The sequence below is a fragment of the Peromyscus maniculatus genome, chromosome 7 (genome assembly GCF_049852395.1).
Source record: "Peromyscus maniculatus bairdii isolate BWxNUB_F1_BW_parent chromosome 7, HU_Pman_BW_mat_3.1, whole genome shotgun sequence".
Lineage (NCBI taxonomy): Eukaryota > Metazoa > Chordata > Mammalia > Rodentia > Cricetidae > Peromyscus > Peromyscus maniculatus.
This window is the reverse complement of record NC_134858.1, coordinates 87,586,959-87,712,574: the sequence shown is the minus strand read 5'-3', so window position 1 is coordinate 87,712,574 and position 125,616 is coordinate 87,586,959. Positions and strand designations below refer to the sequence as shown.

At 49.0% G+C, this 125,616-nt stretch overlaps 1 protein-coding gene across 4 annotated transcripts; it reads right to left on the bottom strand.

The window, feature by feature from the left end:
* Nucleotides 1–5,624: 5,624 nt before the first annotated feature.
* On the bottom strand, nucleotides 5,625–116,673 carry Rasgrf1 (Ras protein specific guanine nucleotide releasing factor 1). 4 transcript variants are annotated; one of them, XM_076576814.1, is made up of 28 exons: nucleotides 116,013–116,673; nucleotides 98,039–98,145; nucleotides 87,814–87,961; nucleotides 81,059–81,151; nucleotides 77,354–77,607; nucleotides 63,885–63,964; nucleotides 60,920–61,113; nucleotides 60,380–60,489; nucleotides 56,737–56,855; nucleotides 54,868–55,028; nucleotides 51,163–51,226; nucleotides 50,195–50,331; nucleotides 47,775–47,857; nucleotides 41,721–41,969; nucleotides 39,342–40,180; nucleotides 35,986–36,111; nucleotides 34,396–34,572; nucleotides 33,733–33,879; nucleotides 33,375–33,490; nucleotides 32,763–32,875; nucleotides 30,496–30,556; nucleotides 27,138–27,241; nucleotides 24,905–24,989; nucleotides 20,587–20,784; nucleotides 15,998–16,077; nucleotides 12,443–12,560; nucleotides 11,421–11,489; nucleotides 5,625–6,935 (listed from the first exon to the last, which is right to left on the bottom strand). In XM_076576814.1, exons 1-28 carry the CDS (start codon nucleotides 116,286–116,288, stop codon nucleotides 6,843–6,845), a joined length of 4,401 nt encoding a protein of 1,466 aa, XP_076432929.1. In that variant the 5' UTR covers nucleotides 116,289–116,673; the 3' UTR covers nucleotides 5,625–6,842. The 4 variants fall into 4 exon arrangements, with proteins under 4 accessions (XP_076432929.1, XP_076432928.1, XP_076432931.1 ...); XM_076576813.1 differs by having other exon boundaries at nucleotides 39,330–40,180; nucleotides 116,013–116,632; XM_076576816.1 differs by lacking the exon at nucleotides 12,443–12,560 and having other exon boundaries at nucleotides 6,797–6,935; nucleotides 39,330–40,180; nucleotides 116,013–116,632.
* Nucleotides 116,674–125,616: the final 8,943 nt, after the last annotated feature.

Here is a 125,616-nt window from a genome sequence, read left to right as displayed (position 1 = left end):
CAAGCTGCAATGCAGGACCTGCTGAGGGCCAAGAGTTCCCCGGCTGCCGAGACCTCCCCCATCTTTCCCAGCACTGGGCATTCCTCTTTGTTGTCTAGCACAGAAGACTTCATAAAGTAGCAGGCGGCACACGGAGTGGCACTTGTCTGCTGCACCAGTCACTTCTCACTTTTCCCCCTAGTTCCAGCCTCTTGGTGCAGGCAGCTTCCAGGAAGCACTCCAAGCACATGCTGGTCAGCGTCACACAACAGCTCTTGGCCAGGGACATCAGCTTCCAGGTACTACACAAAGCCTTCCTCTGGAAGGTCTCATCCACGGTGACCACAATCACCGTCTTGATCTCAATGGTCGTGGCCTTACAGAACTGCATGATGTCAAGGAGAAACTGTCATGTGCCAACGACAGCCACATCCAGGGCTTCCTGGACCACATTCTGGGGCAGGCTGGCTGACAGTGCTGCTGTTCTAGGTCGTTTGAAAGCACTAGACTTGTCTCATCAGCTTGGTGCTTTTTTTTCCCCTGAGACCATGGGCCCAACACTCGCCTGGATCTGCTGCCCAGATCTTGCTGGGGGAGCCAGGCAGTGTGGTGGGCAGGTTGGTGTAATAGCTCATGGCTGCTTTAAATTGAAAGTAGCACTAGGGACTCTTGGCTCCCTGATGGCTAATCTTGACTGTCAGCTGGATGGGATTTAGAATTCCCATGGAAACAAGCATGTCTTTGAGCATGTCTGTGAGGGACAATTTAGGTTAAATCAATCTAAGTGGGAAAATATACCCTTCATGTAGGCGGCACCATCCCTTGGGCTGGGGTCCTGGACTAAATAAAAAGAAGAAATTGAGTTGAACACATTCATCCTTCTCTTGTTCCTGAATATGCATGCAATGTGACCAGCCATCACAGGTTCCCCTGCCATGATGAACACTTTATCCCTGGGAATTGGGCACCAAAATAATCTTTAACCTCTCTGTCTTTCCCTCTCCCCTCTCTCCTTCCCTCTGTCCGTCTGTCCGTCCATCCGTCCATCCCTCCCTTCCTCCCTTTTCCTCCCCTCTCCCTTCTCCCCCACCCCTCTCCTCCTCCTCCTCCTTCTTTTCTCTCTCTCTCTCTCTCTCTCTCTCTCTCTCTCTCTCTCTCTCTCTCTCTCTCTCTCTCCTTTCTGAGCCAAGGACTGATCTGGTTTGCTAAGCAAGTATTCTATCACTGAGCTAACTCCTCAACTATTTCCTTTCTTTTTTAAATTTTTTTTTTTTTGGTTTTTCGAGACAGTGTTTCTCTGTGTAGCTTTGCGCCTTTCCTGGAGCTCACTTGGTAGCCCAGGCTGGCCTCGAACTCACAGAGATCCGCCTGGCTCTGCCTCCCGAGTGCTGGGATTAAAGGCGTGCGCCACCAACGCCCAGCTTCTTTTTTAAATTTATTTTTTATTGTTTTTGGTTTTTTTGAGACAGGGCGTCTTTGTGTAACAGCCTTGGCTGTCCTGGAACTTGCTCTTTAGACCAGGTTGGCTTTGAACTCACAGAGATCCACCTGCTTCTTAGGTGTGTGCCACCACCGCCCTCACAGCAGCTCTTATAAAGGAAAATATTTAATTGGTCCTGGCTTACAGTTCAGAGGTTTAGTCCATTATTGTCATGGTGGGAAGTATGGTGGCACGCAGGCAGACCTGGTGCTGGAGAGGTAGGTGAGAATTCTACATCCAGATCTGCAGGCAACAGGAAGAGAGGAAGACACTGGGACTGGCTTGAGCATTTGAAACCTCAAAGCCCACCCTGCAGTAACACACTTCCTCAATAAGGCCATAGCTATTCCTATAAGGCCACATCTCCTAAAAGTGCCACTCCCTAAGAACCTACAGAGGCCAATTTTCTTTCAAACCACCACAATAGGAAACACCAGTGTCCTTGATCTTGCCTTATATATTCAAGTTTGACATCTTGGGCATTGGTAATTTCTGTGTGAAATTTGGCTTTTAAAAAATGTTACATTAAAGGATATTTATGGTCCAGAAAAATGACTCAGCGTTAAAGCTCTTGCTGTTTGGGATCCTCAGCACCACGTAAATGCTGGGTCATCAAGATAACACCTTGTAATGCCAGCATTTGAAAAGTAGGGATGGGAGATTTCTGGAACAAGATGGCTAGATAGGTAAGCTATATAGTTTCTGGGTTCAATGGGGGGAAACCCTGCCTTCCTTCCTAAAGAAGAGTATCAAATACTATTACAGGAGGCTGTAGTTTTGGTCTATGTTCTGCAGTGGGCCCCAACAAGACTGAAAACCAAATTAGACTCACTAACATTCAAGTTTCACATCACCAACCCTAAACTAAGCTCTTTATTTGTCCTTTAAAACCAAAGTCAGAATGCGGTGGCATACATCTTTAATTTCAGCCCTGGGGAGGCTGAGGCAGGCCGATCTCTGTGAACGAGTTCAAGGTCAGCCTGGTCTATGTAGTGAGTTCCAGGCCAGCCAGGGCTACACAATGAGACCCTGTCTCAAAACCAACCAACCAACCAACCAACCAACCAACCAACCAACCAAACAAACAAACAAACAAACAAAACCAAAATAAACATACAAGAAACCCCACAGAAAGTCCAAAACAAAAACATAATCAGAAAAGGAGAGACAATGGCCAATTTTTCAAAGGGATTGGTCACAGTAGAATGTAGTTCCTTCCATCCTGAGAGCTTGCTTGGAGGTTCTGGACAGAGAGAGGAGCTACTCATTTTCTGAGTTCTTTTCTATTTGGGGATGCATGCAGCTTCAGGTGGCATGCACATGGAGTGATGGGGGAGGAAGGGGACACCTGCTTAGCCAGTCAGATTAGCTGCATCAACCCTGGCTATTGGCAGGTGACAGTTTTCACAGCCAGATCATCCTCACGTCTCTGTCTTAATCCACATAACACAAGTTACCCGATGCTAAGCAAGCAGTTATTTTTCTATTGTCTTACTCTCCCCCCTTTATAAGACAAACAACTTTTAGATGAGCAGCCAACTTGTGTGTGTTCATATGTTAGTCGGTGAACGCATGTGTGTGGAAGTCAGAGGTCAACCCCAGGTGTCATTCCTGGGCTCCTGACCACATTGTTTTTTTGAGGCGGGTTCTCTCACTTGCCTGAGGCTCACAGACTTGATTACATGAGCTGGTCACTAAGCCCCAGGGATCTTCCTGTCTCCAGCTCTTTCAGACTGGCATTATAGACATATGTCACCAGGCTTAGCATTTGTACATAGATTCTAGGAGGCCAAGCCAGGGCTGCATGCTTTCATGACAAGTAGTTAGCTGATGGAGCCATCTTGTTAGCCTGGTTTATTTTTATTTATTTATTTATTTTTAAAGATTTGTTTATTCATGTATTTTTATGTAAGTTGCCTGTACGCCTGCTAACAGAAGAGGGATCAGATCACATTATAGATGGTTGTGAGCCACCATGTGGTTGCTGGGAATTGAACTCAGGACCTCTGGAAAAGCAGCCAGTGCTCTTAACCACTGAGCCATCTCTCCAGCCCCCTTATTTTTATTTTTTTAGGATACTGTTTTATGCACACTGGATCTGAGTACTCAACTTTCCTGCTTCAGCTTCCTATTGGGATTAAAAGCAAGAACTGCCATATCTGTTTATTCTGTGTTAAGTATTTTAAGGCTGAGTATTCATCTGAAATACTTGTGACCAGAAGTGTTTTATGGTTAAGATTTTTTTATTTTAAAAGCTTTGCGCATATATATATATATATATATACATATATATATGTATATATATATACACACACACACACATTATATATATATATAATGTGTGTGTGTGTGTGTGTGTGTGTGTGTGTGTGTGTGTGTGTGTGTGTTAGGTATCTGGGGACACAGAACCTAAGTCTAAAAGTGAAATTTGTACATATTTCCTATGCACCTCATACACACAGCCTGAAGGTAATTTGATACACCATTAAAAAAATTATTTTAAGTGTATGGATGTTTTGTCTGCATTTAAGTCTGTGCATCAATTGTCAGTTTTAGAAGGTTGTGAGCTTCCATGGGAGTGCTGGGAACGGAACCCAGGTCCTCTGGAAGAGCAGTAGGTGCTCCTGACTGCCGATCTGCCTCTCCCACCCCGATGCACTATTTTTCTTTTTTTTTCCTGATGGACTGTTCTTGATGTGCTTGTTTTTGACTGTGATCTGCCTCATGAAGTCAACTATGAAAAATTTCCACTTGTGGTACCATGTTGCAAATCAAGGGGTTTTAGTTTTGAGAGCATTTTGGATTTGGGGTTTTCAATGAGTGGTGGTTGGCTTGTGTTGGCTCAGTTAATACTACTTTGTGATGAAATATCATTTTCCTTTTTAAAAAATTCACATGAATGGGTGTTTTGATATATGTCTGTGTTGTATGGATGTCTATGTACCATGTGTATGCCTAGTGTCCATGGAGACCAGAAGAGGGTGTTGCCCTGGAACTGGAGTTGCAGACCATGGTGAGCCACCATGTGGGTGCTAGGATTGGAATCTGGTTTTTCTGAAGGGCAGCCAGTTTTCTTAACTATGGAGCCATCTCTCTAGCCAGAGATATTATTTTCAAGCTCAGTTTTTCGGGTTAAAAAAAAAATTGAGTCTCTGAGAGGTTGAGTGACTTTGCTGGTCTCATCTAGCCAGCAAGTGCTTGCATTGGTGACTTTTCTTGGTACTGTGACTACATCCCTGACAGAAAGCACTTTAAGAGAGGAATGGTTTATTTGGCTCACGGGTCAAGGGACATAGCCCATCATGGGGTGGGGGGCAGACATGGTGGCAGGAGTAGGAGGCAGCTGGTTTCATTGCATCCACAGTCAGGAAGAAGGGAGAGACGCCCCACCCTATCTTCCTGGTAGACCATCTCTCAACACTGGTGTCTTCACTCCTGTGGGGCTCTATTACCCTCCTCACGTTCACCTCAGCCCACTGGTCAGTCTCCTTGGCATCGTACTTTCTGCACCTGTGTCTGGCAGCGTGGCTCTCACAGTCTGTTTCTCTAGTCAGTGAAAGATGGCTGGACATTTCTTCCTTTCCTTTTTTCATTGAGAACAGAAGCCCCCTCTCCTTGTGCTTAGCACGTAGAATGTTGTATGCCATTCTGCCGCTTCGGAGGCAGGTTTGGAGAAGCCCCCGTGAATATCTTCCTGAGACTTGGAGCAGTCACTCTTGGACATAGCAAGACACCCAAGTCACACAAAGATGCTACTGTGAATGATCCTGTTGACGGCCCTAGAGCGGCGCCTGGGAAACGTCAACTGCTAGCTGTGTCAGACCACCGTCTTGGGTATGTGGGCAGGGGCCACCTTCATGTGACGGCAACCCTTGCACCTGTGCGGTTGATTGTAGTCTCATGAGAGTCCCCAAGCAAGAGCTGCTAGTGGGGCCCAGTAAACCCACAGAACTGGGGGAAGCAAGGCAAATGGCTTCAAGTCATTCAGTTTCCGAGGGATGGTTTCTGGGTACCATGGGTGATGGAGCCAGTCAACCTCATCAGATCAAAGCAAGGATGATGTCACTGTCACTGGACAGCTCTGATGCCAGCCCAGGGATTGGTAAGGAACAACTCTCATCCAGTATTTCTTGTGGGGACAAATGAAACCCATCAAAACTCACGGTTCACCCTGAGATAGAATAGATTTATTAGCAAGAGGTAATCAGGAAACATATATTTTTACAAAAATGGAAAATTTTTTTTTCCCAAACAAGCTGTGAGTGGAAATATTTTAGGGCTTGAAATAGAATCCTCATACCGCTAGGTATTGCTTACAGCAAAAGTTGTCTGTCTGCTGTAGTGGAGCATGCCTGCCACGTCTGAGTGTTCTCTCTACTGTACAATGTAAAAAAAATTATGGTAATATTCACAGAATAAGCACTACCTCACTATATTCCTGCTAGAAGGCATTTAGACAGGACTACAGTATATGCAATAAAAACACTCGGTTATTGATTTCCTAATTCTATGTCATGGGACTAATTACCACAAAGTATACAGACTCAGGGCATCTCAACATAAGCTTGTAGTGACTGTCAGGCAGCTGAAAGAGGAGAAGTGATTTTTTTTTGTGTGTTCCTGACTTCCATTGGAGGCTGGGCAGAGGTCGGCCAGAGTCACCACGACTTGGTGTAGTGATTCCATTTTCCTAGAGAAGTTCCAGGGCCCTGTCCACTTCTACTGAGTCTGCTTTTCATGCTATCTGGTGTTAATCCTAGAGCAGAGGGCAGCACGGTGCCGGAAGTGGTGGCGTTTGGTGCAAGGGGCGTGGTTCTCAGCTGAGAGGACTCCCTTCCAGCCAAATTTACTGGGATTCCACAAATGGGGACTGTTGAGACCTGCGGTACTGGCTGAAGAAGCTGCTTTGGAAATTGGCATCACCATCAGCAGGAAGAGGTGTCAAGGACTGGACTTGCAGGTATGACTTCCCCCTCCCTCCTCCCCCTCCCCCCACCCAGTTATAACAACTACATGGAACATGCTGGGGAGGATGCCTGAGTGGCCTGAGCTAACCCAGGGGCCTGGGCTGGGAGGGACGAAGCAGGGTTGGAGTTTGAGACTTGTGTCACGTGGGCTCTGTCTCCCCTTCTGATTGGAGTGAGGGCCTGGGAGAGCTGACAGGGAGTACAGCTGTTTGAAGGAACAGGCTCCGCAGGGGGTGGGGCAGAGTCTGAGACAGTGCAGAAATTCATATTCCGGTTCTACAGGAATCTAAGAACAAGAACAGATTTGTATTCTTGGAGAAGCACATACTGAAGAAGAAATCCGGAGGAACCAAACGATTATGTACAATATCATATAGCGGGTGTCCCGGGAGCGGCTGGGGCAGGGTGGGTGAGCTTCAGGTGGGGAGTTTCGGTTCTATGCGGAGAGAAGACTCATAGAGACTTTCTTCGTCCATTACAAAAGATCGATCCAGTAAGTACTGAGTCACCTGAAATGAGAGAAAGGAGCAATAGAATGGTGGGACGTCCCTGGACACTGGGTCTCTTGCAAAAGTTTTTCTTTTGTCTTGGTTATTTGAGATAGGGTCTTACTCTATAGCCCAAGGCTGGCTTGGAACTCACTATGTAGCCCAGGTTAGTCTTGAACTTGAGACCATCCTTTTGTTTTAAGTCTGAACAGCACCATGCCTGGCAGAACCAAACACTTTTGTAGGTTCAGGACACACATGTATGAGGCAGAGGGTCTCGGCCACCTCCACCACCCAAGGGACTTGCTAGGTGACAATGCTAACTCTAGCCTCAAACTCAGGCTCCCTTGCCTCAGCTTCCCAAGTGCTAGCACCATCATATCTGGCTGTGTTTGTCTTAATATAACTTTTCTATTTAAATTACACTTTAAGATTTAGTGTGTGTGTATGTGTGTGTGTATGTGTGTGTGTGTTTTGTTGGAGTTAGAACTACTGAGTTATATCCGCAGTTCCTATATTCTCTTAATAAACATCTTAATGGTAATAAACCACACCTGGTAAACATTACTCTTGACTGCTTTTTCCTTCCTTCCTTCCTTCCTTCCTTCCTTCCTTCCTTCCTTCCTTCCTTCCTTCCTTCCTTCCTTCCTTCCTTCCTTCCTTCCTTCCTCCCTCCCTCCCTCCCTCCCTCCCTCTCTTCTTCATTCTCTCTCTCTCTCTCTCTCTCTCTCTCTCTCTCTCTCTCTCTCTCTCTCTCTCTCTCTCTTATTTTTAGTTGGTCTTTTAAGGAAATATTTTGGACTTAAACAAAATAAACAACTCCCTGAAAAGGCCGATTGTTCAATCTAAGTGGCAGGTGGGTGTTCACAATTCCTGCAGTGTTTCAGTGTGAAGCGCGAGATCTCCAGCCATGTCAGGTGTGTATGTTTACACACAGCAATGCTCTCTCAGGAAGGGCCGGTGTAGGTTTCCCATGGCAGAGTCTGATGTAAAATGTTAGTATGAAAAACTGAGAATGGTCACCCTGGGAAATTTAGTTGTATTTCCTCCTGACTGTCCACTGTACTCTTGATTCTAAGTCTTTTTCTGAGTTCCTGCGCATTCAATGAGAGATCAGAGCTCTAACCTTACAAGCATCCCCTGGATCCAAGGTTCATGAATTTGTCAATTTGGAACTAAGTGTGCCTTTCTCCCTGGACAGAAACCAAGAAAAAGAAGGAAATGAAACACCCATATTTTGTGCTTGAAAGTCTAGTGATAGCTGCTTAGGGGAGACCAAGGAAATGAAGGAAACGAAACACCCATATTCTGTGCTTGAAAGTCTAGTGATAGCTGCTTAGGGGAGACCAAGCCTGTTGCTTTTGTCTTGGGGAACTGACTCTGTCACCATGAAGGTCAGAAGCAGATGGATGCTGATTGACAGATGAAATTATTGCTATGCTGATTGACAGCTCATACTCTGTATCTCTAGGAAGATGACCTCAGATGTCAGCATCTGGCTTCACCCAGTCCTACAGATAAAGACAGGGTGACCTATGACCGTATGAAATGAACTAGACTTTTAGTCCTAGCCCGTAGCTCCATGGAAAGGGTTCTTTCTAGACTATATAAATGCACTCAGCTCCCAAAGCAGACTGACCAGTGCTTTCCATGTGGGCACCAAGTTCAGTTTCCCTGATTTCCTTGAGCTGGAGATTGGTGACGAATCCATCCCTGCTGAGACACTCAGGAAGTTCGAGGGGCAGTGGTATTTCTATGTACTGAACACCAGAGCTTGAGAGAAGGTTAAAGTGGCAGGAGACAGAAAAGAGCCCTCGGAATTTGTTGGTAGCTTCTGGGACTTTCTAGGGTGTCATGTTATCACCACAGTGCTTTCTAGATACAGTGTGTGACCCACTAACAAAGCTCCTCCAGATGCTGCTAAATTTAAATGGATAGCCTATGCCTTAATAGTTCTCTTTCTCTCTGAAAGGGTTGTTCAAGTCCCCCAAAGGGGTCATGACCTACAGATTGAGAACCACTGCACTAGGCTATCTCCTCAGCCCTTAATATTATTTCTTATTAAGGCAGGTGGTCGTGGCCCACTCCTTTAATCCCAGCACTTGGGAGGCAGAGGCAGGTGGATCTCTGTAAGTTTGAGGCCAGCCTGGTCTATAAAGCAAGTTCCAGGATAGTCAGCCAGGAATGTTACACAGAGAAACCCTGTCTCGGAAAAAAAAATTTTTTTTTTATAGGCTAAATGATGTATGACTAGGGATAAAACTCAGTTGGTAGAGTGCTTGCCTAGCATGTACAAAGGTAATCCTAGCCTTCATGAGGTACTTTTTAAAAAAGTGTTAGATATGGTGGGAGTCGGAGGCAGGCCAGTCTCTGTGAGTTCAAGACCAGGCTGGTCTACATATTGAGCTTCTGGCCAGCCAGGATTTGTACTTTTATATTATTATTATTATGTGTGTATATGTGTTTTTTTTTGTGTGTGTGTGTGCGGGGGGGGGGGGGGGGGGAGGGCGGGCATTCATGTGCCATGGTGTGTATGTGGAAATCAGAGGACAACTTTGGGAACTTAGTTCTCTCTTTGTGGGTTCTGGGGATCAAACTGGATTGTTAGGCTTGCTTAGCTACCTTGCCAGCCCTCATGGTATTTATAAACCCGGGGTCTAAATCAACATTCAGACACTGAATTTATATGCCATGTATTTTAACCTCTCCTTTAATCTAGAGTAATGGCGTGTGTGTGTATGTGTGTGTGTGTGTGTGTGTGTGTGTGTGTGTGTGTGTGTGTTTCATTTAGTTTTTCTTTTTGCTGCGGCAGGTGGAAATTGAACTCCAGAGCCTCAGTTATGCCAAGCAAGCATTCTCCCACTGAGTGCTACTGTCATGCTGTGGTTTTTACTGCTTTGTCTATTTCCCGCCAGAGTGCCAGCTCCTGAGGACCAAGTGCTTACCTATTTTGTATACTGTGCCTTGTGGCCTGAGATAGTGCTGGGAGCACAGTACTCACTCACTCAATATGTGTCCATTGGATGAACAAAGAGCAACATACCAGTGACCCAGTTAGCTATCCACAGATCTTCTCTACACAGCAGAGCAGAACATGGCACAGAATTAACTTTTGCTGTTTTTTGAGACGGAGTCTCTCTTTTATGTAGCTCTGGAACTCACTATAGAGACCAGGTTGGCCTTGAACTCACAGAGATCCACCTGCCTCTGCATCCTGAGTGCTGGGGTTAAAGGTGTGTGCCACCATACCCAGCAACATTTTTTTTTTTGAGACAAGGTTTCAAGTCATCCAGACTGGCCTCAAATTTGCTATGTAGCTAAGAATGCAATGACCTGGAACTTCTGATACTTCTGCTTTCATCTCTCAAGGGCTGGGGTTACAGGCCCAGGCCACCATGCCTGCTTTTATGCTGGGGATCAAACCCAGGGCATCATGCATCCTAGGCAAGTACACTACCAACTGACTCATATCCCCAACTCTAACAAATTATTTCTTTGGGCTTGGTTTGTAGCAGAGAAAGACTAAAATGAGCTAGATGTCCATCACGTAAAGGACTAGTGAGAGGAATGGATTTCTCTGCAGCTTTAAGCAAGAAAAAGGCCACTGAGTGACTTCAGACACATAAGGAAAACAGGATGGTGCTGAGCAATGGGTAGCTGGTGACATTATAGTAGAAGAAGAATGTGCTGTGTTTATGAACTGGCGCAGATACAGACTTGAGAAGGATACTCTGGTCTTTGGGAGGAAAACCTGTGACTTCTGTGTCTTTGCAGCATAGTACTTTTCAAAAACTAGAAGTGTTTGGGGATGGGGGTAGAGCTCAGTGTCCTGACCACCATCTGCAAAGTCTGGCTTTGATCTTCAGCACCACAGAAAAGGAGCCTGGTGGTGCACACCTGGATTCCCAGCCCTTGGGAAATGGAGGCTGGAAGATGCCAAGTTCAAGGTTGTCTTTGGCTACGTATTGAATCTGGGGCCAGCATGGGCTACGTGAGGCTTTGAAAAAACACCAATCAAGGGCCAGCAAGATGGCGAGCACTTGCTGTCAAGCCTGGAGATCTAAAATTCAATCCCTGAAATTTATGTGGTAGAAGGAGAAAACTGACTTCTGTAAGTTGTCCTCTTATTTCCTCAGGCTCTGTGGTACATGTACATGTGAACACACACGCACGCACGCACGCACGCACGCACCCTATAAACCAAAAACCAAGCAAAACTACAACTAACCAACCAAGCAAAGGAGATGTTTGGAGCCGCCTCTCTAGCCCTGTGGGAGAGCAGACACTGTTTTAAGCCACCTGTGGGATGTCAAATCAGGCAAGAATCACAAGTAAGGAGCAGCCAGGGAATAGTAATAGGGGTGGTTTCCTTAAGGACATGGCATTTTATGCTGGACCATGAGGATCCAGGAAGGGGTGCAGAAAGATGCTTCAGGAAAGGGCAGAAGCCTGTGCAGACGGCAGCACTGTGACGGAGAGGAGAGACCCCACGTGTTGTCCTCTTACCTTTGCTTGGTGTTCGATTTTGTAGGCAGTCTGTTGAAACTGGCGAATCTCTCGGATAATATGGGAGATCTGCGGGAAGGCAGGGGAGTTTTAGAATAGTCTGTTCTCTCATGCTGCCTTGTGGATGAAAAGGGTCACCGGTAGCTGTGCCTGAAGTCACGCTGCCTCTTGAAAAACTCCACTGGCTTTCTTTACACCACCCACCTGCCTGTTGGGATAACTGTGCTAATGTGTGTGTGTGTGTGTGTGTGTGTGTGTGTGTGTGTGTGTGTGTGTGTGTATGTTGTGTGACTGAGGAAACTCTCTCAGTCAGGGCCACAGACTTCCCCACACCACTACAACCAAACCCCAGCTGCCAGTCAGAGTGAAAGGCTTGTGGGTGTCTAATGGGTGCATGCCAGGATGTGAAGCATAAGGGCTTCCCTCTATCACCAAGATGGGGCTTCTCATTTGTGTTTGAAAGGCATGATTTTTATTAGTGTGTAAGCCCATTTTGCAAAAAATGGGTGCAAATAGAGGCTCTCTGTTTGGGATGAGTGAGAGACGTGGATGTCCAGAAGTCCTGTGCCTACTCAGAGGGGTCTTCTTGGGTCCTCTCAACTTCATGTTCTGGATTTTTTGGAGCAGATTTGAAACTTTCTTTCTTACGCGGTGGTGTTGCAGAATGATTTTTCTTTAGTTATACAAAACAAGCCTTTCTGTGGACATTAAAGGGTGGGATGTGAGGAAAGGTGTGGAGTGTGAGGTCAGACCCAGCATTCCGAACCGGCTCTTCTTTTCACATGTAGAGGGCCTTGAGCTGGTCTCTTGACCTTCCCCATCCTTCCCTGTGGGGAGGGTGCTGAGCTCACGTGGGAAAGGAAGGGAACACAGGGCTAATGTCATTAGTGTCAGTCACAGTTTTTACTGGTGGCCTTCCACTGGGTGTACTTGGAACAGGGGCAGGCAGAACAGGCTGTGCTGGGGCAGTGTCTGGGTGGCTCAGTCTGGAGTTGTGGCCCCATCTACCCAGGGAAACATACCATCCTCATCTTGGAGAAGTTGACCAGGCCGTCCTCTGTGTAATTGGGTGTCCCCTCCTCGATGAAGGCCAAGTCAGTGAGGTACATCCCCAGGTAAGGGACACAGGGTGGGTCACAACTTGGAAACAAATGGCATCCACAAAAGTTTTTCACTTAAGGAAAGGAACTTCTGCTAAGAACAGAGTACCCTGCATGCAGACTCTGCCTGGCTAGAGGCAAAGGGATTTCTAGTTATGAAGAATCATGGGGCACATTCAAGCTTGCCTAGACTTCAAGCCAGGCTGAAGGGCAGGATAGTGTGGAACAGCCTGGACCCTCACCCACAGGCTGCAGGGAAGGGGGGGTCTTACTTGTATCTCTTCCCTCTGTGACCCAAAATGCCTTTCTTTACTTCTCTGGTGTCTGCCCGGTGGAGCTCACCAGCTCTTCCCAGCCTCCTCCCAGTTCACTGTTTTTTCCACTGTTACTCTATGTTCGGTCACCTCTAGGAAGGATGGGCCACCCACACCCAAGTTCCAGCAGTCACTCAGTGTAGCATCCCCAAGACCTGTCCTCTTGCCACCTAAGTTTAGGGGCCAAAGCAGGAAACCCTGGCTGGTCCTCTGATCACCTTCCTGGAAGTGTCTTCTGGGAAGGGTAGGCAATTCCCAGGGTCTAGGGTTACAAGAGATGAGATCCTGGTGTGATGGACCAGGCCTCTGATGTGTGGCTCTGAGCAGGGACTCCTTGCCTGTACCATGGCAGCTTTTCTGGTACCTTGGGAGGGTGCAGGGGAAGGATTAATGGTATTGGTGATGGGAGTGAGCGGCCATTATCCTCCCTCCTCCCTTCAGCAGCTTCAGGGGACTCCTGAGACAGTGCTCTACAACTTCCTCTCAGCTCAGTGCCGGGATGGCAGAGGAATTGTTCCTCAGGCCATTTGACACCCCTGCCATGCTGGAGGAAAGGGAGGTATAGACCTTGAACTAATCCTCCTGTCTCCATTTCCCCTGTGCTGGGATTAAAGGTGTATACTGTCACATCTGATTTTTGTTGTTGTTTTTGCTTTTTTGAGACTGGGTCTCTCTACATAGCCTTGGCTGTCCTGACCATCACACCTGATTTTATGTGGTGCTGGGGATCGAACTCAGTGCCTCTTGAAAGCTAAAGTGAGCACTCTACCAACTGAGCTACGTTCCCAGCTCAAGGAATGACACTCTAAACTGCCTAAGTGGTCATCAATAGATAAGTATCTAGTAAGACTGCTCTCGAACAAAGATAACTGCATTGTCCCATTCTTAAGACTTAATCCAAATGGGGCTGTCAGTCACTTGGACAGGAAAATGCTTTGCAGGAAGCTGTTCCAGAGAGCTTTAGAAAGAGCGTGAAGCCCACCTAACCATGTAGGTCACCACACTGGTCCCTCTGGCCACTGTTCGCTCTAATCCTCTGAGCACGTGTCTTTATAATGAACTCTATATATCTTTTCTACACTGCACTGTGTATCCTGCCTGAGTTCTTTTGATGGAGATCTCTAGGACCAGGAAGCTGAGGAGAGTCCAGAGTAAGAGCCCAGCAACAACAGGCTGAAAAAGATTCCAGGGACGATTGAATGGGGCTGAGGACGCACACAGGAGAGCCGCTGCAGGACTCTCTGGGTGTGTCATTATTTCTGTCTGAAGACTGTTGTCAATCATCTTCTGCTTTCTGGCCCTTTTCTGATGAAACAGACTCCCCAGCATCACTGGACATGGTATGTTCTCCAGCTCCACAGGGCAGCTCTGCCTTACATAAAGATCCTGGTTCCCAGAAGCCCCCATAAGCCCTCTGCCCTGTGTCCCAGGCAGCGGAGGGTTCTGGGGGAGGCACTTACACAGATAACCTGAAAGGGAAGACAGTCAGGAGAGGGACTCAGACAGAATGGGAGCCACGGAGACAGTTAGGTAGCAGTAGTGGCTGCGGTGGATGAGGAAGCCGTGTGAAGGAGGCAGATGGAGCAGCGCCCGGAGGCAGACGGACAGTTGGTGAATGCACAGTGGGGCAGCTCCGCACAAGCACAGTCCACAGGGGCTCCTGGGAGCCCAGGCGGAGGAGAGACGGCCGGACAGCACAGATGGGTTCAACATCTGTCTGAGGACATAAACAAAGTGGAGATGGTCAAGGCAATGGCACACTGAGCTAGTGAGGGATGGACAAGAAGTAGGGCAGGAAGGAAACATGAAGAGGCAGCAGGAGAGGCTGGCTGGTAAGAGGGGGTGAGCAGGGCATTCCAGCCAATGTCAAGGGCTGGAGGTGTTGGCTGTCCCGCGGCCATGTGCAGTGACCTCCATTGGGGCTCTTATTGGCTGTGGTCAAGAGATCTCGTATGGAAGGGAGGAGAGTATTCCTGGAAGCTATAGGGACCCAGCATCTCCGAGGTCCACTGAGGAGCCAGCCAGCCAGCAGCGAGACGGGGACAAATGGGGTGGGGCCTAGTATGGAAGCCTGAAGAAAGCATTGCTAGGGAGCAATAAAAGCAGAACTTTGTCTTTTCAGAGCCCACGTCTCATGAACGTGCAGCCAAAGTGGCTTCCTTGTCAGAGGTACCCAAACCTCATGAGCGAGTGCCCAAGGCAGACTGCAAAGCACTGGTCTTGGAGGCCAGCTCAGGCCAAATCCAGGTTCTAATGCCATGTTCACGTGACCTTGGCATAGCCACCAGGTCCCCATCTTTTGTCTAGAAAGACAGGACGGAAAGAGCTGCCTTAGGGTGGGGGTTCACAATGTCTGGAAATGTTTCTGGTAGTCTTAAGAGGAGAGATGTCATTAGCATCCCATGGGGTGAGGCCAGGGTGCACCTAGAAATCCCACAATGCAATTGTGGGATTGAACACAGAACTATCCTGGACCAGCTGACAACAGTGCTGAGGTTGAGAAACCCACTTCCCAGGCAGTATCAATGGGGTTCAGTGGCAACGGTCAGGGAGGTACCCTGCACACTGTAAGGTGATGTTTTCAACTATCGGTAAAATGTATTTCTTTGATTCTAAGACACAACTGTTAGTAATGTACTCACTCTTTTTTTTTTTTTTTTTTACTTTTTTGTTTTTTGAGACAGGGTTTCTCTGTGTAGTTTTGGTGCCTGCCCTGGATCTCACTCTGTAGACCAGGCTGGCCTCGAACTCATAGAGATCCACCTGCCTCTGCCTCCCGAGTGCTGGGATTAAAGGCACGTGCCACCACCGCCCGGTGTAATCACTCATTTTGATGACTGTTTCTCATGAACAAGAAACACAACCACACTAAATAAACTGACTTGGCACGCCAGTTATTGGAGTTATTAAAATAGAAAATTGCATTTGAGAATCAAGAAATCTGGCACCAACTCTGCGGTCAATGACAGCTAAGCTGCTCTGGAATTTCTCTGGTAAATAACGGAGGGCAAAGCTGACCCATTGCTGGGATCTGGAGAGTCTATGGGTCTTGGTGGCAGGGAGAGGGACAGGCAGACCTCCTGCATGGACCGGATGTGGCGAGAAGAGGCCTCTGTAATGCGGTCTACAATTTTAAACACAACAATGAAGATGCATCACTTACTTTTTCAGAGCTTCTCTGAGGTTCTTAAATCTGCCCTCTGACGACACAAGCTTTTGGAGCTTGTCAATCAAAGCTTTCGTCTAGAAGGAACCAGAAGCATTTACTAAGATTCAACACACACGCAGGTCCCAAGTCCCAGGCTCCGGCCCATGATCCAACACGCTGACCTGAGGGCTCCAGGCCACATTTGGATGTGGGGACTTTCTGTGCCTGGCAACCTCACCTGTGATCTCCTTAGGACTCAGGCTTGATCCCTGTCATATGTTCCTCTCTTCACATACACCTCCTAGAACACCAAAGCGAGTAATGACCCTGGAAACTGGTAAGCTCCTGAGAACTGATGATTTAGAAGGACTGGGTGGGTGACTTGAGGGGGCCTGCATTTAGAGCAGGAAAGAACTAAGAGTTTCCATGGTCATGATTGTTTCTTTCAGTGCTGGGGACTGAACCTGGGGATGTTGACATGTGAAGCAAGTGCCCTGTCACTGAGCCGTATGCCAGCCTTCATGATCTTTCCATGAGTTAGAATGAACGGTTCTGACCATTTTTTTTTCATACCTTTACTTTTTTTTTTTTGGTTTTTCGAGACAGGGTTTCTCTGTGTAGCTTTGCGCCTTTCCTGGAACTCGCTTTGGAGACCAGGCTGGCCTCGAACTCACAGAGATCTGCCTGCCTCTGCCTCCCGAGTGCTGGGATTAAAGGCATGCGCCACCACCACCCAGCCATACCTTTACTTTGATGGGCCAAGAATGCTATCCAAGGTCGAGAATTGAGGCAATGGATGGCAGAGGAGCTGATCATCCAAGAAAGGCCTGGGTGGAAAGGATGGAATCCTTGGCAAAGGATATGTGAAATGATCAGCCAGGCCTGGGCTACATGAGAGCAGGGCAGAGTGTGGGCAGCTGGGTTGCACTGCCCTGGGTCTCTCTCTGTGTTCCTTTCCCTGTCTGGTCTACGGGATGTCTCTTTGAGGCCCTCCGTTCCTTCACTTATTATTATTTTTTATTTCTTAAGATTTGTTTATTCATGTATTTTTATGTAATTTTCATGTAGGCCTGCATGACAGAAGAGGGTATCAGAGAGAAGAGGGCACCAGATCTCATTACAGATGGCTGTGAGCCACCATGTGGCTGCTGGGAATTAAACCCAGGACCTCTGGAAGAGCAGCCAGTGCTCTTAACCACTGAGCCATCTTTCCAGCCTCCCAATACCCTCATTTATGAAAGGATGGGAGGGATTAGTTTTTCCTTTCTAGACATGGCCTTCAAAATCCAGAATGTAGCTGAGAAACTGTGCTGAGGACAGCCATGCATCATAAGACTGGGAGTATTAATCATCCCTAGAGGGACACAGTCACAGGCCGTGGTGTGTGCAGTCACAGAACATGACAGGGTGAGTTTTCATGCTGATGGATGTTCACTGTGGATCCTTTGAGGGGAAAGAGAAGATAGGGGCATTGGTTGTTTGGCTCCTTAGCTGGAAGGAGAGGGAGAATTGGTGTTTAGATTGACCCTGCTCAAAGCACAAATGCATTCTGACCTGAAGACAGAGCCGTGTGACAGAAGGACTGAATCCACACCGAGATAAGGCATTTTACTCTGAGTTTCCTTTAGAATTGGCTTTCAGCACTCTGGCAAAGCCCACATTCCCAGGCCAATCTTTTTTTTTTTTTCCCTCAGAGATGGGGTTTCTCTGTGTAGCTTTGGAGCCTTTCCTGGAACTCACTCTGTAGCTCGGGCTGGCCTCAAACTCACAGAGATCCGCCTGGCTCTGCCTCCCGAGTGCTGGGATTAAAGGCGTGCACCACCACTGCCCAGCCACCTAGGCCAGTCTTTAACAGGGTCTTGGTGACTACCTGGACCAGTCCTTCTGAGGATGGTACCCTCCTCCTCTCCATGTCCACTCATCTGCAGAGGAATGACCCAAGAGGGATTTGGGTCAGATGTGGGGATTTAGCACCAAATCTGGGGCCTCCTCAGTCTCTGTCACCCATACTCAGCATACACAAGAGCAAATTCCCATTCCTCAGATATTCCCTAAGGGAAACACTAGGTCAGATACGGTAGATTTGGGAAGAGAGAAGCTAGATCACAAGGTTTAGTCAATGTAGTTCTGGCTAAAGAGGTACCCATACTTTGAGGTCATGTACATGTATACAGGCTGTGTGTGTGTGTGTGTGTGTGTGTGTGTGTGTGTGTGTGTGTGTGTGATTTGTAGGTGTATGTAGAGGTCAGAGGACATGCCTCAGGAGTCCTTCTACCGTGGGCTCGGGGGATGAACTCAGGTCACCAGGCTTAAACTTTACCCATTTTACCTACCACACCATCTCACTGGCCCTATGTAGGCTGTTTCAGATGCCTGGGGAAACACTCTAGCTCTGAGCAGGGCTCAGTTTGATTCCTTCCACAGCCTCGTGCCTACTGTATACACAGATCCTCTCTGGGCTGCCACACTCTATCCAGGAGAGAGTTTGGGAGATCATGAAGTTTTCCCATTGTGTTTTACTTTGGAAGCCAGGTCACGTGCCTAGGCTGGGCCAGGAGCTCCCATCTTCTAGTGCTCCCTGGGGTGCTAGGCTCCTGGATCTTGAGGCTTTCTGGCTCAATGTGGACACTAGCAGGAAGGAAGGGGGGATGCTTTTGATATGTCACTGGGATCAAGGACCAAGCAAAGAGCCTGTGTCCGGAAGAAAGATGCTCCTGTGGCCTCCAAAATACAGCCCCTTCCTGCTTATCAAACAGAAAACATCAAGTGATGAATGTTTCCTCCCAAAGAGACCAAGACATATTGTGACCTGAAGACAGGTTTTTGTCCCTACAGGTACAACTTCCCTGGGGTAGAGAACCACAGGCCCATCCCTCATAGCTGCTGTCCTGGAGAGCTACATCAGACACTTCCCCAAGGGACAGAGATTGTTTGAAAGATGACAGGTAAGGGAACTGAAATCAGAAAGGAGAAACAAAAAACTTCAAAGTCCACTTGACTCTCCTGTCGGGCTGGAGCGGACTTCATGTCACGCTTTACTGAATTGGGCTGACACACAGAAGAAAGTGATACAAACAAGATTGTGTTGCAGGGTCTTTAGGAAATGTGGCCATCTTGGTGTGTCACAAGAGTCCACAGGCTGCCTGCAGAGAGACAGATAAGGAACCTGGCTTTCGTTGGCAGGGCCGTGGACATGGCCTTCTAGAAGCTGTTGGAGCCAAGCACAGTGTCGATACGTAACTACAGCACAGGCTGGAGAGGTCTGGAAAGGCTGGAAAAGCCATCCAGTTTAGTCTGCAACTAAAGCTGAGCCCTGTATGTGTTGCTAGAGGCATCTCTGACTTTGATTCGACCAGGCCTGCTGGCTCCTGGTTCTGGATGATGTCCTAGAATGCAGGCCAGGCCACATACATTGACTGCTCTTGGAAGAGAATGGAAGATTTCAGAATGGCCGTGGTGTATCCCCATATCCCCCAACTCCATGAGGAGAGTGATGCTGAAGAATGTGGTCAAGAAATACAGCATGTGCATTCTGGGAAGAGTCTGGTAGGGCAGGAAGTGAAGCCTAGTCTGGAGGATCCGTGGGAAGGGTGCCCTCATCCAACAGTACAAGGAGGGAGGCGTAAGATGCTAACCTGGAATGGGCTCGCAATAACCCTGTCTGAACCTTGACAAGCCATAGTGACTCAGAAGACTTCGTGCTTTTGCAGGTCCACTCCCGCCCCCCGTTTATGACAGTATGTGCCTGTGTGGCCAGTTGTCCCCGAAGCTCCCAGATTCCATTCTTTCCTGGAGTCGCTCCCACAGCCCTAACTCTGGGCACCCAATGCACCAATAAGGAGGAGGTCCAGCCTCCCTGAGGTGTAAGGGGGTGAGTGTTCCTACAGACTCTACAGCTCAGCTGAAAACCGGGGCAGAGAAGGACAGAAGAGTGAGCATCCCAACTCGTTTCTGGCTTGCCTACTAATGGAAGTAGGAAGACTTATGGAGCTGATGCCTGCTAGTGGGTAAGATTACTACTACCTGCTACCGGCTCCAGGAAGATAACGAGAAACAGGCGATAAAGAGAAAAAATGGAGGGGTACAGAACTAGAGTGCCGCAGACAGGCCTCTTGGCAATGCTGGGTCCTGCAAGGCTCTCTCAGCTGAAAGACCACAGACACCACTGTCACATTCATTATAGGTGCCTTTAGAGGCTTCCTTATCTCTGATGGGGCTTGTCTATCCTCCTGCAGACATGTAAACCAGGGTTGGGGTACCTACCAAGTTCACCAAGGAAGTGCTGAAGTGTCTCAGAGCATGCTCTGCTTATGAGCTGTCCTTCAGGACCCTAGTGTAGAGAACTTTATCACCCAAAAAGATTCAGCTTAGGAAGTTACTACTCTTGTCCCAAACCAAGAAGAAGACTAGCACTACCAATAATCGCTGCCTCCCAGCTCCCACTGCGGAGTCTTAATTGCCCAAGAAGGAACTGAAGTTCCACAGGTCCACTGGAAATGTGGACCCCCAGCTCAGTCCTTTGTTCACATCCTTGGATTCCCGTCGCCCTGCCTCCACCCCCAGCCCAGGCCCATCTGGCAGCAGTGCCAGCTTCCTGCCCGCACCTGCTTAGAAACTTTGAGCCATGTCTTTTTGAGCCGGAAGATCGCACTGCGGTTCATGGAGGAGGTGATCTCCAGCACGGCATTGTAGTTGTGTAGGCAGCGGCATATGTCGGCCACAGCTACCCACTTCTCAATGGCGCTCACCCTTGCGTTGATGTCCTCATTTCGGATAATTTCTGAAGCAATCAAGTTACTGATCTTTAAGCCAATGCAATAAGACAGGGAAAAAGTAAGAGGCATAAGTAGTGTAAAGATAATAAATCACCATTATTTACAGACACAATTTCTTGTTAAAAGTCCCCAAAACAATAAACTGGAAAACTGTCAGAACAAAGGCTTAATATAAAAAGGAGACATTTTCCTATAAATCAGTGATTATCAATTAAAAACACAATGAAGCTGAGTATGGAGGCATGTACCTGTAATCCCAGCATTTGGGAGGTAGAGGCAAGAGGATTCCCAAGCTTGAGCAACACAGTAAAGCCTTACCTCAATAAAATAAAATAAAATAAAAACAAACAAGTAAATATAATGACGAAGATTTTACCACCAAAATCACGAGAGATCTGTGAATTATCTTGGAATTTAAGTTAATGAAAACCACGTAGGTTGTTGCATGGGAAAAAAAGGTTATCAAAGGATGTAAAAGGCTTAAGTAACAGTGAAAGAGATTATATTGCTAAATGGTAATATAAGTAGCATGTTTTCATAACTAACCCATGAGTACAATGTAAACCAATTGAACATCCAGTGGAAATTGCTTTGGAATTTAACAGAGTGATTTTAAAGTTCATCTGGAAGAATGAACAGTTATGACAAGCCCAGCTCTGAGGGAACTTCCCATCATACTCTCTTCTGGAATAGGACACACACTTGGTCTCACATATGCAGGAGACCAGACCTCCTTGGAGTCCTGCACCCTGCCAACAATCACAATCACACAAACAAATCACATGTGAGTTAGAACTGGAGTGGCTAACAGGGTGGAAGCTGGGGCCCGAACATCAGGGAGCTGGAATGGCAAGGGGCTGGGGAGGCTGGAAACGTCCACTTTCCCTGCACGTCGCCTTGAAGCTATAATATTTTAAAGTAGAAAGTAAATGAAGTCGTGTGTGTGTGTGTGTGTGTGTGTGTGTGTATACCTAAATATATATGTATGAAAGCATCACAATGAGGCTCATTTCTTTGTATGATAGTCAAAAATTAATTCTAAAAAAAATCTTTCAAAAGGTAAAAGAAACGATGACTTGTTATTGGAAAAATAAAGATGTTAAAGGCAACTATGTATATACAAGTAGAGCTATACCACCAAGAAACCTTCTCTAAAGTAGTTACTATGGCATGGATGCCAAGGAGGACTGTTGAATTTTAATTTTTTTACATTTGTTTATTTATTTTTGTGTGTATGTGTGCATGCAGGAAGGTGGGTGATACACTCCACAGTGCATGTGAGAACAACTTGAGGGGGTTGGTCCTCTCCTTCCCCCATGTGGGTTCTAGACATGGAACTCGGGTTATCAGCCTTGGCAGCAGGTTTTCCCACTGATATTTCTTGTTGCCTGGGATGCTGAACTTTAGTATGGACTTATGAAGAACTATTGAAGTTAGGGGGAATGATAACACATAAAACAGTGTGTGTGCTCTATATGCTAATTAAGTTGAAGTAGTTAAATCTTTCCATATAGAATACACTGGAACAAAAAAAATCTTTTTAAAAAGAACTTAAAAAAAAAAAAAAAAGAACAACATTGAAAAAAGAGCAGGCCGGTGAGATTCTTCATGGGATGGAAAAACAAAATGAATACCTGCTAATTTATTCTACAAAAACCATCACCACTGTGCTGTGCACCAGAGATGGGCAACACAAGAAAGAAAAAAACTGGGTACCCAGCTGTTTATATACCATGGCTGCCTTGGGTTTGTACTGGAGGCACAAGATCTTTGAGGATTAGAAAAACTATGTAATTCTCATTTACCATATCAATAGATTAAAGGAGGGAAGAACCACATGACCATCTCAGTAGCTGTAGAACAAACAGTGAATAAAAAGTCTATGTGTGAGTTGGAGAGATGAGTCAATGGTTAAAAGCATTTGCTGCCCTCTCAAAGGCCTGGATCCAGTTCTCAGCACACATGCCATGTTGCTCACAACCACCTGTAACTACAGTTCTAGGGGATCTGATGCCCACCCTGGCCTCTGTGGGCACCTTCATGCATGTGGCACACATAACTACTCAGGCATACACACAAAGACATTAAAAAGAAATAAGAAAAAATTAAAAAGAAAAAAGTCAATATGCATTCATGGTAAAAATTATTGGCATTCACACATATACATGAAAATAAATAAGAAAAAATTAAAAAGAAAAAGTCAACATTCATTATCGGCATTCAAGAATGAAAAGGAAAGTTTCTAACTTCATCTCCCCTTACATAGGGGAAGATTAAAAGCTTTTCCTGTAAAAGCAAGAACAAGGCCCACTGTCTCCATCTCCATTCCACGTTGTCCTGGAGAGAGCTGGGGCAACCTTGGGCTGCATGCCTGTCTTACCCAAGTCTGGTCCTAGTGCTGGAGACCCTAGCCAGTGCCAGTCAACAGGACAGAGAATTAGCAAAGGGCCAGATAATAGAAAATTGTGCCATGTCAGAGATTGGGATATCCCTGTCGCAGAGGCACACATTCTGTCTCTGAACAGGGTGATGGATGTGAACAGAGATGTCAAGTGCCAACAGCCACGGGGTAGCCTCTAGAGGACTGTGTGGTTCAAAGGGGGACTTTTCTGCTGTGTCACATGGGCAGTGCCACTTAATCTTTCAGTTTTGGGTTTTTCCTCTATAGAGTCAGTGTCATGGGTTAAATGAGATGGGTTAAAGTCATTCCCACAGTGCCCACTACACAGTATCAATGAGTACACATCCTGCTCCTGGCTTGTGCTTACTCCATCCTGGGTTCACAGAGTGCCAGGGCCAGGAGGCTCCTCCTTCCCCGGCACTGCAATACTGTGGCTTCCTCATTTCTTTCTGGCTGACAAAGGCCCTCCTGGATGATGTTTGTCAGGAAACCATAGCCCCCCACCCCCTATGGGGTTGATATGTGATGCTGTCTGTGGCCAGGCAGCAAGGACAAGTGACATCATGTGTTCCCATCTCTGACCATAAAAGGCTCTTTACTTGTGTTGATTAAACTCAGAGAATGAAGATGCCATGTGCAAATGCTCTCAGGGCTGGCACAAGACTAGAAGAAGGCGAGTCCCATGGATGTAGAGAAATTGCTGGGAGAGATTTTTTTTTTTTCAGTGCTGGAGACTCAACTCAGGGCTTTGTATGTGCTAGGTAAGCACTTAAACAATGAGCCACATCTCCCACCCCTTGGTTTTATTTATTTATTTAGAGATAAGCTATTGCTATGTAGACTTGATTGGCCTTGAATTTGTAGCCCTCTTGCCTCAGCCTTCTGAATGTTGGGGTTATAAGTGTCTACATAGGAGCATTTTTTTCTCTCCCACATGGTCATGCTCTATCGTACATCAATGGAAAACACATGTGCTGCTACATGCCAATCAGCATACCCTTTGAGAATCCCATCCTCTCAGGATCTTGAATGTGAGAGAAGCGCCCATCTCCCAGGGGTGGTGTAGGCTTTAAATGAGATTGCTATGCATACAGAGCATGGTCCCAGGCAGCTATGGGAAATATTAGATGCTACCCAGCCTTGTTCTCAGCAACTCCAGGGCCTCTAGTGTCTTCAGGGTTAACTTGTTGAGCCTTCTTACCAATCATGAAAGGTAATGTGGTGGCTAGGACATTACATCATCATGTAGATGAAACTCTTAGAAAACATTTAGGGAAGTCAGAAGGGTTTCAGTAAACGTTCATATCCGAGGGAAGTTGTCTGCCATTTCCAGACTCAGTTTGCCTGTTTCTAAGGCTGAGATGAGGTAAGAAAGTAAGAAACATGGCAAGAATATTTTGGTCTTTTCTGTCCAACCCTTCCTTCTTTCCATCCTTTCTGCTGCCGGTCTGCCATGACCCTACTCTTGGGAGGAGCTCCTTGTGGTGATCACAGGCCTGAGGAAGCTCCTCGGGAGCCATTGCTGGCTGATGGCTCTGGATGGTTGTCCCAGCTGATCTTCAGGTGGCCCTTTCATGTTCATCCATTTAACAGGTAAAGCAACCAAGACGGAGGTGAAGCAAGCTGCCTCTGGTTACACAGGGGTGCGGCAGAGGTGTGGTGCCAGCCTGCCCTCTACTCAGCCCCTTGGTGGACCTGCCAATGAAAAGCCTGGCAGAAAGGCACTGCCCGTACATGCGTACTCACCTCGTTGAAATGCTTGGTGGTTTTCATGATGTACGGCGTCCTTTCGTTTTTCTCTACCTTCATCCAGCCCTGGCCGAAAAACTCCCTGCAGGGAGGAAAGAGAAACCCAGAGCAGGTGAAATGAGCTCTGCCTTGCTCATTCAGTGTGGGGTCACTTCTTTGCTTTTTGAGGTGATCATTTACAGGGGAGCAGCCCTCGGAAGAGGCCCAGAGAGGAAGGAACCTTGAGCTCAAGCCCAGCTCTATGCCACACTTTGTGTCTTGGGTCCTTTACTCATCTGTGAAATGGGAGCGTAACAGCAACACTTTCCTCTTGGGACCGTCATAAGACTGAAAGGAGATGAGGTATGAGATGGCCCAGCAAAGCTGTGAAGCGGGTATGCATACCAGATTTTGCTATGGATCTTGCTTCTACATTTTAGTACTTTGTAGCAGCTGGTCTTCAGAACAGAGGTGGTAAATAACCACAAAGGAAGTTTGGTGGTAGAATGTGTGCCTAGCATGTGCAAGGTCCCGGGTTCAATTCTCAACACTATCTGAAAAAGGTGGGGCCCAAGAGGATAAGTAGATAAAAGAACTGAAAACCAGTTTCAACGAGTGTGTTCTAGTACAGGGAAACTAATGGGGAAGCCATGGACTTCCCATGCTTCTAAGTGATCAGAAGAGATGCTGGGGTGAAGTCCCACAGGTTGGTGCCCCCATGGGGAGGTGACACCTGTGAACATCTCTCCTGCTCTTGCTACTGGAGGGAGGCAGTAGTAACACCGCTTCCACATCCTGGGGCTCGTAAGTCTCCAGGCCAACCCTGTCATTAGGTGAGGCTGTACTCATGCCTGTGGGGCTGTGCATGTGCCCCTGGAAGGCAAACTAAAGGATGCTCCAATGATGTGTGGCCTTAGACATGGTGATGACAATGGTTGGAAATAATTATATAGAATTATTGGAAATTCAGAGAAATGCCTTGGTTGGGAGGATGCTTAGTTCAGGTTTAAACATAAAAAAGAAAACCAGCTTAACTTAGAATGCACTAAGGAGCACCACACACAAAAACAGTGTTCACAGATGCATGCATGTTGGTTATTAGATAAGAGAGAGACATAGGACTGTGATTTCAGAGAATCCAGTGTGATTGAAGGCAAGGCAGGGCAGACAGCAGCAGGCCTGAGGCCTCACCAAAGTCAAGAGCCATCCTGAAATTTGTTCCCAGGGCTTGTACACACACACACACACACACACACACACACACACACACACACACACACACACACACGTATGCAATTCATGCCTGTGTGCAAATAAACATGTATTCTTTCTGCACCCCAGAAAGAGGATTCTCCTGAAAAAGTATGTATAAGGGGAGCAGGTGTGTGCTTACAGGTGATAGGTAAAGAGAGGGCAGGGGAAGACCATTCTTTCCAAGTTTTGGAGAGGTTCACAGGCTAGAGTCAGGGATGTGCTGAGGAGGGGGGAGGAGGGAGGAGGAGGAGGAAGAGGAGGGAGGAGGAGGGAGAGGAGGAGGGAGAAGAGGGAGGAGGAGGGAGAGGAGGGAGGGGGAGGGAAAGGAAGGAGGAGGAGGGAGAGGAGGGAGGAGGAGGGAGAGGAGGGGGGAGGAGGGAAAGGAAGGAGGAGGAGGGAGAAGAGAGAGAGGAGGAGGGAGGAGGAGGGAGAAGAAAGAGGAGGAGGGAGGAGGAGGGAGAAGAGAGAGGAGGAGGGAGGAGGAGGGAGAAGAGGGAGAAGAGGGAGAGGAGGGAGGGGGAGGGAAAGGAAGGAGGAGGAGGGAGAGGAGGGAGGAGGAGGGAGAGGAGGGAAAGGAATGAGGAGGAGGGAGAGGAGGGAGGAGGAGGGAGAGGAGGGAGGAGGAGGGAGAAGAGAGAGAAGGGAGGAGGAGGAAGAAGAGAGAGAAGGGAGGAGGAGGGAGAAGAGAGAGAGGAGGAGGGAGGAGAGGGAGAGGGAGAGAGGAGGGGGGAGGAGGGAGGAGGGGAAGGAGGGAGAAGGAGGGAGAGGAGGGAGGGGGAGGAGAGAGAGGAGGGGGAAGGAGGGAGAGGAGGGAGAGGAGGGAGAAGGAGGAGGAGGGAGAGGAGGGAGAAGGAGGAGGAGGGAGAGGAGGGAGAAGGAGGGAGGAGGAGGGAGGAAAAGGGCAAGGAGGGAGGAAGAGAGAGGAGGGAAAAGGAGAGAGAGGGGGAGGAAGAGGAGGAGGTGGAGGGAGAGGAGGCAGGCAGCCATACCCACTTACTCATAAGGAATCTTCTTGAAGACGAGGTGATCCAGCAGGGTCAGTTGCTCTGCTATCTCCAGGGCCGAGTGGTTTTCGAAGGGCTCAGCCTTCACGCCCTCTGCCTGAGGGAGCAAAGGCAGAGTCAGGCCAATGGTGCCTCCTGGCCTTCGACACTTGTCTGAGGAGACCCTCCTCTCAGTTCTGGTGGGTGCTTGGGATAACAATGAGGAAGCAGGGCCCCACTGCGTATTGTACCCTTGTGTGTGCCCTTGTGTGTGTGTGTGTGTGTGTGTGTGTGTGTGTGTGTGAGTGTGTGTGTGTGTGTGTGTGTTCTGTGCTTCTGGAGGACTCTCCCTGGAGGAGTCAGTCACCTACATGTAGGAAGGAGGCCAAAGCCTGCCCAAGCTGCTCAGATGGAAACAGGCTGGCTGGGATGCAAGCCTGGGTATCTGATCCCAGCTGTGATGGGCCACTTCCTCTGGGTTCTGCCTGGTCCTAGGGGGGTTCAACACATTTTTTTCCCTTGAAACACATTAGTAGACGTGAGTTGTGGGTCCCAGGGTATGATTTGCACCTGAGGCAGTGTTCCTGTCTTGTGGGCAGAAGACAGCTGTCGCCTACCATGTCCCTGACTTACGAGGTTCGCTCCTACATACAACCTTTAAGATTATCTGTTCCTGGGCCTCCTTGACCATGGAACACCCTTAGGAAACATTAGTCAGGGACGGGGGTACCCATAGAAGGAGCTAGCTGGAAGTTAATACAGAGAAGTCTTTAGTCCGCTGGATTTGGGAGTTGGGGCTGGGGAGGAGAGGAAAGGACAGCTGTGTTGGTGCTGGGAGGAGCCTAGGTCCACTGAGGGTCGAGTCAGGTTAAAGGTCTCCTGTGCATTGTGGCCGGCTGGGTCATTCAGGAGTAGAGGGAGGCCTACAAGGTAGAGGTGGGCCTGCACACCTCTGCTTCCTTACACTCACGCCACGGCACCCAGAAGTCCTAGCAGCTGGCCGAGTGCCCAAGTGGCCCGTCTGCACGGATTGAAGAGGAAGTGGGGTCCACCCACGCCCAGAGAACATGCCATTCCTCGAGGCTGAGTGTTCTGCTGCTCCCCCGCCCCCCTCCATTTCTTTCGCCATCAGTGAGGTCTGTGTTGCTAGGCTGGTGGCAGACACTGGACATACGCAGACCTGCCGACATGATTCAGGCTCAGGGGTTTCACAGAGTGAGGACTCAGGGGACAATAGATTCTGTGTGGTAGCAGGTCAGTCATGGGTGTTTCCTGGCAGAGTCACCAGGGCAGAGACCAGAAGCCCAGGTGCAGGAGTGTGGGGGTGGGGAGCGCGGTGCCTTTGGGGAGGATGCGTTCTTAGGCAGGCAAAGCCGGATGTGGGCATGAGGGCAGCAGGGGCTGCTGGGTTGGAGGACAAGACCCCTGTGGCGGCCTTCCTCCTGTGTGTTCTTGGGGATGGACCCTCCGGAAGTGGGGGCAGCTCAGCTACAGTCACTCCTGAGGGTCCTGTGTAGGTTTCTCAGGGCTGGGTCCAGGATGGCAGGGCTGTGAGGGTCACAGAAAAAGTCCAGGAGGCCATGCTGGGGTATGGTCCAGTGGCCCAGTGGCTATAGGTGCTCCATAGGGGCAGGTGACCTTTCCCTCACTTTTTGATGTTGCCCAGGTCTTCAAGAAGTGGCTTTGGAAGTAGAGGTCAGAGTGATAACTTCCATCACCTTCCAGAAGGCTTGTGAGAAATAATGTGCCAAGCCAATTTTCTCCTTCCCACTGAAGTCACTGGCCTCCATTAAGATGGACCTGTCACTCAAAGCTTCTGGGGACCTGTCAGATGTGTACAGATATATGGCTCAATAACCTTTTGTTCTAGAAGAGCCTCAGGCCATTTACAAAGGAAAAGGGCCCTTGTACTCATGAAGTGTAAACATTCCAGTCAGGCCCCGGCTGGCAAACAGGAGCACAGGGCATTCTCTACACTGGGGAAGTGGTGGGGAGGCCATTCCAGTGTTCTGGGCCCAGAGGATCAATCTGCAGTAAGTGATGTCGAGGTGCCACACCATCTTCCCTGACCTGGCAGGTCACTGAGCTGTGTGGGCTCACCAGCCAGGCAGAGTTATTCCTGGGCCAGAATGTGGATAGGGTACTGTTCTCCATGAGTCTTGAGTGATGAAAAGGGACAAGAGCCAGGGCCTGGAGTCCGAAGCCCTTACAATGGATTCTGCTAACACTCGTCAGCCTGGAACTGAGCCGATGACAGAGAACCCACCTCTGGGGAGGTCAGAGTCTGTCTTGAGCATTTCCAACCATCATCATTCAGTGGCCAGGAACTTTGGCAGGGTTCACAAAGGCATTCTGAGTATCCTAGTTGAGGCTGGAAGTACATGAGGCCAGCATTCCCTTACGGCATATGGAGTGCCACCCCGAGCCCATGCTCTTTCATGGTGAACACAACTCTCCCCTGGGGTCCTGTCATTTCAGGGCAGGTTTGGTGAGCACATCGTGACTCCTCAGGATGGGGTGGTGCGGTGTAGGGTTTGAGTTTTTCTCTGGGGTTAGCTGAATCTGAATGTGAACAGCTTGCCTAACTACCACTTCCCACTCACACCTTTGAGTGAGTGATTTAGATCTCTGTGCCTCAGCTGCCTCATCTGTAAAATGGGGTAATGATGCAAACTTTCAGCATCATTGACAAGATGACCTCTTGTCAGATGGATCTGGAGTCTTTCAGAATCTAATGTGGTCCAGCACATAGGCATCCATCAAAGGATCGTCCCTTGAGAAGTATGACAGAGAGAAGCGGGGTGTGTAACGCAGAGGAGGAGGCACAGTGGATGAAGAAAGGGGAAGTAGAATTTACTGGTTGTATTTTGCTCCTCAATAAAGGAGCAATTTCCTAGGTCCTGGTGCTTGTCTGGAATCTTTGCCAATGTTATGAACTTACAGTGAGGCCAGTGGGGTGGGCCAACATGACCGATGTCCTTGTAAGATGGGAAATATGGACACAGTGGACACAGACACACACAGAAGGATGACAACACAGGTAAACGAGAGGAAATGGCCCCAGGACCATGGAGACATGAACTAGAGTGGTGCAGCCAGAGGCTGAGGGTACACAAGGCTACCGGAAGCTGGCAGAAGCAAGCAAGTGTCCTCCTCTGGAGCTCCCGGGGGAGCATAGCCCTGCCTACATCTTCAGATTTCAGGCTCCAGGACAGGGGGAGGATCACACTGCCTACTGTGTGGCCCTTAGCTGCAAAGCCACAGGAAATGGATGCAGGTGATGACTGTGCTTAGTCGGGGGGCGGGGGAGGGTCATGGAGCAATGAGGAGGACATTGCCATGATGATCAGGGGAGACGGTCATCCTGCTCACCATCTGTGCGATCTCTTCCAGTGTGATCTGGTTGTCGCCTGGGTCCTCCTGGGTCAGAGTCCTAGGGAGAAGAAAGCATGTGAGCCCCAGCACACCTCTCTTGTAGATCTTCCCTACCTGGCCGGTCTTCCACAACCTCTGACCCCTGCTTACTGCCGTTACCCAGAGGCCCTGCTTCTCTCTGCTTCCCTTGTCCCCCCCTCTGCTTTACTGACTTGTTCTTGATCCTTCTGTCTGGGACAGGTCCCTTCCTTAACCTCTGAACTTCCTGTGCACTGTTGTGTATGTATGTGCTGGGACCCAGAGAGACATGGGCAGGGACCTCTGACGTCAGCCTGGGCCTGTGGCAGGCACTTCTGTGTGCACATGGAAAGATGGGATACACATGGTGGAGTCATGTCTGACTTGGAAGACCAGAGTGAACAGGAGACGTTTCTAGATGGGATGTCCCTCGGGCCTGGCTTGGTCAGAGGGCCCAAAGTTAATGTGACACAGTAGAATGGAGGCCCAAGAACCCAAGATGGGATTGTGTGGAGTGAGAAGTGAGGGAGGATGTGGTCAAGCTAACTAGGGCGAGTTCTGAGCATTAGTGGAAAGTGAGGGGAGCTGGGGGCCGGCTCCCCAAGTCAGACCAAATCTTCAATTTCTATGATAGAACTTATGGGCATGGCGTGAGAATATGGGGTGGGAAGAGTGGTAGGCTCTCGATGACAGACCAAGGGATAGATCTGGGGTGTGCACAGAGAAGCAGTGAGAAGTCCTTAGGGACCGGCTGAAGGGAGTGCAACTTTGGAGATCAGGCCTATAAGCCAACGCCAGCCCAGGGAATAGACACTTTGAGAACTGGCTCTCTTGCGGGCCCACAGGCAAAGAAGTCCTGCTGGACACAGTGTTCCCAGCCCCCAGGAGAACCTGGAGGGAGACACCAAGGGCCTGGGACTGCTTGTGTGCATGAGTATGCCTGTGGGCACTGCATTTATAGTTTCTCTCTGGGTCTCTTTGTCTGTCTTCTTTCTTCTCTTTCTACACACATGCATGCATGCACACAGAAAGTGTTGCAGATGAGGGAGGGCCATAGTATCCTAGGACTGTGGTGAAGTGATGAGACCTGGACATGGACGGGGCCTTGGGATAGGAAAGAGGCTGGAGACTTGGGTTATAAGTAGAAAGTGCCCAAGCTGCATTTGGGATAAAGTCTGGGGCTGATGCAATGACTGGGGTGTAGAAGTGGTTTGCTGGATGTAAGGAGGAGAAGCCTTCCCCAGCCTGGGCTGGAGAAGCCAGCGTGACTGGGAAGGATGAGAGCAGACTGTGGGTGCTAGTGCGTCTATGCTATTTACCTTCTGAGAGTTGGCAGAAGCCACATGCACCATCTCGCTTACTGCACCCTGGAAGCCAGCAGGGTTCATTCATTTTACAGAGGAGAAAGTGAGGTTTGGCTAAGGGCCTTCCTCTGGTCAACAGTGAGTCACTGGCTGAGGTAGCTCAGATGTGGGGCTGTCTAAACCCTGACCTCTGCTAGAAGAGGCAGGTTAGGGATCATGCACAGCATGGGTCTGAGGACAAACAATTATAACTGAGTTTAAACCAACAGACATTCCTTGAATGCCTGTGAGCACTATCCAATGGAACTCTCTATGGTGAGGAGATGGACTGGCCCATGTTGTTTAAAATAGAAAGCCTCTAGCCAACTGAAGCTCTGGGGACTGAGGGACACAATTTTATTGTATTTAGTTTTAGTTCACTGAGATTTAAATAGTTGTATGTAGCTAATACCTATCACATTGGATAGCACACGCTGGACAGGTGTTAGCAGCCATGGACATACATGGAGAAGTGGTATATGTCCCCACCCCCAACAGGGTCTCATGTAGTCCGGGCTGGCTTACTGTGTAGTCAAGGATGATTCTGAACTTCACATACTTCTGTCTCCCAAGTGCTGAGATTACAGCCTGAGAGATGGGATCACAGACATGCACCACCACAATCCGTTTATATGGTGCCAGAGATTGAAGCCAGGCCTGGGCAAGCACTCTACCAACTGAGCGACATCCCTAGCTACATCAAGGTCTGGTGAGGGGTGGGGAGGAGAGAGGGATAAGTACACAGAGCACCCACTCCATACTTGAGCCTAGAGTAAGGGGCATGGCTCCCAGATGTCTGAGACTGACATCTACCCTGATATGTACCTCCTGCCCACTCTGGCTGCTATGGAGGTATAGGGCAGGGCCAGGTCATCTTAAGCAGGAGGACCATGCTGCTCTTACCTGATGATGTTGGCCGCTGCCTTTCGCTCCTGCGTCAGAAGCTCTGGGTCATGCATGACCTCTTCCAGGAAACTGATGACCTTGCTTTTGAGCTTACTGTTGGTTTCGAAGTCCTGTGGGAAGACGGGCAGGCAGCTCTGGCTACAGTTACCAAGCTTTCCTGCAGTATTCTGAGGCCAGGCTGAAGGAGGGAGTTTCTATGTCTGCCCACGGTGGCTGCCTGCTTTCCTCATCTTGTCCCTACTTCCAGCAAGGCCACACGTGGGGCTCCAAGCCTCCGAGGCACAGGGCGCTGGGACAAGACCAAGACCACCCCTTCGCTGTTGTACCCCTAAGTCAGGGAGGCCCAAGCTTGTACTCTACTTGCAGACGGGTGGCCAAACACAGGCCCCTTGTCTTCTTGACTGTCCTGGCTTCCCTGCCCTGGGAAATCTGAGCAGGCACTCCCCCTCCCCCAGGAAAACAGGACCCCCTTCCTCCTCTTGACCTACTACTGTTTGCCATCACTTACTGCCACGGGGGGGGGGGGGTGTGTTGAGGAGTGGGGGTGGGTGGGAGGTGGAGGGTGGGGGGGAAAGCAATTAATTGCTCCAGGAACTCAGTCCCACCGACCTGAGAGTGCTTGGAAACCCAGTGGCGGAGCACATTCAGCACTCGGTTGGTGGCCGCTCTGCGGATCACAAACTCCTTGTCGCCATTTCTCTGGTCAGGGGGAAACCCTGGCAGTGCTGGTGGGAGAGGAAGAGAGGGGCAGGAGGTGGAGCTTGCTTAGCAGACATGGTTTGTCTGAGCGCCTTGGAAGGGAGCGCTTAGCAACTGGGTTCAGACCCGAATGAGAGGCCGTGAAGCTTCAGGGGGATGCGGTTCTTCAGCGCCCAATCTCTTGTCATACCCTTCAGGCAGCTTCCACCAACAAGATTATACAGGACACCCCAGACCAGAGCTCTCCAGGAACCCCCCTGCCTCTAACCTTTGGTGTGGAACCGTTGCTGTGGAAGTGGGTGCCGAGGGCTCTCTCGGTTGGCGTTCTTTGCCTGGAGTAGAATTTGGCCAAGGACCAAAGGGGACTGGGGAGGGAGGATGGGACTCCAGGACGGCAGGATAGCACTGGCAGGGCCTGCGGGAAGAGTGGGGTGGTGTGGGTAGCATCGTGTCAAAGCTCATAGAGGGGCGGGTAAATGTAGGGGTGCACACGTGTGTGTGTGTGTGTGTGTGTGTGTGTGTGTGTGTGTGTGTGTGTGTGGTTGTGGATAAGCTAAGGCCACCTTTCTCGGGGTGGACAAGCAACACAGCTAAGACTATCTCATGGATGATAGGATGTGGGAAGGGAGGGTGCAGAGCAGGCTGCACCCTAAACACACAGTAGCCCTGGCTGCAGGTCTGGATCTGCAGAGCCTAGCTGGTGCCAAGAGAAGGGCTCCATCCCAGCTTCCACGAGAGGAGGGGTCAACAGGGCAAACAACAGGAAGCAAGGCTTCACGTCCAGGGAATGAGGATAGCTCGCTGGAGCTGGGGGCTCTCCAGAGGCACTGTAGAAGGACCCACCATGGCATCCACAACGCACGTTAAACACCTGGGGAAGGGAAGGTCTCATGGAGAAGGGGAGTACCCACAAGCACAGACGTCTACGCACCTGTGGTGGCCAAGGACATCCTGCGATACTGAAACTTCTCCTTCTTTGGGGTGCTCTCGTTGGCTCCCGCGGTAGCTATGGCAAAGGCAGAGGAGGCCGAGAGGGCACTGCGGGTGTTGTCCAGTTCACGACACGAGGTCATCACGACTCCGTTGTTGTAGTTAAAGAGTGGGAACTCTGTGGAGAGGAGGGAGCTGACCCTCAGCCATTCCTCAGTCCTGGCAGACATTCAGGCAGCTGGAGGACAGCCCGACCTCAAGAGTGGAAGTTCTTCCTCTATGCCCAGGGCTAAAGAGGGGTCCAGGGGGTAGTGTGGGGGGGCCCTGTTCCCTGTAAGAGTCATGCCACAATATTCCTAGAGCTGTCCCAGGGAAGGAAGGCTCAGCTAGCCTCTTGTTGCTTAGAAGACAGGGAGCCACCTTTCTCTTTCTCTAAGACTTCCAGCCCTGTCACTTCTTGGCCTTATTGGGCCCAGGCCTGCTTGAGGAAGGCATCATTAGCCATCTGCTTTCAGGGTACTGGGAACTGACATAGGCCACTAAAATTCTGATGGCCACAATTCATATTGACAGAGTTATGAGTATGGTGAGACTAAGATAACCTTGCATGTGTGGATCTTCTACCTGGGTTGAAATTCTCCCCACCTCTCACTGGCTGTGTGACCATTGGAAAGTTCCTTCAACTCTGGAGCCTTAGGGATCTCGTCTGGACTGTAAGGATATGTCCAAAGGTGGATACAAAAAGATCACAGAGGGAAGTTCAAAAAGCTATATAAATGTGGAGACGTTTGTTATGGTAATGATGACAAATAGCCATGGAGGTCAACTCCAGAACCCTTTGGCTTCATCTTAGAGGATTCTAAAGCAACTGGCTTGCTTTAAAGACTTTGAGCTAGTCCCTTCCTTTCCCTTCCCCTCTCCTCCCCTTCCCTTTCTGTCCTGTCCCTTCCCTTCTTCCCTTCCTCCCCTCCATTCCCTTCCCTTCCCTTCTTCCCTTCCTCCCATCCATTCCCTTCCCTTCCCTTCTTTTTCTGAGATGTCTCCTCCCCTTCTTTCTGAGATCAACTCTCTCTTTGTTTCTCACTCTCTGAGATAGTATTTCATCCCCTTCCTCTGACTCCTTCTGTGTCAAAGACAGCTCTCACTAAGCTTCCCAGGCTGTCTTGAACTTTCTCTAGTCCAGGCTGGCTTGGCACTCCCCATTTCCCTGCCTCAGCCTCTCAAGTGTCTCAAGTGCTGGGATTATAGTCATCACTCACACCTGGGCCTCAATGCCTGCTTCTAAAAATGGGCTCTCCTGAGATCTACTGCTGTATCCACGAAGCCAGGGCTGCAGTGTGCTCAGGAACCTTTGCTCTAAGCCAGGCAGTCTTGTTCCTTGTTTCTTCCCAGGCATTGAAAGTAGGGGATTCTGGGATTTGAGCTGCCCCATGTGTGGGGGAGCAAGAGCTTGGGAACTGCAAGCTTCCTTCCTTGGGAGGAATCACTCATAAAACTTAAGTGGCAATACCGGCATGCTTCCCCTTGATCTGCCCTGTGGCCCTCTCCTCTCCTGGACATCTGCCTGAAGCTCCCCTCTGGGGAGTGGTACCTGAAGAGTTTTTGCTTTTGACTGATGCTGGTGTTGATGGAGATTTGGTAGGTGATGCCTCAGTGTCACAGTCATCACTCTGGTTCTGGTCAGCATCAGAGTCTTCCTTCACAGAGACTTCAGAGCCTGAGGGAATAGAAAGACTCACACTTTTCTCAATTATTCATTGATTGGAAACCTTACATCCATAATTCACCAAAGAAAAGCAGAGTAATCTACAAGAGCCTGGTACCCTGGGTGAAGACCGCTCAACAGCTTAGTTACTACAGGCCTTATCAGAACCTTTTGCATGCTCATGGATGGTGTGGCTCTCCAAGATGGCTTTTTCTTTACTAGGACTTCCTTAATGGCATACCTAGGTTCCTGTTAAAATGCAGATTATGGGGACTAGTGGTAGAGTGCTTGCCTAGTCATGCATGCTTAAGGTTTTGGGTTCAATCATCAGTGGTAGGGGTGGGGAGCAGGTTGTAATACAGCTCCTGTCTACATGGAACAAGGAAGTCTTTCTTTCCTTCATGTTTTTGAGACAGGATCTCATGTAGCTTAGGCTAGCCTTGAACTTGCTATGTAGCTAAACGATGACCTTGAATTTCTGATTCTCTTGCACTTACCCTCCAAGTTCTGGGGTTACAGGCATACACCAACCACACCAGATTTTATACAGTGCTGGGGATTGAATCTAGGGCTTTGTGCTAGGCAAGCACTCTCTTTTTTAATTGAAAACAGATTTTTCATACAATATATTCTGACTCAGGTTCCCCCCCACAATCCTCCCATATCCTTCCCACCTCCTTACTCACCCAAATCACACCCCTTCTTGCTCTCATTAGAAAATAGACATCTAAGTAACAATAACAACAACAACAACAACAACAAAAACAACAACAAAAGGAGTAGGAAAAAACAGGAAAAAGAGCCAATGAAAAATCATAAGAAAACATAGACTCAGCATACACATTAGAACACACAGAAATCCCATAAAAACACAAAACTGGAAAACATAACATATAAGCTCAGACATTATGAGACAAAGAAAACTTCAAAAATGCCCTCGAGTTCATTTCGTGTTGGCCATCTACTCCAGGGCATGGGGCCTGCCCTTAAGTGTGGTTTGTATACCCTGTGAGACTATTGGAGAAAACTGGTTTTTCCTTTGCAAGCTGTTATCAATTGGAGATAAGCAGTATGCTTCATCTGAGCTATATCTCCAGGACCAAATATCTGCATTTCTAACAAGCTTCTGGTGATGTTCATGTGGCTGAGCAATGGACCATACTGAGTAGCAAGGCGTTTCTGTTTTGGGGAAGATATCTTGGGGGAATCCTGTTTCATATCTCATCTCTTGCTTCTGGTCTGAAATAAGTATTAGTCTCCTAATCAGGGGAGAGTCAGGGTCTATATACTCTTTGGACAGTGTGAGGTTTTGCTGAAGAAGTTGTGTGTGTGTGTGTGTGTGTGTGTGTGTGTGTGTGTGTGTGTGTGTGTGTATGTAATATGGAAGTTGACATCACGTGCCCTCTTTTTTGGGGGGGGGTGGTTTCGAGAGTGCTGGGATTAAAGGTGTACGCTGCCACCACCGCCTGGCACGTGCCCTCCTTAATTGTGCTCCACTTAATTTTTCTGAGACAGGGTCTCTCGCTGAACCAGTAGCTCACTAAATGTCAGTTAGAATAGCTATCAAGAGCGTCCGGGAGCTTCCTGGCTGCCTTCTCAGCACTGGAATTGTAGGATTGTGCCTCGGAGCCTGGCTTTCTAATGTAGGGGTTAGAGACTCAACACAGGTCTTCCTGCTTGTGTGGCAATCAATTCACCAACCGAGCCACCTTCTCAGAGCCTTGGGGGAGGGGACTTAACTGCTCTGAGTCTGTTTCCCCAACTAGAAGGTGAGTACACTCAAGCCTGTTTATAAAACCAGCTGGAAGTCACAGGTCTCTTTAGGGGCACACCCACCCAGCTCACTGAAGTACATAGACAGACTAGGGGAACCCTGGGTCATTCAGCTCTCCAATGTGCAAGCTAGGGCCCAAGAGACTTTCCACAGCTCTGGCTGAGGTGGTCTTAAATGCAGGCCTGGCCTCAGGATTCCTAAGGCACTGCACTTCCACCCCCTCGAAACCCAGTGGACACGTGAAACCCCTCAGGTGCCATGGTGTAGACACTGGGTTTAGAGCCAGAGGCATCAGATGAGTCACTGCCTGTCCCTGAGCCTCTGCTTCCTCGCCCACAATCATCCCTTAGGATCTGGTACCAGGTGGCTTTGTAGGTCTGACCGAGGCTGCATTCCACAAAGTAGCAATGGCATCTCACTGCAGGTTTGTGCTGGACAGAATTCTGAGCATCACACTGTTGCCTGTCTAAGATCCCATACATTATGCACATTGGATGTGCATAATTTGGGTTCTCTGGCAAGCTGTCATCTTAGCTACCAACTTTCAGCTGTGTGAGACACACACACACACACACACACACACACACAGTTACCTATTTGCTGCATGTACCATGGGAATGTCCTTTAGAGATGGAGCCTTGTGTGGCTTCTCTTTTTTCCAGTTCTGCCTCCTTTTCAAATGCTGGGGCTTGTGATCAGCTCAAGCATGTGTATATGTGCACACACACGGACAGACACATGGACAGACACACAGACATACATAGACACACACACACAGAGCAAGACTATGGTGGTGGTTCCTAGCATATGGCCTGATCTGAGCTAACACAGAACCAAATGGGACCCTTCTACAATGGCCAGGAGAGGCTGTGGATGGGAAGGAAGGCCTTGGCTGCCCCAGCAGGATCTTGGGCCACTGCCACTACCTTTGGTGCTCCAGGTGTGCTGAGCTGTTCCCAGAGCCTACAATGCTTCCCTTATTCTTCAGCATTTTACACTCCATCACTTTTGTCTGGGATGCTCTTCCTTTCTGTTGGTGAACATCCAATCTAATGGGTCCATTAGTAATCCTCCAACTCTCCTGATGGTGTCCCTGGTCTATCCTCTGTGCTCTTCTAGCACCTTTCAGATGTAATGGGCACCAGGTGTCCACTGCTCAGTGTTCAGTTCGGTCCCCAAGCTAGACTGTGAATCCTGAGGGCAGGAGCTAATGATATGACTTGAATACAAGGATGCAGGATGCTACTGTGTGACAAGGAGAGGGGAGGCACAAACCTGAGAATTTGGACTCATCTAAAGTGTGATGATATCATGGGAGCTTATGCTGTCCTTGCCTTGGCAACCTATCCCCTCTACATGGCTATCAGTCTGCACGGCCTACATCCTGTACAACAGAGGCCTTGAAAGCCCAGCCCAGCCTCACTGTGATGAGTGCTGATGCATTGGTTCTGCTCACATAGCCACTCACTCTGCTTGCTAAGGGCTGAGGACTCCTCAGGCTTCTCTGGAGTTGCAGTTGGAGTTAGAGCTGGGGTTGGGGTCTGGGTTGGGGTCTGGGGTGGGGTTGGGGCTGGGGTTAAGGGCTGGGTTGGGGTTGGGGCTGGGGTTGGGGTCCGGGTTGGGGTCTGGGTTGGGGTCTGGGCTGGGGTCCAGATTGGGGTCTGGGTTGGGGTCCGGATTGGGGTCTGGGTTGGGGTCTGGGCTGGGGTCCGGATTGGGGTCTGGGTTGGGGTCTGGGTTGGGGTCCGGATTGGGGTCTGGGTTGGGGTCTGGGTTGGGGTCTGGGTTGGGGTCTGGGCTGGGGTCCGGATTGGGGTCTGGGTTGGGGTCTGAGCTGGGGTCTGGGCTGGGGTCCGGATTGGGGTCTGGGTTGGGGTCCAGGTTGGGGTTGAGGCTGGGTTTGAGGTCCGGGTGGGGGTCTGGGTTGGGGTCTGGGTCGTGGTGATGGTTGTGGTCGTCATTGTAGTTGTGGTGGTAGTTGTATCGGTCTCGTCTGGAGTCTTCTTGGTGAAACTGCTGGTCACACAGAGCTTGCTGGTGTCCAGTGTGGACTTGCTGAAGGGAGACATGGGTGAGTGCATGCTGGTGAAGCCATTGGAGCTGCAGCTGAATGCAGCCAGGTCCAGCGCCTTGCCGCCTGTGATGATGGGGATGTTGAGGGACAGCTTCCGCCTGCGGCTTGGAGACGACGTATTGATGGACAAGGGTGGTGGTGAGGAGAACTTGCGGGTGGCACGAGGTGACTTGGGGGGCTCTCCGTACAGAAGCTTATTGTTCTGGCCGCTGGCAAACAGGAGCTCCAGTGACCTGTGGGGAGGGGAGGGGAGGAGGAGAAAGAGCTGTTGGTGTAGTGTTGTCCACCTGGCCTGCTTCCAATAGGGCTCAGGGTGGCTGATGGCGGCGTCTCCCTTGTGTGCATGATCCTTGATGCTGGGGGTGGGTCCCTGCACAGGGTTGGGATTAAAGGGCTGGATGTTTGGTGGTGGCGTGCTCCTATCTGATGCTGCCTCCTTCTGTGGTGTTAAGCCTCCTGACTGCAGGCCTTTGCAGAGCCTCCATCCATCCACGGGAGGCTGCTCTCACCTGCATGCTCTGCCCATGTCCACACAGTGGTCCTAAGGGATGCTTGTGGGCGAGGAAGCAGAGGCTCGGGGACAGGCAGTGAGTCATCTGATGCCTCTGGCTCTAAACCCAGTGTCTACACCATGGCACCTGAGGGGTTTCACGAGTCCGCTGGGTTCCGAGGGGGTGGAAGTGCAGCGCCTCAGGAATCCTGAGGCCAGGCCTGCATTTAAGACCACCTCAGCCAGAGCTGTAGGGGCCTTGTGGAAAGTCTCTTGGCTTTCCTGGACCCTAGCTTGCACACTGGAGAACTGAGCCTCAGTGACATAGGCATGAAAGATGGCCTCAAATCCAAAGTGGCTAAAGGGTTCTGTCCACTGAAGGATGTACCTTGAGCATACCATGAAGGGCTCCCTCTCTTCAAAGCATGATGGGTATACACAGAGCAGGAGAACCTTCCTGCCTGTCTCTCTCCCTTCTATCTTTCCATCTTTCTATAAAGGGTGGGCCCTATGTTTCCCAAAGGGGTATAGTGAAGGAAGAACAACGGATGTCTCCTGGCTTCCCTGAGCAAGGCAGAGGAGGTAAACGAGGCTTAGTGAGCAGCAGCATGGACGGCTAGACCTCTAGGGCCTCCGGTTTTGGGGAAGGGAGGGAGAGCAGAGTGACCCCCTCCCTAGAGAATGTCGTCCTCCCAAGTAGACCTCTAATAGGTTGTACAGCTCTGGATGGTCTTGTGCTTCTGCTCTTGGCACTCAGCTATAGAGCTTTGGGGTTATAGCCTTGTACCCCCATGTCCAGTCTCCTTTGGAAAAAAAAAACCAGACTCAAAATGTACTCCTTCTGTGGTCTGGGTATGGTGTGTGCCACCACCTCCTCGCTTCTGGGACAGCCTCTTCTCCATGGACCTCTTTGGCCAGGAAGATCTGTGGGTTTGGGAGGGGGTGCACGTACTAGTGGGGAATGGTGCTGATGGGATCCCCTTGAAAATATTTTTCACCTTTAATTAAGTAGTTAATGTATGTATGTGAGTGTGTGCCTGTGCGTGCGTGTGTGCGCGTGCGTGCATGCGTGCGTGCGTGTGTGTCTGGGGATGTTCAGGTCATAGAGTGAGTGTGGAAGTCAGAGGACATCTTGCAGGAGTGAGTTCTCTCCTCCCACCAGGATGGTTCCAGGAGTCAAGCTTAGATCATCAGGCTTGGCAGCAGGTGCCTTTATCCACTAAGCCACCTTCTCAAAACCTAGGGATTCCTGTAGATGGTGATGGCAAGGGCCGTGCATGCACCTGGCGGGGATGGCACTGATGGGTTTCTTGTAGATGGTGATGAGCTTGTCTAGGACCACCACGGCGGTGGTGAAGACACGGTAGGAGTGCAAGAAGGTGTTGAGGAAGTCGATACTCAGGAAGCGAAGGTCTGTCAGCCGCTCCAGTAGCCGCTCCACACTGGCGTACCGGATCTGCAGCACTTTGCAAGAATTCATGGTTTTGCTGAAGCGAATGTCAACATCATCACAATATAAGGAGGCATCGGACCTGTGGGAGGGAGGGAGCAGGAAGAGGTGACATGTGTACAGATGTCATCATCAACACAATATAAGGAGGCATTGGGCCTGAAGGCTGAGCGGGGAGGAAGAGGAGGCACATGCCTAAGGGTGTTTGGGCCCATGGCATCTCTTCACTAGACCAGGGCTGAGGCTACCACCAGGCCACCTTGTCAACCCCCGCCTCCCAGTCAGGAAGAGTTTTACTAAGTGAGCACGGGAAACTTTAGAAGGATAACACCAAGAAAGAGCTGTAACTCTTTCCCCCAGGACCCTAAAATCCTTCAGTATACAGCACCAACCCCCAACAGTATCGGAAAAATACAACAAACTTGTAAAAAGGTGCTTCCAAATTCCCAACACACAAGAATTCTATTCACATAAAATACGTACATTTATGTTTACAGTGGCATTGTTCATAATAGAGCAGAACGGAAACAACCCACAAATGTCTATCAGCAGAAGAATGGACAAATGAAACACAGTGCGCATGAGAAGAAATGAAGCACTGACACACTACAACATGGATAAGCCTTGAAGACATCACGCTAAGTGAAACAGGCCATGCGCATTATGGTCCCATTGATAGGAAAGCACAGAACAGGCAAATCACAGTAGCAGGAACTAATCTGGTGGATGTTGGGTGTTCGGTGGGTGCTTTGGGACTGACTGTTCACATGTATGCCATCCTTTTCTTCAGTGAGTGGTGATGGGAGTAACTTAGAAGTAGAAGCTGGTGTCAGCTGTACAACATAGTGAATACACTGAGATCTACTGGCTTGTACTTTTAAATGAATTTGTCTCAATTAAAAAAAAAAATTAGGACCAGGTGTGGTGGTACATGCTTTTCCATCAGTACTTGGGAGGCAGAGTGGGGCAGATTTCTCTGAATTCAAAGCCAGCTTGGTCTACCTAGTAAGTTCTAGACCAGTCAGGGCTATATAGTGAGACCCTATCTTAAAAAAAAAAGAAAGAAAGGTAATATGGGGTAGGAAAAAAGATAAATGGGAAATTCCAGTATTCCAAGTAAAGAGAAACTGGGAAACCAGCTGCTGTTTTTGCCACCTCGAGGTGTCTCTGGAGTTTGGAGACTAGTCCCTAGGTTTTTCACAGAAGCCTGGCCTACTGAGCAGGAAGCTGGATGACATCATCATGTCAACTTGGGGTCCATGAAGGGTACAACTTTCAGAGAAAGACAGTGAGGGAGAAACCTTGTCCTCCAGCAGAAGGGGATGGCAGGCCTTACTGATTCTGGTCTTGAAGTACAATATGCTGTGATCTACGCTCTTCAGATTAAGAGTGGGAAGTGGTGTCACAGATGTGATATCCCTGGGACACTCAATGGAAGAACTACGAAATCTTTCTAGAAAGATACTTTTGAGCCAGATCAGGCTCTACATATTCATAGGTAAGTCCTCAGCAACAGTCCCAAGTGGAGAACCAATCAAGGACTTAAGCCCCTCCATATAACAAATAGCTGAATTTGATGCCCCCCCCTGTATATTTTTTAACTTTGATACCTGAGTGAGATGCAGTCTTCACTTGATTTTCCTGCCTCATTTTTGTTGGCCTGTATTCCCTGTACACCGAAGGCTGTATCTCATTCGTTGTTTTTACTTGCAGCTAGTAGCTGTCTTAGCCCTTTTGTGTTTCTGGTGGGATGTTGCTAGAGGAGTATATAGGTGAACAGATAAATATATGCTCTTATGGAAAGGATATGCTTGAAAATCTTATCACAATGAACTCCCAGAGCCAAAAACCCCCACAGAAAAGAGGAGTTCAGCCTGGACTGGCTGCCGAGGTGAGGACAGGCTTACACCCGTAAGGCTTACTTTTCTCACAGTTGTGACATAACGCAGCAGCGACTCAAGGGAGGAGGTTGATCCAGGCAGTCCACCACAGGGTCGGGGCATGAGGCGTGGTGCAGCTAGCTTACATCCGGATGAACTCAGAAGCGGGGCCTGGTTATAATAACTCACAAGCCCTTTTGTCCTCTTGGGATTCACTTCCCCCAACTGGGTTCAGCCTTTTGAAGGCTCTACAATTTCTCAGAATAGTGTCACCAGCGGGACACTTAGTGCTGAAACACATGAGGTAATGGGGGATACCACAATCAAACCATAAGAGCATCCTTGGGGCCGGTGCAAAGGACACAGCTTGATGCCAGCTCTGCTCTTGTTTCCTAGACAACACCTACTCTTCACTTCTTAGTCTCCTCATCTGTGAACTGGAAACAAGGCCTTCCACAAAGCTTCCTTGAGAGTGGGATGAATGAACCAATTTAAGAGGCCGAGCATGGTACATGGAACACAGAAAGCTCTAAGTGAATTGGCTGAATTCACTGCCTCTGCAGAGGGTGTTTCCCACTCAAGGATACAGACAGAGCTCCAAGGAACTGAACATATGGACTCATTTTCTCATTTGTGCCATTTCTAAGGCACTTTTTTGGGGGTTTGGGGAGCTGGTGGTGCAACTGGGTGGTAGAGCACTTGCCAAGTGTGTGTGAGGCCCCAGGTTCAACTCCCAAATACTTTCCCTGGAAATACAGGGATTTGAAATATCAATAAATAGCCTTTTCCTAAGAGCCTCCAATGAGCAGGAGGGTGAATCCGGAAGGTGGAGAAGTGGAACAGTAGATTAGGGTAGCATGTGGACAAATGGCAGCCTCATTACTGGCTACACACTGCCTTTCTGTCCTGCTTCTCCATTACTGGCTGCATCAACCTTCCCTGCTGCGTGGACCAGAGGGGAAGCTGGGTAAGTGAGCCCAACCCATAGTGTGTAGACTAAACCACATGGCCTCCAGAGACAACGGCACTTCAAAAGAGACCATCTCAGAGAAACAGAGGCAAGGCCTTCTTCTAACTCAGCTTTGCTGCAGGACATCCTAGAAACCTGCTGGCGCCAAGTCCCCGGCTCAGCCCCTTGCCTTTATCCAGCTGATGCCATTGCTCCCGAGTGCTCTATCAGAGTGGCCCTTAACGGGGTGGGGCTGATACCTTTGGGGTCCAACCCTACCACCTACAGAATAAAACCCAACAGCTGGCCAGACACGACGCTGTTAACTGGATCCCACATACCACAGCAGCCCCATCTTTCACCACACGGTGTTAGTTAATAAAGTCTGACTGTGCTATAAAAAGGTCAGAGAAACGAGAAGTGAAATGAAGTGGAGGAATAGCTCGTGAGACACCACAGATGTACTTATCAACTACAGCTTGTTGAAGGCAGGACAGGATCAATGGACCACAGAGACACCCGATATTCTTGGTACACTTAAGATATACGAGGTACCAGGGATGTTCAATGTTCATGAAGTTTTAAGCCAGACGTCCACTGATGATGCCTACATGCAGATAACCTCACAGCTGTTGGTGAGGTTAACTGGCACGCTCAGCTATGGTCAGGCAGGTGTGCCTTTTTACATCTCAGAGAGGGCAAGTGTGCGCTACAGACCCAAGTGCCTTCTATAGGTCGGGCTCGCTCATCTTACTTTCACTCTGGTCTGTGCAGCAGGGAAGGTTGACACAACACGGGGAGAGGCAGGGCAGGAGAGCAGTCTGTCACTCAGGTAATGTGGGGCTGGCACTTGACCATAAGCCCCCCTAACTTCCTGTTCCATTTCTCCACTCCCATCCCTGCTTCTTCCTCTGTGTTTCAAATGGACTCACCAAACCCTAGAGTGACACATCTGAATTTGGTCCCTGGGCCTGTCTGCTCTAAAGCCTAGAGGATAATCGGTCTGATCAGGTACCTGGAGAGTAGAGCTCACCCAGGTTACTGCCTGCATGGCACTCCAAGTCTCATAACCCTGCAGCCCAATGGGATTATTCATCATTTCTCAAACACATTGCACTGTCTTGCCTTTGTGCAAATACTCACATTGTTCCTTCTTCCCAGAATGCCTTTCTATTTAACTGCAACTGGCATTCAATGTCAGTTCTGGGTTCCTTTTTCAAGGAAGCCTTGCTTGACTGTGCTCAGTGAATCGACCCTGTATCTGTCCCCCGCACCCTCCCAGTACCACACAAGCTGTCTTATGGCTCTCCCCTTACTCCCCACAGAGGCATTTCACTGTGTGTCTCTTTGGTTCATTGAACAGCTCTTCCTACGGGTCCCACCCACCACCACCTCTGGGCGTTCAGCAATGCGGTGGTGAGGGGAATGATACCTGACCAGTTTCAAAGACGTTTAAGGGACCTGATGCCCCCAAACTTGTTTCTGCTGACCCCCCCCCCCCCAAATGGAGGAGAAACTCCAAGTAATAAAATTGATTCTGTAACGGAGTTGCTAATAAACTTGCTTAGGAGACATTAAGTCACACAAAGTAGAATTAAGCTAACTAAGGGCACAGTGCCTTACACCTCAAACGTACACTAACCAGGCTTGCTAGAAATAATTCGAGTTTAGCATTGCTGGGAAAACACTTCAGCCAATGTTTGTTCACCAGGATTGATCTGCAATTAGGCTCTATTCCCATGACAATGAAGCCACCCCTGACTTACAATCAGCCATTAGGTGCATTCTCCTGTCAAAGACCATGCCTCTAGGGGGCAACTCAAGTGGGTAACACAGGTGACAAATGTCATTAAGACCCGGTACACCACAAAACATAATTCTGCCAGATGAGAGAGATGACCCCAGTTAGCAACTATTCAAAAAGAACAGCACTGGTGGACTTGAGAAATAATCGTGGCAATATCATTGCTGTATAAATCTCCTAACTGCCCAAGAGGCCAGGCTTGCAGCCTCCTGTCTTTGTTTAAATTGTTCAGAGTGTAAGCTTCGATTGGGACCTAAAAGAGACTTAAGGATGACAATGCATTGGAAATTAATGAGCCAAAGGCATATATAGGCTGGTAAAAATCTGTTGAAGGCTTGTCCCCTTTTGTGCATTAGAATCAATCACATGCTATTATTAAAGAGTTTTTCCTTCATTCATCTCTAAATGATCAGAGTGATTTCTCACTGTGGAGACATGTAACATCAGCACACAGTAGGCTCATCGAGTGCTTGCCTTTATCTTGGCGCAAAGTGTGAACAACAGGAGTCTGGCATCCTTCAGACACTAAGTCTTGTGGGATGCACTGTCCCAGGGCACTCACTGGAAATAGCAGAGATTCACATCATATAGCAGCCATAGTCATCTAGACACAGGCCAGCGGGGAGTGGGGTCCTGGGAGGTATCCAGTGACATTATCAGTCTTGGGATTCACAGGTTGAGATGGGAGCCAGACAGCCAAGGTGCTGCAGGGTTGGGGAAGGAAGGAGGGGGAGGTGGGAATCACTGCAGGAAAGATGTTTCTGTTGGATTATGGAAGCTGTGCTGCATGGAGGCAGGGCTGGGAAAACTGTGTCCAAAGGACACCATTCCCTTTGTCCCGAGGGACTGCTCAAATAGGAGCATCGGCCCTGCAGCTGCATCCTGCAATTAGGTTTTTGATGTATTTTGAAATGTTCTATGTGTTTATTTTGAAATTTGAAGAAAAACCCTTAAGAAATAATATGTGAAATTTTCATTCCTAATATTATATTTTTAAAAGTCCAATGTAAAATAAAATAACCAACATGTAAACATTTATTTAAAAAAGCCAACATGTGCAAAGCCAACCAACCATGACAAGAGCTACATCAAAGCAGCTGACCAAACACATTCATTCAAAACCTCAAACAGACATCCCAAGCCTCCATCACAAAACACAGCATCTTTGGAGCCCTGGAGGCTGGCCCTGCTCAGGTCTTAGCTATCTCTGATTAGTGCTTGTGTCTGGAGTGCAGACAGGTGAAGGGCACTTACTTGATCATCTGTGGCACAGTGACCTTGGAATTTTCTTCAAAGGCATTCATCATGAGTCCATTGCACCGGATATTGTCCACACACTGGAAACAGAGGGGACCCCCAGGCTCAGAACTCATTCATCTCCACACTGGATCCCAGACCCACCTGGGGCTCTCTCAGCCTGCAGACAGGGTCCTCAGGCTTCAAGGGCACTGTCTAGGCAAGGGCAAGGCCAACACAGCAAGCATCATTCAAATTTTGGAAGTCAAGTGACTTTGCGAGACTGAGTTGGCCTTCTTGAGTCTGTTTCCCTATCTGCCCAGATGGGTTGGATGACTCCTGCTTTACCTGGGTGTTTGCCAAGCAGATGCATCAGACTCTGGCCACTCTGCTGCATCCTGTGAGGCCAGTGCCAAGAATGAGGTTTCCCCACAGTGATCTGAGCTCCCTGGCAAGCTACCTAGCGAGCCTCTGCACCAGAGTGTATATAGTACATGCATCCTCTGCCCTGCCCCCAGTGTCAATGCTCTGATGTTGGAGGTGGTTCCTACATTTCCAGTCTACTCATGGGGAGTGCACTTAGGAGGTTGAGGCAGGAGGATCACAAGTTTGAGACCAGCCCGGGCTACATAGTGAGACTCTATCTTCAAACAAAAACGAGACCCAACCAAACACAGAAAATTAGTCTCAGGAGAGGGACTGCCTCTTTTCACCTTCTGGCCCTGTGTCCTGGGCTTAACATTTCTGCTGTGGGGGTCTCCTGGATCAAGGATTTGGGGAGCTCCATGCATATCATGAATCTATGGCTTTGAGGCTGTGTGTTAGTGGAGGCTGGTGCTAAGGCCACTGGGAAGTGGAAGCCAGAAAGCTGGCGCAGTGGGTGGCAGGTGCTTCCAGGCTCAGTCTCTATGTCAAAGCCAGACCCCCAAAGGAGGTAGGACACAGTGGAAGCTTTCTGTCTTTGTATTTTTCAGACGGATTTCCCCACCACACAGAGACTCTCTTTCACGTTCATTCTGCCAGCAACTCCAGTCAGAGTGCTGTGGAGACAGCAGAGGACCTCAGGAAGCTGTCAGGATGGCTCCTGAAGGGAAGGGACTGGGTGACTCGTACTCACGGGCATCAGCGATGTTGCTTAGAGGGCAATGATCTCTGTAGTTCCCTTTAGGGGAACAGCCAGCACCTTTGATGACTATGGCTCACTGGGGACAGGAAAAAGCTGGGTTTGATCTCTCCATTTTCTCCAGGGCATGCTGGTTTTTTTTTTTCTTTTTTTGGGGGGATGGGTGGGTAAAACTCAAAAGAATAGATTTACATTATGCAAAATCCCATGTTGCCTTGGTTCTCTGTGGATTCTAGAGGGGCAGGTTGCCAGAAGGCCTAGCCACCTGATGTCCCCTGGACCACGAAATGTTGCTATCTGTAACTATTATGGACTGCCTGGGTGTTCAGTTCCTTTTAGAGTTCCACAATATGAAAGCAAATCCTTGGAACTTTACTCTTGCTCTTCATCTGGAAGATTCTTTCAACTCTTCTTTTTTTCCTCCAGTGCTGGAGCTCAAACCCTGCTTTGAAGCAGGGCACAGAGGTAAGAAGGTAGGGAGCTGGTGAGGGAGGCCCTCTAGGCACACTGGGTCCCCTGCCCTCTCTAAGTCCTTGAGGCACAGGGACAAAAGCCAGCCATAGCTGTCCTTTTCTGCTGCCAGTGGCTCTCCTGACGTGACCCCACAGCCCTGCAGAGAGCATGGCCACAGGCAGACACCCCGGGATGGGATGTCTGGCTCCTGCCTTTATGCGACTGCCCTTTGTCTTCCGGAGCACAAACTCTCAGGAGCTGCTGAGAGCCCTGTTACTCATTCAACGTCTCACCTCTTGTACTCCTAGTGCCCAAAGGCCTTGGGCTACTGACTTTCCAGGGGAAGCCAATGCTTCCTGCGTAATGGTTAAATGCGAGTGAGGTGCGGGGGACGACTCCACTGCTTGCAAAGGACAAAACTCCATCCTTCTCTGGTATATGAATGCTGGCTTGGACTTCAGGAGGCTGCTGCCCTGGATCTCTGGAGTAGGCGCCCCAGTGTCTCAGAACTGTGGGGCTCTCTCTTCAAGGTCTGCTGTATCTAACATTCTTGGATGGTAGCACCAAGACATTTCTGTGTGTGTGTGTGTGCATATAAGCACTCAGAGATCAGACTGAAGTGCAGACACCCTTGCCACTCACAGGTCTGGGGAGCGGGAAGCACAGCCTAGCAGTCTAAAGGGTTTAAATCCACACCGCAAATGGTATGCATTGGCTGACTCAGCCTGGGCTGGGACCATGAACCTGGAGGGTTCTGGTCTTCTCTAACAGAACAATGCCCCTGTACACTGTCCATCTAGGTCCCTCACCAGGTCAAACAGGAAGGGACAATGTGCTCTGAGGAACGGGCAGTGCTGCTCACCTGGCTGATGTCACTGGTCCACGCTGCCTTCTCTTGCCTGGATGAGGCCACCAGGATGACCGTGAAGGGCGGGGAATCCTTTGGCTCCACCCCGATCTTAAAATCCAAGTGGTCTATGTCCTGGGCAGTTCCTTTGGCTTTGCCAGTGACAAAAAAAATGAAGTTAGCAGAGTGAGTGTGGGTGCTTGTGAGCTGGGTAAGGCTCTCCGGTCCCTGACTTAGATGCCAGTAGAGGGTCCCGGAGGGTGCCAGGCCACTGGTTGCTTCTTTTAGAATAGTATTTTATGATTTTTGGCTAGGCGAGAGTCACTATTTCAAACAGCGGAGAACGGAGGATCTGGTATGCACAAGTAATTTACAGGCACACAGATTCTTGATTCAGAGCCGGAGGCGCCGAGTAGTGCGTCCTCTGCCCTCACCGCACCAATGGGTTCTGAGCCGGGACTCAGCTAAGTCTCCTAGCAGGGAGGCAGCTGTGCCAGGGTGAGATGGGGCCTCACAAAGCAGCTCTTCCACTAACACCTGGGACAAGCGACATTAGCCTCTGAAACTTCCATGGACTGGGCTGAACATTCAGTTTGGTTTACAGCTCCCTGGTATGAAAGGAAACCCCAGGTATTTTATTACTGATATTCAACTCTCCTTTTCTTTTCTCTTTTTGGTGCTGAGGATCAAATCCAGGGCACCACACATGCTAGGCCCTGGAACTCTTGAGAGCTGTTCACTGGGAAGAATAAGTTCCCAGTGTCGAGGTCTTCTCTGTAGGGGCACACAATTGTGAGCTGTCTGCCTCAGTCTGGGCTGTTCTCTAGCCTTTTTACATCTGGGCCAGGGTCTATCATGTTTCAGCATCTGCTCTTCCTGCCAACCTTGATGAATGGGTGTGTGTGTGTGTGTGTGTGTGTGTGTGTGTGTGTGTGTGTGTGTGTGTGTAGGCATGCACACACATAAGCAGCTTGTACACTGACCTTCCTCCTCTGTGTTTTCTGGTTCCTCCATTAAGGTGCAATCGATGAGGGATATGACTCCATTCTGAAAAAGAGCAGCAGGCACCATGTTGGACCAGGAGTCCATGCGCTAGAGCGGGAGTCCCAGAACATCAGGGTTGGAGGGGCCTCTACACTAAGCAGCCACACATCCATGTATGTGTGTGTATGGAGCATATACCGAGTGGGCATTTTGCTTTGCAGGCAAGGGACCTTAGCTTCCTTTTACAAGGTCTGCTGAGGTGGGTGAAATGAGATTTTCTCCGGGAAACCAACCCTGGAGGCTGAGGTCAAACTGTGGGCAGATAAATCCAGAATCTGTCCTGTTGGGCTTCTTCTTGCCACATCATCATCTCTGAGAATTGCATCATACCCCCTGTTCTTGGCCAATCCCTCTGGATACCAAGGGTGAAACAGCCCAGCTTTATGGATCCATTGTCTGTATTGCTCACCCCATTTTATGGATTCGGAAATGAAGTCAGAGAGGTTAAATGGCTCCTCAAATCACCTGGTCAGCTATTGGTGTGGGGTCCTGAGGAAGCCTCAGGGCCCTTGTTCCAGTCCCAGGTCAAGAGCTCATTTCCTGTTATCAGGAGTAAAGGAAGGGCACCTCTCCCTTTGATGCTAGTGAGAAGGGAATCCGGTGGCAGTCTCCCTATGCGCAGGTGCTTTGGAACCCCCTTTTGAAAGTGGAAGCAGAACCCTCTTCCCCTTAGGTGGGGGCTGGGTTCAGCTGGGGTGCGGCTTGGTGGTACAGCGCTGGCCTAGCATGCAGAAGGCCTTGGGTTCCGACCTCAGCACCTTCCCCTGAAAGTGGAAGCAGAACCCTCTTCCTCTTAGGGGAGGGCTGGGCTGCGATCAGAGTTGAATAAACAGAATCAAATGAAGGGATGTGGCTCTGGGGACGGCAGCAGCCTCTGCTCGCCCCCTGGTTCTCTCCTGGATCACCTGTCTCAAGGGAGGCGGGTGCCGTGTGGTGGGCAGAGGTGGAGAACCGAGGCCTCCCGTCAGCAGTTCTGTGTATGAGCCATCTTGGTTGGGTAAGCTTTTAGAACACTGTGGCCGGGCAGACAAGGCTGCTGCAAACTGGTGCCCTGGGCCAAGACCACTTCGAAGTGGCTCCTGACCTCCTGACCCACTGCAAATGGGAGGCAGGAAGTGTTTGTCCTACAGTAACTGTTGTTAATATAGACCCAGCCACGTGACTGATCTATATATGAAAATACCGGGCAGGCTGCCCACTTTTTTTTTGTTACGAAACTCAGAATTTATTTTTAACTGCTTGCCTGGATTCTTATGGTCTCATGCTATAGAGGCTGCCACATGTGAGGAGAGCATCGGAGGGGATTCCCAGGCCCTGGCTGGGGTCTGCTTCTTGCTTCCTTCTCTAGTGGCCTTGAGAAGTTCCCAGGACTTCTGAACAGTAACCTTGCCCTGTGATTTCAAGGGGCTTAACAATCTTGGAATCCCTGATCCCATCAAGCTCTGACATTCCCTTATTCATTTGCGGTGCTGAGGTTGGAACCCAAGGCCTTCTGCATGCTAGGCCAGCGCTGTACCACCAAGCAGCACCCCAGCTGGCACGCTCTTACTGGCTGGTTTTACTTCCTTTATCTGTGAACTGGGAAAGTGATAGTGTCTGCCTCAGAGGCGTTCTAGGAATTAAATATATGTGAAACACTTGGGACAGGGACTGGCCATGGTAATCGTTATTGGAGGCCTTGAGGTCAGCAATAGGACAAGCTCATTATCATAGGGTTTACAATGACTGTTAGCTTACTGAGAATTTAATGTACCAGGCACTGGGACTCCCTCAGCATTCTTGGGGAGCATTTTCATGTCCATTATGCAGATAAGGAAATCGAGGCTTAGTGAGGTCACATGACTTGTCTGAGGTCTGCCTGGTACACACACAGCAGCGCTCAGATCCTGTGTTTTTCTAGGAGCTATCCTTCAAAAAATTATTTTTATTTTGTGTGTCTGTGCATGCGTATGTGTGCATGTAACATGTGTGTGCAGGTAACATGTGTGCAGGTGCCCATGGAAGCCAGAGGAGGAAGTCAGATCCTTTGGAGCTGGAGTTACAGGCCGTACTGAGCCATCTGACGTGAGTGCTGAGAACCAAACTGGAGTGGTCCAGAAGAGCAGCAGGGACTCTCCTCTGGTCACCATGTCTCCAGCTCCCAGGCTAGCCATTTCAAACTCAAACATAAACAAATGAAAATAACCAACATAAAAACATGAACTTCCAGCCTCAGATCAAGAAATGGCCATCATGTCTCGAGTGCAACCTGGCCGTGCTCACCCCACGGCTGAGGGACAGGAGACCTGACCCTCCCGACCTGGCCAGAGACATTGGGGCTAACAATTAATGAGAGCCTCCCTTGACACATAATTTGGTTGGAGCTAGAGTGTTTAATATTTGTAAATTAATTTCTCCGTGTGCAGCCAACCAGCTAATTTGTTGACATGTTAACATAAGCAGGGGATTCCCCTGAAGCCAGCGCTTGGTCTAATAGCTCAACAAGGAGGCAACGGACCAGGCCTCCGGGTCCCTAAAGGAAGGGCTTCCCGGATGCTCTCACTTAATTAAGGGCACCTTCTGTCCCTTCCTTTCCAGGCTGCCTCATGTTCACATTTGAAATCCCATCTGCTCGCACGGGGTGGACGTGGTGTGGGGAGAGATGGCATCGGAGAGAGACGAGGTCTTGAAATCAGCACAGCAAATGCATAGGCACTGTCAGCCCAATGCCCGATCCCTCATGCAGTGTTCCTCCGGGGACGGTTATCTGTTTAACTGATGCACACAGGGCAAGGACATTGGCAGGGTCACATGTGTGACAGGGTTGGGGAGCAATGGGACCAGCTGTGAGTTGTGTTGGGGAGCAGTAGTTTTGGCCTGTGCCCCAGGCTTTACAGCAGAGCTGCATTTGGGTGGGTCTCAAGGACCCGAAGGCGGTTTGCCAGAGAAGAGGGAAGGCTGGGCAGTTGAGTACACAGCAGGAACCAACGCCCTGGGGTCTGAGATGCTTCTTCCCTTCCACCTGCTGGCATGAGCCAGGCCGCCGAGCTTGTGCTACAAGAGGGCACATGTGGTGACAACCGTTCAGCAGCCTCCCGGGGTCACCTGACTTGAGGAAGGCTTCCTGTGATCGAGGAGGCGGTGTCTGAGAATCCCTGGAGATGACAGGGAAAGATGCTATGTGTTGCTCTAATCCTAGGCTGAAGGGGACCCTCCATTCTGTCCACTCTCCCCAACACCTCTATCCACACACCACACACACAGGCCCACACGTGTACACACACACACACACACACACACACACACTTGCACAATCATATGCTCATACTTGTGCCTTAAAGGGCTCGTTAGAACTCCTGGCCAGCTGTGGGAGTCTCTGGGGCCTGATACTACCTTCCCAGTTCCTATGATCTATCTCTTCAGTAGGAGATACCAGGGGGTGTTCACCTCATTCCCACCCTCAGCTTAGCCAAGGTGTGTGTGTGTGTGTGTGTGTGTGTGTGTGTGTGTGTGTGTATGCGTATACAGGTGTGTGCTCACATACTCACAAAGGCCCACCTAAGTGCTTCAGCACCCTGCTGGACCATCAACCTCCAGCCCCGTGGTGAGGGCGGAGCCTGTGCGCCTGAGCCCCGGGCCTTGCCGCTCCTCCCCCATGGCCTTACCTTGGTCAGGTGCAGTTTCCCTCCAGAGCCTCTGGTGCAGATGATGAGGTGCTTGGAGAACAGGAAGCACTGCCGTTCGCCCTCTTTCTTAAGGGACAGAGATCCCAGGCGCCCCCTGGTGATCTTGCCCTTTTCTGACATGGGCACCTGGATGAGGGAGCCTGTGGGAGCAGGGGTGGTGGTGAGGAGGCTCTGAGCCTGCCCTCAGATGACACCAATGACACCACCCTCTGGCCCAGCCTTGGAGGTTGGGGCGCGGCTACAAGTGGCCATGGAGCAAGGCAGTCCAAACACCCTGGTTACTGTTCCCCCGCCCAGCCTCAGAACCAGGTGGTAGGGGTAAGGAGAGCCCTATACAGGACCTCACAACCTCCCAGCCAGGGACCAAGGTCTTGGCAAGCAAAGGGGCTCTAAAAGAAATGGAGAGCTGGGCTGAGGTCTGCAGATGTCACTGAACAATGAAGCTGAACAAACGGGGAGCTGGAGGCGGGCTCTTGTGGATTAGCGTGATATATTGCATAGCTGTGGCCACAGCAGATATCGCCCATCAATCACGGCACTTAACTTCTGAGCCCAGACTGAGCATGTGATCCTCAGTGTATTGCAAGAGAAAGCCATTGCTGGCCGTCTCTACTCTGGGCATCCCACACAACACGTGCCCTCCTTCAGGCTCCTTTCCCACTGTCTTCAATCCGAGACCACATTGCCTAGCCTCTGCGGGAAAGTCCCCTCCCTTGACTCCCCTGCCCTGCGCTGTGTCTGCTGCATCTTGGATGTCCACTGGTGACAGGTCTTCTTCTGCAGGGTGGGGTTGGCTCCATTCTCTGGGGACCTTGGAACCCTATGGGGACCTGGTGCACACAGGGCAGGGGTCAGTGTTGGCTATGTGGCTAAAAAGTGGGAAGGGCTGGGAGGGGCTCCGGGTCCTGCTCCAGCACAGAGGAGGAAGTGCTTCTGCTGGGTGATAGAGCAGCTTCTGGGTCTGTGTGTGTGTGTGTGTGTGGGGGGGGGGGACGACTGCCTACTCTAGCAGGGGCTTCTTTCCAGGGTTTTCTTCAGAACGGCAGAAAGAAGCTCCAGGAAAATGCTTCTGGCATTGATCATGTCTTGTGCAACTCAGGGAGACAGAGAGAAAGCTGTCTCTGGGCTTCCTGTGTCACTGGTGGCTCCCAGGAAGGGCCTTGGGGGCCACATCCAGGCACCATCATGAAACATAATGGATATCAGGCCCTCCCCAGAGGCCAAATTCTGAGGTATAGACTAGCGTGAGCCTCTCAGAAGGTTATTTACTAGTTAGAGAACTCCAGCGCTGGGTAGAGGGGATGCTGGACATCTATTTTGGGGGCAGAGATCCATCTGAGACACACAAGCAAGTGCCGAGTTTCCCACAGAACATGAAAGCTGCATGAGATGGCCTTCAAATGCATCACACCTTTGATGTCTCTGAGCCGTCAGGAGTTCAACAGCCATACCTTCCAGACCCACTCTCAAGGTAAGCAGGAGCCAGAGGTGAGAAGACCAACCTCAGTGAGAACAGCTGTGCATAGGCTTCTCTCCCAACACCCGTCATTCCCACAGCCAGTCACTCTCTGTCCTTATCCTGTCTCCCACTTTCTCCCCAAAGAACAGGCCAGTGCTTGCAATAAAAAGCCCAAGGCCAGTCGAGGTAGCAGACTCATCCTTGGCATGAGGGGAACTGAGAAGCATTAGTATCTTCGGGTGTGTCTATAGGTCCTGCTTCCGTGTAGAGCTATTGCACCCCCAGGACACTCCACAATCACAGCTGCAGCCAAGTTCCCTGGGGGATGTCCCCAAGTGCTGCCCTTCTTCCAGGGACCCCTCGATGGGGGCACAGGGCAGCTGCCCTACCTTGTCGCACAAAGGTCTGGCTGGTATCAAGGAGGATCTCACAGCCCTCGATGATCATGCGCTCGATGGCCAGGTTTTTCCGGATGTTCTCCGTCTCACTGACTTCATCATGCATGATCCTGGGAGACAGAAAGGAAGAGACATGCTGTCCCACTTCCAGGGAGGGGGATGCTGTGCTCTCTGGGCAGACCTAAGAAGAGAAGCTTGGGGGTGGGACCTGTAGTTAAGAAGGTGAAGGCGATGTGTATCTATTGAGTGCCAGTTGTATGCAAGACACTGCCCAGGCTCCATCTGGTTTAATACCCTGGCAGCCCAAGGAGCCAGGTGCTTATTTTAGGAAAAACTGAAATGGAAACTGGCAGCTAGGAAGCAGGCCAGTCATATTTCAATGTTGAACATTGGAAGACAGATAGCAGGTCCAGCCAAGGAGGGAGATGTGAGCCCAAGACACTTTTTTTTGTTACTTATGTCTCACGACACACTATTCTCATCCATACAGCAAGCAAAGTTCATTACCCCTGTATTCTTTTCCTCAGGCTGTCCTCTCCCCCTTGCTGGGAATTGAACTCAAGGTCTTGAACTCAAGTGCTCTACCATTACCGCTATGCCCTAGATATTTCTACCATATCTTTGTATGGATGCACTTTTAATGTTGCATGGGCCCTACGATGGCCAGATTTGGGAGCCCCTGACAATTCTGTAGGCTCAGAGAAAGACTGGCCTTCACCTTCTATCTACCTGCCTTCTGGGAGGAGAAAAGAATTTGTTCCTCTCTCTCTTCTGCAACTCCCAGAGTGTCCAGGAGATGGTGCCATTTAATTACTTTGAAAAAAAAAAAAAAAAAAAAGGCGCATGAGGGGGAAAAAAAGGGTTCTCTGGCACTTTTGCCCTGGTGGCTTTCCAGGCTTTTTAGGAAAGCAAAGAATACTTTTGGGAAAGGGAGAGCTCTGGAAGAAAACCCCACCCACTTCAAGAAGATCACATCTTACGCTTTTCCGCCGATTTTTGTTCTGTTTTGTTTTTCGAGACAGGGTGTCTTTGTGTAGCCCTGGCTGTCCTAGAACTTTCTCTGTAGACCAGGCTGGCCTCAAACTCACAGAGATCCACCAGTCTGCTTCCCAAGTGCTAGGATTCAAGGTGTGCGCCACCATCAGCCCGGCTTCTGCCAATTTCTGAAATTCTACGTTAATGCCACCAACAGGACTGGTGACCATGTATGGTTTAACTTCAGGGAAGCAGACGCTGCTTGGGTGGGCTCTAAGATGAGCAAACTGCTCAAGCCCGGAGCCATCGGACCCTCAGTTCCCCATGTGCAGAATGCTGGAGAAGAGGTTAGCATCAGCCTTTCAGTTTACTGTTTGCCTGGTCTAGGACTCCCTTTTTAGCTCAAACTCTCCGGGACATCTAGACTGCCTTGATTCTCTAGAAGCCTCAGTTTCCCCCTTTCTGGATCAGAAATGTGTTTCTTAGAAGCCCAGTTCCTGGAGATGGGGTCCTGTCTGAGAAGTGGCCGGTGGCAGAGAGAGCATTTCTTATGGTGAGGGTGAAGTATTGCTGGGGAATGTTTGATACTAAGGCACGGAGGGGCGACTCCAGAGTGGCAGGCAGACGTGACAAGAGCAGCCTACAGTGCAAGGTCTGCTTCAGAAGGAGTTCGGGTCCCACGTGCACATATGGCTAGGGTGGTCTTTGAGGGGCCTTGAGGGACTGGAATTGATGGTCTGTGTTATCACAAAACGAAGGCCTGGCCCTTAGAGATAGTGCGGCTGGGGGTGTTGGAGAAGTACAGTTCTGAGAATAGAGTAGCTGGTGTTGACTGGAGAAGGAGGTGTGGTCCCCAGCCTGGGCAGAGCTATCTGATGGAGGAGGTATGATGCCTAGCCTGGGCAGACTTTGGCTATCTGATGGCTTCAGTCCTGCCAGGACTCCATGGAGGGAGGGCGAGAGAAGACTCCAATGCGCCCTTAGGGCTGGGCTCAGGTGAAGGCTCAGGTGTTGGAAGGAAGCAGAGGATGCATACCTAGGTTTTGGCCAATGACCTTGGCCTCTCGGGTCAACTGCGCCCCCGTTTGCTCCAGGACCTGTGTCTCTCAATGATGAAGAACCTCAGGGGGCATTCTAGGCTCTTTTCCCCCTGGGGAGGGAGGAGCATGTAGGATTTGGTTCCTGAACAGGAAAGACAGAGGGGGTCCTTTTCTCCTGCCATTGGCTTTGTCCTCCGGCAGTCACACCTTGATACTATGCCTTCTCTGGTCCTCCCTCATGTCCAGTAACTCAGCTGGGTCTCAGCAGGCTCAGGCTAGGCAGCCCGTCCCCTGCCTGTCCTACTGCCTAGCTTGGAGCTGAGACCTACCTGGCCGGCCTTTGCTGGCTTCAGGAAGCTGAGCCTCCCTGCCCCTCACCCCTAATCCCCTTTGTCTGACCACAGGGCCCATCTCTTGTTGTGACCTCCACCCAGGCTCAATCCTAGGCTCTGGTGTCTTCCTGTTTGAAGTCACTCCTGGGGCAATCTCATAGCGCTGCGATTGTCACTGAACTGATGACCGATCTCCATTCCAGACTCTAGAGCCCTCCTTTCCCGTCTCTTCCACTTGGGTATCTAATGGTATGTCAAGCTCCATGTGATCCCCAGGCAAGCTCTTGACCTGCTAACACACCCTGGTCTGGAATCACTGGTCTGTTCTCATTCCCCCACCCAGCCTATTGGGAAATCCTACTAACTCTGTCTTTAAGCTCCAGTTCCAATCTAGACCACTTCCCACCTCCCCAGAACCTCAGTGGGGTGTGAAAGGGTCCCCCCTCCTGTGGCTGCTCTTGCAGAGGAAGACCCCCTGGACTGCAGGACAGAGAGGGGAGTAGGTGACAGGTCTGGACTTGAGTGTCTGAAATGGCCACAGTGTCTCCACCTGTCACTTCCTACTGTTGATGGGAACCTGGGCACATAAGGGCTAGTCACCTGGAACGCCCAGCCTTGGGGAGCTCTTATCACCACAGTTTTTGCTTGTTTTTTTTTTGAGACAGGGTCTCAGGGATTCCAGGGTAGCCTTGAAATTTGAACTTCCGATCCTCCTGCCTCCTTTTCGAAAGTGCTGGAGTTAACAGGTTAACATACCTGGTTTTATGTAGTACTGGACATTGATCACAAAGCTTCATGCATGCTGGGCAAGCACTCGGTCAATTAAGCTAGATCTCCAGCCTTGTTTTTGTTTACAACATTAAAAAAAAAATAAGGTCTTATGTAGCTTAAGTTGGCTTCCAACTTGCATGGAGTAGAGGCTGGCTTTGAACATCTGACCTTCCTACCTCCGCCTTCTGAGTACTGGGATTATAGATGTCTAGCACCACACCTGGCTCACTACAGGTTTGACTGAAAAAGAGGGGAAACAGGTGTGGAAAGTTGCTGTGAACTCCCTCTTGAGGGTGATGGGTCCAGTTGAATGCTCAGGGCTCTGCAGACCCCATCTCTGCTGGGGACGGCCCCCAGCCCATGCTGCTTCACCCAGGCCTGTGTGTAAGCTGCACAGGTCAGTCAGGGGACCCACTTCTTTGAAGTGAGGCAGGCTATGCCCTCCTTCAGATCCCCCTCCTGAGGAAATTCTCAGCCCTGCCCTGCCCACCCTCGGCACCGTGGCCAGGCACTCACCTGGACAGTTCCTCTAGTTTGGATTTGGCATAGTCCAGGCTGTTGCGCTCCACGTGCTCATGAGGTGTGTGGGCCAGCAGCTCGTGGAGTGTCAGGATGTACCTGGGGATCTGTGAGTGGCAGGGGACACGGAGGGACAGAGGCAGAGAGATGAAGGATGATGGGTGGAAAGACAGAGAGGGACAGGGAGCCAAGGAGGGGCAGGGAAAGCGGGTAGAGACAGTGACGGTAGACGAGAGATGTGGGGCAATGAGGGAGAGACAGAAGGCGAGACAGAGGAGGCAAGAATGGTCCTTTGAACCCAGCGGGCTGAGGAGGAAAGCAGGCTGCGTCTGATCTGCCCGGAGAGCCAGGAAGATAGGGACCCCCATGGGACTGTCTCCAGGGACGGCCCCCTCACCTTCCCCACTGCTGGAGTGGACAAGTACATGCGTGGTCAGCTGGCTCTCCACCTGCCGGGGTTGTTGGGGACTGTGTCCTGCCAGGTGAACCCTCCGTGCCCCCGCCCCAGCCTGCTCCCGTGAAGGTCATGGCAGCCACCTGGAACATAGGGTAGGTGAGGAAGGTCTCCAGCGTGCGCTCCTCACAGTCTGGCTTGGCCTCGTACTGCTTGAGAAGCTTGTCAAAGTCCCGGTTCTGCTTGCAGTGAGCTAGGATCTGGAGGCTGTACTGGTGGTTGCGGACGAACTCCTGGTAGATGTTGAGCATGGGCAGCAGGATGTCGAACAGGTCGGCTGCGGGGCAGGTGGGGTCAGCAGGCAGGAGGGACCCTGGGGCTAGACGTCCCCAGGCCTTTGGCCCATTGGCCTACCCAGAGAAGCTATGTGCCGGGTTCAAATCCCCACTCCAGAGAGATCCCTCTTTGGGGGTTACGCATGCCCTACCCATGAGCAGAAGTGGGTTCACAGAGGTGGGCTGTCTTGTGGCAGCTGTGACTGAAGGGGTTTAGAGAGATGGTGCAGAGTCCCATACCCTGGTGGCTGTGGCTCCCAGGGGAGCTGCTCTGAGAATCATCTCCAACCGAAGAAGACGGCTTTGGTATAGATCACACTTTGATCTCATGGTGGGTCCATGTGGAGTATGGCCAGCCCCTACTTCAAGTCCAAGTGTCTCTGTGAGAGGCAGGGTGTGTGTGTGTGTGTGTGTGTGTGTGTGTGTGTGTGTGTGGGTACATGTGTGTGTGTGAGCACATGCAGCACACCTCTCTGGGCTTGTATGTGAAAGCCAGAGCTCAATCTTTGGTGTCATCCCTTAGGAGGCATTGGCCTTGTTTTCTGAGGTAAGGTTTTCTTACTGGTACCCAGGGCTTGCTCATTAGGCTGGCCAGAAAGCCCAGGGGCCCACCTGTCTCTGCCTCCCCAGCACTGACTGCGAATATAACTGCATGCCATTGAGTCCAGCTTAAAAAAAAAAGTTTATTTATTTTTACTTTATAGATGTGTTTTGTGAGGTCTCAAGGAAACCGGGACAAATGGCTAACTGAGGTGCCTATTAACATTCCATGGTGGACACTGTCCTGGCAGATTCCCCCAGCAAGGCAACTACCCATTACAGAGTCTTTACTCTTCACAGCACTGTCCACCCCAGCCCCTACCCTAACCACTGCCCACCCCAGCCCCTACCCTAACCACTGCCCACCCCAGCCCCTACCCTAACCACTGTCCACCCCAGCCCCTACCCTAACCACTGCCCACCCCAGCCCCTACCCTAACCACTGCCCACCCCAGCCCCTACCCTAAACACTGCCCACCCACCCCAGCCCCTACCCTAACCACTGCCCACCCACCCCAGCCCCTACCCTAACCACTGCCCACCCCAGCCCCTACCCTAAAGGTCTCCAGGCCCCGAGATTCATGTCCCTTCCCTCCGTTTCTCTTTCCTATATAATTCAGCCATTCTGGCTGTGTGCTCTCTTGGTCTGGTGGCTCCTGGCTCCTCTCTTGACCCATTCCTCTTTCCTCTCTCCTCTTCCTCTCTCACTCTCCCCTCCTCTCTCTCCTCTCATGGCCCGGTTCAGTCTGAGCCCTTCCACATGTCTGTTTTCTCTTTATATCTATGATAAAAACTTTCTCTCAACCCTACCTGGGAAGAAACCATGTCCTCATTTTTCATTCCTGTTTTGCCTATATGTAAATATACCATGTGCATGCAGTACCCATGGTGGCCAGAAGGGGGCATCAGATTTCCCCTGGAAACTGGAGTGACAGACAGTTGTTAGCCTCCATGTGGGTGGCTGAGGACAGACCTGAGTCCTCTGCAGGAGTTGTAAGTACTGTCTCTCCTGAGTCCAGCTGTTTGTGTGGCTTCTGGGGACGGCACTCAGGCCATCATCCGTCTGAGGCAAGCACTTTACTGACAAGAATTATCCCCCTTGCCCCACAAAGTAGAGTCTTTGAAGTATCTCAAGAGTGGAGGGGACTTGGAGAGTTACATCTGGTCCGGCTTTGACTGTGACTCTGTGGCCTCAGTGACTCTTCCCCTCTGTAGTGAAGGGAACACTGGTGTCCACCTTTCCTTACCAAAGTGAGAATGTGAGAAAGCAGGGGGAAAAAAGGGGGGCCAGTGTGGCACAGGTGTGGTACCATGTAAGGGTGCAGCTGTGCCTCCTTCCTGGGACCCGACAGCACTACTTTCTAGGCAATGGAGATGAAGCCACAGCCTTTGTCCTAGTAATTCAACCTTTGGAAACCTATCCCATGGAAATGCCCCCAAGAATTTGCAACAGCTTAGAACCAATCGGAAGAGCTAGCTGGTTGCTTGGATCATGGTACGGATAGTTAAGAACACCGGGACATTATACGGCCACCAAAAAAACTCAGCGTGAGAAAACTGGGCAGGAAGAAAATGCTCCACCTACAATGGTATTCTAAATGTAACGGCATTGCCAGGTGTGGGGGCGCACGCCTTCAATCACAGCACTCAGGAGGGAGAGGCAGGCATATCTCTCTCTACCAGTTCAAGTCCAGCCTGGTCTACACAGCAAGTTCCAGGGCAGTTAGGGATACAAGAGAGACCCTGCCTCAAAACAATAAAAAAGAAAAACCAACCAACCAACCAAAGCAACCAGCATAATGTAATAATCAAATGTAAGCAAACAAATGAAATGTCTGCTATAAAAAGCTTCAAACTGTTTAGCTCACTAAGTTTTCAGTTATGTAAAAATGGGAAAAGAAAATGCTCACTCCCAGGACCTCTGTGTAGGGAAATGTGCATCGGAACACCACAGTGTTTGGGGTGATTGTCTTTGGGGGACAGAATGACAGGTGAAATTTTAAGTGTTTTCTGCTTTTCTGGAGTTTGAGACATTTCTGAGTGGGTGTGTTGTCTCTTGAAAGGGAAAGTGGGTATGCAAAGAGAAAGACCTCATTCTTTCCTAAGAGCAAATAGTGGTTGTTCTTCTCCTCTCAGGGACTCTGGGGTCTACAGGGTGCCTCGCTGCGATGATCTAGAAGGACAGAGTTGTCTCCTGCCCCGTGGATGGGGTCCCAGGGGGCTGGCTACTCACCCAGCACCAGGGTGGGCCAGCTGGAGATGCGAGCCTTCAGGCCTTGGTAGAAGATCTGATGTAGGAACATGATGGTCTCACTGAAAGAAAAAGCACCAATGAGCTCCTGCCTGGCCTTCCTACCTCCCTGGGGAGGACCCCCACTGAACACATTAGTGCCGTACCAAATGTGGGGCCCTCAGTGGGAACTCTGAACTTCAGTGGCAGGACATCAACCCTCCCGCAAGCCCCTCTGCACAGGGGATGCCAGCCCACGGAGATGGCAGAGAAGAGCTGCTGCGGCCAGCAGCCAAGCAGCTGTGCACGAGAAGCCCTCCCTGCTGCCCTTACTTCCTCTGCCTCAAGGAACTGGAGGGACCTGGAGACTACCGAACACCAGCCACTGTCAGTGGGAAGAGATGGCAGGGCTTGGGACCCAGACACAGAAGGAAGCTCGTGTCGGACTCTTTGCTAGCTGCGTGTTCTCCAGCAAGTCACCTGACATCTCTGGAGTCCACATCCTTCTGTGTGTAATGGGCTGCAGTGAAGAGTCTCCCACCACAACGGGGTTGCTCGGGTGCCTGCTAGACGGTGGGTGCCTAGCATAGCCCAGATCTCCACTGCCCTCTTATTGCCTTCATTCTTGGGAGTCTAAGCCAGAGGCCTAAAAGACTCTGAGCTCTGGGTTTTGTCACCATGATGCACACTCTGGGAGCACGGTCTAGGCAACCTAGCTCTGGCTAGACGTGCTCCCTGAAGGCTCCCTGGGGGTCACTTTCCCTTGGCCCCTCCCCTGTGTCCTTCCTCCTTTCCATTTCTTCTCAAGTGGCAGGCTCCACAGCCCAGCCCAAAGCCTCTGTCTCAGGTCAAGTTTATAGCAGAAGAGAAACTAAGCAACAGGTGGCAGCTGCCCCCTCCTGAGGGCATCTGTCCTTCCTACCCTTCCTTCTGGTTTCTCTGTGCTCACAGCTGTCTGCCCAGCTCCCACTACAAGCAGATGTGGGGGGGGATTCTCAAACATGGAGGAGGAGACCTGGTGGGTGGGGGAGTCACTCCATTTAGGATTCCGGAGGGAGAGGGAGACTGCCCCACTTTTCCCCCTGAGTCAAAGGCAGCACAAGGTCCGTCTTTCCCCCTTTCTGGAATGTTCTTATCTTTTTTTTTTTAACCCATTTTCTAGGCTTTGTTCTCTGCTTAGATGTGTTCTCCTTCCTAGCAATTTGTAATCTGAGGGGTCTTGCTTTGTCAACACTGCCTGAGCAGGGGAAGAAGGGAGGGAGCAGTGAGCAGCAGCAGGTGTAGAACAGGGCCCATGGATAAGGGCCCTGAGCAGGTCTGAAAGGTCCTTTGCAGGGCACAGATACAGGGACGGTAGAACGTAGATAAGAAATATGGGTTAATTTAAGTTGTAAGAGCTAGTTAGCAACAAGCCTAAGCTATCAGCTGAACATTTATAATTAATAATAAGTCTCCATGTCATTTACTGGGGAGCCAGGCTGAGGAAAAGCTCCACTTACAGGCTTCTGTCTAATGTCTAGTTAACCCTCAAACCAGGTTAAGAACATTGGTTTTCAACATGGGAAGACTCTTGGATACCAAGAGACCAGCCTGGGGTGCGTAAGAATGCATAGGGGGAAAAAAAAAAAAAGCCTGGTCTGCAGTGGATGGCAAGATGGCTGGAGACTTTCAAGTTTCCTGAGGGAGCCTTGTATCTACATCCAGTCACATGGCACTGGGTGCTGCTGCAGCCAGAGTCCCTGGGAAGCCACTTCAGGCAGCCAGAAGACACACATCAGACACCCGGGCATGCACCCACAAGGAAAGGAAGCTCCTTAGATCCCAATACTGCACAGGCCAGTTTAACAACAAACCAGGAACATCACAAAAAGGATGGTAAAACCAGCTTGGAGGCATTGCAAGGGGTGGATCAACACCATACAGCAAAACAAACAAGCTAATTAATCCAGCCATGAAATTGTTTTCCACCCTCAATGTTTGTTACAAGTTCTATTTCCACTACGCTTTAGTCTAAATGTGCAGTAATGCGATGTCTGTGTGTGTATGTATGGTGTGTATTTGTTATATGCACACCTGTGTGTGTCAGAGCATGAGCCCATGTGCATGTGTGTGGAGGCCATAGGAGAATGTCCTACTTTATTTATCACTCTGCCTTATTCCTTTGAGGCAGGGTCTCTCACTGAGCCTGGAGCTGGGCTGGCAGCCAGCAAGCCTCGGCAATCCTTTTGAGTCTGCCCCCTACAGCATTGGAGTTAAAGGCCTGTGCAGCCATGTCAACTTTTTTTTTTTTTTAACCAGTGTTAGGGATTTGAATTCAGGTCCTCATGCTTATTAGCAAGTGTTCTTGTCCACCGAGCCATCTCCTTAGCCTAAGTATGATGCCTTAAAAGTCCACATACTCTGAGAAACATTTCCTTGCTGAAAGATGCTTCAGCAAGCCAGTCTTATTGGTGGAGGGTCTTGCAGCAACATTGACCATCACTAATGAGGTGGCTGCAAATGGTTGGGGTGGCTGTGGTGACTTCTTAAAATAAGACAACAGTGAAGTTTCCCAGATCCACTGACCCCCTCCTTTGCAGGACAGGCATTCTCAGTTCCATATTTTAGGGCCAGGAGAATGCTTCCAAACTTAGAACCTCAGACATTGCTGCTGCTACCAGCCAAGTTTTCATGGTGCTCTAAATCCTTTGTCATCTTAGAGCAGTGGTTCTCAACCTTCTTAATGCTGTGACCCTTTAATACAGTTCCTCATGTTGTGGTGACCCCCAATCATAAAATTATTTTTGTTGCTACTTCATAACTGTAATTTTACTACTGTGATGAATCATAATGTAAATATCTGTGTTTTCTGATGATCTTAGGCAACCCCAGGGAAAGGGCCATGCAGCAGAAAAGGGGTTGTGATCCGTAGGTTAAGAACCAGTGGGTTAGAGTATCACAGAGTTTCCATGGGTGAAAGCTGCCAGAAGACGTCACCTTCTTTGCTTATATCCCGAGATTTCAAGCCCTTCAGTCTCGTCTTCAGACTCCACTTGTGATCCGGGTTCTTTGCTGTGCCCACCACACTGGTGGGTGGTGACTCCCTCTGTGGAAGTCTTGGGCGCCTCCAGGTTCGCTGTGAGAGTTGGAACGATCCCTTCCTAAACTCGCCCCTCTCAAACTCCTTTTAACATCAATATCTTATCCTTTCCCATGAATTCATGGATGCTCTTCCATGGTGTGTGTTTTCCAGAAGCTCTTGAATTAACTTTGACCAGTTCCTGCAGAAGAATCCCCACTCTGTGGCAGCCTTACAAAAATATATTATTTAGACAACCAGATTTGAAAGTTGATATTCCTCCTTCAGGCACCAGCTGCAGAGCAGATTGTCATGTTAGCAGGCATGAGATAAATGTTGGCTTTGGACGTCTTCATCATAGCTCTGGGGTGGCCAGGTGCACTGTCAATCACTGGTACTATTTTGGAAGGAATCTTTGTTTTTCCTTAGCATTAGGTCTCAGCAATGGATGTCCATATATAGACGTGCCTGGCTCCATTCACAGAGCTAGGTGAAGGAGATTCAGGTTCTTGGCAAATCTGAACTTTAAGTGACTGCTGACTTAGACTCCACATCGAAACCATTAATGAGACAGCTCATTCGTTGACGTTCTGAAGCCAGGCAGGCACCAACTTCTCTGTAGCTGTGACAATCTTCCATGGAATCGCCCATTCTGTCTGGCTCTTTGGTCCACGTGGAGGACTGGCTGTGAAATGCAGCTGCCTTCATGGGTTATCTCTGATCCATCTTCTGCAATCTGGACAACTTACTCCAGTTTCTCATCAGCACCCGATGCTTCCCCTTGCACCGTATGTTGGAGGAATGATTACTTTCCACGTTGGAAGAAGGATTACTTTCCGCAGCTTCTACAGCTTCCTCACCTCTCAGCTTTCCCAGAGTTGAGAGTTGGAGCATCACTCTGAATTAGGTCATAGCCTCAGGCAATGCCAGGTTTTGTTTTTTCTTTAAAGCTTCCTTCTGGACTGCTCAGATTGTCTCTCTAACAGTTACAGGACTGCTAGCTTCCTTAGCATTTGTGTGTTTACTGGACCAGCACCTTCTTTTTTTAAATAAAAATATTTATTTGTATTATTTTAAGTGTCTGAGTGTGGGCATGTGCCCATCAGTGCAGGCACCTGAGGAGGCCAGAGGCATAGGATCCCCTGGAGCTAGAAGAGTTACAGGCCATTGGGAACCACCTGAGGTGGGGGCGCAGGGAATTAAACTTGGGTCCTTTGCAAGAGCTGAAGGAATACTTAACCACCCAGCCATCTCTCCAGCCCTGGAGTAGCACTTTTAATTCTCTTCAAGGCCTTTCCTTTGCCTTCACAACTTGGCTATCTTCACAGCTTGGCTCTCAGGCCATTCAACTCTCAGCATGCTTTTCGCACTGAGAGATGTTTTTGCTTTTGATTCAAAATTGGATGCTCAGACTGTGCTTCGCTCACATACTCAGGGACCACTGTAGAGTTATTGTTCCAATTTCAGTATTGTATCTCCGGGGAGAGGGAGGCCAGAGAGATAGAGTAATGGCCAGCTGGTGGAGCAGCCAGAACATACATGGCATTTATCATATCAAATGCATCACCTTAAGGTTCATGGCACCCCAAACAATGAAGTCATAATATCAAAGGTCACTGGTCACAGATCATCATAACCTAATAAAGTTTGAAATTCCATAAGAATTACCAAAATGAGAGAGACATAAACTGTGTTGTTTGATGGATATGCTCTGTGAAGGGTGGTCACAAGCCTTGCATCGTGAACAGTCACTTCTGCTCAGCACAGTGGCAGGAACACACTGCAGAAAACAAGGCATCCCTCCTCAAAGTGTGGCCTATGAGAACTTCATCCTAACCTTACAAGCCAGAAATCACCATTGTTTCCCACCCTCCAAGGAAAAAAGAAAACAGAAAACAAACAAACAAACAAACAAAAAAACCAAACAAAAAACAATGGTTTCATCTTGACTTCATTTACTTAAAAAAAAAAATCCACTGTTGGTTTGCGGAGCTAGCTCTGTGGATAAAGTGCTTTCTGAGTAATTGTGGTGATCAGAGTTTGGATTCTTAGAACCCAAATAAGTTGGATGTGAAAGCATATGCCTGAAACCTAGCACTCTTGTGGGGAGGTAGACACAGGTATCCATGGCAGTAAACAACTAGGAGACCCTGCCCCAATCAAGGTGGGAGGAGAGGACAGGCAGACCCCAGAGTTGTCCTCTAACTGCACATACGTGTACTCACAGTCACACACAAGCACACATGTGCTTAGTACATTTGTTGAACATTTTCCATGCATATTGACCATTTGCCTCCATTCTGGGAACTTCCTAGTGATGCTCATTCACTATTTTCTCTCAGGAAGTTGAAACAATTCTCTCAAACTCAGGTCTGACATGTGTGCACCCCATCATTCACTTCAGATTTATCAGGGGTGATGATGTGGCTTCCATTTTATTATGGGAGGTTCTCTGTTTTCTTTCTGCCTCAACCTTGGACACCAGGCCTTTCCCAGCTCTACACTACATCCATATTCACCTGCAGTTTATTTTATGTGAAAATAGTTAACCAGAGCTTGCCTTGGTGTAATATGAGAAGAAGGCTATGAATGAGACCTTCCTTTTTGTTTGGTGTGCCAATTGCCCAATTCAAATTAGGGTACCAGTGGCTTTTTTCACATACATTATTCAGTTTGAGTCTAGACTTTCTTTTTGATCTGATGACCTGCTGGCTGATTTTGGTCTTAGATGTTTTCATCACATTATACTATCACCTTTGTTCTTTCTATGTATGTGTGTATCTATCTATCTGTCTGTCTGTCTATTATCTATCTATCTATCTATCTATCTATCTATCTATCTATCTATCATTTACCTATCTATCTATCTATCTATCTATCTATCTATCTATCTATCTATCTATCTATCTATCATCTATCCAACCACCCACTCCTACCCACCTTTGTGTGTACGTAGTGTGTGCAAGTGTGTATGCATGCCTGCATGGGTTTGAAGACAAGTTGATGTTAGATGTCTCCCTCAGTTGCTCACCACTGTATTTATTGGGGCAGGGTCTCTCACTGAATTCAAAGTTTATTTGTCTAGCTAGTCAGCTTGCTTGGCTGACTACAGATGGACCACTGCACCCACCCAGCATTTGTGTGGGTGCTGAGGACCTGAATTCCAGTTTTCATGCTTGTGCAGCAACCCATTTACCCACCCAGTCATCTTCCCCTCCTCTTTATAACATATTTTAATTGAAGGTAGGATGTGTGTCTTTCATTGTTCAGGTGAACTTTAAAATCATTTTGCTAGGTTACACTATGAGGAGGACTACATTACATTTGGAGAATGTTTTTGGTGAAAGGACATTTCTGACAGGGAATCTTTCTAATCTGGACATTGGCACCCCTCCCTCCCTCCCTCCCTCCCTCCCTCCCTCCCTCCCTCCCTCCCTCCCTTCCTCCCTCCCTCTCTCCCTCCCTCCCTGTACACACATGCATTTGCAGGTGTGTATACATATGGAGGCCAGAGGACAATCTTTGGCACATTCCTCATGAACACTGTCAACTTGATGTTGAGACAGGGTCTCTCACTGGTCTGAAGTTCACCAAGTAAGCTAGGTTGGCTGGCCATTGAGCCCCAGGGGTCTCCCTGTCTCTGCCACCTCAGTGCCAATATTACAGGTACACACTACCACCCTCAGGGTTTTCACCTGAGGCTCTGGGGTGGAACTCAGACCTGAATACCCACTGAGTCATCTCCCCAGTCCCACTCAGTGTTTCTGAGTCCTTCTTTATGTCCTCATCATTTGGGGCCTCTGTTTATTTTTACAGAATCCTGTCATTGGTTCTATTATAAGCAGGGTCATTTTCTTATATTTTTAAGTTGTTCTGTAGACAATGGGAAAAGCTACCCATCTGGATTACAAACTACCCGGACTCTGGACTCACTACCATGTTCCCATAGATTGTGACCTCTAACTTATCCAACACAGCTACTCCTCCACCCTCAGCTTCCCTTCTGACTAAATGGCAGCTCCAGCGGGCCAGCTTCTCAGTCCCTCCACCTAACCCATCATGTTGTAGATTCCACGCTCTGCTCTCAAGAGCACACGCCTCTCCATCATCTCTGCCAGATGATTGCTAGTGGATTCCTCACCAGCTCCCTGCTTCCACTCCTGTCCCCAGCTCTCCTTCTCTCTTAACGCAGCAGTCTTGAACGTCTGAGCTGATTATCTGGAGTGGCCTTGGCTTGGCCTGCACTGCCTCCCCGCTGTCTGCCGCGCCCCCCCCCCCCCCCCCCCCCCGTCTGTCTTACGGATCCATCCCTCTTTCTCACTTTGCTTCTGCCACTCTGCCTTTATTTCTGTCCACTGCACTCAAGTTTTTCTTGCCTCAGTTTTTGCATAGGCTGTTCTTTTAGTATATATTGACATTTTTGGTTGGGAGAAGGGGAGTAGGAGGGAGGAAGGGGTGGGAGGGGGGAGAGTGTAGTACTATATGCATGCAAGTGTACTTTACAATTCCTTTAGATTTATTTCTTTCATGTGCATGGATGTTTTGCTTGCATATGTCCGTGTATCCCATGCATGCCTTGTGCCAATGGAGTCAGAAGAGGGCATTGGATCCCTGAATCTGGAGTTATGGGTGGTTGTGAGTCACCGTGTGGGTCCTGGGAATTCAATGTCGGTCTTCTGCAAGAGCAAGAAGTGCTCCTAACCACCACCTCTAGTCCCAAGCATGCTTTTTTTTCTAAATCATTTTTTATAAGAATAATTGGAAAGCTTTCCATTTTATTCAGCTCTTTCAGTTTAGGTAAAAATGATTGATTTTATTCAGTTCTGTCAGTTTAAGTAAAAATGATTGATTCTTTTAAAATGCTAAGCTTATCGTGATTCTCTAAGGAGACTCTACAACAAGATTTTCTAAATGTACACACTCCTTTGAAGGTGGAAAGCTGCAAGTCGTGTGCACAGCTCTGTCAGCACATGGTCAGGTGCCAGACCAGACACTGGTCACTCCACATCCAGTGCTGGCAGTGTTTATGTCTCTATTACTGCTTAGTTGCCCTGGGGAGTATAGGATTCACAAACTCTAAAATATTTATTTTTTTATTAATTAATTTTTAGTGACTAAAGGAATGATATTTTATGTATCTTTGTACTTTGCTCAGATTTGTCCCTTCATTAACCTCCTTTTCCTTCTCTTACCTCCCATAATAAAATATAAAACCTCATATCTGGCCCTTTGCAGGTAAATTTTGCTGACCCCTATATGTACGGTATCCCAGGAATTATGCAGTGTGTAGCTATGATCCTGTCTTCACCCTTGGTGAGGATTCTAGACACCAAATCATTGTTTGGGCTTGTGGGGTGTCAGTGGGTCAGGCACTTGTTTCATAAATATGAAGATCTGGTTTGGATCTCCAGCACCCACATGGAAAATGGAGCATGGTGATGTAAGATAAGACTACAAGTCCAGCTCTGGGAAAGCAGACAAGAGGATCCTTGGTACTTGCCAATGAGTAGCCAAATTGGTGAGATCTAGGTATAGTGAGAGAACTTGTTTCAAAATATATGGGAAAAAATAAAATGGAGAGAAATTGAAGGAGACCCCCAATGTTGACCTTTGGCCTCTCCATGTACACACACGCACACGCGTGCGCACACACACATACAGAAAAGAAATGACTGTTTAACCGTAGTGAAGGCTCTGGCAGCAGAGACACTCTAGGAGTCTACAGAGGGATAGGTCAACCAATAAGTATCAAGAGGTCCGGGGAATGGTGAGGGACATACCATCCAAAGAAACCAATGAAGACAGAGAAGCAGTTCATAGGAGACCTGCTTACCTGCCTCTTGCCTCAGTGACCAGGAAGGAGTCATGACTAAGGCCAGTCCAAAGTGTACAGCGTGGGGCCAGAGCTGGGCAGATGCAGGCCTGTTCACTCTGCTAGTTATGGTGGCTTTGGTGTCCACTAGTCATTCAGACATGACAAATGGATTATGGCATTTTTTTCCCCATGGAGTTCCTCATTGGCACAAACCAGGGCTTCAGGAAGTCAGTCACTGTCAATCATCAGAATGACCATCAGGATACACACGCCCCATCACTCTGGTAGAGGAGCCTCTTAGCACTATTGTGGCTTCCAGCACTCAGTGCCGGGCACAGATTTTATTAGAAGGAAACTGCTCGATTCTATAGGCAGACCATCCTGGCCACTCAGAGCCTGCCGCAGCTGCTTAAGGAGGGATCTTTCTGAGGTATGGCATGCGTGCAGTTAACACCCTCCACGATACTGCCAACCTGAAGAGAGGTCTCTTTCTTCTCCAGGACTCTTTAAAGGAGTGTCAGCAAACTAAATCACCAAATTGACATCAGGTTTCTAATGTGGTTGTCCATTTCCTCTTACAAGTAAGGTGGCCGGGTGTCACTGTGTGCAGAAATGCTCTCCAGTAAACAAGCAGGCAGCCTCGCTCCTCACACGTGGTTCCCAGCCCTCTGCACCATGGTTGAGGTGGAAGGCAGGCAGGATCAGGTTCTGGAACCTGTGCCCAAGGCACTTAGAGTAGAGGAGGGTGGGACTCACATAGAGGGAGACTTCAGATGGAGGGGTATTTGGAGCCCTGTGTTGTGAGCTATACTCAGCAGGAGAATGGAGTAGAGGAGAGGAGCCTCATTTTAGGCTCGCTCCTCTGCAATTTCACAAGGTGGCCTGAGAAAGCACAAGCCTTAGCACAAAACAGGACTAGGTTAAAACCCCAGCCCATGTTCCTGGTTGTGTGCATCTTTGAACACTTTCTAGCACTGCTCTGAGTCCTAACCCAGCCTTCTGGGGGCATCCCCGAGGACCAGAAAGCACAAGGGCTGGTACATGGAGCCCGAGTCAGGCAGGTCCCACAGAGCACTCCCTTAGCAGGGGACCTGTCCACGACACTCAGCTGTGCAAGGGTCTGGGTTGGGTTATGCTAGTGGACTAGAAAAGAATTCCAGCTGTTTTTGTTTTGTTTGTTTTGTTGAGACAGGGTAGGCCAGGCTGTCTTGGAACTCACTCTGTAGCCCAGACTGGCCTTGAACTCACAGAGATCCACCTGCCTCTGCCTCCCCGGGTGCTGGAACTAAAGGTGTGCCCCACTACACCTGGCTTGTTTTGTTTTCAATCCGGCTGTTCTTATGGTCACAGGAAGCATCAAGCTTAAGACAGGGAAGAAAGTGCTGTCCTCAGCGGGCCATGTTTCTAGGAGGGTGAGCACCGGGTAGGCATTAGCTCTTGTTCGAGAAAGGAGAAGTAAGGAGAGAGAAGAAGCCAAGTGCAGCAGACTCGTGTTCACCGGTAGGACCATGGGTCTTCCTCCTTAATGCACACTTGGCTCTCTGTACCTCCTGGTCCCACATCCACAGATTCAACCACACACACATCAAAAATGCTAGGAGAAAAAAAACCCTGGGTTTGTAGGGGCTGGAAAGGCAGCTTAGTGGTTAAGAGCACGTGCTGCTCTTGTAGAGGGTCCAGATTTAGTTTTCAGTACCTATATGGTGGATAATAAACCATTCATAACTCCAGTTCTAGGGGATGTGACAACCTCTTCTGACCTCCTCTGGCACTGCACATACATGATACACAGATACACATACAGGAAGAACACCCAGATACGTAAAGTAAAAAAGTCTTTAAAAAATTGTGTCTGTAGTGACTATGTACAGACTTTCTTGTCATTTTTCCTAAACATTGTATCATAATAACTATTTGCATAACATTCTCATGGCTCTGGTTATTATAAGTGATCTAGTGGTGATTTAAAATATACAGGGGGATGTGAGGGTTAGATGCAAATAGGCTATTTTACATAAGGGGCTGGGTATCTGCAGTTTTTGCTGTCTGCAGAGGTCCTGGAACCAATCCCTCAGGATTACTGAGGGACACTTATATCGAGGTAATACAGTAAGTTATACTGATTAATTTTCAATATCAAATGAAGTGTGCATTCCTGAAATGAGTCCTACTTAGTCTATCTTATTCCTTTTCTACACCACTGGGTTCAATTTGATACTTTGCATCCACACTCATGAGAGATACTGGTCTGTGGTTTTCTTTTCTCATGATGTCTTTGCTTGGTTTCCATATAAAGTAAGGCTGGTTTTATAATGGGAATGCTCCTAACACAGATATGAAGCTGATTTCTTTCAGGGCATATTATTATGAGCCCTTGGGACATGCTTGGCTAAATGCTTTACACAAGCTCTGTCTCTCTCTCGGACATGGTCTCACTATGATGTAGCCCAACCAGTTTTGAATGCTTGGGTTACAGGTATGTGCCACCACACCTTGCCTGTAGTATGAACATTCAACCCAAAATTTCAGGTTATAAGAATTCTAATGAAGCCGGAGAAGTGGTCCACAACTTTAATCCAAACACTTTAGGCAGAGGAGCCAGATCTCTGACCGTTCATGGAGTTCCAAGTTTGAGACCAGCCTGGGCTACACCGTGAGGTCCTGACACCTCCCCCACTCCCATCACCAAAAAAAAAAAAAAAAAAAAAAAAAAAAAAAAAAAAAAACCAAAAAACAAACAAAAAAAAAACAAAAAACAAAAAACAAAACAAAACAAAAAAAAAAAACCCAAAACCAAAAACAAAAAACCACCACAGTACAATAAAACCATGGAAAGACAAATAAAAGCAAAAGGCGAAATTATCTTTTAGTGATAATGTTAAACAGTTACCAAAAGTTTACAATCATGGCCTGACCTGTTAGGAAAACACAAATATGACCAATTACGACTGTTGCCCTTGCCCCCAACAAGCGCTCTGATTCAGTTTCTCAAAGGTCTCAGGAGGCCAGAAGCTATATCCTTCCCGCTGCCTGCATCTGTTTCCCTGTCCCACCCTCTGCTGTTCGAACGCCCCGTTACATCCTCTGTACCAGTCTTGCTCCACCCACCAACTTTTGGCTGCTTCAGCCTACTCTCCTGCCTGGACATCAGACCCACACCCTGCTGCCTCTCCCATCACTTCATGATGTCCCATAGGATTTAAAACTTGCCACATTCCTTTGGCAGAAATGGCAGATACAGAGAAAGTGACCCATGTCCCAAGTATCCATGCAGAGGTCTCAGAGGAGGACCTGGTTTGTTAGCAAAAGAACAGAATGAAGATTTGAAAAGGAAACACAGTTTTGGGAACCCAGAGCACCACATGGGAACCGCCTTACTCCTGGTGAGACCCATCTGGGAACAACAGGCTATTTCTGTGTCTTCTTTTTTTTGGTGCTTTTATCTAGTTTATGAAATTTTGTCACCCACTGGGAAAGTATACTCAAATCGTCTCCTAAGAAAAGTCCTTTTAGAAAGAGGCTGATGAAGAGCAAGAGGGCTGAGAGCCCGCAGGTGGCAAAGGAAATGTTTCCACTAGGTGAGGGGTGGCACAGTCCGCAGCAGAGCTCTGGCAGTTGAGAACTGAAATCTGAACCTGGCCTCCAGGTCACTGGGATGGCACTAAGATAAAGAGCATGCCTCAGCTAACATCTGGTAGCCTCATTTGAGCTGTGGTTTGTTCCTGACGAAACTCTCTGATGGTATGGGAAAGTGGACTGTCAGAGAGGTGTGGCTGAGCGGGACTGTCTTGCTCTGGAAGGGGCTGGTGATGGCTCTGCACTGAGGGCTGGGTCTTACAAACAGGAGTGGGTTGGTTCTGGAAAGAGTGGGCTGCTGTAAGAATGAGGGGGGGGGCTCCTTCCTCGCTTGCTTGCTTGTTTGCTGTGTGATACCTCTCTTTCAGGTGCTTCTGTCCAGAGAGTCTCTTACTACAAGAGACTCCCAGAAGTCAAGGTAAGCTCTTAAACTTCCAAAACATGAGTGCAAATAAACTCTCTTTTCTTTTCTTCCTTTTTTTTCTTCTTCAGTGCTGGGGATATAATCAAGGGTCTCCCATATACTAGGCAAATGTGCTCCACCTGAGTTGTATTTCCAACCATTTTAAACAGTAAAGTACTCAGCTTCAGGTACTTTGTTATAGCCATCCGAAATAGATGAAGACAGTTTCTAACTCTTAAACATAGAAAGTAGAGTTTCTCAACAGTGGTGGTGTTGGTATTTGGGGTGGAATAGTTTCCGTGCGTTATAAACTGTTTAGAAGTATCTGTGCCCTCTGCCTATCAGATGTCGGTAACAACCTCCTCAAAACTGTGCGGCCAAAACTGTCACTGATAACTGTCTTACAGTGTCAAAAGGCTTTCCATTTAGACTACGTAGGCCCCAGTTCATATTCCCATGCCATATGACCTTGGCTTATTTCCTTCCTCTCTGGGCCGCGGGTTCCTCAGCTGTACTTGGTGGGAAACAGATGTGGGTTTGCGACAGGATTCAGCTCAGCATTTGTTTGTTGACCAGTTCTTTCGGGCCTCCTTCCCACCTTTGCTGTCTGTCCTGCTTACCTGTTCAGGAAGATGCTGCTGACATCATCGTGTGTGATGGGAGGCTTCTTGGAGCTGGCGGCCATGCGTAGTGGGCGCAGAAAATTATTGACAAGGATGTGCAGTTGCTGCACGTACTCGGCCTCGGCCTCCAGCATGCTGAACACCACCTGGTTCCTCTTGCGCATGCTGTCGGCATGGGGAGACCGGATGTAGTCCTGGATGACGGTCTTCCACTTCCGCCGGCACAGCCAGCCCCGAAGGAAGCTCTGTACCTGGTTAAGACCAGTGGGGGAGATTTAGGTTAGCATCAGTTACTCTTGTTTTTTTTGTGAACCGTGAGCACCTCAAGGGCAGGGAGCAGGGTCAGTCAACCCTGCAGCTGTGAGCTCAGGGGAGAAGAGCTGAGATGCAGAGCCGGCTCTGCTGCCCGTGAGATGCTGAGCATGCTCTTTGGGCCCTCTGAGACGATTGTCCTATCTGTGAAATAGGGCCAGGGAGCAATCGCGGTATGGACTAGACGGCTTGTCAGAAGTGTGGGTTCTAGGGCCTGCCCCAGCCCGCTGCATTTTAACAAGTTCCCTGATTGCTTTGGAAGAGCAGAAAGGAGGAAAAGTGGGCCGAAAGTTTCCACCCAGAGCTAGCGTGAGGAGAAGGGTTGCTAGGCTGTTTTTGGGCATGGTTGCGTCTTGTCTAATGACTCTTCAGAGAGCCCAGAGGTTTCAATTAAAGCTTGTCTGGAGAGGGTAATTATCAAATTGAACAGAACACAGCAAATCTGCTCATCTCCAGCTCTTCAGTGGCTTCTGAGCCCCAGTGCCAGGCTGGAGCCTCTCCCAACTCAGCGGGGAAATGAGCCGGGCACTTGCTCAGTGGCCTTGAAGGAGGCTGAGAGAAGTGGCCTCTGACAAGTGGCAGGGGCTTGGGAAAGGGTCTTCACTCACGCATGTGCATAAACACACACACAGGAACACATACAGAGAACACAGACACACATAAACATACATACTACACATGCAACACACATACACATAGAAACAGAAACACACACAGATACAAGCAGATACACACATACACATACACACAGCCACACGCACACCTACACAGACATATATACACAGAGCCATTTATACACAGACACATGACAAATACACATAGACACATAAGGACACACGGATGTATGCGATATACTCACACAAACACACACACACATGAAGACACGGATAGACATACACACATGTACTGGCTAGTGTTATGTCATCTTGACACAGCTAGAGTCATCAAAGAGGAGGGCTGCAAATGAGAAAACGTCTCCATAAGATCGGGCTGTATTCTGGGAATCTGGTGCCTGTGGTGTGACACCTTGCACAGCCTTGGTGCAGTGGGGAGGGGATTGGACCTGCCTAGGCTCAGTGTGCTGGGCTCTGCTGACTCCCCATAGGAGACCTCGATTTGGGGGATGTGGAGATGCGGGATGGCTTGGGAAAGAGGGATGGGGGGTGGGAGGAGGGAGGAGGTAGCATCTGTGGGTGGTATGTGGAGTGAGTAGAAAATTTCTTAATAAAGAAAAAAATTTCAAAAAAAAAAAAAAAAAAAAAAAGGGCTGTAGGCAAGCCTGTAGGACATTTCCTTAATTAGTGATTGATGTGGGAGGGCCCAGCCCCTTGTGGGTCGTACCACCACTGGGCTGGTGGTCCTGGGTGCTATAAGAAAGCAGACTGAGCAACCACGACGGGGAGGGGGGTGGCAAACCAGAAAGCAGCATCCCTCCATGGCCTCTGTATCAGCTCCTGCCTCCAGGTTCCTCCTCTATTTACATTCCTGTCTTTGTTCCTTCAGTGGATTATGATATGCAAGCCAAATAAACCCTCCCCCACCCAGTTGCTTTGGTCATGGTGTTTCAACATAGCAGCAGAAACCCTAAGACAGTACACACACACACACACACACACACACACACACACACACACACACACAGTTGTCCTCAGCTGCACAGGTTTCTAATCCAGGGTCACCTACCTTCTGCACTCTTTAGGCTTCTGGGATGTGGACAAGCTCATGATCTGCACAGGGAGGGACACGGGGCTGGGGCCAGCATACAGGAATCTATACTGAAGGGCACTGACCATGGACAACAAAGCAGCCCGCAGTGCAGACTCACCTCTAGGGAGGGGAGGCATTTGTAGAGAAGGGAGGGCTTTAAATCCCCAAGGAACAGATATGGGGGTGGATTTCAGCCAGCCCCTATCAAATGCTGTCAGCAGAAAGGGCTGCCCTGAGTTGATGGTGGGCAGAGATGCTCAGGGGCCATAGCAGAGCCGGTTGTCCCTGCCTTGGTGGGACCTGGTGCCAAATCTTCCTGTTTGCCTGTGAGAACCTGACAGCTCCTGTATGCCCATGTGGCTGGCTTGGGAACGGGAGAGGACAACCTCTTCTGCTCGCAGCTGACATTGCTAACTCTCTAGGACGTGGCCCAGGCTGTTAGACCTCCGGCTTCTCTGGGAGGCCACATGCTCATGCAGCTGGGGGCATGGGCTTGAGAACTGTGCCAGGATTTGAATGTCTCCCTGCAGACACTTTGCCGTGTGAGCTTTGACAGGTTAGCTGGCCTCTCTGTGTCTCAGCTTCCCCAGATATGAGAGGGAGATGATGATCAATTCTCAGTGGCTTTCACTGAGGAGCCACTTGATCTGCATCAAGCTCCCAGAATAGCATCTGGCACGTAGAAAGTGGCTAATGAATGCTGCTGCAATTTCTATTTTTGAGAAAGCAGATATCCAGATTTCCGCGTGAAGTGTTTAGCTCTTAAAGCACTAGCAACAAATATAAATGGGAAAATATACATGGGCTGGAAGCCATGTGCACCGGGGAGGGCTGGACTTGGCCTGTGGGATATGTTTGCAGTTTCTGGTCTGCGTGTGGCATGGGGTCCTTCCTGCAAGCCTGACAAGGAAGATCTTGTTTCATTTGTTGTCCTCAGGGTGAACCAGCTCTCTTGTCTTGAGTCTGGCAAGATGAAAACATAGCCAGGCCCCTTCCCTGGGCTGTGGCACTATAGGGTGGTCCATAGTATTGTTACTACTCTGGCTCCTGGGCAGGTCCCTGGCACTTTGTCAAATATCTTTCCCCTTGGAAACTCTGTTAGAGCCGAAGCAGGGGCTGACTGTGGGGGTCTTTGAAGGCCAGCTCCCTGCTGAGCCCTGCTGGGGAGTATGCAGTCGTGAGGTGCGTGTGTGTGTGTGTGTGTGTGTGTGTGTGTGTGTGTGTGTGTGTGTGAGAGAGAGAGAGACAGAGAGAGACAGAGAGACAGAAAGACACACACAGAGAGAGAGATACAGAGAGAGACAGAGACAGAGAGAGAGAGAGACAGAGACAGAGAAGTGGGGGAGGTGGATGACAAGCAAAGAAGCCATGATGGAAAGATGCCCGAGGAGCCTTGGTGAGGCTGCACCGTTCTTGGAGGAAAAACTCTTAAAGGAGACTTCCTAGACCTTGGTCCTGACCCCATCTCCTCCTTCCTCTCCCTTGTCTCTATAAAATGGGGCTAGCTCACCTTCGCTCACAGGGACAACCAAAAAGAATGGCATGACAGGCGTCAAGAGAGGCAGGTGGCTCCTGGTTCCATCTCTGGAGCTGAGGGGACTGGGTGAATGGCATGCCATAAGGATATGTGGGGCATATCCCCACATATGGCGGTAGACACTGCCAGCCAGGGAGGGTACAGACCTTCTTAATTTTCTTGATGTCACTGTCCTCATCATTGGGAGTGACGATCTGGGTGGACTGGATGCGTTCGTTGTCCTTGAGCAGGGATGCAATCTGCAACAGAATCACAGATCAATAGTGGGTAGAGGACACTGGCCAGCAGGCAGTGGCAGCACCCGAAGCCTGCTTCCTCTGCCACAAGAGTTGACAGTGTTGGGTGATGAGTCTCTTGTGCCTAGTGCTTTGTCCGTGAACCACACAGACCCCAGATGCCCGTACAGAAGTGCACGCTGCATTGGAACAAGTCTACCTTGGATACTTTGGGGCCATCAGAGTGTGGACAAGGCCCTTCTAGGTGTGAGGTGGTGGCTATAGCCTGATCTCTGGTTTTCTTCCATGTTCTGCAAACCACAGGTCCCTTTTATTTTTACTGTAGTAAGCTATATAGGAAGATAAAAGTTACCATGTGAATCTTTTTTTTTAGTGTGTAATGTTGTATATGTGTGTGGTATGTGCATGTGTGTGCAGACAAATATGTACTTGTATGTTCCTGCATATGGAGGCCCGAGGTCTTTCCTTGATTACTCTCCACCTTTAAGTTTTCAAACAAGGTCTTTCATTGAATAAATTCAATTAGGATGGATTGCTAATGAACGTCAAGGATCCTTCTGTCTTCACCCTTTCACCCAAGACTGGGATTACAGGCATGTCCCGCCATGCCTAACTTTTTACTTGGGTTCTGGGGATCTGAACTCAGGTCCTTGTGCCACCGTGGCAGGGACTGTACTGACTGAGCCAGCTCCCTAGCACCCATCAATAATTTTTTAAACAAAGGTTTGTTTATGTACACACACACACACACACACACACATTTGTGGGGGTCAGAGGACAGCTTTCAGGAGCCCATGCTCTCCCTCCACCACGTGGGGCTCAGGATTGAACTTACACCGTCAGGCTTGGAGGCAAGTGCCTTCACCTGTTGAACCCTCTCACTGCCCTCCCCAGTGAACCATTATTGGGTGCTTTGTCTGGAGGCAGCCAGTCTATTTGTAATGTGCAGCCAACATCGCCGTTCCTCCCTGGGGTCTTCAGATGGAAACTCTGTAAGTCCTTCCTCCTCCAGCTGCTGACACACATCTGTGCTGCTTCCCACATCTGTGAATTTTACACCAGGAAGCTCTTGTGGAGTTACTTGGTATTTTGTTTAGCACTGCGCCCTCAGGGTTCATCCATTTTGTAGCCTATGTCAAGTTTTCTTCATACACATCGTTATTATCCTTGGTTCTCATATGTCCCCTTTCTCCTCTCCCCGCCTCCCTACCCCTTCAGGCTGTTTCTCTTCCTTCCCCCAGACAGCCAGTCCCTCTTTCTGCTTTTTTATTATATGTATCCATCACCCACTTTCCCTCCAATTCCTTAGGATTTCATCTTCCTCTCTTGTGATCCTCTTTAATTACACAGCACACACATACAAACGCACATGTATATAATCTTAAACCTAGATTCCACATATGAGAAAATGTGCAGTATTTGACTGATTCTGGCTTATTTCACCTAATGCAGTGATCCTCAGTTCCATCTATTTTCTTGCAAATGTCATTATTTTTTTTTTTTTTATGGCCACATAAAGTTCCACATGTGTTATGTGCCTTGTTTTCTTTATGCACCCATGTGCTGGTTTTGTGTCCTAGCTATTGGGAATATAGCAGCCATGAACATGTATGTACACATACCTCTGTGGTAGGCAACACTAGCTCACTTGCAGACATTGGGTTGTCCTTTGTCTTTCCAACAAAAGCACACCGGGGGATAAATCAGATCAAGGCTGGTGGCTTAGAGTATAGCTCTCGTGGCTGGCTTCTCTCCTCTCTGGGTTACCCTGAAGCATTTCTTGGAATCAAAGTCCTCTTTGGAGCTTAGCTACTTGCCCAGAGAGCTAAGGTAGCCCCCAGAATATCTAAAACAAGCTCCATTTGTTTTATTTGGGGATCATAGAGAATCAAGACCAAAACCAAGGGCTGGTGTCCAGGAGCTGGACATCCTAAGTCTGTCTGAGACTGTCCCAGGGGACAGGCCAACGATCATCTTGTACTGGGGCTCACATAGTAAAAAGAAAGAACTTTCTATTGAAGGGAAGCCACCTCTTCTCCTTGCTTTGCTGAGAGTTCTGTGGAGTGGTTAGAGTGGTCTCATTCATTAGAGCTCTTGGGGGCTAGCATAGGACCCAGCATGCAACACGCCCTTGTTAGCTGTAAAAAATAAGTGAATCAAAAACCGATCAGAGCAACAGTGACCTCAAAACCCCCAACCACAGGAAGCTACAGCAGTCACTGAGCCCAGCACATCTAAAGACAGAAGCTCAGGGAATTCTCTAAACACAGCTGCGGGCAGGCTGCTCCCTCCTCAGAACACGAGGCTGTGTGCCCTCAAGGCCACATGCTGAACCTCAGGATGAATGGCTCTCAAAAATGAGCCACTGAAGCCTTTGAAAGTGGAGTGAGCAGTTTCAGGCTCTCCACTGCTAGGCTGCTAAAATTACCCTGGTTGGCCTTCACTTGGAGAGTGTCTGAAAACAACTAACTGGAATGTTCAGTGGAGAGACCTGCTTGCTTGTTCTCTGCTTCCCTCCCACCCCCCACCTCTGTGCTACTTTCTTATATTTTCTCAGCAATTCTTAAGCTTTGAACATTTACATGTTGAAATAAAAGGCCAAAATTTTGGCCTGTAATTTAAGAGGCTTATGGTACACACACACACACACACACACACACACACACACACACACACACACACACACACATTCACACACGCACATGCACACACAGTGGCATGCAAACACAGAGCTCTGGTGAACTCAGAGGTTGCTGTGGCTGGGTCAACAGTCCCTCTTGGCCTGAAGGTCTTTATCTTCACGCCATCCTGCTTTTCTTTGCCAGTTTTGATATGTGCACTGAGGGAGGTGGTGGTGGTTCGGGGCTGGCCTGCATTTAAAACTGATGATGGGGGCTGGAGAGTTGGCTCAGAGGTTAAGAGCGCCAGCTCCTCTTTCAGAGGCCCTGAATTCAGTTTCCAGCATCCACAGGGTGACTGATCACCCTCCAAAACTTCAGAACCAGGAATCTGATGCCCTCTTTTGACCTCCTTGGACACCATGCACACACATAGTGCACAAACATACAGGCAACACTAACACATAGAAAATAAAATAAATATGCCGGGCGTGGTGGCACACGCCTTTAATCCCAGCACTCGGGAGGCAGAGCCAGGCGGATCTCTGTGAGTTCGAGGCCAGCCTGGGCTACCAAGTGAGCTCCAGGAAAGGCGCAAAGCTACACAGAGAAACCCTGTCTCGAAAAACCAAAAAAAAAAAAAAAAAAAAAAAAAAAAAAAAAAAAAAAAAAAGAAAATAAAATAAATATAAACCAAAAATTTAAAAAGCAATTAAAAGTTGCAGCACACTTCCGATAGGCCTTCTATAGGACATTCAGTCAGTGGGGACCAGGGCAGAAAATAGGCATAACCAAGCCTCACACTGTGCTGTGATGCTCAGTGCTCAGACAGCCCTAACAGACTTAGAGTCTTTAAAATTCCCCTGTCCATTCATTTCATCTATTTATGTGTGTGGTGTTTGTGTGCACACATGCGTGCATGCCTCTGGAAGTCAAAGGACAACTTCCACCAGTTATTCTCTCTTCCATCATGTGACCTGGAGATTGAACTCATAAGGCTTGGTGGCAAACGCCTTTATCCCCTGAGCCTAGAGTCTTTATTTAAGGATCAGGTTGGGAATACAGTTCAGGAGAGTTAGGAACTTGGGTTGTTGCAGAAGTCTTAGGCTATGGCCTGTAGCAACTCAATTTTCTCCTTGCTTTCCTTTGGTCTCTTCCAAGCCCATATGTCTCTTTTGTGCTCACCCCATCTGAAAATCCCAGTGGTGTCTTGGTGTTGGGCTCTGTGACAGGCAGGGAGCTGCTGGAATTACTGCTGTATACTACCAGCTGGGAAGTTGAGTCACGAGGTTCATGAGGCCAGCTGTGGAGGTTTGAATAGGTATGTTCCCCCATAGACTCAGGTGTTTGAGTGCTTGGCCCATAGGGAGCAGCATTATTAGGAGGTGTGGCCTTGTTGGAGTAGGTATGGGCTTGTTGGAAGAAATGTGTCACTGTGGGGTGGACTTTGAGATCTCATAGCTCAAACTATGCCCAGAGTGGGATACAATCCCCTTCTGTTGCCTGTGGATCAAGATGTAGAACTCTCAGTTCCTATTCCAGCACCATGTCTGCCTGCATGCTGCCATATCCCATCATGATGACAATGGGCTAAACCTCTGAAAATGTAAGCCACCCCAATTAAATGTTTTCCTTTATAAGAGTTGCTGTGATCATGGTGTCTCTTCACAGTAATAGAAACCATAACTAAGACACCAGCCTAGGCTACATAGTACAGCCAGGACAGTGTTGTGTATCTACTGTGAAGGGCAGGGCATTTGAATGGAAATATTGCTCTAAATTCCCATCAAATGGGCCTTTTCTGCCATTACACACACACACACACACACACACACACACACACACGCATGTAATACACACACAGATATACACACAGACACATGTGCATGCAGTACACACACACACACACACACACACACACACACACACGTTTCCGACTGGTCTGCATTCTGCTCCTAGCCCCTCAGGGAGCTCTGTCTTCTGCACCTGTGCCTTCTTGGGCCCACAAACTGATAAAAGTATTTAGGGCCAAGTGCAAACTGAGCTTATACCCCCCTGGCTTTCAAACACCTTGTCAGGACCAGGGCTCATGCAGCACCATTGTGTCCCTGTTCACACTCTAATACAGTGGACTAGAAAGGCAGACATCTCCATACCCCTAGAACCTTCCAGAGCCTGCGTTCACTCACTCATCAAGCCCTCACAATCTATCATGCCAGGCAAGAGGGGCTGAGTGGTAGCAGAGACTGCCTAACCCTTATGGGGTTCCTACCAGGCTGCTGAAATTACAGACACACAGGGAGCATTGTGTTGGTCTTCAGAAGCCTTGTGAGCAGAGGACCTAAAGTACATGCTAGCCAGGAGCCCCTTCGGGAGGTAACTGTTCTTGACAGGATTTGGCTAGAAACATGGGCATGAGAAAGGCATGCCAAAAAAGAGCAATAATGGGCTGGAGGGATGGCTCAGTGGTTAAGAGCACCGACTGCTCTTCCAGAGGTCCTGAGTTCAATTCCCAGCAACCACATGGTGACTCACAACCACTTGTAATGAGATCTGGTACCCTCTTCTGGCCTGCAGGGACACATGCAGGCAAAATACTGTATACATAATAAATAAATCTAAAAAAAAAAAAAAAAAAAAAAAAAGAGCAATAACATGTGCAAAGGCCAGGGGGTAGGACAGTTCAGTGCTCTGGGATGCTGGGTGGTGCTAGGTGACTGCACAGTCCCAGTTAGTAATTGGGTAATGGGGCCACAGTCCTTCCCTGGCCTCTTTGTGTGTGTGTGTGTGTGTGTGTGTTGGGGCCAGGGGCAGCTCTGTTTATATTCAGGAAGCTATGCTGGGCTATCACAGATCTCAGAGCTTCTCTCCAGAGTGGGCTGGAGCCCAGAATGAGCCAGCGGTGTTAGGCGATAATTTTGGGCTAGCCTCTGGAAGACTGACTGTCAGAGGCTCTGTACAGAGTAGAAAGATTAGCAGGTGGACGGGAGCCTGTGTTCCAGTTTGACATCTGTCACTTCTCAGCTGTGTGTGTTTGGACAAGTGACCCGAGCTCTCTGAGCCTGGCTCCTCACGGCTTATTCCTCTGGGATGGCAATGGGGGCTGATGAAGGAGATGTGTCTGAAGTCTTGTAGGGTTAGAGATGGGTCAAATGTGGAACTTCAGTTAAACATGAAGCTGTAAGTCAATGTTGCTGCTGATGGAGAGCTTTGCTGTTGCTGGATAAGATGGGGTTGGTGACTCTGAGTCTCTGAACTTTCTGGACAGGGCTGGGAGGCACTGGGCTACAGCTACAGGTGTGGGAAGGGGTTCTGTGCACAGAGAACCCTGCACCCAGGGCTTCTAGCTCTGCAGTTGACACTTGCAGGTTCATCGTCCTTTGCTGTTGGGATTACATTTTTTTTTTTTTTGAGTGGAGCCTGATGGGATCAGGGAGTACAAACTGGGGATTGCAGGCCTGGATCATGTGAATCCTCTCCTCTCACTGTACCCTCCTTAGGTGGGTTCTTGCATGTTTTTTCTCCACATCCAGGATGTCACATGGGCTTCTAGGAAGGATACCTGTGCTCCCAGGAGTCAACAGCATCTCCTGGCATGGTATATAAATGCAGATTCTCATTTGGGAATGAGTGGCTAGGCTCCCGGAGGTGTGTACAGGACTTCTGCCCAATGAGGCCACACACAAGGCAAGCTTGACGGCATGCCGTCAGGGGCAGGCCCTAAAAGCCCGTGACTGGCTATCTGACACTCGTGTATCTGGTGCAGACACAGAGAAAGCCCACAGTAATGACTGCAGGTGATATTGCACTCCAGAATCTGAGCTAACAATGGTGACAGTTAACGTGTCCCGGCACCCTCTAATAACTTGTCCATAAGCATCTCACTTATCCTTATCACCTGGTTAGGTCATAGCAAAGACCCTGCATTACAGAAAACAACTCAGCAGCAGAGGGGCGGGGGACACGCTTCAGGTGGCACTTGGGAAGCACAGAGGCGGGGTGAGTCAGGGCTTTGATCTGGACTGGGGACCCCTGGCTGGCAGTCACCTCTGCCTTCAGTCGCTCGATCTCGATCTCGCCGTCCTCGATCTGCTGTCGCAGCTGCTTGGCCACCGTCTTCTCTGTCTCTACTATCTGCAGCAGGTGCAGGTACTTCTGCATGAGCGCCTCGTGCTCCGTGGCCAGTGTCCTGTAGCTGTGGACAGAGGTGCATGGCAGGTGAGATGCTGCTCCCTGTCTCTGGGCCCTGCACATCCCATTGCACACCAACTTCCGGTTGCTTTATTTGCTTGGCTTTCTTTGTTATGCGTTCTATCTATCTATCTATCTATCTATCTATCTATCTATCTATCTATCTATCTATCTATCTATCTATCATCTATCTATGTCTTTGTTTCTTTCTATATATCATACGCACACACAGACACACACGTTCTCCCTACCTCCCCTCCTCTCCTCTCCCCCTGGGATGTTGTCTAGGTAGATAGGCATTTTGAAACATACCCTTCCCCGTCTCCCTAACTCCACACTTCTTCTTAGGCTACTTCTGGGATTCAGATGAATTGCCTTGGTGGACTCCAGGGATCTTCTTTCAGCTTCAGAGCTACTAGTAGCATGGTGATGGAGGGGGATACTCTATGTGCCTAAAAAGTACTCAGTGGACACTTGCTGTATGCAAGGGTGACTACAGATGCATGCATCAGGCCTTGTGGGATATATGGGGGATGAGGAGGCACAGACTTCTCATTGTTCGTTTGGGTGATGCCTGAAGACTGCACAGGACATAGAAGTGTCCAGTGGGGAGTCACAGGTTCTTAGTGTGTGCTAAGAAGGAGGGGGCCAGCAACAAGGACTGTGCTCAGGGAAGACTTCCAGGAGGTCCTAGGTAACACACCACCACGTTGGAGCTGAGGCGTTTGACTCCAAACATAGTTCCTTGGGTACATACCCACTTTAGGGCGGCCCTGGGTAGGAGAGTTGTGTTGGCAATAATTGATAATGAGGTGAGGTGATTAGGTGGCACCAGGTCAGAGACAGTCCCAAAGGACAGGCAAAGGTGGGGAGGAGGGGAAGGTATCTTATCAGATTCCCAAATTAATGCGTGGCACACAGATGGACAGAGTAGCAGAGCAGGAATGGAGGTAAGAAGTGGCTTGCCTGAGGTCACCACACCCCTGAAGAGAGACCCCAGTCCTCTACGTTCTTGGTCTGGGCCTCTCCATACCGTAGCTCTATGGTATGAACAAGACCACCAGAGTACATCACAGTTGTGGAAAACTAGATCTGATCCCATGAAGAGGCCCAGTGGGCAGAGAGGCTTGGAGAACAGGACTCCAACATCTCAGAGGGAGGTGTCTATCCAGATGGGGTCAAGGTCAGGACCTTGGAAGGGAAAGGTTAGAGTTCTCAGGGATAACAGTCTGGGTCTATATTCCTCACTGTTCCTCAAATTCTTCCCCTTGCTTTAACCCACCATCGCCTGAGAGCCACCCCTTTGCCTTTCCTCTCTCACACCTACCCATTCCTCTGTGCTCTTGTCCTCTCAGCAAGGTCTGTGTCTCCTTTCTTAGTGATAGTGAGGGCCTCTCCTTCCCGTCCTTTGATTGGCACAGCCCAGGATGTTCTATATGCACATCAAACCCCTCTGCAGGGTCTCTTTCAGAACGAACTGCCTCTGCTCCATCACACTCCATCCCAGCATCCAGAAAAGGCTCAACTCTCTACCCCTTAGAACAAGCCAAGCTGTCCCTCAACCTCCCTAACTCTACCGTTCTGTCAAAGTGATTGGGTTGAGATGGCTGCGGCCTAAGGAGAACACTCATCTCAATGTGTTGGTGAGAGAGTTTCTAGAGATGTTAATGAAGGGCTGAGAGGACTTGCTTGAACTGAGTGGCCCTGTCCCTTGCTGGAGGTCCAGAAGGAACCAAAGGGGAAGAGGGAGGAGGCCTTCTAGACAGGGCGTTCTCTCTGTTTGCCTTCTCGTTGCCACAAAACGAGCAGCTTCATTCTGCCACAAGCTCACTTCATGATGGTCTACCCCACCGCAGTCATCAACAGAGCCAATGGAGGATCATGACCCAAATCTACTTTCCTTCCTTAAGGTTGTCCTCTCAGGTATCTGTCACCTTCTTTCCCACCTGCTCAGCATGGTTTATTGGAAGAGCTGCTCACCCAGGGTCTGCTAGGACTTTCTTTACTCCATCAGCACAGCATTGGCTCTTAGCACCCATAGCAACTGGCTCCCCCTCTGGGACCACCCACTGTCTCCTACTGGTGAGACTGCTGGAATGTGAGATTGATGTTAGTCTGCCAGCTTCTGGTATTATTACCATGCAGTCCTGCACACAGCTGGCCAGTGGGGTCAAGCTGAGGAGGGGGGTCTTTGTCTCAGCCTCAGGAGCCTGCTGCTTGAGCTCACAGAGTCTCTGTGAGCCTCAAGGTTTGAGGTGAGACCCAGGAGGCCATGATGGAAGTAACCTTGCAATAAAGAAGGGCCATGCCAAGGTGTTTGAGGTAGAAAGATAGTTACAGAGGGCCCTGTTCTCTGATGATGCCCGAAGATGCCTTCTTGGGAGGAGGCTGGCTGAGGCCATACATATCCTGAGGGTGGGACGATATAGCAGGAAAGGCTTGCTTCATCAGGCTCAGGATGCCTGTGGCAAGGAAGGGATCCTGGGAAGAAACTGTGGTCCAGAGAACTGATCTCTGTTCTTAGCGTTACCTTTTCTTAAGTAACAGGCTGTGAGAGATGCTGTTCCAATATAACACTATGGCAGTCTGGGCGCTTCTCTTGTGAAAATGAACCCAGACTGGAAGGGCTTTGCAACTTCCTAGGGTACTTAATTGTCTTCACTTGCAAGCAAAATTCAGTTGAGAGCAAGGAGTCTGTTTTCACACCATCTTGCCTCCCCACACAGGGGTGCGAAGCACAGCTTCTTCATTAGTCTAGTCTTACTAATGGCAGACACCCCAGTGCTGCAGGAAGGAGGAGTCTCATCTTCTCATCTGCAGCTTATCTGTCTGCCTTCCTTCTCCCCCCCATTCCCTTCCCTTTCTTTATCCTCCTCTTTCTTTTCTCTTCTCTTCTCCCATCAGTCCACCCCTTCTTTCCTGTCCCCTTTGCTCCCCCTTCCCCCTTCCCTTCCCTATGCCCCCTCCCTTCTGCCTCCTTTTCTCCTTCCCTTCTCTCCCCCCCTCCCTTCACCCCACTCTCCTATTATGCTTTCAATGTGAAGTCTCCTGTGTCAGGAGATAAGCGCAGGGGAGGCTGGGGCCAAGACCAGCAGGGCTGCTGCAGAGATTAGACTGTTAAAGAGGCCACTGGACAGGGGAGTTGGCTCAGTCAGGGGAGCACCTGCCACTCAAGCGCGAGGAACCCCAATTGAAAGCAAGTAAGTAAATAAATAAAACAGGCCATGATGGTGTGTGCTTGGAATCCCAGCACTGGGGAGGTAGAGGTAGGCAGATCTAGCCTAGCCTACCCCAAGGACTCCTGTCCAGTGAGAGACCTGGGGACACACACACACACACACACACACACACACACACACACACACACACAAGAGCCAGATTCCAGCCATTATAGGCTCAAGGACATCTGAAAGACCTTGCTTTGAGATGTCACAGGGGGCCTATGGAAAGTCCTTCCCTACACCAAGCCATTAAGTATTCAGAGGTGTAAGCTAAGCAGATGTGGCTGCTGGAGCCAGCGGCAGAATTTGGTGCTAGCCATAGGATACTGGTTTTAGGGGCATGCAGAATATAAGTATTGTGGCTCCCAGAGGTTCCCACCCAGATTTCAAAAGGAGGCCTGGGAAGCAAGGCAGTATGGGAGGGTCAGGAGTCCCTGAGAGGGTGAAGTTGTGAGAGTTGAATATGAAGCTCTTGGAGCCCTCAGGAAGCTGGAGAGGCCAAGAATGGGGGACACCTGACAAGGACAGTTTTAGGAAGTCAACAGAGCCTTCTGAGAAGTCACACTGAGGAACTAGGAGTTGACAGACTGCCTGAGGCATACAGAAAGGGAGAGGGGCCATGGCTATGTAATAAGGATGGTGAACTTCCAAGATGGCGGGCTTCTCCCTCACCCTCCTGACTTGAGACAAAGACCTGACAGCTTGTGGGCTTTTTGTCCTGTCAGTAGGGCCCCCTGCTGATGGGCTGGCTCAGGGAGTCCCTGGCTGCATCAGGGCATGTTTACACTACAGCTGTAGGACCACTAGCCATCCTTCCTTTCTTCAAACTGAGCGACCCTATGTTAGGGAGGGGACTTTCAAACACTCCCGTCCTCAAGAGAAGCCGTGTTTCAGCTTCTCTAGTTCTCGTTCCCCTGCAGAGGGTCTTTTCTCTGTGTGCTCTGGTCAGTGCCCATTTCCTCGCCTCTGGTAAAAACCTTTCTGGACCGCTTGTGGTAGGAACACCCTCCACTCCCCAGCTCCCCACTTCCTCCAGCTGGACTTAACCTTCCACGGTCTCTACTACCTCCAATAGTCCAGTCAATGATGAATTCATCCAGGGTCAGTCCTCTGATTAGGTCAGAGAACTCCCCTGTTGCTACCTATTGTGATGGAGATTTTTTTCCCCTATCTTTTGATTCCTTAACTGACAAAAGAAATGAGCCTAGTCAAGACCCCTAGATGATAACAATATAAGCTACAGTCAGAAAAGACTACAGAGGTGGGACTTTCCAAGCCTGTTGGAGCTCATACCATGCCCTAGATCCTGTATATGCTCATGACATGACCTGAATACCCAGACATGGAGCTCCATGGTATAATGTTTGTCTGGCTGGGTATTAGCCTCATTCTTCTTCCTATGTTTCCATTCCTCTTTGTAAAGGGGAGGGCTCCTATCATTGTATGTTAGAAGTACACGACTTCCTTTATTTTATTTTAAAGGTGTTCATAGCTACTGCCACCTTGAGTTATTGAAGAGTTTAGACTTAGCCTTCTGAGAAATTCTGGGGCTATTAAGACTGAGGACCTTTGGGGACATAGTAAATACATTTTACACTGTGAGATGGCCATGGGCCTTTGGGGGCCAAGGGAAGAATATTATACTTTAGTCTGGAATGCTCCTCATGGGCTGATGTTTAAAGGCTTGGTGGCCAGTAGATGGGCTTTGGGAGCAATCGTGAGGGCCCTGACCTAATCAGTGGACTGGCCCTTGATGAATTCATCATTGAATGGACTGTTGGGAGGTAGTTGAAACTGGTAGGTTAGTTCTAATTGGAGGAGGTGGGTGGCTGGGGAGTGTGTCTTTGAGGGTTTATCTTCTCTTGCTCTTGCTTCTGTCTCTCTGCTTCTTGCAGCCATGAGGGGAACAGTTTCCCTCTGCCACACCCTTCTCACAAGATGTCTCTGTCCTAATATAGGCCTAAATTTCACAGAGCCAGCCAACTGTGGCCCAAAACCATGAACCAAAGAAGGTCTTTCTTCCTTTAAGCTGATTATTTCAGCGATTTGGTAATAACAATAAAAAAACAGAGACAACATCGCTTTCCCACCCTTTCTACCCACCCACCACCCCATTCTTTACTTTTCCTCCCCTACTCCTTCCACTCCTGGAATCCTTCCAGCGGAGACTGACCAAGGCACTCCTGGTGTGTGCAGTCTTTATGAATTCATAGACTTTCAGAGCTAGAAGGAAACCCAGGGGTCATGAAAGGTTGACTGCATGGTTTACTCAGTGAAGTCACTGAAGTCCAGGAAGGAGAAGCAATTGACTTAGAACAACGGTTGTTCGGTGTCAAAGATGGAGGTGGAATTGGCCCTAGGGCCTGAGAGTGCATTTCAGTCTCTTTGCCTGGCATCTAGCTCTCACTAAAATGCTGGGTGTGAAGCACACTGCCTTATCTTACAAATGGCTATACACGTACACTACAGAGGCATCCCATAATACTAGACTATGATACATACAGTGTGAGAGAACATTGTGTCTCAACATGGTATTAATACACCACAGCGCTTATTTATATACACGGAATGTTTCTACTAAGTATATGTAAATAAAAACTAAGTTGGGAATATGTAAAAATACTTCATCCTCAATATGGCTGTGGCAGAGAGCCAGTTGTTGCTGCCACTGCTGCACACACACACACACACACACACACACACACACACACACACACACAGTTGTAGAATGTGGTCTTCCAAGTTGACATTCCCTCATAGAAGGAAGGGGTGGGGAGGGTCACTGGATCTTCATCAGAGACTCCAGCCCCTCCCTTTGGCCATTTTTGCATGTGACCTTGGGGTGTGGGAAGGTGTTAGAGTATATTGTCTGGGGCTTCATCTATGTGGCTATGGGAAAATCATAATCTATGCTGAATGAAGACTTTCCAGTATGGGTGCTTTACAGTCCTGCCACCAATCCTTCACTGCTCTGTAGCTGAGCCCAATAAATTCACTCGTTTCCCAGGGTGAACCCTGTAGAACCTTTGGTTTTCTGGTTGGGACTTGACAAAGACAAGGTGGACTTTTTTTTTTTTTTTTTTTGGTTTTTCGAGACAGGGTTTCTCTGTGTAGCTTTGCGCCTTTCCTGGAACTCACTTGGTAGCCCAGGCTGGCCTTGAACTCACAAAGATCCGCCTGGCTCTGCCTCCCGAGTGCTGGGATTAAAGGCGTGCGCCACCACCGCCCGGCTTGGACTTTTTTTTTTTAACTTTTCCCCATGGAAGGAATTCTTGCAATACATGCATATCCACACATATTCATGCATGTACGTTCTCTCTCTCTTAGGTTGAGGTTGAATAAAGCTCATAGTTCAATGACCTGACCTTGATTTCAGCCTCACAAGGTGCTGGCCAGAAATGTCAGTTGAGCCTGGACTTCTGATCCATAGAACCACAAAATAATGAAAGGAAATTTTGAGCTGACAAGTCTGTGGTGATTTGTCAGGCAGCAACAGAAAATTGAGACATTTTAATATTCATCATTCATTTTTAAAACGTGAGGTTCAGTGCACATATTGTGGAAAGCACAGATCCATCCTAATGCCGCCACAATGGTGAGGAAGACAAGCAGGGGAGGTAGTTTAGCAACTTGGGACTCAAACTTGGCTTAGGAGACACCTGCACCTCTCTTTAAACAATGCACTTGATAGCCTGAAATTCTTCCTTGAATTGCACACACACACACACACACACACACACACACACACACCACACACTTGCACACACATACTCTTTTAGGAAACTCACCTGGTAACCTGTTAGCAACCTAGGACTCCTATATGCGCTGGTTTGCATGTGCACCCCTCTCCGAAGAAGGCAATGTTGTTTCTTCTTTCCTTAAGAACCATCAGACTTAGATTCGGTTCAGTCATACTCTAGTTATGCTCTGGTGTAGAGTAGGAAGGTCAATCTGGCCTGAGCTAGCTTTTGGGTGCTAATTTGTAATAAGGCAAACTGCATCCTTAAAGTGAACTTTTAGGGGAAATTCCATATTTGCCATTTTATGATTATACATAATTGGGCACGCATATGATTAAAATAAGGTGAACTGTGGAAAAGGATATGTGCAGTAGAAAAGAAGTCTATAACTTAACATATCAATCAAGACAAAAAAAACCCTCCCACACCCTTAAGCAACAAAAACTCATCTTTTATTTGAACCCCATAAAAGGAAGTGCTAAACAGTAATTGGGCCATGAATCTTTTCACTCTTGAGGCCCGCTGTCACTCTTGCTAGAGGATCTGACCTCTTCTACTGCTTTGCTACTTTTACAGTTTTGTGTGAGCCTTTCAGTTCTTTGAATAAGATACTAAGAGCCTGGACATACCCGGTCCAGGTCCCAAATACCAGTAACAGTGTGCGCAAGTATGATAGAAAAACAAAAGCCCTGAACCAAGGCAAAGATCATTTCTAGCACCCAGGAACCATTTCCCACTCTATTCCCACCCCAAGAAGCGACTGCTCTTCCTGTTTCCATCACCCTGTTTACTTTCGTCTGGTCTAAATTTCATGTAACTGAGATCACATAGCACTTTTTTTTTGCTGTATGTACTCAGCATATTGATTTTGAAATTCATCCATCTTGTAGTGCATAACTGTAGTTATGTTTATTTCCCAGCAATATTCCATTTTATGAATGCACTGGAGGTTTGTTTATATATTAGCTTGTTCAGAGATATCATGGCTGATGGCTTGCATAAAGCAGTTAAGGACATTTACATAGGAGACTTTTTGCGGTCATTTCTCATTCCTCTTGGAGCTAAGAGATGACAGATCGTACGGTAAGCAGCTGCCTGGTCATGTCCCAGTTGGTTGTGCTGTTTCACACTCCTCTGGTGCTGCCTAAGTATTTCCAGCCTTTCACCAGCATTTGGTATTGTCAGTTTTCATCATTTTAGCCACCTACCATATAGACCTTGTTATGGCATTGTCTCTAGAAATTGTTTGTATTGATGAATAATGAATTAAAATTCTAATGCAGTGCCCATAAGACAGCTCAGCAGGTAAAGGTTACATGCCACATGCCTGATGCCCTGAGTTTGAACCCTGGATCCCACATGGTAGAAAGAGAGAATCAACTCCTGCAAGTTGTCCTCTGACCTCCACATGCATGCTGTAGCTCCCACAAAGTAAATAAATAAATGCAAAAGAAACCCCCTGTAGTGCTTGAATACTTATGAAATTCCTTCATGTAAATAATTTCATTTGATCTTCAAGTGAAATGTTTTGATCTCAAAATAAAACTTTGTTTGTTATTGGGTCTCCTTTGATGCTGGGAGACTGAGGTCCAATTGCTGTCCTTGAACCTAGTTTTTTCTTCATGCAGTTTCATCTGGAACATCCCAGCAATTCCTGGTCTCCATCAGCTCGGGTCATGATACTTTCCTGGTGTAAGACCTTCAGTGGCTCCCGTGGTTCAGAGTGGAAAGGCCAAACATCTCAACAGGAAATTTGAGCTCATTCACGATCTTATGACAGCCAATTGTCCACCTCATATGCTTGAAAAGTTTTTTATATTACATGTTTCTATTTGTGTGTGTGTGTGTGTGTGTGTGTGTGTGTGTGTGTGTGTGTGTGTACCTGTGGAAGTCAGAGAACAACATTCTCTCTCTCTCCTTCCACCAAGTGGGTCCCAGTGATTGAATTCAAGTCCTCTCAGGCTTGGTGGGATGTGCCTTTATCTGTTGAGTTATCTCTGGTCCTTATCTGCTTTTTAACATCTAAACTTCATTTCCTCATTATTCTCTAAATTATCTTCCATGTATCAGTGCTTTAAATAAGGTTTAAAATTTTTTTTGAGAGACAGATATAGGGAGGGAGGTGTTATTGTTGAGATGCTCATGTTTAAACCCATTAAATCTTCCTTCCCATCCTTCACTAAGGCCTACTTGGTACCCTACTTCTACCCCCATTTCCCTGAAGAGGGAAATAATGTCACTCATCAAACTGTGATATCTGTCAGGGAAATACTTGTGTGGCAGCCAGCTCTAGCTCCCTAACACTTTGCACTAGGCCTGTGTCTGTTGCTTTTTCTGTGTCTATTGCTTGGTCTCTGTAGCTAAGACTGAATACTTTTTGTAGACAGAAATAGAAATGGCATGATCTTAGGGCTAAGGCCATTGCTAGGGTCACAAAATTGGTTTCTAGGCAAGTGAGTTTCAAGGCCCAAAGGATCCATCTATCCATCTATCCTTCCATCCTCCACATATACTTCAAACACTCATTCATATCATTTTATCCTTCATTCATCTATCACTAATTTCCCATTAATCACTAATTTTCAGCCTGCAGCCTTATATCTCCCCTCCATCCTTCCATTTTTCTTTGCATTCTTCCAGCTCACATCTGCTGGACACCTTTTCTATGCTTTTTTTTTTTTTTAAAATCACTCATTGAGAATGCAGAGTCAAACATCATCGCTCCTGACCTCAGTTCACATTTTATAGGAAGGTAGACACAATAACACCTCATTATTTACTAGGTCAGCGAGATCAGCTGTCTAGAGGGTCAGCTGGATGGTGCTACACTTGACAGTGCTTGGCTCTGCCAGGGCATGGTCAGTTTTAGCTCAGAAAAAAAGAGGGGACTAATTCACGGTCACACATCAAATTGGTGGCTGCACACATTAGCGATGGGACTACGTGGTTAGAACAGAATGGGAGTCTGCAGGGCTCTCGTCCTATGGGGTGGCCAAGACTCTCACAACATCCACACTCCCCTCCCCTCCTTTCCCATCTCCTTGTCCCGAGGCTTGGACTTGCAGAAGCTTGCTTGGTGTGGTCTCTTCCGCTTAGGCGGTCTAGCAGGGTGAGACATACCTGGCGTGAGCAATGGCTGCCACCCACTCGTCACAGTCCTTGGCATCCTCAGTCCTCAGCTCCAGTGCCTTCTGGTTCTCATGGGTGAAGTTCACTGTGAAGTAATGCTGCACCAAGAGGAAGACAGACACCTGTGGTCATCAGGATGTCCACGAGCCCCACACACGCCCTGCTCCAGTGCTGAACGCCTGCTGCCTCTGCAGCCGGGCCCAGATACACTTTTTGTGGTCTCCCGAATGCATTCTATTTAGTGGTTTCAAGTGCTCAATCAAAAAGGCTTTTGTGTGATGTAACAAAACCTATGCTTAGGATGTGATAAGGAGGCAAACCCCACAAAGCCTTATTTGCCAACCAATTACAGAAAAAGAAAAAGAAAAGCCAGTTTGAAACCATCAGGCACTCTGGAAGGACAGCGGGGAAACACACCGAGGGAACATCTCTGTGGGGGACTAGGTACCAGTTCAATGCAACGTTTCTTTAATTACTCCACAAAAACTGACTAAGCACTCCTCTAGATGCTGGGGTGACAGAAGCGAATCAATGGTACAGGCCCCAGGAAATCTCACTTGCAAGCCGCTTCTATGCTGGGCACAGGTGTCTGACTTAAAGCCGAGTCAATGGTGGGGCCGCCTCCCTGAGGTCTCGCGGGAAGCTGAGGAGCCAGATAAGAGACACACACCTCTAGGGTTGTTGTTGGAGTTAAATACCCGTAGAGCTCCCTGAACAACACCTGGCACTAAGGAAGGACGGCCGAAGTGTGTGCAGTAATTAATGCCATACGATCGCTTCCACGCCGCAGGTGACAGGGACTGTGGAGCACAGAGGAAGCCAGCCACTGATCCCACCCAGGAAGATGAAGAGGAGCTTCTGGGGGGGGGGGGATGTGCCCTGGGTCTCGGTTCTCTCTCAAGTCGGCTGGAAGACCCTGGGCGACAACACAGGTACCTGGAGCCCATGGCCTGCTGGAAGTAGAGGAGATACACAGTGTAGATGGACAAAAGGCAGGGGTACTCGTGGGCAGGAGCTCAGGGGTGCAGAACACAGGTGAGGGGAAAGGGGGAGGGTGATGTTCTGATTTGAGTCCTGAGGCGCCATAGACACGAATCTGTGAGTGGCTTGGGGGGTGGGGAGGCAGGATGAGTGGGGGATGGACATGCAGAATGTAGGTCTCTGGTGACAGCCTTGAGGTGGAGAAAGAAGCCAAAGAGGGAGGGAGAACCCCAGTGGGGGACCACCTGTTCTGTCTCTTGGAAAGAAGCAGGGTAGGGTGCAAAGAGGGGCCTGGGGCCTGCTCTTTGGAGGATGTGCCATACAGGGTACCTGTGCTTCTGTTCCTAGGTGTCCAGGTGGCGGGAAACAGCAACACAAGGTAAAGACATGTAAACTAATTTTAGCGGCTGACTTGTACTTTATTTTTAATTGCCATTCTAGCTGATAGACTCGTGTGTGTGTGTGTGTGTGTGTGTGTGTGTGTGTGTGTTAGGGGGTGGAGGGGAGACTTGTTGCAGAGTTAGCGTTATCCCTTGTTTCCTAGGAAACAGATAACTGGGCCTGTAACATGAAATGTCAGCTCTAGCCTGGAACAACTCCAGTGGGCACTGGCCCTGTGGGAAGGAAGCAGGTTAAAAGAGGAGCTGCAGGGGGCCACTTAGCTCCTTCCCTATCTGGGGAAAGGAAAGGAGCCGATGAATGTTCATCTCAAATGATCTTGCTTTGTCCCGCATCCACCAAGTGCTACAGGCATGATCTGCTTTCCAGATGACGACCCTGACACTCAGAGACACCGAGCAAGTGGGGAGCAAAGGAGCCAATCGACACACCTCCTCCTTGGGGTCTGTCTTTGCCACTTGGATGCTGATTGCTGGGTGCAGGCTTCCTTTTCCTTACTTTTGCTCTCCATTGTTGGAGCCTCAGGGATGCACTGACCCATGGGCCTTAGACTGCTCAAGGCCAGGGCCTGGGCCTGAAGGATCTGGGGTATTCTCAGCCCTACCTACCCTCTGCTGGTTCTGAGTGAACTACAGGTGGCTGAAGGAGAGGGTGAATGAGATGATGAGGGCTCCACCCTGCCCTGCCTCTGAGGTCTCTGTAAGGCACCAGGCATGCTGGGGCTCTTTTTTTTTTTTTTTTGGCTCACATTAGTAACGACCCGACACAACTCTCCTGAGCACATGCCCCGTGCCTGCCACATTGCTGAGTGCAGCAAAGCCCCCACGGAGAGAGCAAGACCGTAAGTCTGCTGCTTTGGGTTAGCTGGAGTCTAGACCTGATGTCTTAATTCTATTATCACCATCACAGGCTCCCCAAATAACGCAGAGCCCAGGGAAAGACACTGAGGGTGATAGGATTTTCTCTGTGCCGGCCTGTTTCCCACCTCCTCTCTGTCCAGGGTGGTGATTAGGGGACCTTCTGGGGAAGTGGGTTCTGCTGCTAAAGGAAGAGGAAGGGAAGGTTTCGTGGAGGTGTGAGGACTGCCAAGATGGTGAATGGCCCCGGCTCTGAGAATGAAGGAAGGCAAAGATTTAGAGGAAAGGGCACAGAGAAGGGACTCCATTTTGCAGCTTATCGGGACTCTGCGGTGCCTGAGCTGAGAAAGCCTTGGCTGTTGGTCCCTCTTCCCCCCTACTAACGTCTTATTGTGAAGTTCAGGTGTTTGCAAACATTGGAAGAGTCTTACAGCAAAGCCCGTCTGGGCTCCTCTTGCAGTCTGCAGCCCCAGGGCAAGCTTGGCCTTCAGGAGTGGCTCCTGCTGAGAGGTTACTCCAGATGGAAGAGTCCTCTCTACAATTTGGCACAGACCCCCAGGGATGGGGGGAAACACCTTCCCACACTACAGAATGGCTCTTTGCAGTCTTTGGGTGGTAACAACGGTGTGGGCACCTTGCTCAAGCTTGGGAAACACCTGGTGCTAACTGCAGAGGTCATATGTGGTTCTGCTTTAATTGTTCCCCACCTCCCACCCGATGTGAGGCCTAGTCTGTGACAGGTTCAGGTGTCCTGTTGATCTGAGACTTTGGACAACGAGAACATGAGAACACATAAGAGTCAGGGTTGGAATAACACCTTTACAGCCAGTCTGGGCCAAGGAGTGCATCCCTCATCTGCCTTTGCACAGGAGCAGCCCTACCTGAGACAGAGCCTGACAAAGGCACATTTACTCCAGCCTCCTCTGTGTGGGCTTAAAGGAAGAGGGAGACCACATTTGGGAGAACTTTTTCACATTTATTTTGTGTGTGTGTGTGTGTGTGTGTGTGTGTGTGTGTGTGTGTGTGTGTATGTGTGTGAGTGTGTCTCTATGTTTGCAATTTGTGTGTAGGCCAGATGTTGACGTCTTCAATTGTTCTCCACCTTAGGTTCTGAGACAAGGTTTACTGAACCCTCAGCTCAGTGACTGGCTGGGCTGGATGGCCAGCAAGCCTAAGGGGTCTTCCCACCTTCTACCTCCCCAGTGCTGGGATGAGTCACAGGCCACCATGCCTGGCTTTTTCAGTGGGTCTTGGGGGATTCAAATGCTTCACAGCAAGCACTCTACTCACTGGCCCACCTTCCCAGCCTCTTCATTTTCTTTTGAAGAAGTGGCTGTATTCACTTAGTGGGCAGAAATGAAGGGGTGGTTCATGGTCTTTTGAATGACAGCAAGGAAAAGCCCAGGGACCTTGTGGTTTTTGATAAATGTTTTGCTGGCACGTCTCACTAGAACCTTGAGCATTGTTCAGTGGCTTTTACACCTGTTTCTTCATCTATGCAATGGGCATAAAGAGGCTCTTTTCCTTTTATAGCTCTTGTAAGGTCCAATAGAGAGAACACTGGCGCCATCCCACAAACAAGTCTCCAGTGCGTGCTTGCTGCTCTTTTTTTTGTTTTGTTTTGTTTTTTTGCTATCTTTATAACATCACCCCTCAGCACTCTCATTGGACAACACAGCTTCTTGGCTGGTATGTTCTGCTGCAAGTGTGGGATAAAAAAAAAAAAAAGGTTATTGTTCAGGCCCTGATTCTGTCTAGAAATTTGGGGTAAAGTTTGGGACAGCATTAAACGTACAGAATTACTGAGGTTCTGAAGTGCCCGTGCCATGGGTGACTAGTAATGGCACAGGAACACATTGGAAACCATTCTGTGCCTTCACCATAGAGATGGCACATCTTCCCGATATCTTCTGCTGGTCCCCACCCCCTGGAGGGTAGCCACACCCTCAGGCTGGCACACACTGCATTCACAAGGAGACAGGATGAAAGCGGAGGGGATGCTTGCCACAGTAGCTCTGCCTTTGACAGTGGCTCTCACGACCCAGGTTAAGTCTGTCTTCTGTACAGTGAGCAAAGCTTCTGGCTTGGATGAGCCAAAGTTCTGCAAAGATTCCTTCCCCATCTTGGTTCTTTGAGCTGGGAAAGATACCACATCTTATTTCTGTTCTTTCCACGCCTCTCTGTCTAGATCTTTCCATTCTCTGTGGGTCCTGCCCCTGTCTTCACCACCCACTTCCCCTCTCCCCCCTCTTCACTCCTCTTCACCTGGCAGGTGGCGCCCAAGGTCAGTGTGGTCTCGATCTATTCCCCCCAACCACTACCATCTCCCATCCTAGGGTAATCCTCAGTTTCCAAAATTCCCGGTGCCGATGTCAGATGTCCACTGTTGAAGTCAGGTGAGGAGGACTTGAGTTCCTGTAAGCTGGGGATGGGTTGGGGCTTGGATTCCCACCTGCTCAGCCTCTCCCTGGCTTCCTGTCCTACCCAGCTGACAGGAAAGGGGGTACATAGGACAGATGCATTTTCTGGGGCCACGGCATGGTCTGAGAAAAGTGGAACAGCTGGTCACCTAACAGACATATGTACAGGTGGCAATCCCTGCAGCTGGAATTCAGTCTGGCCTCACTGCTCAACAGGGTTTGACAGCCTTGTTGACTCTGGGAACCCTGGGCTCCTCACTGGCTGGTTAGTGGGGGCACTTGTTCTAGCCTACTACACACTGTGGTGTCAACAGGGAAAGCAAAGCTCACATCTTTTCCTCTCTGTCTGAGTGATTCCTCATTTATTAGACTAGTCACAAATACCCAGCCCGAAGCAGAAGCCAGTCCCTCCCCCCATGGCTATGAGTGGCAACAGGCAGGCCATGAGTGTTTCGGGAGAGGTAAGACATTCCTCCTGATCAGTGCTTTCCAAAGTCCCCAGTGCTAGTATTAAAAACAAACAACCTTGCCCTGTTGAGATCAGGCAAGAAGGGCTTGAGCCTCTGAATCTGGGAGGTTGTTTGGAGCCTCACCTGCTCAGTTTATGTCCCTCACTATGGATAAGGTGGCTCCTATGGCCCCATCCCTCATCAATTCTCCTCAACTTGGATGTTGATGACTTTCTAATTGTTTTTGCTATTGTCTCTGACAATGTCAACTCATGCTGAACATCAGTGTCATCTGGGAACTTAAATAACAGTGGCACCACATTAGGGATCCATGATAATAGACAGGGGGGTTGTGGGCACTGTTTGTTTGTTTGTTTGTTGTGTGTGGTTTTGAGAGAGAGCACGAGAGAGCCAGCTACACGATCACACACACACACACACACACACACACACACACACACACACGATTATGGAGACAGAATCTCTCACTTGTCTCGAATTCACCAAAATAAACTAGAGTGGCTGGCCTGTGGGCTTTGGGAATGCCCTGTCCCTGTCTGGGATTACGAGCCTGTATCTCCATGCTTTTCTACATGAGATCTGAGGCTCAAACCCAGGTCCTCTCACTGAGCTATCACCACAGCTTCACACTGGTGTTTTTGAAGGTTCCTCAGTTGGTTCTTGTGTCTGTCTGTCACTCATCGCCCGAAACGCCCGAGGGAGGAGTGAGGTTTTGGCACCAGAAGCAAGCACGCCTCTTCCTGCCCCTCAGTCCTCCCAGAGAGCACGGGCAGTGGCAGTGGGAACAGGTCCTGGGAGCTCCTGGAGTTTGGAACAGAGCAATGGGAAAATGGAAACAATGGCCTGGGCATGGTGGATTCTATAGAAGCAGAGGGTCTCAGAGCATGCAGGGAGGAGATGACGCTACTCGGAGGGGAGGGGAGGGGGGGAGAAGAGGCAAGGCGGGCAGAACTGGTTCCTCACCTGGGCCTCGGAGACACTGATTTTTCTGGGGAGTTCTACTAAGTACCACCACTGTCATGATTGCCCGCGTCTTCTCTTTTGCCTACGCTGTATTGAGTGGGCTCCTGTCCTTTCAGAGAAGTCATTTCTGACTAAGAAACAGCCCGGCAGCCTGGCGCTGTGCCTCGTGCTGGGCATGGAGCTGTCCCTGTTTGCTGAGTGGGTGACCAAACTCATTAGACCAGTTCATTAGTTAATTGGTTAATAGCAAAAGCCTCAAAGCAGGTGGTGCTGAATTTGCCCCTCGGGAGTGGGCAGTGGAGCTGGCAGGATTGATAAGAGGACAGGCATCTCATGAGAGAGATTGGCATTGCAAGGACAGCAGGAAGGTCCTGGGCGTTCCTGGAGCCAAAGAACTAGTTCTGGAACCTAGTCAACACAGGACCTTTTCCATTTACTGATGGACTTATTTATTCACTTAGTTTTTGAGCCACTTTCTCACTATGTAGCCCAGGCTATCCTCAAACATGAGCTCCTCTTGCCGAAGCCCCCAGAATGCTGGGGTATGGTGGAACACCAGCCCCTATCCTTGTTTTGTTTTGGGGGAAAGACCTATTCATGTCCTGGGAATCCAGAATTCTGGGGAGTCATCTTGGGGTTGTGGCAGGTGCCAGGGTTTGGAGTTCAGATGTGCTATTTTCTCACGGGGCCTTCAGAATGGCTTGTCACTTCTGTGGGCAGTTTCCTCTTCCACAGAGTCTTCCCCCATGGGGTGCTTAATGCTGTGGTAGCACCATCTCGTCATGGGCTCAGTGACATGCTTTAAACCTGGAACCGTTCACAAGGCCACCTGACTGAACTGAATTACAAGCAGTTAAGTCATCAGAAAGTACATCTTCCTTCCCCCGTTGTGGGGACATCCCTTCAGGCACCTCCTACTCATGTCTTCTAGTTTCCTTTCTGGAGCTCACCCCAAAGCCCCTAAAACCAAGCTCCTCCTGGCTTTAGCAGGTCATCTCAGGACTATCTCCTGACCTTTCCCCCAGTTTCTACAACAGAGGACACTCCTGGACTGCACCTCCTCCTACCCATGGCTGCACCGACCTCACCCGTAAGCACAGTGGGAACCTTACCAGCTACTGTAGTTTCATAAAGGGCTACTGAGTACAGGCACAGGCCTCCATGGGTTTACTGATAACTGGACAGACTGCCTGTCCTTCCCACTTCCTCCCCATCTAACCTGATACGACTTCATATAGACACCCTTACCAGAGTCTAGTGGCTTCTTTCTGCCCAGCTTCTCTCTCTGAATTCTCAAATCTGAATCTTCAGGACCTTGCTCACTGGACCAGGACCCCTGCTCTGCCCCGTGATGGGTGATGGTTAGTATCAATTGTCAACTTGCTGGGATCTAGAATCATCCAGGAGACAAATCTCCAGGCACATCTGTATCTAGAGTGTGTTAACTGAGGAGAGAAGATTCGCCCTAAATGAGGGCCGCACCATTTCTTGATCTGGGACCCTGCACTGAATGAAAAGGAGAAAGCAAACTGGACATCAGCATTCATTTCTCTCTGCTTCCTGACCGCTATCCCCATGTGACCAGCCTCCTCACACTCCTGCCACCGTGCCTTCTCCATGGTAATTGATGACCCTTGACCCATGAGCAGAAGTAAATCCTTCCTTCCTGAAGTTACTTTTCTCATGTATGTTATCCTAGAAATAAAACAAGCAACTAATATAGCTCCCAAGCTAAGTGCCTTTCTTAGGGTCTCTATTGCTGTGAAGAGACACCATGACCACGGCAACTCTTATAAAGGAAAACATTTAACTGGGGCACCCCTGCAGTTTCAGAGGTTCAGTCCATTGCCATCATGGTGGGACATGGCAGTGTGCAGGCAGACATGGTGCAGGAGAAGGAGCTGAGAATTCATCTTGATATGCAGGCAACAGGAAGTCAGCTGTGACACTGGGAGTAGCTTGAGAATAGGAGATATCAAAGTCCATCCCCACAGCCACACACTTCTTCCAAGTCCACACCTGCTCTGACAAGGCCATACCTCTTAATAATGCCACTCACTTTGGGGGCCATTTTCTTTCAAACCACCACAGTGCCTGTCTTAAGCCTCTATCTAGATTGCTGGTCTCCTACAGCGTCTAGCCAGGTATCCATCTGGCAACACACTTGCTGCCAATGCTGACCTCCTACATATCTTCTTCCTTGCTCATTGACTCTCCTTGTCCAGTCTGTGGGGGTGTACCAGATCTCTACAGCCCCGTGGCAGCTTGCCCCTCTCAGCATCAGCTTGGAGCCAAGCTTCTGTCCGCTGAATGGTCTGTTTTCATATATTCTAGGCCCTGGGAGCCAGGGCCACAGCGGGGATGGTGACTATCATACCAACATCTTTCAGCCTATCACTATGCTATTCACCAGCCTGACCTTCACCTTCCCATCAATTACTTCTCTAGATGTTCAATGAATAAGACCCAAGCTTCCACCTGAAAGCGTCTGCTCTTCAGTTTCTGTCAGAGACCCAGATGAGAAATGACCCTTGCCATGCGTATTTATTAATTCCAGCTATGATTATAATAATACTAAGGGTTTAAAATGACCCAAATATTCCTCAGAAGAAGGCTGTCTTAAAAGCCATTAGCATACCCGTATGGTGTACCCTGCAGCTGTTAAAAAAGAGTAGTTCCATAAAGAATCATCACTACGTATAGTGAGAAAAAGAAGGTGTGGCACAGTGGTTACAGCATACTTCAACTGGTTAGCAATTATGCGCACATGTACGTGTCTGATCTGTACGCTCTCTGAGAGAACGTGTAGGACATTAGTGATAATGGCCACTTCTAGGAGGCTAGGGTCAGGTGGGAGGACCAGCTTCACTCTACACTTTTTGTCTCGTAAATGTTCAGCTGTGGGATCATACTCCTAATTAACTAATTTAAAATAAACCAGGCAGTGGCTGTCTGTGAGCTTCTCTGACTGTCTGTTTGGTCTCCAGACTCGAGTGCCACTGTGCACAGTCAGGATACTTGACACTCAGACCCCATCAAGTTGTCTCCTGAGTGTGGTCTTCACTGAGTGCCAGCAAGAATTGCTGACTGGGACAGTGACTTACCTCTTAAGGTCATCTTTGTGTCCCTGCTGATGTGATGCAAGCCATTCATACTTTTGCTCATTTTAACTAATGAGGCAGTCAAGTGTCTCAGAACCAACTGTTTTCTTCTTTGCCCAGGCTACCAGGGAAGCCCTTTGACACAGTTATTCACCTCTCCTTGACTGGTGCTCACATAAGATGGCTCATCGAGAACTCTACCCTCTTCCCCTCCTCCCAGTTTCCCACAGATCTGACCAGAGGACAAGAGATTCTGAGTGGCAACCAGTATCGCCAGAGGGCAAAGAAGATGTTTCGGGAGAGCAGGCTTGGGACAAGTAGATACTGGGCAGTCTGCAAACACTGCCTGTGGCCAGGTTCTTCCAAACGATTTTATCAATGTCTGGAGTTCACCTAACAACCCAGGAGGCATTTAGACAAGTTGATTACATTTTATGCCTGCAGTTAGAAATGTTTGAGTAGGTTCCTCTGCATTTCTACAAGGATTTTTGGAATCCCAGTGAAGGCTGATACAAATTCATCCATTCACTCTTCTAAAAGTAGTTCTGAAAAGGTTTTATTTTAAGATAGGAGTTGGATTTTCCAACGTGAAGAAAGTCAAAGATCAGTGGGGAGATGTCTTCTAGAAAATGATTATCTCATTTTGTGGAGAAAAGAGGTTGCCTTAGCCCAAGAGGTTAGCAAAACCTATTCTCAAAAGCAGAAATCACCGAATTTCACAATCCCCCTGGATGTCCATTGATCCTGTCAACCCAGGGGAGGTCTGGTTCAAGTTCTGACTTTGGCATTTGACACCGAGAACTCAGAGCCGGGCACCACCGCACAGACTCCACAGGTGGTTTTGGCACTCACCGAGGCATGGCTTTCAGCAGTGAGTCACAGGGTTGGGTGAGAATAGAGGGGAGCCTTGGTGTTCCCCACATTCTAGCCTTTACCATGCTCACTTCCAGTGGTGTAGTGCTAGGCAGCAAGCAGTGCTCCTTCAGGGACAGCTTATTCGGAGTCTCAGGAGCTCCCAGGGTTAAGGCTCTGTGTTGACTTGCTTCACCTGACCAAGCCCCTGGTGACCTGGGTCACTGCTTCTCTGAGGGAAAGTTTGGTTGTCAAAAGAAGCAAGAGTGGAAGAGGTAACTGCTACAATTCACTGGCTATACCTTCCGGGTTGTCCCGTAGCTTCCTGAACTGTACCCAGCCTAATGTAGTGACCAGGACGCTGAGGCCCAGAGAACTTGAAACCCATCCTAAGCTAGGGAGGTGACAGAAACAGAGCCTGTAGCTCGGCTGAGAGTCCCTAATGCTGTCTCTCCTGAGATGCTGGGAACTCCTCCATGTTCAAGGCTGGAGACAGGAAATGAAGGCTTCGTGTTTGAGGGGCGATGAATTCCCCTCTGGGGAAAAGATGTGGAGGTGTCTGGGCCTCCCTGATGTTCCCTGCGTGACAATGACCCTCATAGGAGCATTTTGGCATTGGCTGTGTTCTGGGCCTCTGTCACGTTCACAAGTCACTGGGACTCCTACATATACATCAGGGGGCTGAGTTGTGTTCTTGGCTGTGTGTGCACCACACCAGCTCCGGGCTCTTAGAGATTCCAATGAGTCAGGACTGTGGGGTGGGGATGCCTGCCTGGTGTTTTCCCTGGATCACGTCAGAGTTGCAGGCTTCCCACCCAAGCGGAAAGCAAAGCCTCCTTCACAAAAGTCACTGAAGTGGACACGACATAGTTTTACTTGCTGTTAATTTTCTTCCCCTTGAAACAAGGTCTCTCTCTCTCTCTCTCTCTCTCTCTCTCTCTCTCTCTCTCTCTCTCTCTCTCTCTCTCTCTCTCTCTCCAATATCTTTGGCTGGCCTCACACTTGCAACTAGCCTCCTCCCTCTGCATCCTCAATGCTGGGAAGACAGTTATGTACTATCATGCCTAGCATATATGATGCCGAGGATCGGCCCAGGGCTTTGTGTTTGGTAGGTTAACCAAGCTGCATCCTCAGTACTGCTGTGAATTCTGTTTTACTCTCCTTCTCTTCTGACAGGCAGAGGATGCTAAGAAGGCACCCAGCCAGAGTCTCTATACTCTGTTTGCGGCTGGAGAGCTTAGGTTTGAGAGTTAGAACTGGGTGTCAGCTTCTGCACAGACTTGCTCCATAACTTTGAACAAGAGAAGTAGAAGTTGTGGAGGCCAAGTTTTTCCATTTTGAAAATGGGTTAACATGGGTGATGGTCTTGCATGCCTTTAATCCCAGCACTTGGGAGGCAGAGGCAGGGTGGTTCTTTCTGAGTTCGAGGCCAACCTGCTCTACAGAGTGAGTTCCAGGACAGCCAGGGCTACACAACACAGTGAAACTCTGTTTCAAAACAAAACAAAACAAAACAAAACAATCAACCAACCAACAAACAAAAAACCAACCAAACAACAAAAAAAGGTTATCAGTAACAACCTTACAAGCTGCTGAGACCATTAAGGGAAGTGTGTAGTCACACTCTGGGGCTCAACAGCTGACACTCATTGTTCTTATTCAGCATTTCTACTGTACTGTTATAAAGCACCAGGCCACAAAATTATACACATTTTGGGTTGGGTGTGGTGGTTCATGCCTGTAATCCCAGCTACTTGGTAGCCTAAGGCAGGAACATCTAAAGTTTGAGACCAGCCTGGGTAATTTAGTAAAACTCTGTGTGTGTGTGTGTGTGTGTGTGTGTGTGTGTGTGTGTGTGTGTGTATGTGTGTGTGTGTTTAAACAATACCAAAACAGAGTAGATATGTAACTTAGTGGTAGAGCACTTGCCTAGCATGCACAAAGGCCTTGGTTCAATTTCCACCACTGAATATTAAGAGAAAGAAAAAGTATAGACATTTTAATCTGCATTTAGAACATGCCAGAGCTGAGCTGAAAGGCATTTGGTAATAACTTGTAGTGAAGGTCAAACGTTTTAAAGCATTAATATAGATGAGTTTTTATGTGGAAGCCAAATTAATATATAAAACAGTTAAAAGCAGATCGTTCTGACTGATGTTGGGGTATGGCCCCCAGGGCTCCTCAGAATGAGGGAGGAGGACCACAGATGAGGAGCCACATGATCGATCTGCAAATGGGGGTGGAAGAGAAGCTTCAACTCTGCTCTGTCACACGGCTTTGGCAAATCATCTGGGTTTCCCATCCTTGTCTGTGGAGCTGGAACAATAGTACCTGGCTGGCAGTCTGAGCTCACACCCACTGCTGGCTGCTCTCAGAGCACACAAAGGATAGGCTAACAAGCCATGCCAGGTTGTGAACGTGTCTAGTGACATGCCGACCCTAAGAGACTACACAGGGTCTACCCAGCTGGCACAGTCTGCTGTCTTCCCCTACCGTGCATCTGTCCAGGACATCACCTCATCCCCTGGGCTCTAGGAAACAGGGAGGAGGACACCTGCCAAGCATCTGACCATGGCCTTTCACTGGGCCCATACTTTTCTGCACATATTCCTGCTTTTGTCCATTGGGGGCAAGGGTCACAGTCTCTAATGAGCATCCTCTTCACAAATGACCAAAACCCTTTCCTGCCCTCGGCATCTACCACTTGACCTCCCGAGACAGCATCATTTCTCACTGTCACGAGTCTGCCTACCCCCTTAGTTGGCTGTATGTTCATAACCAATGTCCTCAGGCATAATGTGGACATCAGATTTTATCCCCACCTCTCTATCTCATCCAGTTCCTGCCAGTCCTCAATTAGGGTCACTTGATAAAGTCTATTATAAACTTTTCCTTCCTTCCTTCCTTCCTTCCTTCCTTCCTTCCTTCCTTCCTTCCTTCCTTCCTTCCTTCCTTCCTTCCTTCCTTGGCTCCACATCTGTGAATCAAGTACTTAGTTGTTGTCTGGCACTGTCCTGGCATCTGGATTTGGTGGGGGAAATGTCCATCTCTAAGCTACCAGACAAGTACAGGAAGTAATCATGGACTGTGGCTGCAGATATGAATGAAGAAGGAGCTGTAAACACCACCAGTGCTGGAGCTGGGGCTGTACTGGCTCCAGGATGGGGGAGAGGAGATTTCTCTTCTGAGAGGTCACTTTTAGGCTAAGACCTGCCAGAGGACCAGAGTCTGCATCCCACAGTTTCGGGCTGGGGTGAAGATCACCATATCAGAGGAAAGGGCTGCTTCCAGTGCCTTGAGAATGGGAAGAAGGGCTGTACAGGATGAGGAGTTGTGACCTGAGCAAGAAGGAGAAGGAGCAGGGGAGGTGGGGCTGGATTAGAGAGGTCAGCAGGATTGTTTTCAAGGGATTGTGTTGGCAATGACTGGCAGAAGGAGGGATTTGAATGCACTCTGGGTGAGAAATGTCAAAGTCCAGGTAGTGGATGGAGCAGTTACCCTATGTTGATCAACACTTAATAGAAATACAAATCAGAACATAATACTGTACCTTATAAATACACACAAATAGTACATGTTAAGTGTCAATCAAAAAGGTTAAAAGTGACATAAACACAGAGACAAAAGAACACTGGACTGCTTGTTCCCTCGAGGGGAACTGGGACAGGGTGAGGTGGATGGAGATGGGATGAGGCAGAGTTCCTACCCATAGAGGGGCTGCTGAGAGAGTCCTCAAGGGGCTCTTTGGGAGGGATCAAGGGTTTCTTGCCCTTGGCAGGTACTGCGTGGAACAAAGCTCTCTCCTCTGCACTTGTGGGATCTGACCCTGGCTCAGTGTGAAGAGCCAAGCTGGGCAAACCAACAGTGAGATTTCAAGCTTAGGCTACATATCACCTACCCCTGACCCTTATCCTATTGCTAGCAAGCATGTGGCAGGGAGTAGAGACTTTTTTTGGTCCCATTCCTATGAGAGGCATCCCCAGGGAGCCTCCTCAACCTTATTTTTGCTGAGAGGTAGGGTGGGTAAAGGAGCACCCCACACAGTGACTCCAGAGCCAGTCACCCCACATGTTGGCACCCCAGCTCAGCCTTGCCAGCTTCCTGCAGGTAGACACCCTCACGTTGGAGCTGCTGATTCCCTGCCCTTCATGGCTGGTATGCTCGGATCACAGAAAGCTGTGTGTGAAGGGGGTTGCCTCTAGAGCGGCCTCATTCTCCGCACTCTGGCTTGCGTTTTCCCGGCTGGTGGAGGAGTCGAATAGGTTCCAGCTCTGGAGGGTGGTGAGGCTGGCATAGCTGTGGAGAGGGGGCATCAGAGGAGCAAGTCTCATGTTTGCTGCCATGGTGAGTGGCCACTGAGGAGTGTGCTCACCTGTAAAACTGGTGCACTCGATCTACCAGGCCAACTAGGAATGCTCCCTATAAATGAGGACCCTGAGTAGCACTTCGTTTAGGAAATAACACTGGCCTGGTGGAGAAGAGGTGTTCAGAGAGGTTTCCAGCTCATGGAGCCTAAGCCTATATCTGGCTCAGAGGTATTGGCATCTGCCTGGATCCTTTCTCTCTCTAGGGAATCAGAAGGCACCTTAGGTCCACATTTGGCCCTTCCCGGTTGGACGGAGTACAGGCAGTACTGGGGTTAGTTTACCAAGACCTCTTACTGAGAATCTGGCACTAGAAGTTTTATTTCAGGTAGTTTGGAAAAGCTACCAGGGATGACTATTCATAAACAAGGTGTGGAGCCCCTAGGGCCAATCTCTAGACATGTTGAAGATCCAAGCTCTGAGAGGTCAAATGACCCAGGCTTTGGGGTGTAGTTTTAGGAATAGGAGGAGAGGAAGTCAGGGCTGAGTAAGCAGAGCCCAGGCCACAGGGAGGGGGAGGGGCACCCTACAGCAGCCCAGGAAGGTGGAGGACAAGATGCATCTATCTCATTTCACGAGACCCTGGGGTCCCAGGCCAGAGCCAGTGTGCGACAAAATCCTCTTCCTTTAAACATAGTCAGACCAATCAGGGTACAGCTGGGTGAGATGGCATCAAATCAGCCTGGGCTCTCAGAACACCTTGTAATCCAGTAGTTCAAGGTACACCTCCTTATTTGTATTTATCTTCCCCAGGATCCCAACATCCATGATCATTAGCTTCTTAGGCCTAGTGCCCTGCACTCAGTCAGTCAGTCCTCGGGACATGAAATACAGTAGTAACATATGATACCCCAAACATGTCCAGCTCAATCTGCTATGTGCTCCGTCCTCAACCCTGGAGTGGCAGTTCCCAGCTCAGACATCGTCTCTATTCCCATGAGTTTAGACTTGGGTAAAAATGAAGCCCCCTTAGAACTGAGTTCCACCAGATACCAGCTAATCTTGCCAAACTGATTTTGTTTTCTAGGCTCATTAATTTGGGTGCTTGGCCACATGCCCAGTGAGTATGAAGTCAAGATTTGTTTTAGGTCCAAACTTGGTTGCAGAGTGGCCTGGGGCTTCTACCACCCAGTTCTCTGGTTTATTCCATGGGGTGCCCATGCCCAAGAGAAACACAGAAGCAGCTGTGGGGGCCACAGGTTTTACTCAGAGGTAGGGGATGATTATGAATTTTGTACACACGAATGGGTCAAAGCGGTGGGAACAATGACTCCATAGCTGCTAAACTCATTCTGGAGCTGAAGGGAACTTGGATATGAGTGCGTGAGATAAAGCAGGAGCCTTTAGCAAGGCCCTGCCAAGCTGGGCCACAGCAGGTCATCACCCACTGCTCCCCGCTTGCCCTCTTCCCTCAATGAGAGCCAGTGACGGCGGGTTCTGGGAAATGGCTCAGAACATGCGTGCATGACACCAACTGGCCTGCATTCCCATCTGTCCCACGATCAGTATCCAAGATGAGGGCTGGCTAACTTGGAATCAACATGGGACTCTACTTTCAGGGGTTTTAGACACTGGGTCACCTCTAGGTCTTATTCTGCCAGACTCCTTTGATGTTGGGCAACTCCCTTTCTTTCTATCATCCTCAGTTTCTCAGCCTGAGGAAAAAAATGGGAAGTGTGGATTGACCTAATAGAATTCTAATCCAGCTAGGATCCCACTAAATTGTATTGTGAGCCTCCCAAAGCCCTAGGGAAGGTCAGTGTCATTTCCCTTCTGTATACAAAACAGTTCCAGAGGACTTCTTCGTGTTAACTGAAGCCATACAGCCAAGAAGCCATTCGGCTGAGATTCAGCCTCCAGCCTGTCAAGTGTTCTAGTTGAGGGACCTGAGAGCCGATGCTTTGGGCCTCCACCAACTTAGCTTCCCTGCTCCTGCCTTCCTTCCCACCCAGGAACTCAGTTCCCACTGTGATATAGGGAGCTGGGGCATGGAGGGAGCCCTGGCTGAGGCTGGGGGTGCAGCCTACCGGTAGATACAGGTGTGCTGTGCCTGGAGACAGCAAGTGAGCAAGAGAGCTGGCAGCCTGGGTTCTAGCTGTTCTAGCTGTTCTAGCTGTTCTAGCTGAGCCCAGGAGGCTCCATTTGGCTACAAGCTAAAGGAATCACTGCTCCTTGCCATCTGGGAGCCTCTCTGCCTGGCCTCCTGATTGGTCACTCTCAGAGTCATTCCCTCTTCCCCCAAATTCCTGCCCACACTTTGTAGCTCCCAGGAACTGTCACCTAACACTCAGGAGCTGAGTGCAAGGCATAAGGAGAGTGCTGGAGGGATTCTGATCTCCTTTCTAATTAGGGAGCGGATTTCAAGGGAGACTTTCATCCCAGGCAATTCAGTTGCCAGCAGCCTGTGTGCTTTTGAGTTCTCGGTTGGTTGTCTCCTCAGAACCTTGGGTGGCTTTGACTCCTGCTATGACACTGGGCAAGAGAATATTTCTCTCTCCCTGGGCCTCAGTCTCCCCATCTAGGCAATAGCCAGGTGCCTGAGCCCTACGGATGTCAGGCCTCTCTCCCAGTGATGACATTTTTGGATACACTGTCATGTACTTTTCCTTTCCTCCCAGAGGCCGGGGACCGGATGGCTTGGGAGAGATACCAAGCTTAAAGATAGCTTTCCCTGTCTGGGGGTTCCCACCGGGCGGCTGCAGGTGCCCCTCCTCCCTCCATGCTCTTCCATCAGGTCCAGGCCCGCGGTAGATCGCGGCCTGGCCCTTTAGACCTGCTGTTTGGGTAACGCCAGCGAGAGAGTGAAGGAGCGCAGCGCTACAGCGGCGACTGCGGCGAACGCGGCGGCGCAGGGGGCGGGGGAGGAAAGAAGAGCCCACTTGTCCCACGGCTCCGCAGCAACCCTGGCCCTGGCCCGCCACATCATAGCGGTCTTAGGAACCCTGGGGTTTTGTTAGCGGGGCCAGAGCCAGCTGGGAGCACACCATCACTCGATCTCACAAAACGATCCCCCAGGCCCCCGCAATCCCCAACTCGGCCAGGCTAGCGCAGGTTATTCTTCGCCCCTAGCTGCGGGAGGCAGGGGACCGCGACGCTCCGACGCCTGTCTCACCCTTCCCAAGCCTAAGCGCAAGGAATCCCAGGTCTCAGGCAGAAGATCACAGCTATCCGGGCTGTTGTGGGGGTGGGGATAGGGGTAGGGGCACCATTTTGGGTCAGACGCTGATCAGATTCCTCGCCCGTGTCGGCCCTTTGGACCCCATCTCCATCGGTATCTCCAAGTTTCAGCCTCCCTGTCCCCGCCCCTTACGGGGCTCACCCCGCCAAGGGCGGCTGCAGCTCCTAGCAGCGCCCAGCCCGCAGTCCCTGCCTCCTCTGCCCGCCCTAGGGTCACCCTCCCGGTTCTGTCCAGCTGGTCCTTCCCGCGGAAGATGCTGAGAGCGCCCTAGATGCTTAAAGTAGAAGGGTCAAAGTTCGGTCACTGAAGCAGGGTGGAAGGCCCTGAACCCGCAGGGCCTCAGCAGGGGCGCGGGAGGTCAGGACGCGGCGCTCCCTCACCTGTTTCTCCGCCGGCTCCTTAGCAGAGACCCCGGGCTTGGGGGAGGGCGCGCGGTCGCAGACACAGCCCTCCAGCAGGTAGAGCCCCGAGGGCCGGGAGCTTGAGTCGCTTTCGAAGTAGAAGAGCAGATTCTGCAGCAGAGCGAACCACTTGGTTTGCCATTTTGTGTTGTCCGAACTCCGCTTGCTCAGGTAGCCTTTGCGCGTGCCGTCCTTGCGCGCCAGCAGTCCCAGGGACGCGACGTGGCCATCGTTCAGCCGGATCCCTTTCTGCATGGTGCTCGGAGGCCAGCGAGACCCCACGCGCTTACATCTTCCCCGCGCGGCACCCAGCAGCCCCTCGTCGGTGCGCGCCGCGCTGCCTCTCTCTGGCGCTCGCTGGATCGCTCCCTCTTGTTCCCCCACCCACCCCTCTCAAGATCTACACTCCAGGACCTGGCGCCGAGCTGGGGTTTCTTGAACCTAGATGGACCATTCCTTGCTGGAACCTCTTCTCTTCTCCGCAGAGCCCCGGGGCCCCGGGAGATGTCGCCCGACCCTCCCCCAGCAAACTGGGGACGGGCGGTCTGCGCGCTGGCTAGGGGCAGGCGGAGTCATGTGACGCCGATCCCTCGAAGAGCCCGTTTCAGCAGCGCGGACAGGGACACACGCACGCAGCCCCGCCGAGGCGCAGAGCCGCACGCAAGCTGCACCTTGGCGCCTCCTCCTCCCCCTCCCTGGACAAACACCACACACACACACACACACACACACACACACACACACACACACACACACGCCTCGTCCTCCCTCCCTGTCCTCCTCTTCTCCACTTCGAGTGTTCTAAACCAAATCAGATCAATTTTCGTTCAACCCAATGGAACCCCAGAGACTCACCATCCCCGGAGTTTGCGTTCTTTGCGCCCCGCCGCGGCGCACTCTAGACCTAGGGTAAGCCCCATTTGTAATTTTCTCTCCTAAAGCCTCCCCTCACCTTCCTCCGGTACTTTATTTTTCTAATCCAAGGTGGATGGCGAAAGGGATGGGATATGTACTAGTTTTTGCATAACCGTTCGGATCTCATTCCTTTCAGTTTTCAGCCTTATTCCCCACGGCTTCGCCGGCGATCTGAGAATACAGGGGTGAGGTTGGGAAGGTAGAGGTGACCATTTATTTTATTTCATTTTGAGCGTTGCCATAATTACCGGCGTCACCCGGTGAACCCTAAGGTCTGGCTGGCAAGCCGCTGCTGGGAGTTTTCAGCAAATACCCCTGAAGCCTGAAGGCGGGCTTCAAACGCAGGCGCCGGGGACCATGGGAGCCTTCAAATAGCTGCGCTGGCGCAATGATACCTTAATGATAGATTTTCCGTTCTTATTTTTAGCTCCCATTCGCCTACACAGTTACACGGCATTTATCCGAGAACGTCACAGCGCCCGCATGCTGCACCGGCAGAGCGCGCGGGCTGCCGGGCCAGCCTGGTGCTGGAGCGGGGAGCGCGCGCCGCCGTCTGCCGCAGAGGGCAGCGGCCTCGCTGAGACCTGAGACCGGGAGCAGCGCCTGGCAGCGCTGACAGTTTGCAGCCGGGACGGGTGTCCCTGCAGCCCTCTGGAGGAAGAACACCATCTTTCCTCACAGAAGCCCTTCCCCCTTTAGAACACACACACACACACACACACACACACACACACACACACACACACACACACACACACTATAATCTGGAATGGAGAGCTGTCCCTGTTCAGGGCATAGTGGTCCAGGTCCGTGTTCCTCTGTGACACTTATTTTTCTTCCGCAGGTAATCAAAAATGAAAGGCAGAGGGCTGAGCCCCTCCACGCAGCCTTGGTTTGCTCAAGAGATATCTTGTAAAAATGATTGTGATTCTTTCTACTTGTTTTCTAACTTTCTTCTTTCTCTTCACCTCCCTCTTCTCCTCCTTCCTACCAAGACCCTCCCCTCTTTTCAGATAGGATCTTGTTTTACAGCCCAGGCTGGCTTGAATTGCTGCTGATCCTCTCCCCTCAGCATCCTGAGAGAAGGCACTTGTCTAATTTCCCCTGCCTTCTCTGTGGAAGCAGAATGTCCAGGATTGGGGATTTTATGTAAATTGCTATTAGGAAGTCTCTTACAGAGGAGGCCGGGGAACGCTCTGGTAAGGGGTACTGTGCTAAGCACTTCACTCAGTTAAGCTTTTGCATCTTCTCTCAAGCCTTCAGCATAGGTTGGGCTTGGGGTCACTTGCTTACAGCTACTTTAATGGAAAGCGGCAGAGGTGGGATTTGAACCAGGTTGGGGTTTATGTAGAGCACAGTTTAGGGTTGCATAGAGGTTGGAGTTCATGGCACAAAGGAGCAGGATCAGGAGAGAGGGTATCTCTAGGTGAGCTAGAGCCAAGCTTTGGCCAGCATCGAGGTTTGTGTGGCAGGCAGATCTACAGTACATGGTTCTTCTGAACCTGGGCTGCAGGTTGATGGGTGCACTTTAACAAACAATTTTACCCTGGGGGCTTGGAGACTCACAAAGACATGGCAGAAGCAGGGATGCTGCCTTGGACACTCGAATCACCTGGGATTGTTGTCAGGTGGTACATTGTCATTGGTGGAGTTGAGCAGGGTCTGAAAAACCTGCATTTCTGACCAATCTTCCATCGATACAGCTTCCATGCTTTGCAGCTCACTTGTTAGATGTTGGGGCACTCAGGAGGTGGGAGAGAATGGGACTCACCCATTTGTTCACTCACACACACATCTTATTCTTTCGGCTGGGCTCTGGAGACACAATGATAAGGAAAACTTAGTCCTGGTCTTCTGGAGCTTGGACTAGCTTAGGAACTTCTTTGCTGTGTGGCTCCTAGCACAGCGAGAGGAAAACCCACTTTCTCATGGGGCCGGGGAAGGCATGCTAACCAAAAGTGCCAGTCAGGATCAGAATTGAGCCCATTTCAGAAGCTCTGAACTCCGCTGTGCTTTAGAGATTTAAAGTCTGTGTTCAGGCCTTACTCCGGGTCAGTGAAGTCAGAATCATGTATATCTTACTTAGAAGCGTCTGGGAGGTGCCAACATGGAGCCAGGACTAATGACCACTAAATCTTGGGCCAAAAAGATCTCTGTACTGTCTCTTCCTGCCTTGGTCAGCACTGCAGCGCTGGAGTCACATGCTTTTGCTAATCCTGGGTTTCTGAGATTTCCTGGTGAGCTAGACCATGCTGGAAGGGTGGCCCTAGCTCCAAGTTGCTGTGTTAGAGAGAGGAAATGGTCAATGTCTTGTCTGGCATTTTGATTACTCTTATCTAAGCTGTGTGAGTATTGTTTTTTTCACCACAGGCAGAAACCCAAGTTTCACCTTTGGCCTCTTGGCAGTCTTTGGACTGGAATCAAGCTCAAGGCTCCTGGAAGCTACTTAATGATTTTGGCCAAGGCAGTATCATTTATGCAGCTGGTCTCTGCTTGGCTGCTGTGAGAGGTGCTATAGAGAAGGTGGGCATATAGTGTGTAGTAATTTCTTCTGAATTGAAATATTCCCTCCTAGAGGGAGGAGGAAGGCTCATATGACCCAAGAAGTTCAAGAAACTTACCAGGCTCTTCTCTCAGTCACTGTTCTGTTGCTGTGAAGAGACACCACAACCAAGGCAACTCGTAAAGAAAGAGTTTAATTGGGGGATGGCTTACAGTTTCAGAGGGTGAGTTCATTGGCATCATGGTGAGGTGAGGAGTGCAGCAGTATGAAGGCAGGTGTGATGCTGGAGCAGCAATTGAGAGCTCTGCATTCTGATCCACAGGCAGAGAGATCAAGAGCGACAGAGCGACAGAGAGACAGAGACAGAGACACTGGGCCCAGTGTGGGCTTTTAAAAGCCCAAAGCCCACCCTAGTGACGCACCTCCTCCAACAAGGTCACACTTACTCCAACAGGGCCATAGTTTCTAATCTTTCCCAATTACCAACTGATGACTGGGTATTGAGCCCACCACCACAGCTCTGGAAGCTTAAACCTTACAATACTCATTTCCCAGGGTTAGATGAGCAGTTACAATTGCTGGGGTGGGTGGTGGTACCAGAGGAGGAAATCTTTAGGAGAGCTGCAAGCAAGTTGGGCAGGGAACTTCAAGGATGCACCCATATTTGGGAGGGTGTAGCATGAATCTTAAAGGTACTTATTAATAAAAATCAAACCTGAGCCAGGTATTGGGGTGAATGCTGGAAGATCAGAGAAGCAGAACAAGCCACAGCTTCCTCACCTTGACAGTTCCTCAGCTGATCCTGTTTCCTCAGACTGGAAGTTTCTGATTCCTCATCCAGAATAATCTCAGCTGAACTGCTGCTTGAAAGCCTGAATGCTTAACCAGACAAATGCTTCTAGTTTCTGGTCTTCACGCCTTATATATTTTTCTGCTTTCTGACATCACCCCCTGGGATTAAAGGCTCACTTCTTGGGATTAAAGGTGTGAGTCACCATGCCTGGCTGTTTCCAATGTGGCCTTGAACTCACAGAGATCCAGATGGATCTCTGCCTCTGGAATGCTAGGATTAAAGGTGTGTGTGCCACCATCTTCTAACCTTTGTATCTAGTGGCTGTTCTGTTCTTTGACCCCAGATAAGTTTATTAGAGTGCACAATATTTTGGGGAACACAATACCACCACAGAAGGGGGCATGGGTTAGGGATACAGCTGCCTTTGAGTTACCCATGCCCTGTAAGTTACCCCAACCATCTCATTGGTTCACCAAGCTAGATTTTGGTGAAATTATTTGGTCTATCATTGCTGCCCTATCTGTGGTAAATAAATATTAATTCATATACCCCCTTCCCCACCACTGTCAAAACCACACAACACAATACCTTGGCATAGCTGGTAGAAATGGGCATATTTGGAGATTAAACACACTATTCACGGGGTAAGAACTTAGCCTCTCATTCTGGGAAGGACAGGGGCTGACTAATCACAGTGCGTTTGGGCCTTGCCTTGATGCACTCCACCTTCCCAATAAGATTTTTGAATAGGGGCTAATAACCTCATTTCCCCAGTGGAGAAACTGAGGCCCCTACTGTGTGTGTGTGTGTGTGTGTGTGCGCGCGCGCGTGCATGCACACATATGTGCGAATGCACTCAGAGAAGTTTTGTTTTGGGGCAACATATTTAAAAAGAAAAAAGGTAGTCCGTACAGCTTTGAAAAAAAAAAAGACATTAAATTTATTGAGTCAGAGAACTTTTGGACAAGTGTCCTTGGTCTGTGGAAGTTCCAATTCTATTTTCAGCTCCATTGATGACCTTGACCAGATGCCTACTGAGGAGCAAGGGGCCTACAGTTTTAGTTTGTATTATACTGTCTGCTTCTAAGAGTGATGAAAGCTCTTTGTTAATTAATTAATTAATTAATAAGAGCCCACAAGGAATAAAGAGATAATACCACCAAAGAGTCTTCTTAAAATTTTTTTCTATAAAATCCTTTTGCTTTTTTCAGACATAAACATATTCACCAAATGACTTTCTATAGTATCTGATATTTTATAGGCTCAATGTCTTTCTTTATCTCATTAGAAGGCCCCAAAGTATTCTCTCTTTGTATTTTCATTCATTTTATTAATTTATTGAACTTTAATTGCATAGTCATGGTATTCCTTCTCTTTTGAGGTTTTTTTTGCTTATATTAAAAATTTTAAATTTGAAGATCAACTTATATTTTCTTGTAGATTTATCAGTATTTCATAAATGTATAGCCAGGGACTCCATGCACGATGCAAATAACTGCCATAGTGCCTTGCTTGTCTTATTCATCATTGTAGTAAAATAACAGGTGTACTTCTTAAACAGTCCCCTTCACCCTTTTAGACAGAGTCTCTTTGCATACCTCTGGCTGTCCTGGTACTTGCTCTGTAGACCAGGCTGACCTCAAACTCACAGAGATCATATTGCCTCTGCCTCCTGAGTGCTGGGATTAAAAGTGAGCACCACCACACCTGAGCTTTACAGGGTTCTTAAGTATTTTCATTTTATCCAGCTCCAGAAAAATTTTGGCTGGAATTATATTGAAAATATCATAAGATTAATTCTTATATAACATGTTTTGTCTTCTTATGCAAAGAAGTCCATCCCTCAAATTTTTTGTCCCTAATTTTTTTTTTGGTAAAATGTTACACTTTCCGTTATATATACCTTGTAAATCTTATTTCTAGATATTTTGTGTTTAGTGGTTGCTATTGGAAACATGCCATTTTTGTGTTTTGAACTTAATTAATTTTTGTGAGATGGGGATTTGCTGCGCTGTGCAGGCTGGGCTCAAACTTGGAGACCCTTCTGTTGCGGTTTCACAGTAGCTGAGATTACAGGCATGTCCCATCACACCCGGTTTCTTACAAGTGAACATTATCTATCTATCTATCTATCTATCTATCTATCTATCTATCTATCTATCTATCTATCTATCTATCTATCTTTTGGTTTTTTGAGACAGGGTTTCTCTGTGTAGCTTTGGAGCCTGTCCTTGAACACACTCTGTAGATCAGTCTGGCTCTACCAGAGATCTGCCTGCCTCTACCTCCCAAGTGCTGGGATTAAAGGCAAGCGCCACCACCGCCTGGCAGTTATATATTTATTTTTAAGTCATTATTATGAATTGAATTTTTCTGATTTTTAAAAATTTTAGCTCATCTGTTTAAATTTGATAGTTAAGTGAGTGGAACATATCAATGTATTTTTTACCACCTAGGCATCATAGTATCTTTTGAACAAACCCCACTTAAATACAGAGTTTTTATGTTTAATTTATTTAGCTTGTCTTTTCTTGGTGACATAATTTCCAAGATCATTTGTTCCCACTTTCTAACTTATTATATTCACTACCAAATCCTACTCTAATGTCCTCCTTTTGCGTCACATCCCCATTTAACGTGCTGAGTTTGTCTTCAGGAAAGACATTTGACTTATTACGATGTTCAACCACTTATTGATTCCACTTTTTCCTAACTCATCAATACAGCTCCTGTCTTCATTATATGATTTTTCTTTCCACCTCTTGAGTGCACAGTTTTATTTTATTTCCATGATTTCTTGTTTAAGTAACAACAGTGTTTAAGGCTGGTTTTCTTTCTTGTATGAACTGATTCTGCTTCTTCCCCCCCAGATCCTACAGGATTGTTTCATAAAACAAATGCAAGGGGCTGGCTGTATCAATCTCCAGTTATCACTATAGTGAAAGAGACAGAAATGATTTCATCCTTTAGGTGGATAGTTACCATAGGACTGTTTCTGGGTTGTTTTTTAACTTGCTTTGTAGACCAGACTGGCCTTGCACGCACTGAGACCTTCCTGCCTCTGCCTTCCTTGTGCTGGGATTAAAGGAAGACAAGCACTACCATGCCTGACCATCAAATTGTAATCGAATGCCTTTTGAATGTCCAAGCCAAGTTTTTGCTTGCTTTGCTTATCTCTGGCTCTGTTTCATTGTACTTAGAGAATGTGCTCTGCATTATTTCACACTTATTGAAATTGATGGCTGTTTTTGTTGTGTTTTGCAGCCGGTCCGCTTGTGACTGTTCAAGGGATTCTGAGAAAGACACACATTGGATTCACAGGGTGTGGAGACTGACACAAATCTAGTAGCTGGGTTCAATGAGTTACAATCTACAAAGTCAAAACTCTAATTGTAACAGGTGGTCAGCACAGCTAGTTGGCAGATGAGAAGAGAAGCAGCTGATGAGCATGGGGACTCTGAGGGAAGCTGGTGTGCTCCTTTAAGGCAGTGTCCTGGTGGTGCAGGGACTAGCTAGGGCCCTGAACTCAGTTGCATACAAAGAAGCAAACACGGCGTAGACAAAAGAGCATCATCTTGCTCATGTGTTCCCAAGCTCTGATCCTACTGGACTCAAACCGCCGATGCTTGGCACACTCCCAGCTATGGTTTGCACGTCTTCTCTCAATTTAATCATCATTGTTGTGGTATTAAGATGTGGGCCCTTAAAGAGGTGTTGTGCCATGGGGAATCTGCTCTTATGAGCAGATTAATGCTGTTATCAACGGGAGTAGGTTAATCATCACGGGCATGGGCTCATGGGAAAATAAATTGGTTTGACATACATTTCTCTGTCTCACACATGCTTTCTTGCTTTCATACCATGTTATGACCAACACAAAGGGCCTTTGCCAGATGCTGGTACATGGTTTGCCCTTTGTAGTCTCTAGAACCTTGAGTTGAAATTCTGTTGTTTCTAAGTTACCCGCTCTGTGGCCTTCTGTCACAGCAGCCAAGAGTGAATTAATTCATTCCCTTTATATCCACACTGCACAGCGCCACGCAGTGACTTGGTCATAAGACCACCCAGTCCACCCAAAGCCCAGAGCAAGAATTCGTAGATGACTGAGCCAGCTCTGTAGCTCACAATAAGTGAAGAAGAAATAAACGTGTCCCCATGACCACAGTTGACAGAGGGCAGGAGGTAGTGCATTCATCAAATGCAGTGAGCGTGTATCATTGTTTCCACCTGCCCCGGCAGGCTTAGCCTGAGCTCTTCTCATCAGCTCGGTGGTGCTGGTGTCTCTGGTCTCAGTCTCTGCTGGTCTTCCCTAGACAAAATGCTTCCTGTTGGATTTGGCTAAAGAGGAGAATTTTCCTGGACGAAGTGTGGAGAGAGGTTGGTGTTGCAACCTTCTTGCTTAGTGCTGTCCCTTTGCACTGTCCCTAGACTCCAAGCCCTGTTTTCCACCCTTCTGCTCAGGAGGAGGGGTGGTACTTAACCCCCCCGGGCAATGTGATTGATGGCTTTTGTTTTTCCCTACTTCTAGTGAGAACCTTCTAATATCACCTTTCATATACTCGTTTTTTGTTTGTTTCTTTTTTCTTTTTTGAGACAGGGTTTCTCTGTGTAGCCCTGCCTAGCCTCAAACTTGCTTTGTAGACCAAGCTGGCCTTGAATTCAGAGATCCACCTGCCTCTGCCTTCTGAGTGCTGGGATTAAAGGCGTGTGCCACCACCACCTGGCTTATATACTGTCTTAACTACCCAGTTCCTTTGCTCTATTTCCTGTTGGACCTTAACTCGTACAGAGTTGGTAAGAAATTCACAGATAATTCAGTCCTAATTTTTTAGCATTTGATTGCAACAGCGATGCACTCAAGGTCACAGGAAGTCATGGCTAACTAGAACTTCATCTAGGACCCTGGGGTTTCAGTCTGCCATTCTTTCTTTCTTTCTTTTTTTTCCAATTGTTCACACTTTTGGATCCAATTCTGTTACATATACAGGGTTGACTTATAAGCACAGAATAATATGAAAAATAATTCCAAGATTTGCCACCCCCTTCATTGGAATCAGGCCCAGCTAATCTGATCTTTTGAATCATTTTAGGAGAGTGGGAGGGAGGGAGGCATATGTGCACTGTTTCTCATTTAGATTCAACAGTCTTTCTTCTTTCTTATCTGTATTTTCTACTTTTTAAAATTAAGAAGTTAAAAAAAATAAATAATAAGACAGGGACATGCAAAGACCTTTGAGAAAAAATTTCAGTCAAAAACTTTTGGAGGGCTGGTTCGACAGTGCAGCAGGTAAAGGTGCTTGCTGCCCAGCTAGACAGCCCGGATTTGACCCGTGGAGCCTGCATGGTGGAAGGAGGGACCTGACTGCCATCAG

Excerpts from the sequence above, each read along its gene's own strand:
- Rasgrf1 (XM_076576813.1), bottom strand. The coding sequence starts at position 116,288 with ATGCAGAAAGGGATCCGGCTGAACGATGGCCACGTCGCGTCCCTGGGA. Across the intron at positions 56,856-60,379 it reads AAACTAGAGGAACTGTCCAG|GATCATGCATGATGAAGTCA; the intron begins GTGAGTGCCTGG and ends TCTGTCTCCCAG. Across the intron at positions 30,557-32,762 it reads GCAGCGGCCAACATCATCAG|GACTCTGACCCAGGAGGACC; the intron begins GTAAGAGCAGCA and ends TCTTCTCCCTAG.